Source organism: Lycorma delicatula, chromosome 12 (assembly GCF_047948215.1).
Source record: "Lycorma delicatula isolate Av1 chromosome 12, ASM4794821v1, whole genome shotgun sequence".
Taxonomy (NCBI): domain Eukaryota; kingdom Metazoa; phylum Arthropoda; class Insecta; order Hemiptera; family Fulgoridae; genus Lycorma; species Lycorma delicatula.
The window spans coordinates 65,390,488-65,518,010 of NC_134466.1; the positions used below are offsets into that span (position 1 = coordinate 65,390,488).

The 127,523-nt window shown below is 32.1% G+C and overlaps 2 protein-coding genes across 2 annotated transcripts; both read left to right on the forward strand.

The window, feature by feature from the left end:
- Positions 1-322: 322 nt before the first annotated feature.
- On the forward strand, positions 323-3,525 carry LOC142332791 (dynein axonemal heavy chain 10-like). Its single transcript, XM_075379407.1, has 2 exons — positions 323-478; positions 3,331-3,525. The coding sequence occupies exons 1-2, from the start codon at positions 323-325 to the stop codon at positions 3,523-3,525; spliced, it is 351 nt and encodes a 116-aa protein (XP_075235522.1).
- Positions 3,334-48,061, forward strand: LOC142333229 (dynein axonemal heavy chain 10-like). The gene is made up of 11 exons (XM_075380215.1): positions 3,334-3,519; positions 8,481-8,667; positions 12,682-12,874; positions 19,687-19,839; positions 22,198-22,385; positions 25,257-25,478; positions 27,877-27,979; positions 35,862-36,039; positions 37,937-38,210; positions 41,383-41,524; positions 46,787-48,061. The coding sequence occupies exons 2-9, from the start codon at positions 8,600-8,602 to the stop codon at positions 37,972-37,974; spliced, it is 1,143 nt and encodes a 380-aa protein (XP_075236330.1). The 5' UTR covers positions 3,334-3,519; positions 8,481-8,599; the 3' UTR covers positions 37,975-38,210; positions 41,383-41,524; positions 46,787-48,061.
- Positions 48,062-127,523: the final 79,462 nt, after the last annotated feature.

Consider the following 127,523-nt stretch of genomic DNA (forward strand, 5'->3'; position numbering starts at 1 on the left):
TTCTCAAGGGAGCAGACAGAAGCATTTGACATTCAGTCAAATGAACACCTGATGTTTGACTTCCCTGCTCTTTGTTTAGGGGGGCGGCGAGAGACCAGGCCACCCTGGAACTTAGAGGTCATGGGGAAAATTGTCCACTCAAAAGCGGTGAGTCAATGTGGCGAGAGCCGTATTGTCGGACCGTGTGTAAGTTCTCTGATGCAGTTGCTATGTTCAGCATGCATCAGTAGTTTACCTAAGGGAAAAGACACCTACCGCAAAGTTCGTAGAGCTTGCTAAAGCTCTTGGATTACTTTGTATTGTCACCAACTGTGGTGAAGGAATGGATTACTTGGCATTTGGAAAGATTCTTAATGGTTTATGTCAGTGTGGAGCTTGGGGATGTTTTGATGTGTTCAATAGGATTGATATATCTGTTATATCCACTCAGCTGCAAACCATTAGAACTGCTTTGCTTAAAAAAGCAAAACGTTTTGTGGTAGTTATTTTAAATAAAATATTTATAATCATAAATAGTGTTGATCCAACTCGGTTGGATCCAGCGAATGAAGTTTAGGGTCTTATTATTATTGTAAAACACCTTACAGTTTTTCTATACATTTATCCTAGAAGCATCTTTGGTGGAGTGGTACTGATACTGTTGGCTTTTATCCAGAAGGCCATGGGTTCAAATCCTGGTCAGGTTTGGTATACTTCAAAATTCATTTCTCTTCCTTATGTAAAAAAAAAAGAAAAATAACCTAATTGGGCATTATTCTTATTACATAAATAAACAGCAATATTTTGTTTTAAATAGAACACAAAATATTTCCCAAATTTATCTTTAAAAAGTATAATTGTTCTTTTTACTTTATATTTTACATTTCATTCACAACTTTTATTTAGAGCTATAAAGTAATTTTTATGAAAACATTTTTGTTTTGTAAATATGTTTTCTTTTAATCTGCATAATTTAAAGAATTATTGAATATATAAGGCAGAGCTGTTTGAAGAAAAAATTGCTTGATCTTTTTACATGAAATAATTATTCAATTTTTTACAAAAATGTAATAAACTTTGGCTAAATGATTTAATTAAATTATAATCAGTTATGTTCACCTACGTGAACTTTCTATATGGCACCTACTTACTTTTAACTCACTTTGGAACTCTGCTTGAAAATTACTCACTGGAAGTTGTCATCACATCAAGAAAAAATTACTTCCACAGAATGATGACCATCGTGAGTGATTTTCTAAAGTTGGAGTAGAGTTCCAAAATGCATTAAAAGTAAATAGATACCATACAGAAAGTTTACATAGGTAGATGTAATTTTTTAAATTAATTATCAATTGCGCTTGAATGCAATTAAGATGAATTTTTATTGATTCTATTATAGTAAAGAAAAATATCCATTGAACATTGATCTAAAAGTTATTCATTTTTCATGTTTGTTTATCTTCTATTGTTTCATTTATTGGTTAGGGCATCTACATTTATGATCAGATATATTTTACTCATATACTTGAGGGTGAGGGTCAGTGTTCTTTGTCGAGTTGAGATCTTTGATTGATTAATCATGTCTGTCTTTAGTGCAAATCCCATTACAAATTGTGGGCAATTCTTCATAAGTCACCTTTGCCAGGTGGTCCTTTGTAAATTTGATGTTCTCCTGATTTGAAGGACTTTTAATCTGTGTCTAATTTTCTTGGAGGTTGATAACTGAAACCTTTTGTCGATACAAAATGTCACTAAGAGTCTTTAGTTTTACCAGCTTCAACAAAAAATTTTATATTTAATGTGGTGAAGGAAAGATTAGTTTGTTTTTTAAATTTAAATCTCTTCTGGGGCTTGTACTTTTTGTTTGTTGTTGTTTAGTGTGTTTAAATTGAGGGTTTCCAAACACTTCGGTATGTTGTTAAGTAAAAGTCCACCGTATCCAAGTACTGTCTTTTCTAGACTGTGATCTTGTTCGGTCCAACCAGTGGATTCTTAAAACACCTTTCCATGTTTGACTGCTGAATTATCGACCAAGTAACTAGACGAGTCCAGTAAGAGTTTACAGTTCTGGATGTGATCCAGAAAGGTGATTGTGAAGGATGAAGAGTGATGTGTGAGGTTGTGACTGGCCTGATTTGATTTAGTTCACTCATTAGAATCTCCAGTTTCTAAATGGTTATCCAGATGCATCAAGTATAGGCTCGATCTGAATTTTGTATTTAGATGTTTAGTTTGGGATTTTAAACTTTAAAAGTTTAAAATCCAGATCTGAATCATCGCATCATGTTTTCTTTACATATTACTGCATACAAAAGTAAGTTTTTGTGTACAATTTTTTTCTTAATTGAATGCCCATGGTTTTTCATAATTGCTAAACTAAAAATTGACAATTTTTCTTTTATTAATAGGTGTACAGAAATAGGTATCCATATTACAATAAAAATTTCCTAATAAAACATATTTTCTTGCACATATCTTTGGTAATTTTCCTGAACACTTTTACATTTAGTCACTAGTTAAAACTTAAAACTTGTACCTTGCTTTTGTATATCCTCATCACCTGTTGCTATCCCCTTCAGAAATGTGTCAATTGCTTTCTGCAGCTCTTCAAAATAAATTCTGCAGTCTCATTAGAATTTGAGTATGCCTAGGGGACAAATCCAACCTAACCAGTTAAAAAGTTCTTATTGAAAACATTCAGATAATTATTCTATTTGGCTAGCAGTACAGTCATAACCATTTTAAAAAAGTATCAAATTGGCAGGTAGTAGGACTCTCCTGTGATTCTGAATTTACTACTGCAATATGTATTTCACAACAAATATCAGGGTGTAAGAAATTCATTTCCTTCCTTTTATCAATCTAGAAATGATAACGCAACACCTGCCTTTGTTTTGTGGATAAATAAGCTTGCATTAAATCCACTTCACCAAAAAATACTGGTTATGTGTAATGAATGGTAATAATTTTATAGATGACTAGGAGAATCATTTTCTGTTAAAATGTGATTCACCAAACCAATAAATCATTATGAACACACAATGATTCATCCTTAACATGACCGTAAATTTCATTAGTCTATTGATGAACTTCCCTGCATTTTCTTTATATTAAAAAATAATAGATCTTATTTCACATACCACAAAATATTATTATTAATTTTAAAAAGGCACAAAAACAATAAAAAAAGCTTAAAATCCAAAATTTTGGATTGATTTTGATCATGATCAAAATCCAATTGATTTTGATCATTGCCCTGTGGTATGATGTGCCAATAAATTCATTCTGTATAAATCTCATATTTCTTTTTTTATTTTATTTTGCATTAATTTTTTCCTTTGTTTTCAACAGTTTGAAGGAGTAGAAATAAGTATTGATAATAAAGTTGGTGTATTTGTTACTATGAATCCTGGTTATGCTGGAAGAACAGAATTACCAGAATCTGTGAAAGCTCTTTTTCGCCCAGTTGTGTGTTTTGTACTGGATATGGAAATGATTTGCCTTATCATGTTATTTTCTGAAGGATTTTTAGAAGCAAAGGTTTGATTTTATTTTATTTAATTAAGCAATAATATTTTAAGCATTTTTATTGCAGAAGTGATTATGTTTAATATTGGTAAATTAATTAGAATGGTTTGTAATTAAAAAATTATTATTCATCAAAAAATTAGATTTAAGGAAAAAATGTACCACCTTAAATTAACCTACTATTAAACGAAAAAATTTTTTTATTTGCTAAGTTTAATGAATAACTAATATTAATTTTGTAAAACTGTATTAGATAGCCTTTATCTATTAACAGTTGTGAAACGTGACAGCTGTCTTATGCCAGCTGTAGAAAGCAGCCTTTGTTGTACCTTTGCTTGTTATTTTCTATATAGGAGAATATTTATTTTCTATTTATTCTTTGATGAACATTGTTTCACAGACTTGTGCTGTATAAAACTTATTCAACAAAATTCCTGGAATAATAAAATAATATTCCTGGAGTCCCTAGTTGTGATTGAATCATGCATGTTAATACATTTAATTGATGAGATGACACAAAAACAAAATTTTCATTTTTTTTTTAATGCTAATTATAATCTAAGTAAATCAATAATTAGTTCAAACCGAAAAATTTCTCTTAAACCATCCTTTCTTTTATAGGACTTATACGCTGTTTAAGACAAAAGACAGTAAAGAAATTATAACTGGACTCTCCTCAAACTGGTGTTTGTCATGATTAATATGAACAAACCATGAAAGATTATATTATTGATAGGTTATTAATTATAACTTTTCCCTTATGAGTAGGATATTTGTTGTATGTATAATTAACCTTTGCCTTCAAAAATTAGTAATTTAATTGTTCTCTTTATAGTACATGTTAAATATTTTTCTTATGACATTGATGAATGTAAACATCTGAAGTACAAGTCTCAGTGGTATGAGTTTCTTTTACTGAACGTAATGATGTTAATCGTACAGCCATTCGCCATTCCCTGTGAATAAATGTGTTATGTATAGGGAAAGTAGGATTTCAATTTTAACCTACCGGATTGGTATAGTGGTTAACTCGTCATCGCAAATCAGGTTATTTTGAAGTCAAGAATTCTAGGGTTCAAATCCTAATTAAGGCAGTTACTTATGAATTTTAATACTAGATCGTGGATACTGGTGTTCTTTGGTGGTTGGGTTTCAATTATCATGCATCTCAGCAATGGTCAACCAGAGACCGTACAAGACTACACTTCATTTACATTCATACATATCATCCTCATTCATCCTCTGAAGTAATACCTGAATGGTAATTCCCGGAGGCTAAACAGGAAAAAAAAAGCTCTCCAGTCAAGAGTTACAAAGTATAAAATAAAATTCTGATAAGTGTTTATTTAAAGTATCTAATTTTACACTTAAAATTTAAAAATATATGATTGGTTAACAAACTGGATGACCCTTATTAAATATAAAATAAAACCTCTATACATTGTTCATTAGCTTGAAGGCAGCACAAAAATTATACCACTGACAATTTGTGTACCAATTATTCCCATTTACAGTTTCTTCTTGAAAATAAAATTGACAGATATAGGAACTATGAAGAAGAGTAAAAAAGAAACACTTAAAGAGTTCCAAGCCAATAAAAACAGAGAGGTTCATTCTGAACTTCTACTTTAAAGATATAATGTAGACATCAGTTTGTCACAAAAATAACAAGTTATGTTATTTTTGTTAATGCAGAATTCCAGAATTATCGTTTTATTGATCCAAACACAAGAAAGCCACAGATTATAACTGATTATAGTAGGATTAAAGGAGGCATGAATACAGTTGATCAGATCTGTGCTACCTATTTTGCCTCATGAACAAGGCAGTCATAATATCTATTTCCTTTTAAATAAATATTAATAAATAGTATTAATAATAATAGTAATAATAAATAATTAATATTAATAGTAATATTAATATAAATAATATTAATAGTATAATAAATATTAATAGTAATAATAAATATTATAAATAGTATTCACAAATGGTTTGTTTATACTTTAGATATATAAAAAATTATCTTTCATCATGTAGAGTATTTTTGAAATATTTAGCTATGAGTTTAATGTAAATGTATATCTGAAATAATTACCTAAAGGTATTTCAGCTTTTCTACAGAGATATCATTCAGTAGATTCCATTGTGGTGTTAGTGAGGAACAACGAAGGAAGAAATGTGGTAGATACGTCACTTGCAGATGAGCAAAAAATATAGATACTATATTTAAAAAGCTGTAATTGTGATAAATCTAAAAATAAATAAAAAATAATTACAATATTATTAAATTTGTATAAGTTTTCTGCTTTTTACCAATTAAATTATATATTGAATTTGAGTGGTTTACATAGTACACCACATGCCCATCAGTGTTATAATTTAGTTGCATTTGGTGCAGGGTTAATTATAGCATAAAACCATTCTTAGGATAACCATCGTAGGTCTGATGTTATCCCAGCACATTCCATAATTTAAGGATATTCCATAAATATGAAAATGTCAGCTCTGATGATATTCCAGGACTATAATTGCAGGATAATATATAGTCATATTACAATACATTCTTGAGATTTGACATTTAATAGTCCTTAATGACATCATTAAGTAAATGAATGTCACATCATTCATGTAATGTTAAATGAAAGGCATGTAGGAAGTATTTGGGATTTTACATACTTGGGTAGCAAAATTACAACTGAATGCCACGTAATAGGAAAGAATGTAATAAGTATCGTAAACCAAGCAAAAGCAGTTTTCAGTATGAAAGGGAAATTGTTCACATCGAATAATATTAACCTGAAATTAAGGAAACAGTTACTAAAAACTTATGTGTGGAGCGTACTATTATACGGAAGTGAGTCTTGATCACATGAAAAGACAAAAAGAAGAAGGCTAGTATTTGAATTATGGTGTTACAGAAGAATGTTGAAGATATGGTGTTCAGAGAAAGTAAGTACTTTTAAGAAAAGTTGGAGAACCACAATGCTTGATGGATTGCATGAGGAAGAGTAGAAATAACTAGATTTGACATCAATTTAAGCATGACTGCTTGTTACTAAATATTGTGGAAGGCTGTGTGGAGAGCAAGAATTGTAGAGCTTGTAGAATTCCTTGGCTGGAATGTAATGGTCAAATGATTCAAGATTTTGGTTGTCAGTTGTATAAACAATTTAAATTTCAGGCACTAGATTGAGAACTCTGGAGAATTGCTTGCTGCAAACCAACCTGTGGATTGCTAACCAAAGAAAAAGAATGACATCATCTAAATATCTAATTAGAACATCCATAATAAATTCTCTAATTATATTTTTACTAGACATCCATGGGATATTGCGAGGATAGGATTCAAAAATATATTCAATTGATATATTATGAGCATCCAATAATGTTTTCAAGATGGATAATTAATAGTCCCTTTTGAGCATTCAGAAAACTTTTACCTTTATTAAGTGAAAAAAAATTGTACAAATATTATATTGAGAAAAAACTCATCTAGTCTAGTTACATTCTTCATAGGTAAAAATAAGGTTGCATCACAAGATAATATTCTTGTACACGAGAAGAGATTCTTTTTACACAAGGACCTAGTCCATAGAAATCTTTAGAAGTAAAGACTAAAAGTATTCATATGCTCTACATAATTTATTGCAAAATTTCTTTACATTTACTCAAGACAAAGTTTTGAGAGTGCCCTAGAAGAAGGTTTTATAATTTATTATAAAACCAGGGAGTTATAAAAATAGGACTATCAAAATTACCCACAGACATATGGATGTTATGTAGCATATTAATATTATACCACAATTAGTTTGAATATTTTGCTGTCCCACTGCAGACACTTATACTTTTTATTTTTTTGTATTTAGTAACAAAATGAAATGATTTTTAAAAAGTTAGAAAAAATTATTTTAATAATGAAGAGAAATAAGCGTACTATTTAAAAAGTTTAATTGGTTTTTAAAGTTGTTTTTTTTTTATATGATGGGGTACCCAAAAATAACCGGAATTGTTAAAAATAAATTGCTTTAATCATTTTTATTTACCGAAATTTTAATAAACTTCAAAGTACTTTCTATGTCAGTAAATGCATTTGTCCCATTAGTTTTCTCACTACTGGAAGCATTTTTGAATTCCTGTAGAGGATATCAAGCATTGCATGATTTAACTTTGATTTCCTTCATTTAGCTATGTCATGATAATGTAATTCACTTGTACATACTTATGTCTACTCACCTTCTTTCTGATTTTCACTTGCAGATCTATAATCCCCCCATTCACCTTAGTAAATTATGTAACTTTCATCTTATTTTTGTTTTTTATTCAGTTATTTTACATAAAAAATAAAAATATACTTAACTATTATTATCACAAGATAGTGCAGGGTATCAGTGTCTCAAGATATTCTACATCTTATAATATTACAGGATATCTATCTTATATATCTAATGATGTATCTTTAATATAAGAGACAGTTTTTAGAACTTCCATATATATCATTTGTGTTTATATCAATTTTACCAATATCAGTTCTGATCAATGTTTAAATGCCATTAATAGTATAAGTGCATTAAAATTAATATCCTAATTTTTTACTTTAATTCATGAAACTTAAATGTTAAAAATTAAGTGTGAAATTTTGCTTTTCCATTAACAAGTTTAGTTTAATTAAATTTCCATAAAAATTGTATGCAGCATAATAAATGAAAGAATAAAGTATTATGCCTACAAGCAAATTTTTTCAAACTAGTTTTGTGAAATTTAGCATTAAATTTTGCAAATGAATGGTCAAATAATCACATGACAGCCACTACATTTAAAGAATAATAGCTTTTGCAAGCTATTATGTATTAGGCTGGTTCTATGTATTTGTGTAATTTCCAGAATATTGAACGTAAACCTCATAAGCATAAGAATTTCATTTGAATACCAGAGAATTTTTTTATGCTGATTGCTTGTATTAACTTTTTTCACAGCTACTGAACAAGCACATGAAAAAAAGAAAATAGCTACAGAAAAAGCACAAGAAATTGAGATAAAAAGTAAAGAAATATCTACTGAAAAGGCTGAAGCTGAAGAAGTTTTGTCTGAAGCAATGCCAGCGCTTTTAGCTGCCAAGGCAGCTTTAGGTGAACTTGAAAAGGCTGATATAACTGAGATCAGGTACATTATTCAGTTAAAATTATTTCATAAATTATAGTTATTTATGACTAGTTATTTAATATAAATATGTATATTACAGTAGGGCCTCCCTTAACCAAGCCTCTCTTAACCAAGATGACTGAGATGACCAGTGGTTGAGTAGTATCTTGGCCTTTCATCTGGCATTTGCGGTTGTGGTTGCAGGTTTGAATCCCGCTCAGGCATGGCATGTAATGCTGTAGATATATAATCCTATATATCTATGGCAATGAAATGTCAACATAATGTCTTTGTATGGTGCACAGACAAAATACCAGTCATCAGAGTGGAAATCACAATCACCTCTGCAAGAACAGAAATTTAGTTTAATAGAAGCAAAGGAAAAGCTATGTTAGAAGTTTTCCTTGATTCACAGGGTACATTCACTATGAATTTATTCCTGACTGGGTGATCATGAACTAGGGAAATGTATATCAATATTCTGTTGATGGAATCCAGTAAGAAAAAAGCATCCTGAAAAATAGAAAAAAAAGGAATTAGATTCTTTTACATAATAATGCACCAACATAACAATCCATGCTTGTCCAGGTGTTGTTGGCACAACACAGTGGAACAACTCTGGAGCATCAACCATACCCTATCAACTTGGAACCAGTTGAGTTTTATTTGTTTCCTTGCTTAAAAAAGCTCTAAAGGAGAAATGATACAAAAACACTGTGTTGATGGTCATCTTGATAATGCAGCCAGGGGTAATATTTCAAAATGGGTAGGAATGTTTCCAAGAAATTTAAAGATGCTGAAAAAAGTGTATAGTTGCCAAAGGAACTAATTAGAAGGGGGAATGTACTATATAACTTTTTTTATGTAAGCTTTTATAAAAATAAATTCATGAATATTTTAAACTACCTTGTGTAATATATATGAGGGTTATTTTTTTCAAGGTCCGATCGGTCACGAAATTAAAACCACAGTGAAAATAAAAAATTTTTTATTTGTAACAAGTACTTACATAGTTACGCTATTTCTCTACATAGACGCCACTCCGATTTAGAAATTTGTCGTAGCATGTTACCAACTTTCCAATACCCTCGTCATAGAATGGAGTCGCCTGTGTTTTCAGCCAGGTTTCTACACTGGTCTGCAGCTCGATGTCTGTGCCAAAATGTTGTCCTCCTAGCCAGCGTTTCATGTGAGCAAAGAGGTGAAAATTGGATGAAGCCAAATCCAGGTTGGTATGGTGGGTAATCAAACCCCAACGAAGATGCTGCAGGAGCTTATTTGTTACAGCTGCAGTATGCAGCCGAGCATTGTCATGGAGAGAAAGACAATGCCTGATGACAACATTCCTCTCCGCTTCTCTGAATTGCCCTTCATAGACGTTGAAGAGTCACCTGGTATGAGGCTGTAGTGATGGTCGTGCCACATTCCGTGAATTCCACCAAGAGAACTCCATTCCGGTCCCAGAACACAGTAGACATACACTTTCTGTTGGAGAAGGCTTGCTTGAACTTCTTTGGTTTACTGGGAGAATGAGAATGCATCCACTGTTTGGATTGTTCTCTTGTTTCTTCAGTTTTGAAATGGACCCATGTCTCGTCTCCTATGACAATTTTGTTCAAAAAATCTTCTCCTTCATTGTGGTAGCGCTGGAGAAGCGTTAAAGAGGCGTCCATTCTCATTGCTTTGTGATGGTCGGACAGCATCTTGGGAACCCATCTCGCACACAGTTTGCGGTACTGAAGTCTCTCACTCATAATGGTATAGAGAGCTGACCTTGAAATTTCAGGAAACGAATCGCTCAATACAGAAATTGTGAACCGACGATTTTCTCGAATTGCCTCATCCACTGGCTCAACGAGATCATCGGTTGACACTCGCTTCCTTCCCTGACCGCCTGCGTCATGAACATCTGCACGTCCTGCTTTAAAGTTTGTCGATGAATTTCAGCTGCATTACACACCTCAGCCTGAAGAAATCGAATTACCGCACGCCCTTCGCACTTGGCGGGAGATGCTATTGTTGTAGACGTGTTTACGTGATAGCTGCGTGTTCAGAATTAAACGTAGTGACGCGGCGTGATTGAAGGCCATACTAGAGACGCTGCGCAACACATATGTGCAAAGCTTCATCCGATTTTTGCATGGGTTTTTATTTCGCAACCGATTGGACCTTGAAAAAAAATAACCCTCTTGTAAATATATGTATGTATATATATATATATATATATATATATTTATTACACTACATATATGGAGTGTTTATAAAAGAACTCCTTGGTTCCAAAAAATTGTAATGAAGTAATGGAATCAGTTGATTTTCATATTTATTTTCGATTATATTATTAAGTTTTTTAATCGTAAATATACACGGTTGACACCACTATGTGACCTTCACTACGTATCCAGTTTGCAATCTCACTCTCATTCATAACAAAACCACATCAAAAAGCTCAGTGCATGATTTGGTTTATCAAAACAAGATCAGTTATCACAGTTCTGTTTAATTATTGACATGAATATGGCGGTGCCATGCCTACAATAAAACAATTCTCCAGTGGTTTAATCAGTTTAAGGAAACTGGCAATTTCTTAAAGGGGAAGTCACCAGGCAGGCCATCCGTATCTGAACAGAATTTGGAAAAGATCCAAGCATCTGTATGCGTAGCCTGAAAAAGTCATTAGCAAATCGCAGTTAAGAGTTAGGATTACCTAAATCTACTGTGTTACTGGTGCATAAGAGGCTTAGACTACATGCGTATAAGACACAACTTAAATGAAATCAAACCCAATGATAAAGTGAAAAGATTGGAGTATTGCAGCTTTAATTCTGAACAACATGATGAAAATGAGTACTCTTGAAAATTGTTATATTTTCGGATTAGATGACATTCCACATTAGTGGGTCAGTAAATAGACACAATTGCAGGATTTGAGGGGATCAGAGCCATCACATGAAATTATCGAACATCAGCATGACTGTCCCAGTTGGTGTTTGCTACCAGACTGATGAATTGCCATATTGTGGGCCTGTTCATTTTTGTACAAAGCACAGTTAATGGGGATATTTTCTGTGATATGGTTGAACTTTATGCCTTTCCACAAATTGACAGTGTTGAAGTAAAAATGGATTAATTTTCTGTCAGCTAGATGGTGTTCTGTTGCATTACAAAAACTGTGTTTGGGTTGCATTAAACATTAAGTTTCAAAACCAGTGGATTGGAAGAGCAGGGCCTAACTCACAGTGGCCACCAAGGAGCCCAGCATGACTCCACTAGATTTTTATGTGAACATGTTTTTATATACACCATGTGCATGGTTTATTTTAGTGTTTTTAATTTTAATATTTGTAATATCTTTTTTAATAAGCAGTTTAATTAAATTGAATCATGACTGTGGATGCTGTTCCTGTGAAAGTACTTTAATAAAAAAACAATATATATATATATATATTGTATTTTTTATAATCAAAAACCATTTTATAATAAAAAATGACACTTTTTTCTTTTTTTCTTTTTTTCTTTTCTTTATTTCAACAGCACTTTGGCAGTATCCCACATCATCAGTTGTATATAAATTGTATAAAATTACATATCAAACAACAATTTTAATTATTTTTTTTTAGAATAAAAATAAATAGATTATAATATTAAAATTACTATCACATATACAAAACGTGAAGTTCGTGTTTTCATTTAACCATTAATTTTTATTCTTAAAAAAAAAATTATTGTTTGATTTGCAATTTTATATAATTTATATACAACTGATGACGCAGGATCCCACAAAAGTGCTACAGGAATAAAGGAAAGGAAAAAAAAAATAAGGTAAGTGTGATTTCATTTACTTTGTAATTCTTTACTTGGGTTGTTCAAGTTGATTTTTGATTATAAAAAATACAATGTATTGGTACAGAGAAATATGGGTTTTATAAGTATTGATTTAAGAAAGAAAAAAAAAATAAATATATATATATATATATATATATATATATATATATATATAAGAATCATAATCTTATTAATATTTTTTATTCACAGGTCATTTGCTACACCACCAGAACCAGTGCAAGTAATTTGTGAATGTGTCGCTATCCTGAGAGGTATAAGAGAAATCTTTTGGAAAACTGCTAAAGGTATGATGGCTGATTCTAACTTTTTAAATCGTTTGAGAGAAATGGATTGTAATGCAATTACTGCAAAACAACAAGCAGCTGTAAGAGCACATATGAAGGTATATTGCATATTGTTTTATCATCTATAATTAAGTTTAATCTTAAAAATGTAGTATTTTTCTTAAAAACCAACCAGTCGACAAGTGATAAAAGAATGAAGCTAAGAAAGGTAAGCAGTACTCAACTTAGAAACTACGTATAAAATTTTGACTCAAAAGTCTCCAATACTACAAGATCAACTTCATAGAAATGGAGATATACTGTAGTAGTGGATCTGAAGTTGTGCATGTGAAAATTTGAGCAAGATTTGTTGAGTTGTTCTTGAGTTACACTCAATTTAAGACCGAAAAAATGATCTTCATTATCTGTTACCACTGAATTAAATCACTAAACTAATCTTTTCATGAAAACTATAGCTCCATTTAAGTATATATCTACGCAAAATCAGCACATACATTTAGTTTTTTTGAAAGTACATTTTACGAAAGCTTTTTCTAAAATATTTTTTACTACTTTTTTTATTTTAAATATTAAGCTAATTATTTTGCATTCTAGCCTGTATTATTGTTGTTATAATTCTAAAAATATTTTTTATTATACAGTGTATGTTAAAAAGCTTAATATTTGATTTACACTTAAATTAACCTGTATTTTCATTTAGTTCATGATTTAATTCAGTGACAAATAATCAGTGGACAAATAATGGAGAAGATTCAAATAACAAAAGTCTGTCTTTTTGGCTCGATCTCCAGTTTCTGTGAACTATTCACTTGAAAATAAACAGGGCTCTATTCCCAATAGGTTTATATCACTCCATCAAGTTTTGTCAAAATCAGTTAATCTTATACATACATATATATCAATATAAACATGACCAGGCACAGTAGCGATTCCAAAAGTTCTTTGAGAATCCGCTGAAAATGTGAAATGAATATTTAACAATGCAAGTTCTTCTTTTACTACTACGATGTATAAGTCCATTCAAATCTCTACTGGTCACACCGCATTTTCAGACATACAGCTTCTACCTCTGATCTCATATGCAATAATATCAGTTTTTGCTGGATTCCTAGTTAGGCAGGAATCCCTGGTCACAAACAACCATTACAGATGTCTGGGAGGCTTATTTCAGCTAACTTCATAGGCAGAGTAATCCATTCCAAATGTCTATGTGCTTCATGAAATCTCAATTGAAGACAGTGTAAGCGAGTGCCTACTATCAAGAAAAACGATTTTTATATTAGACACTGTATTGTCAAGAAAATAATCAATGTGAGACTTTCAGCTGATCACTTTATCTTGTCTTTCTCTTGTCTCTCCTGTCTAAATTTATTGTTTAAGTACACATGTAACTGCATATTTCATTTAATTTTATTGTTTTATTTATTTTTATAAATTTTAATTGTTATATTTACTTATTTTTCATGTCAATGGTTTTAATTTTCATTTGATTAGTTTTTGTACTATTTTTTATAGTCCCATTTCAACCCCCTTGTTGATTTTGCATTTGTATGCGATACTTGAGAAATATTTTTTGTCTTTTTATACCTTAAATCAGAAATCTTTTTTCTGTCTTTTTTTATACCTTTTACAGTTTTCTCCAAGAGTTTATAAATGCTTGCCGTAATTTACTATGGTACAGCATTTACTTTTTCAACTGGTTTCTACACACCTATTACACAACTAACACACATAAGTTTCTGCACAGGTAATATCTACACTTCTTTCTGACTTTTACCCATAAAAAAATTATTTTAATCGTCTAAAAATCTAGGTTATGCATGGGAAAAAAACAATGCAATTGTTAGTTGTGATTATAGACATTGTTGTTATAAACTTTAATTGTATAAAAAGATGCAGTACCAATAAATGAATCATAATACATAAGTTAAACTTCATGTAAATAACTAACACAGACTATCAGTATATATTACATTCTTTCACCTTCAAAAAATATTTTCCACTGTCATTTTGTGAAAGAGATCTTTAAAAACTAACTTACATCATGTTAAACAGATTTTGTTTTAGATCCACTGTTAATTAAATCTACCATTGCGCTTTAAGAATACGTTGTATACTGATGAGATCAAATGTTACCTCCTACACGGTTAAATCTTTTTTTGGGCTAGAATTTAATTGATGCCATAATAATTTTTGAGTAGATGCATTATGTACTTTTATTTTTTCTTTATCTTTGCCACTCTTTTAACTATATGAACACTAGAATTATTTACTGTGTGTGCTCATTTTCCATTGTCAGTATTATTCATGATTGAATATTGTCTTATGTTAGTTTTTTATTAAAGAATAATATGAGAGAAAGTGTGGGGGAATAATGTCAGAGCAGTTTGACAGCAGCTGAAGTATCATTCTTGGTCTTTATTTTCATTCATGTGTTAAGTTTGCATTAAAAATACGTGGTTTCACATGACAATGATTTTTTATTTTTTTTATAATTTTGTATTTTTTGAAAATAAGTTTTATGAGCCAGTACAGTAGAGAATACTAAGTTCATAATGTACTTCTAACTGCTGTTTTCAATTATTTTACTAACAGTGGTTTTAATTATACTCAATTAACAAGAAGTTGTAGTTTTAAATGAATTAATTTTAATTTCAATTAAAACATTTTCTTGTTAAACTCTGGATCAAATTTATAATGTACTTTATGTTATTCTGTAATTATCTCATCATAACCCCCAACACTTGTGACATATACATATATACATACTATATAGTGTGTGTATATGTTTAAAAAAAACTTCTCCTGACTGACTGACTGATTCACCAACACCCAGCAAAAACTGCTGAAGATACATTGATGAAAACTTGTATACACATTCTTCATATGGTATACATACACTAAGAAAGGATTTTTTGAAATTCTGAGTAAAGGGTTAAAATGGAGTAACAAAGAAATTTCCTGTTTTTTTTTATTTTCTTGGTTGCAAATGAAGATAACTTGATTTTTCGGTAATCTTCATTTTAATATCTAAAAACTAATTCTAGATTTTTCAAAATTTGACCTTGAAAGGGATAAATGTAAAAAAAAATTTAAACAATGATTGTAAATTTCCCCCATTTCTGATTATACTAAACAATATATTCACTAAATTGGGGATTGCAAAAAATAATTAGATAAATACACTGTATTTATTTGAGTACCCCCTGCCCCGAATAAGCCCCACAACTCGATTTTCCGGACCGAAAATTAAAAAAAAAAATCGAGTATATACCGGTATTAAAGTGCAACAGACATGATAAAAAAATACGAAAATATTCAGAAAGTAAAGCATTTAATTCGTTTTTTTAAAATTACAATATTATTATTACATTAATAATTAATTACCATAAGTACTAGATAAGTTCAGAATCAGTAGGCCAGTAAAACGAAAAGGAAGTATCATGTTAAAAAGGTTCATTTCAATACACTTTTTAATATGGGATTTTATTTTTAATTAATCACTGTCACTGGCAATGTCTGTAGAAGAGTTACTGGTAGTCTCCTCGTCGCTCTGCCAAAGTGATCGTCTTCATCACCATCAAGTTCATTACTTATCCCGCATTTTTAAAAACCTTTCCTTACTAATTCTGTGGAAATACCTTCCCGAGCATATTTTATCTAAACACAAATTTGGTTAAAATCTGGGTGTTTGATTCTTCCTGTAGGCATGAGAAAGAAATTTTCATCAGCCATCCATTTACTGTACTGTTGTTTTAATGCAGATTTGAACGGTTTATTAATGCAGACATCTAGTGGTTGCAATAGAGATGTCAATCCACCTGGAATTATTACTTGGTTTGTCATACCCTTTTTTAAAATGTCTTTCACTTTATCATTCATATGCCCCCGATAACTATCCATTACTAGCTTACTGGTATTTTTTTTATTAAGTAAATCTCCTGATCGCTTTTGCCATTCACACCTGATCCAATCTAAAATTAAGGTTTCGTTCATCCAACCTGATTCCTGTGCTCTGATAACTCCATTTACCTGTACGGTAGGAAGAATTTTTCTTTTAAAAACAATGTACGGAGGTAATTTTGATCCATCAGAAGTAATGCAAAGCATAACACTACACCTTCGTTTTTCATTACCACCAGTGCACACTTTTCACCTCTTTTGTTTATAGTTTTGTCAAATGGCATTTCAAAATATACGGAGGTTTGATCAGCGTTTCCTATTTGAGAAGGCAAATAGCCTTTATCTTTTCTAAGATTTATTATGTTGTGAAAATGTAATATTTTTTGTTCATAAGCTTCTGGAAGTCGTTGAGAAATGGTCGTCTTTCGTCTTATTGACAAATCATTTCGTGCAAAAAATCGTGTTATTCATCCACGGCTTGCTTTAAAATCAACTTTATTCAATGATTTAGCAATTTCACGAGCATACGATTGACACATTTTTGTTTGACAGCATAACCGCATTTCCTTTTTTCTATAACAAAGTCATACAATGTTTTTTCTATATCTGTGTATTTTGGTTTTAAGCCACGAAAAGCCCGTTTATTACCAGTGCCTTTCACCAGAAGTTGTTTCTTCTTACGCCAGTCTCAAATGCAGCTCATCTACGTCAAATTTACTTCCTGCCGCCCGATTTCCAAATTTTTCAGCCTCTTCTTTAAGCATAGTTTTTCATTTACTTTAAAAGATTGTAGACGCTGTCCTTTTGTACTCATTTTAATGCCGTAATTAAAATAAATCACTGTATAAAACTTTACAAGATAAACTAAACAGATAAAATGCACATAATCGTCCATATATACAAAAAGTATAATGACTATGGCAAATAGACAAGACGACGATCAGTAACTGATACTGTAATTGTAGTGTCATTAGAACCGAATGCAGCCTATACAGAATGAATATGGTGATATGATAATGGAATATGAATGGAATAAAAATACCGTAACTTCGTTCCTTTCGATAATATGAAGAGGATGTTAATAATTAAGGATGTATTCTGTATAAGCTGCATCCAGTATTGATAAACAAATGGCTAATGTAACTATATGTGATTGAATTTAGGTACTTCTAAGAAAACGTTTACTTTACATAAATTATCCTGGCTAAAGGCTATGTTTCAAGTAAGCCTTGCATCCTTATTTTTTCTCTCCAATTCTAAGAAAAAAAGTGCAGGGGGTACTTGAATAAACACGGTATCTAAAAACCATTTTCAGGTATTAGGTAGACTTCATAAGAAAGCTACCTATTGTAATGGGTACCATGATTCAACTTCTGAAAAAGTTTGACATATCTTTACGTTTCACATCCCCCTGACCCCAAAACCACTGTCAGTTCAAAAGTTTATATTTACATTTATATATATATATATATATATATTTAACTTTGTGAACACAATTACTGCCGTAATTTTACGCCAGTCTCTTTCAAATTGATACATAAAATATAATGACCCAAATTCTTGGTCGCGTTCGTTAATGGGTAAAATCACACCATGGCTGTGGAAATGGGAAGGCTTTTTCGAAAAACCAAAATATCGCTATAAGATTTCTATTAAGTAAAATATCAAATTAGTTTAAAGTTCCTACTATTCTTTGGATCCATTGGCCCAAAGGGGTGGAAAAAATGGGGTTTTGAAGACACAAAAATTCATACCTCCCTTAATAGGCACAGTATCAAATTGGTTTAAAGTGGTCGTATAGTCTTCTAAACATTACCTAAAACTTTTGTCTGAAACAATTTTTTATATGACCAACCTTCACGGCAAGGAATGACCAAAACAAAGTATTGCTATAACTTTCTTAATACCTAAAATATCAAATTTGTTTAAATTTGATACTGTACTGTTACTATACTACTGTTCTTTGGATAAGGGCCTAAAACGTTTTATGACCTTTTAGGGCCTAAAAGATTTTATATGACCAATCCTTACGGTAACCCTTTTGACATCCCTTCCTTATGGCAAGTGATGACCAAAATGTTACTGGAATTGTAAGAAGATGGGGCTTGTTGTATGCTAAACATGTGGAACTTTTTTCACATGCAGCCATTGTATTGAGTAAATACAAGTTTTTCTTAACTTCAAAGTGGAGATCTCTTTTATCCTCTACTTAGCACTGGTGAAATCTACCTCTGCCTTCCGGTGTGCCGAAAGGGATTTTTTTTTAATTTTAATTTTTTAAGGGGTGCAATGATGTATCGCGCAGCGGCTCAACCAACATAGATACTGTTCTCATATGGGCAATCTGACTGACTGCACCTGCCTCTAGTTACATGAAAAAAAAAACATAAAATAAAAGTAACTAACAAATTTAAAAAAAGAATGATAAATGAATTACGGTCACCTCTTAGTGGTGTTTGTCGAGTAATGCTAAGAACCGGGCAAAATATATTTTTATCTGTACTTCATACGAGTAACCAGTTATAACGAATATATTTAAGATGGAAGTGCTGTCTGTTTTGAAACCCACATTCTTAGATCACTCAAAGTTTTGAATCATGTACTGACTAAATTGTTGCTCTGAAGAAATTATAAGACTACTATGAAATTGAACAGGCTTTAATTTTTATTTATCATTATTATTCTCACAAGTATGAGTTAAATGAACACAACGGGGTCCAAGGGGCTGAGCCCTTCGGCTAATCAGGAAGGGCAAACAAGGTGAGCAATGATCACAAGGGGAAACAAGTAACCATATAGCATAATAAGTAACCATATAGGGGGAGGCTGGCAAAGTCACAATTGGGATGCTAGTATATATTTATATATTTTCCTCCTTGATTTTTATAGTTACACTCATTCTCATGAGAAGGACATTTTACATTTATGCTAACTAATATATATAAGCCGATGTAATAATATTCATGTTTTTGTTTTCCCTTATTGTTCATGAAACATTATATTGCAGACATCAAAAAAACTTGAAGAGATGCAAACTATAAGTAAAGCAGGTTTTGGCTTACTAAAATTTGTTGAAGCTGTACTTGGTTATTGTGTTGTTTATAAAGAAGTTAAACCAAAACAAGAAAGAGTAGCTGCTCTCGAAAAAGAATACAATACTGTAAGTATTAAGTTTTATGTAAATTGCAATTTATATTATTACTTATAATAACAATTGAATGAGTGCAGTGAAAAAAGAAAAAATTCTGTGCTAATTAATTTATGAGAAACAAAGAAAAAATTATTTGTAAACAAAGCATTGGTTGTTTACGTATATTAAAGCATATTTCAATATTTTTATAACATAATGGTTAGGTTAATTTTTTAACAGACCTTGTACACAACATGTATTTATATTAGGATTGTACTAAAACTAATTGTTGTAGAGGTAAAGCGAATAATGGAATGCCTGGGCAAAATGGAAGAACCTGCACCTTCCCATACCACTGGAGAACCTTTCGGTTTGAGTACAACCTTTCATCCACAACTCAGTGATGTATCTACTGTCAAGGATATGGCTGCAGAACATGTTGACCACCTTCCATTCAACAGCCACAGCTGAGAGTACTACAGAATACTACAACTTTGCATTGAAGCTTGGTCCAAGATCATTGGCTTCACATTCTCACCTGAGAAAACAAAATGTTCAGTCTTCTCTCGCCTTCAAGAACCTTTTATTCCACAAGTCTTTGTCAATGGAGAGCCATTTGCTATCTTTCCTGACACTAAGTTTTTAGGTTTGCTTTTTGATAGCTGTCTTACGTGGGTCATATATATAAAACAGTTAAAAGCGAGGTGTTCTACCTTAAAAATTCTAGATGTGCTACGAGTTCTTAGCAGCAACACCAGTTGGGAGCCAATCAATCATGTATGTTGCAGCTTTATTATTCTTTAGTTCAGTCCTATTTGGATTATGGTTGCATTGCCTACTCTTCAGTGTGTGATACTATGCTTAAGATGCTGGATGCTGTTCATCATGCTTTTCTTTGACTTACTGCAGGTGCTTTTAAATTAAGCACTGTTGCAAGCATACTTGCAACTTGCAAGCATACTTGCAGCTCCAGTGGGTGTTCATACCCAGCATTTACTGCACCTTTTTTAAGATTTGATACACCTTCTATTTTCCCCAACTTATTCCTGTTCATATCCTCCATGGAGACTCAACCCCATAAATTTTAATTATGACCAACACATATAATAAAAAATGAACAACTCCTATTGTTTTTTAACAAATGGTTTACCAATTTATCTACAAGCCAATCATCACAAATCTGATGACTGATCCATTGTTCAATGTCTGTAAATAGAAAAAAATGTATCATGAAAGTATTCTCTCAGTGGTATGAATTTCACAGATCAACAACCATTACTTTCAATATATTTAGTACTAGAACTCAAAAACAACAAATATGGTAGCCAATGAAGTCTGCTGTATGAAAAAATGCCTAAAAGATTTCATCAAATTAATATTTTTTGAGAAAGTATTTTTTGATTATATATTAAATTTCCTTATTAGAAAAATGTAAAGTTTACTTTGAAAAGTTAAACTGTCCCAATTCTAAGGTTAAAAGAACAAATATATATTCACACAGCTGTTCATTTATATACCATAAATCCAGACCAACCATTCACTGGTTGATTGGTGGCTGATTCACTGGATGATCTGTTTATTTGTGACAGTGATAGCATTTTTTGATTTTCAACAAATTTTCTAATAAGTTTCTTTGCAATTAGGCAGAGTAATGTAATGTAGTAATTTCCCCTAAAATTATGTATTACAAAATGGTAACTTCTATCTTTCTTAGATAGCAGGAAGGAGAGTTGTGTTGGAAAGGAAGTTACCATCACCAAGCCTCTGCTCCTAAGGTGAATTCTTAATTTATCTTTCATTCCCGACATACTTCAGTCTGTTTCTCATTGTCACACACTAGATATCCACTCATGCTTATAAAATTATAGTCACACATCCTGCCTTACCTGATAAATTTTTTTTATCCTTTGTGTTTCACAAGTTTGAGGAATAACTAATCAAAGTTAAAGGCCATTGAATTTATAGTTAATGTAATCTATTTAAATTACAGCTGTTTCATAATGTATCATTTTCATTTATTTTGTTTTGTATTTCAGTTCTGATTCAGTTTGAATACATTTTTTTTTTTTGTAAGTTTGACTTCTTTAGTTTTTATTTAAAAAAAAAAATAAAGATAATAAAAATCTTACTTGTCTTAAATATTATTTGCAATAAAGTTTTAAAATAAATAAAACTTAAACGAGACTCTATCTCAAAAACATTTTTTTTTAAAAAGCACCAAAAATTTTATACTGTTTTCAATTATAAATTAAAACCATCAAGTATTGCTCAGCTTGTACAGGACTTTTCTTGCCTTCATTTTATATGTCAGGATATTTTATCATGTCCTTTACTATTAATGTCTAAAAATAGTGTGTGGAACTGATAAATTAAAATTATTTGTTTTAGGCAAAAAAATATTTAGACAATATTAATAAAGAACTGCAGAGAATTGAAAATACATTAAAAGGTCTGAATGACAGTTATGTAGAAGCAATGAGAGAACATCAGATTTTACAAGAGGAAACAGAAATTATGCAAAGACGTCTTATTGCTGCTGATAAATTAATAACTGGACTTAGCTCTGAAAATAAACGGTAATTTTTTGTTTCTTAAATTAATATTGCTCTTATAATGTCAACATCTAATTTATCATCAACATAATGATAATGGGTAGGCATTAAATCAGTTTTTATGTTCAGTTGTAACATTGTCTTGTGCAGTTAATAAATAAATAGATTTTCTATAATGTGGTAAGAAAAAAGGATCTATGCTACACATTATTGAAGTAAACTGGAGAACAAAAGAACATTTACAAAAAATTAATTTAAAATATAAAAGTAATGTCCATTTCAATTGTTAAAAAATAATAGATAATGGGAAAATGTTATACATAAAAGATTAAATAAATTAATAAGTAATGAGAAATAAAATAATGTTAATAATACTTTTGGCAAATAAGTAGAACCTACAAAACTATAAAATAAGCATTTCTTACATTGTTTTTAGAATGAGTGAAAAATACAAAATTTTACCTTAGCTGTGCATTCTTTATCAATTTTTTTTACAAAATAATTCTCTAATCTAATTATCTCTGACCTAGTCCTCCTCATATTTATTTTTATTTTTACCAGTTTGGTTCTACTCTTGGATAGCATTGTTTGTGAAGTTAGCAATGAGTGAAACATTGAAAATTCACTTACCATCAGTCATTATGCTGCTACCTGGTTTTGTATATTAGTTTACTATGATTAAATTTACCATCTCTTTGTTTTGCAGGTTTTTAAAAGGACTTTCTTGTTCTCTCTCTTAAGCCAAAACTTGCACTCATCAAAAACACATTTATCATTCTCAAATATACCTTCCAGTTTTTTGCTATTTTTTTGGAGCCTATAATTATATTATCAAAAAACCATTTAAAACTACAAAAATAATGAGCACTAGAAATGATAAAATATTTTTACGTCTTTATTAGATATATTTTTAATAAAAAATTAAGCTAGAAAAATGAGCCACAGAACTTGCTCTAAACCCCAAAGATAAATGTCTGTTATTACGTTCAATTTTACTGACTTCTTATTTAGGATTGCTTTGAATAGCCTGTGCTTTTAACAAATTTTCATTGAATGTGGAGGTAAGTTCTACACATATGTACATCCCATCATAAAGTTTTCCCAAGCCTGGCACTCAGTGCCATTTATTTGCCAGCCTTATTCTACAGTATTCAAGTTAAAGAAGATCCCATAATCTACACATAATTATGCAACCTTGTTCAAAAACTATTGCTCAACAGAGTGGTAATACTTAAATGTACAGGCAATAACCAGTCCTCCCCATTCAGCTTCAGTCGTACCAACATCTTCCACATAAGTGGCCTCTTTTAACTTGAACACTGTTTTATTCACTTAGTTTAGTCTATAAAGAATAGTTTATTAGCAAGCACTTGCATAATAATTTAAAGAAGGTGTTAAAAATGATATCCATCTACTTCTATGCACAACATGTTTGACCATGTTTGCAGCTACTCTTGTTAGCTCTATCCTGTCTTATTTCCTGGATGACATTAGTAATGTTTTTTCAATTCCTGCAAGATGTGAGGACTGCTCTTATAAAAAATTTTTCTTTTACATAACCCCACAGAAAGAAGTCTAGACTAGTCAGATGAGGGGATCTTGATGGCCACAATCCTTTAGAAATGATTTTTCCACAGAAAACATTTTGTAGCATCTACATAGAAGGGCAAGCAATATGGCAAATGGTGCTGTCCAGTTGCAACCAACAGTCACGCTTATTCTCTTTCAGTAAGGCTAGGAACTGTTGGATAATTTCTTGGTAGAAGGCAGCATCCACAGTTTTTTTTTCAAAAAACAAGGGTTTAATTTTCATTCCCTTGAAACCACACACCAATATACCTATTTTTTAGTGTATGGGAGATTCAAAGAAAATGTGCAGGTTTTCAGTATCCCAAGTTCAGTAGTTCTGATAACTAACATACTCAACTAGATGAAACCATGCTTCATCTGTTAAAACACTTGATTTAAAATGCCAGTGAAGCCTCTAATGAAGTTCTTGAACCATTGATTGCCATGAACCCTTTTAGCATAATCGTATTAGTTAGCTCATGGAAAACCTTCTTCATTCAATATGGATAACATTTCAGCTTCTCTTCACTGCAGTGTGGGATGAACCTAGTACAATGTTCTTTTCCCACTTAGTCTCTGCAAAGATTTATGAAGCGATCTTGTAACTGCTGCTTTAATGTCCTGTACGACCTGTGTCGAGCATGTTTCTGGTCTAATCTGATTTAAAAAACTTAACAAACTTCTGAATTACACTTGTCATTGGTGCTTCCTTTCCAAATTTCTCCTGAACATTTGCTGACACACAACATAGATTTCTTCTCTAAATAAGTTTCCATAATGAATACAGGTTCTTCAACAGCTAACCATATTTTAATAAACACACAATTATGCAGCTTTGTTCAAAAAACCATTGCTCAACACAATACTTGTACAGACAATAATCAGTCCTCTCCATTCCAGCTTCAGTCATAATGTGTCTTCCACATTATTTTACTTATCTCACACCAATATGCATTTTAAGAAAAATATGGATTTAGTATAAACTACTGATTGATGGGGCCTTTTTTAAGTTGAACACTTTGTATAAGATTCCTGTAAACCTGTTAATGAAAGGTTATATATTTTTTTGCATAAAAAGATTGAATAAAAATTTTACTTAACACCTAAGGATGTTATACTTTCATCTTTAAAAGGCTTAAAAACTCTTCAAATCAGTATGACTGAGTATAACAAATAAATTACTGAGAGTGGACAACCTTGAATTGGCTATGATCATTGGGCCTGCATGGTAGAGTTGAGCAAATGGTTTTTACTTTTTTTGTAATCCTTATAATTTAAAAATAAAAATCCTCCACTTTTAATTCTACTTTTTATTTTTTTTTTTAGGTGGTCAGAAGATCTTAAAAAATTACATATTGAACAAGAGCAAATTATTGGAAATTGTCTTTTATCAGCTGGATTTTTAACATATGCAGCACCATTTAGCTTTGAGTTTAGATATCAAATGATTTATAAAGATTGGATGACTAAAATATACAAATTAAGAATACCATTCACAAAGAGTTATCGTATTGAAAACCAGCTTGCTGATGATGTCAAGATTAGCAAGTATGTTATAACAACTAATTAGAAGTTAGGATTTAGAAAATTGTTATTCTGTAAAAAGTAGTATTCACATTACTCCACAAGTAATTATTTTTAACACTACCGCTTTGGCAGAGTGGTAGTGTCTCTGCTTTTAATCAAGAAGGTTATGGTTTGATTCCTGGTCAGACATTTTTTCAAACAATACCATACTTTATATTTCATATGTAACAGTAATTTTGGTGGTTAGTCTATTGTTTCTAAAAATTAATATTGCATGAGATCATAAATAACTTTACAAAGAGAAAGGTATACAAACAAAGGAACAGATCAGATGATTTATTACTTCCATACAAATCTTAAAGAATGTTATTATCTTAAATTAAAAAATTTATATATATAGAATTAATCACTTACCAAAAAATTCCTCAAAAATAATTGTCCATTTCTTCATGTGTTATAACTTTAGAAATAATCAGAAAATTGGAATCTGCACCAATAAAAATACTTAAGGGGTATGGTACCGCATAAAAGTGAAGGAAATGATAAAAAAGAATAATTAGATCACTGGATGGGTGTTGTTAAAAAAAGTGTTTTATGACACTGGTATTACAAATGCCATTCCTGTAATGCCTGGCTAATTTAATAGTGAATAAGACCCTGTCATTAATTTTTCCAATTATGGTTACAGAAAATTCCCTGAAAAATTACATTGAAATTGGTTTATATTTATTCAAGCTACCACAGAACACATAAAATGCCAAATGAGTCAAGAATTTCACTTTATTTGTTTAATTAGCTTAAAATTAAAATATTCTATTATCCACATGTTTTAAATTAAATTAAAATAATTTAAAATAAAAATGAAATTAAAATTAAAAATAAATATTGGATTTAAAATAAAAATAAAATACCATTATTATTAGTACTGATGAAGTTTTAAAATTAACAGATTTATTGTTTACTTTTTTGTATAAGAAACCTTTAGAGTTTTTTTGCTCGCACTTATTTACTACGTTCTACATAGTATATGTATATTGTGTTCATTGTCAATACCATTAAACAAACTTGCTTGTTTTAAATATTGCAGAATGTGTACTGGAGTAATGTAAAAATGACAAATGTCCCAACATAGTTATCATTTTTTGATTTCTACATTTTAGCAATTTATGAGAATTTAATCTCCAAAATGTACTTGTCAAAAACACTGTTAGGATTGTACATTGTGACTTCTTTCACCTGTGAAGTATTCCCAATTATGCATCCGCATATTGGTTGAAGGTGATGTTCCAATTTCTATCAACAGACCTGAAACTCTTCTATCAGAATACTCTTGAATTCTTTATCACATTATGTTGGGTATCAACTACTTCATCCAAAAGGATGAGGCTTTTCTAATTGTACTACAAAAATGCAGTCAGAAATTTTGGAAACGTGAGATGCCAGAGAGGGGGCAAGTTAATGAATAAGATGGATGAATTGATTTAATAGTTGGGTTTTTTGGTAGGTAACTCTCTTGATGAGTAGATAACTTGCCAAAGCACCATGGATAATAGAATATTTTCTGCCTTAAAATTTATACTTCAAAATGTAATTTATTTTGCAACATCAATATCAGATAATGATACAAAACATAAGATAAGTAATAATATACCAAATTTGTTTACAGGATATTTTCTGCACTGAATGCAGTACCAGTATACAAAAATAATTGATTAGATAATTAAATTAATTAATTAGAACATCCAGTAATCTAGTATACTGCTGAACAGAACTAGCTAATTTATTAATTTTTAAAATTTTGTCATCATGGGGTTAGAAATTTTTTTAATACGTGTTATTGTTTTATTTCTAAGGAATATATTTATAGAGTCAATGGGTTAGATTTCTGAGTAGCATATTAAATATTTCCTTAGTTATGTGTATGTATGAATATGTGATTAAAAGAATATTCAAGATTGATATTATTTTGAAAAAAATGAAGAAACATAAATGTAAAATTCAATAAGATCCATGAAGTTAAAATGAACTTATCCTTTAAAAAAAATATAATAAAGAATGCCTGAAATATTATTTCTCAAAATCATACCCTATTTATTTTCAACAGATTGTTCTATTTTAAAAATTAGAAGTATGAAATATTTTCAAGTTTGCATCAGAATATTGATGCCAATTTGGAAACTGTGGTTTTATATATATTATTTTTTATTTTATTTTTTTTTAGTTAAACGGAAAATATATTTTTAGAAAGTTATTTTAACAATTATTTTTTTATACCAGAGATTGAATTAAAGTTGTAAGTAAGACTGCACTGTTAAGATGCAATAAAGATCACTTTTTACAAAAATGAAAAAGTATATTTTCAAACACTATGAGAAACTTATTTCTTTTCAGAAAATATTTTGTTACCCTTTTTTTATAGGTGGAATTCTGAAGAATTACCACCAGATGAGCTTTCAGTTCAAAATGGAATTTTAACTACTCGGGCCAGCAGATTTCCAGTTTGTATTGATCCTCAGCAACAAGTTAGTATCAATTATTAGTATTATTAGTATTTTTTATTTATATATCCTATTAAAATAAATAAGTATATTTTACCTAAGTACAGTAAGTGCCTCCGCTATAAAAGACTAATCGGAAGAGGCTGTTACCCATTGTTGGGAAAGCCTATTATATTGAATAACAAGTGCTACACAGTATATTTATATTTAATGTTAATTTCCAGGCCTATACAGTACATATAATCACATTTCATTATTAAATAATTAAATGTGAATTAAATTTTTTATTGTACTTACTTTTATTAAAGCCAGATCGGAAGACAAGATGAAAATTCATAATTTAAGAGAGAAAAATTATAATATGTAAACCCAAAGAGAAAAACTAATTTTTTTACATACACACTACACTACACAATGATAGTTCTAAAATACTGATTACAGTAAATTGAAAAAATTAGGTTTGTACAGTGTTTGATTTAGCCTACTTATGTGAAGTTGACGGAACCAGGGAATAAAAATTATCAATTTTTAATTGCTTACATGACTGGGTTTGCTTCTTTATAGTAATAATTTAAACCATCTAAAATTTTCATAATACGGCTGCACGTCTTGCTTCTGTGATAAATCAATTTATGAAATTATTGTATCAACTGCATCACAAACACTAGAAATACTGGGTTTTTAATCAGTTACTCTTCTTTTGCCTCATCATATTCAGAATCATTTTCAATCCGTGAAAGGATTTCATCATTCTTAATTCTGTGCCCGGATCGGTATCGCTATCTTCCAACCATTCTCACACATCTTTTCAGTAATTTTTTTTCTCCTCTTCTTCTAAAAACCATCATAAATTCACCAAAATATTTTCCAAATCTTTTTCAACATTTAAGTCAATATTTTTCAAAGCAAGTGTGAGGGTCGTTTTTTTCAATGACTGCCATGCATCATTTAAATTAAATACTGCTTACTTTATAGAATATCTTAAAAAAAAAATATAGTTTATCTTCAATTAAATCATTTTCTTCTTCAAGTACAGTAAGTACTTTATCTACCTCGCCTGGTATATAACCTTTTGCGTACCACAATCACATTCGAGAGGTTATGTTGGGTGGTAAAAACAAGCATTTAATTTTCCCATTAAACTTACCAATTTTTCTGGTACATAATGTGCCAGAGCATTATGTAGAATTAAAACAGCCTTTACTTTCAGCTGATACTTTGAGGATGTCTTCTTGATACTGTCTCATGACAGAAATAAATTTATTAAAAAAACAGTCTTCAAAAATTGGTAAGTTAAACCAAACTTTCTTTGGAAGAATTGTAATGCACAAGAATAGCAGCTTCACTGTGAGTTACATGACTCGTTAGGCCACAACAAATTTCTAAATCTGGTTAGCCACCATCACTGGCTTCAAATTTTTCGAGTTCTATATGATTGGCAAATTTTTTTTGCTGCATTTTGAATTTCCACTTTGCATATACTAACCTCTCAACAGCGTTCCTACATAAACCATCTTAATACAGAATCTGTCAGATTTTGATTAATGGCTACTCCCATATGTTTTCATTCAATTTGTGAATCAAACATAGAAAACTTATAATTTATTCAAAATTTAACAAGTTTGTCTTTCAATTTTTGAACATCTGATACTGTATTTTTTTTTTTGCCATATTTCTCACACGGTATTGGCATGTTCGTACCAGACTAACTAACTCTTTTACTAATTCAAGTTTCTGGCATACAAAGTAACATACATCAGAATTTCTGATAGTAGAAGATAGTGTAATAGTTTGTCAAATATTAATTGCATGTATTATGGAAAGTTGTGGTGAAAGTCAAATTACCATTCAGAATTGATATTATTCTAGCCAGTGACATGACAAAAATGTTTTTCTATTATTTACAAATTTTTAACTGCTGTCAGTTTACTTTTAAATTATTTATTCTTAAATAAGGGCTGTTTGCTATAATATATAGTTTATACAATTGTGGTCTTGATTTAGTGAAATGGGTGATAATAAGCTTTAGTGGCTGTTTAAAAAAAAAATCTTTCCAGAAACATAACTATTGATTTATATATGTTGGTTGCTTAAGTTATAATATTTTTTATTTTTTTTTATTATTTTAATTTTGTTTCCCCATTTTGTGATTAATTGTACATCAACAACAAGGACTCAAATAAAACCCTTAATATTTTGAATTACATTAAAAGTACAGTATAATCAGAAAAAAATGAAAAATGAGTTATATATTTCCTCTTAAGATTTTGAAAAAAAAATTTAGCTTGGAAAGGTATAAAAATTAATTAACTTACCTATTTAAATAATGTGATGAATACAAAGTTGAAGCAGGGAACTATCCAGATGCATTTGGTTCATAAGTGCTTAGACAAAATTGAAGGTCAAATATCTGTCATGGTGACTGAATAAGTTTTACTTAACTATTTATAACTAACTATTAACTTAACTATAACTTAACTATAACTAAACTTAACTTAACTATACTATAACTTAACTTAACTATAACTATAACTTAACTATAACTTAACTATTTACTGGGTCTATCCTGTTTAAAGGATAGGCATGTTTATTGTTTGCATCAGTTTTTGCTTAATATTTGAGAAACCATTTTTACTCTTATGTTTATTGACTTTTAGGAAGGTTAGACATAAATTTATTTAGGTACCTCTATAATTGCATGAGCAGAACCATTTAAACCATTAAACAAAAAGCATATCATATTCTTAGATGATTTTTTTTCAAGTAATGTTTTAAGCTGCTGACCGAATCACAAGATTTAGAGATAAGAAGTAATTTTTTGTGTCTTTTTTAAAGTTCTGTTAAGGAATTTTTTATTACACATAACAAAATTGGATAAATGATTTATTCTCTATTATCACCAATTTAATAGAAAATTTTATTGTTTACATTTTTATAAGGTAGATAAGACGTATTTATAATAAAAATTCAATGTAGTGTAAAATATGTTTAAATCTTGCTAGAAGACATATTTTTTAATAAGAAAACAATTTCAAGTATAATGGCAAATATCGTCTTTTTTAATTGCTGTATGAGACTTTGGCATAAATTTATTTGGAAAACTTATTTAGCTTAAATAGCATTTTGTGTTTTACAGCATCATTTTACATTGTTCACTATTGTAAGTCACTGAAAACTTGTCTTGAATCACTTAAAGTTGCTGAATGCTGTCATGAGTGAAAATTAGAAAATAGTCTCACTTTTATTAAATTTTTCACTTATTGTAAGCAATTCATTTCGGAGGTAAAATTTTTTATTATTTTTTTAACGTACTGATTTTGCACATTTTACAGGTGGTTATTGTATTTTTTTTTTTTGAGTCTTTTCTACATTTAAATGTAAGGTTTTTTCTTTAAATTGCTAAGATATGTGTACATGTTTCACTTTCAAGGAAAGAATCATGTATTGGAATCATGTAAGGAAATAATAGTGAAAACTTACAGATAAAATTGACGAGAACATCTGTTGAGATGCCAGTATATACAAATCTTTAGAGATGTGGAATTACTAATCTTTCACATTAAGAACTAGAGCTAACATTTATTGACCCTTGTAGCTTGGAAGGGGTCGATGAGAAGAAAGCATTGGATCCTAGAACAGGCTAATGTACATAGTCTTTGGAAAAAGAAGAATGCTTTTTTATTATACTTTTGTTTTTCATTGAGAACTGAAGCAAATTAATTAGTTAAATTGATTTGTATCAACATTTAGGAGACAAATGTCATTCATGATATCTATATTCAAATCTATGTACTCTTTCTACAAACACAGTTCAGACGCTTCTATATAGCTATTTTATTTTCATTCATGCCAATCTAACAAATGAATAAACCAGTAAACTCCAACTACAGAGAGAGAAGAAGTTGTCTCTTAAACCACAGTAGCAAATGTGAATAACTGTTAAAACTGTTACCAGAAATGTTACAAAGTTAAAGCACATTAAAAAATAATGAATACATTGTATTATAAAACTATAGACAAATTTCCTGTTTTTTCCACATTATGAATTAAATCCAAGCACTCACTGTATGTTTCAAAAAGGACTTGAGATGTTTCAAAAACTGGTTGAAGTTATGTCATTCTCTAGGAAAAACTTATAAAGTTTTGATTTGTGTAGTGATGTACAGTTGTCTTTACCATGAGCACAAGCATTATTCATTTAATCCTGTCAGCAAAATTGTTACTTTCACTGGTACAGAGCTTGAAACTCATGCTCAAAAAAAAAAAAATTGTTAGACTGCAATTCCGTGTAATTTGAACACTCAATGTGAAACTACCAGCAGAACTAAAAGTTATGCTTCATCCCAACTTTTTGTTGAGATTGATTGTTCTATTCAGTACAAAATATCAACAGGCCATTTGTGTGCTTCTAATGCTGCACAGAGAGCTCTTATGTTTGAGGGTCATTGAAATATAAACTGTAATTTGTTTATATAGTTTTCTATTAAATAAAACTACAAAATATTATCTTATTTTTCTACAGAGTTTCCTTCAACAGAAATACATTTTCTCCACTGGATAGGTAGCTTCTTGATCCTCTTCATCATAAAAACAATATGGTTGCCCCACTAATCAATTGCGCACATAGCATTTGACTGTGATATTGTCTTCAAATCTTTCTCCTGAAGCTTCGTTCAACAAACCAGATATCTGGAATCACATTGTGACAAGTTTACAGCAATTGTTCAAGAGGTGTCCAATCAATTTTAGCAATTTTATTATGAATGTGAGCCCAATAATGACAACATTCAGGCTGTTAATGACCTTGTGGAAGGTGACTGGTGCATAGTAGTTGGTGAAATTGCAACAGAATTGGGATTAAGTATTGGGAGTGTACATACAATGTTGTCGGACACTCTTGGATGCAGAAAGAAGACAATGAGGTGGGTTTTACGTCTTCTCACTGAGTACAGAGAAATTTCCGGAAAGATATTTGTCGGCAGCTTCTGAATTGCTTGAGGAAGAAGAAGAGGCATTTCTGTGTCTGTGTATTGTGACCTACAAGAAAATGTGGGTCCACCACTACATCTCGGAAAGCAAGAAGAAGTACGGAGTGGTGGAAACATTGGGAAAGGCTACCGATCAAGACAAGAAATGCTTGTCAACTGGAAAAGATTTCTAGTTGAATCTGCTTATAGATTTCCTGCAGAAACGAAGGATGGTAAATGCTACATACTATTGCCACTTGTTGAATCATAGCTGCTTATCGCAACAAACATCGCTGGAAACCAATTCACAATGTCCTCTTTCTCCACGATAATGCACGATATGTTGTCATTATTTTCCTTAGTCAGCTATGCCGGTGGGTGGTTCAGAAAGTGGACTAGATCAGGTACAACGAATTCTTCGGCCAGTATGACAAGAGCGGTGGTGCGATCCACCAACTTGCCAAGTTTACACACCAAATTCTCATTAGCGCAATTGAATTCATCCCTTTAACATCTGGAAAGCCAAGGTGGCCTGCTGTTCCTTGGTGAGATGACGACTGCATGCGTGCACTAAGAGATCGGCGTAGGACTTTATGCAAGCCCTGTGTCGAATGTTTCGGTGTGCTAAACGAAAATCTTGGCTGAATTACGTTAAATGCATTTCTTGGACAACACCATTATATGTTGCATAGAGAAAGGTTCAAACCACATGTGGATAATAATTCAACGCAGACGATAGGACTTCAAAGCAGTGGAAACCTTGTTAACGCACCAGTTGATGTGGCAAACACACTCGGAAGGTCGTTCATGGCAGTTTCACTTACATCATCTTACTGTCCTGAGTTCATGAAATATAAGTTGCAGGTAGGAAATATCCTGTTGGTGATTGGAGAGTCACAAAATGAATTAAACACACGTGTTTCTTATAATGAGCTAAGGTATGCCTTAAATAATTCTTGTGACACTTCTTCTGGAAATGATACTATCAGATCAATATGTTATCACAACTCCCAGATAGTGCACAATGACTTATTTTATGTATCTATAACTGGATATTCTCTGACCAGGTGTTTACAGATTATTGGCACTGGTGGTCCCCATTCTGAAACCTGGTAAAGGTAAATTATGCTCCACAAGTTGTCATCCTATCTCCTTGACCAGTACCCTCGGCTAGGTGATGGAACGGATGGTAAACCGTCGTCTAGTGTGGTACCTTGAGAGAAACGCCCCAGTCTCCCCAGAACAATGCAGTTTCCACGATGGTAGATCATCTATTGATCATGTAGTTGCCCTGGAAGCTGCTATTTCAGAATGCCTTTTTATTTTGCCAACGCCTGGTTGCTGTATTTTCTGATTTGCAAAAGGCATACGACACAGTATGGAAGAGAGGAATCCAAAATACTTTTAATGAATGGGATGTACAAAGTATCTCCTCGCATTTATCAGGGGGTTTCCTCAGTGGTCGGTCCTCCCAAGTCAGAATTCAGCACCTTTTCTCAGCTGTAAATATATGATTACCTCCAGTTGTTGCTTGTGTTATTTTACCCCTTGGTGGCATTTTCTTGTTAATTACTGATTTGGTCTCTGTTTATGTCATAAAGACATAAACAGAGACCATAATGTCATAAAGAACACAAATCCGGTTATCTTGTTGCTCAAATTCCATGAGTGCTCATGTCATAGAGTGACATGTACTTCAAACACCCTGTTTGTCTGTAAGATTCAGTGTGTTATTTTGCAAATAATCCAACGTAACACAACTGTGAGCTTCCGCTCAATCCACAGCCACATTGAAATTTCAAGCAACGAGCACGCTGATAGTGCAGCAAAAGAGGCTTGCTTTCAGCCTTCGTTCACCAATCGCATGGTGGGGCACCACTATGCGATTGGTGAACGAAGGCCCCACCACTATGCTAAAGCAGACTGTTACGCAGTCTGCTTAGCAAAATTCTGGTTTAATTTGAATGACCCTTATATTGTTCAAAAATCAGTATGACATACTTCTTTTAGAAGCATTCAAAAATGAATACTTTGCATACATTACATAAGTCTTTTAACTTAAAATCTTATGGATGTAGCGTTGTTCAAGAAATTACTGATGAAGACAAAAGTTGCTCATGTACACTGATAAACAGAATAAACTTACATGAACAGTGATAAATCAGAATGTGGGACAGCAAAAAGCAACATGAAACTGAAGCACGTTTTTCATACCCCAAAGATGAACAATGTCTTTTATGCTATTAGCAAAGCTAAAGTTCATAATATACTCCTCTCATTAAGAATACATAAATGGTATTGTGTTCCTGGATACACCATAAAATTTTCTCATTTTATAGTTGACCAAGAAGGCTTTTATTTCCCACTGGACAGTGCACCCCATACTACTGCTCAAAAGTCTTAGTCTCTTAGATAACTGTTGCAACTCCAGATTGGTGAATTGGTTTAGCTGATCCAACTGCGTGGCTACCTAGGCCCTGAATTTTGATGCCTTTTGAATTTTTTTTATTTGATTATGTTTAAGTGTTTGTTTTGTCGTTATATCTTGCTGAACTCAAAAATTGAATCACTGCCATTAGTTGCAGAACTAACACTAAATATGATGTATCGTGTATGGCAAGAACTCATTTACAGGTGGGATGTCTACCTTACCACCAATTTTTCTCACATTGAATCAAAGTGATGATTTTACGAAAGTAATGTATCTTGATGTGATACACTTTGAATTATAACCTTATTCCTAAAAGAGATCCTAAATTTCTTACATAGGAAATGTTTTCCTTATAATTGTTTAATTTTGCTGTAAATGTCCCTGCAGACGAATTCTGTATACGTTCCGAATAAACTTCAACACACCTTCAAAGTTGTAATTTTTTTCTTATAATACTTGTTACAGCATTAAAGTATATCAAAGTAAATATTGCTGTTATATTTTTTAGGCACTTAACTGGATAAAAAAGAGTGAAGAAAAGAATAATTTAAAAATACTATCATTTAATGATGCAGATTTTTTAAAGTTTGTTGAAATGGCCATAAAATATGGGTCACCAATTCTGTTTCAAGATATTGAATATGTTGACCCTGTTATTGATAATGCATTAGAAAAAAACATTAAAGGTTTGTTTTTAAAATATTTTTTTATTAATATAAATTAATTGGTTTTTAATCTATCTTTATAATATTCCGCATCTTTTTAAGTATTGAAAATTATTATTATAGGCATGATCTAAATTATTATTGTTAACTGTTTAAGGCTACATAAAACTGGCAAAGTGCTATCTAGGTTAATCTACCTAAATGGAAAAAAAATGTATTTCAATACGTAATGAAATTTAATTCTTAATGAATAATACAGAACTACTTGATAATGTAAAGAGCAAAATGTTTCAGATTCTAAGATTTCATACTTTTTATTCAAATTAGATTTTGTATAAGAATCATGTAACTGTATAAAAATCTTGCAACCTCAAGAAATAGAAAACCTTGAAACTTGGAACTTAGAAAGGAACAAGATAAAGATACAGCGTATCCCTGTTGGTTATAATATAAAAAAAAATAATATAAAATGAAAAATTTAACTTATTCTTGTTGCTTTTAAATAATTATTTTAGAAATACAACATTCTTATTTAAGGGACAGATAATCAATCTGTACATAGTAATCTGTGCATCAGTGTCTGGGTCACTATTATAGACATATCACTGAAATAATGTTAAATATCTATATTATACTATTTTAACTATGTTTTTAATCTAAGTTTCCATATAATGTTTTGCTGAAGCAGAGATTTATATGAAAGTATTAAGTGTAGCGGAACAAGATAAAAAGCACTAAGTGAAAAAATTAATTTTTGTAAATAATCATAATCTCCTGCTAAGATGCAATTTGAAAATTATTTTGTTACATCTATAAATAAATGTTTTATTCTGATTGATAGATATAATACATTACAGAAATCACAAAAGTAAAATGTAATATTAATACACTGTATTAAACATACCTGATGTGATCTATATAAAGTATAAGCGCATGCGTGCGCGCACATGTGTGTGTGTGTGTAATATAAAACTACCAAAACACTGTAATTAGGTAAGATAAACTTAACATATTAATTTCCAATAATCAATTTTTATAGTATCCTGCATCAGTTGGTATTGAATTCTATCACATTAAAACATATTCATTTAATGATTTGTCATTTTATTCAAAATTTTCTGTTTTGAAAATTTGAACTGTATTATGAATGTATATGTAATTATTAATTTTTATCAATACAGTAGTCAGCATGATAATGAATTATTGAATATTTAAAAAAAATAATACATATATGGAACACAGAAACAAGATGCATTTATAATACATCAAAATAAATAATCTTAATTGTACGAGAGATATGTTTTATAGTAAAACAAAATAACTGTTTAAAAATTACACTTTTTTTCAATATTGTACATTAAATTTTATGAATGCACATATGTAAAGATAAAATGTATACATCAAAATGAGTTTGTAAATTCTACATAAGCCATATTTTATGAAATGTAAATAAAACAACTTTTGTGATTTTATATTCTGTAATGCAGCATAGGTAGTCAGTTGTTACCGATTCAATTAAGACATACTTCAGAAAATTAAATATTTTAAATCTAAAATTAAATATTTATGTCTACCTGTAAGAACTCATTAGTTTAAAAAAAACAGCTTTATCAGCAACCATATAGTTCATCTTTCAAACATAACTTTTTGCTGGTAGTAAAATTTCTTATTGATTTCACAGCAGTATTTTTGTAAAATTGCGTTCACAATTTTATCTGCTCCAGGATACTTATGCCTTCATCAGTTTAAGCAAGTCATCCATTTTGGATTCTGTTAGTAGCATTATATTATTCTATAAACATTATTAATCTCTGCTTTTTATATATATTTGGTTTTTATCTTTGTTAATATCTAATATTAAACATTTTATTTATTAGAATAAAATTATTGACGTATTCTGAGTAATTTTTTGTTTTAGGTTACCGCCAAATTACAGTTGGCATCTTCTACAGCTAAAGATATAGAACAATTAAGAAACTCTTACAGAATTATTGCAACAAGAGGAGCAATATTATTTTTTGTTCTTTATGAAATGTCAGCCATTAATCCTATGTACCAGTACTATTTAGCTTCATACCTTGAAGTGTTTGCTTATTCTTTAAGAAAAGCTTTACCTGATGCTGTTTTAAAGAAAAGAATAAGAAATATCATTTATACTTTATCTAAAAGTGTTTATGATTACGGATGTACAGGTAAAATAATTTTCTCTCTATATATATTTTATAATAATGTTACAATTTTGGATACTTACGTGTGTTATTAATGTTTTATAAAATTTGCTTTTAATGACTACTATAATAATTTAGAAAATTTGCATATTTTAAGAGTATAAAATTCCAGGTCAACCAGTCAACCAGCTAATTTAGATATATGAAATATTCATATATCTATATGAATATAGATCTAATATATGAATATAGTGTCTAATTGTGATAAATCTAATATAATTTGTCATTGTCCAAAATTAAAAAGAGAAACTAAAGTTAAAGTGTTAAGATGTATTTAGGTGTTATAGTGGCCTCTCATTTACGCTGGGATGCTCATATCAATTATACATGTCACAGGCTCAAATATTTAATTCATAAATTTTATAATGTAAATAGATAAGAAATCTGACTATATCTAAAATTGTTTCTTTTGCATATGATCAGTCAATGCTTCAATATGGAACAAGTGTGTGGATGGTGTGGCAAATATACATCTGAATAAAATTTTTGTAATCCAAAAATATTTACTAAGAATGCTTTTGGTTAGACCTAGGCTTTATCATAGCAGGGATTTATTTAACAAATTAAAGGTCCTATCACATAGACAGCTATATATTATTAATATATTATTGTACATAAATAAACAAAATGTTTTTTACCATTAGTGAAACATTATATGACCTTCAAGCATTACATTTGAAGTATGTCATACTAATATAAATGTTTGTAGAAGACAATTCTGTTATATTTTTAATGAGTTAATAAATTTCATCCCTAATCATTTCATATATGCTAGTTATAATGAAAATATCATTAATGAAGTGATTAAATGGACTGTATTGATAGCATCATTGAGAGGCTCTTTTAAACTACAGTTTTGTTTTGTTTTTTTTCATTAGATATTGTTTACTGTGAATTATAACTAGTATACGATATTGACTTTCTGATATATCGGCTATTTTGTTTTTTGTGCTATTGTATTTTTATAATTACATCTTTTATATTTTATTTTTATTTTTAAATGTAATTTTATTATATTAAATTACAGTATATTCTTAATCTAAATTTTTGTAACTCGCACCGGTGCTCAGTTTTTACTTTGCAGGTATTATTACTTCCTGTATTCTAATATGTGTTTTTTTCTATATAAAAGAGGGGGAAAAAAGAGAAAAAAATTGAATTGAATTTTATTGTATTAATAATAAAATTGTGGATTAATTCTTATAATTCATTTTTTCAAAAACCAGGTTATTAATAAAGTTTTCTTAACAATTCTTTATTGTCAATATTATCCTTTCACGAATCCCAATACCCATTTTAGATTTCAGGACTTGAATGCTTTCGTAAATATAAGAGAATTTAAATTGTTATCCTTATTCTGCTCACAGAAGTAAGATAATAAATAAATTTACATTTTCATACATTCTGTATCCTATTGAGAGCAGAAATTCAGAAAAATTATATGTATCTGCAATGTTACATATAATAATCTACATGATTAATAAGCACTAATCTCTAGCGATTAAGAATGGACTAACCTTTTGGAAGTTACCATTCTCTTTCGTAATGATCAAAAATCTTGGTTTGGGAACATTATTTCCAAACAAAGCTCTTCTTAAATCTTTACTGATTTTATCAGCATCTTTTCTAATCTTATCAGACTCCTTTCTATTTTCCTCTTCACTTGTGGCAAACCGGAGGTTTTTAAACGAGGGTGTTTACGTGCACCCTCTGCCACGTTTGATTGTTCAAGTATATTCATTGTGTTTATCCCTTCTGTAGCAAGGCTAACCGGGGTAAACCTCCACTCCAGGGCTACTAACCTTGGAGGTCCGATCTGGTATTCCGGTGGAACCGGCATATGTCCTGGCAGAGAGTGTATGCGCAATCTCTGCACTGACTCCAGGCTCCTACTCACCGAAGCTTTCAGAGCTCCCATGGCATCTTCTTCTCTTTCTGATGCCAATGACATTCGCTGGCTTACATCAGGTGATGAAAGCTTCGTTCGTGCTGTTAGCATCATTGCTATGGAATCTAAACTAGTACTTTCCGGCGGCTGATGAGCTGGATTCGATCTCTAATGGTGTGCTGAAATAGATGCTCTCGCCGAAGCTGTTCTTTGAGCTTTTGGAGGCTCCATTGTTGCAGTTTTTGTATCATCTGTGTCGGTGCTTTCTCAGTAATGACTTGCACATCCATTTCGGTAGACTCAGATTTTCTTGTCAATTTCCTTACCCTTGTGACTAGACGACAGAGTGATCTGTTTCTCTTTGCCAGATAAATCAAGATTTTTGACTTTTACGTCAGTTGGTGGCTTTATAATCGCAGGTTTTCTGTGCTGCATCGGTACATCTCATATCAACGACGTCAGTCTGGTAATGAGCCTTCGCATATTTGATTGGTTCTGACCGATGAGTTGACTCAATCTTTGTATCAATGATTTTTTCTATCATTGGTGCAAGACTTGGTGCCATCGTATTAAGCAAGCAACTGCTCCACGTTAATTTTTGAGGAGGAGGGGGTATCAGCTGCTTCTGCATAAGTGGTCGATGGTCGAGGTGTTCTTTGACTAACAATTTTCTTTGCTTCAGGATAACTAACCTTCTGAAGCGTTTTAACTTCCTGAATGGTCGTTTCAGATTTATATACTGGGCAATTCCTGGATCGGTAGTTGTGGTGGCCTTTACAATTAATACAGATTGGAGGGTCTTTACATGGTTCACCCTCATGTATCTTCATTCTACATATGCAAATTTCCTGCGCTTCACATCTAGCTGTAGTGTGTCTGAATCGTTCACTTAAAACACCTCATAGGCTGTGGAATGAAAGCACGTACATCAAGCCAATGTGTATGCCAGCTCATACCTTTTCAGGAAGGTAGGCTATTAAATGTCAGTACATGTGAGGGCGAAGGAAGAACCTCACCATTTCTTCTCATTGTTAGTCTGCGACACTGACTCACTCCTTGACTCGACATTTCCTGTACTATTTCTACTTCTGTACAGTTAGTAAATTAAATTATATTGTTTATATAGAATTAAATATATTATTATATCTCGTTAACACTGCTTTACTTTTACTTTGCAGTTTAGTTGATGGGATTTTTTAATTTGCCTGATTGAAATTTTGTTTGTTCATGTTTTGTTTTTGAATTCAGGGTTGTTATCTACATGGGTTCTACTTAGAAGGTGCACAGTGGGATATAAAAAATAGTCTCCAAAGATCCTGGCCTAAGGTACTGATATCAGATCTGCCTTATTCATATATTTCCAGTGGAAACTCACCGTTTAAAACTTCAGGTAATCTTTAACAGATCAATACACAAAGCTGTGTATCCATTCCGGAGCTGTGTAATGTTATTTCAGTCGTGATTTCTTGAAAATAGTAACTCCTATTTATAATGGCTTTTAATGATTTTTTTATAAGATTATACCTTTAGAAGCTTATAGATGTCATCAGTATTTATGATCTCTATATTGGCACTCCTTCACTCCTGCCTCATATTGATGGAATTTAGATAATTATATATGCGTTAAGGTTATATTTTGAGTGTGTGTATGTATATGTGTGTGTAACGAATCCAAATAAAAGTACAACAAATTCCATAATAAAATTTTGTTTACTTAAATGAATTGTTTTTGTATTTAACATTTTTTAATTGTAATATTTTGCTCGGCCCATGAAAAAAGTTTTCTTTCCAATTTGGCCCGTAGGCAAAAACTGTTGTCCACGCCTGTGCTAGAAGCATTAGTTTTTGTTGATAATACTGCTTATACAATTTTGTACCAATGAAGCCTTAACAAAGACATCTTTTCACATGTGTCTCAAGGTGATTTGCTCATAGACACATTTAACCACGGTCAAGAATTAACATTTATCCATCCATGCCTGTTTGACTTCCACTACATTGTTTGCTGTGAACCAACACCATTTAACAACCATTCTTAATGTTCACTAGAAGTAATTAAATTCATATAATCTATTCATCCATCATAATTAATTCAAATAAATATTAGTAAAAATTTTGAATTAAAAGTTTATTTTATAGAATTAAATTTTATTAATCAAATAAATCTTTCTGTAAAATTATTTTATATGTTTTATTATGGTTGTAATTTTATTAAGATATTGGTGATACAGGGATCTTTACACCTATGCATTTACACGGTGCATACATTTATATTAGATAATGAAAGAAGCTTTAACTTTTCCATATCCTTTCCTGACCCTTAAACTGTTTTGCATTAATCATAATTTTACATAAAATCATGTGATTTTCCATTACTTCTATCCAATTCACAAGAATAAAAAAATAGTTTATCTACAGCTCTGTGCCTGTAATCACTATTATTATGCTATTCATAATTAGATATCACATGAGAGAATCATTAACCTTAATCTAAGAAAATTTATTGTCTACACTTTACAGCTTTAATACGTAAATTCTGTACAAAATGCAACAATAAAAAAACAAAAGATATTAATTACAAACAGAAAAATTATTTGACTAAGGCCCAAAGAATTTTCTGTCATGTAGACTTTCAAAACAATTCAAGCTCATTCACCTGATTTTTCTGAAGTAAAAAATAACTGATCACTTTACAATTAATTATATGCCAATCAGCATGCATTGTCTTTTTAATATATATATATATATATATATATAGGGAAACTTATATCTTTTTAATTGCTTCTACTCATGTTACTGATGAAAGAAGATTGTGAGACTGAATTGGATTAAGTTATTGTTTGAATTACTTGTATGATTTTATTAGTAAGTAATGTAGTTTGCAACTGATGAATTACACTGGGGAACACAAAAGAATTTTTTTGTCTCAGGAAGAAAAATATGTGATTCTGATAGTATTTTTTCTCCTGAATTCAAATATGATATTGGTTTTCCCCCATCATGCAAGGTTTTTTGAGAGGCAAGCATTTATAATCTCAAACATTTTAATACTTTCTGCATTCTTAATTACACAATATTCAAACATTTGACTCATCTAGAAAGTAAGAAATGACGATTTTCTGCTATGTTTTGCCTGTGGAGCATCCTTCTTGATGGTCCAACAATAATTGGCCAGCATATTAGCATTCCATTTGCCTTGATACCTGTTTTCCATAGCTGAAATCTCCTGATGAAAGTGTTCCCCATGCTCATCGCTCCCTGCACAAAGATTTTCCGGGAAGAAATCTCAGTGCGAGTGCAGGAAGTGTACTTTTAAGGACATGTTACAACCTAAATTTTTATAAGATGTTATACGATCATTGACAATATCAAGGTAATTTTCCACCTTTCGATTTCCCAAAAAACTCTGAGTAACATTTTTGAATGCTTGTCAAGCTGCTTTCTCCAGTGGATTCAATTGTTCCTCAAACTTTTCATCATGCATTAGTGATCATATTTGTGGACTCACAAATATTCCTTCTTTAATTTTTGCATTAGTAATTTTAATTTTAGGAAACTTCTATTTTAACTAGATGAAATCAGTACTATTTTCCATGGCCTTGACAAAATTCTTCATTAATCCTAATTTCATGTGTAACGGAGGTTGATACACATTTTTAGGATTACACAATGGGTCATGTTTCAAATTTTTCTGTTCGGGAATGAGTGATTCATGTTTAGGCCATTCTTTTCTAATGAAATGGTTATTTCTGTACTTGCTATCCCATTCACACAAAAAACAACAGTACTTTTTTGTAACCAAGCTGCAGACCAAGAATAAGTGCAATTACCTTCAAATCACCACAAATATTCCATTTATACACTGCATATTGAAGCTTTTCTAATATAAATTTTAAGTTTTTATATGTTTCTTTCATACTAACAGAGTGAGCTGCAGGTACTGATGGAATTTATTGCCATTGCCATTATGCAGAAGCACAGCTTCTAAACTAACTTTAGAGGAATCAATGAACAAGTGTCATTCTATTGGGTTATGTTCATTACAAAGTGTCTCCATAAGAAAAGAAATGTCATTACAAAACATTAAGCTGCTTTCTTAAGAAAAATAATCTTTAAATTCAGAATAATGATTACGATAAGTACATATCTTTGTATTCTTTTGAAGAAGATTCCTTCCTTTTTTGAAGAAGAAGAACTTCCTTTTAGCCAGGAAACAAGCATTTTAAACTGTTTTTTGGATAACTTGAGATCGTTAAGATTTTCTTGAGTCAGTAAATGAGGCTCAGCTGAACTGCCTTGTTCAAAAGTTGTATCACCAGAATCTATTTCTTTTTCTTACTTCCATCAGACTCTGAGCTGTATTCATCTATTGCCACATGTTCTGGAGGCTTTGGTATGGGCAATTCTTCACAGTTTGGAACTGGTCTCATTGCAGATTGCAAGTTAGGGTTCACTACTGTTTGCTTTGATTTTGACGTAATCCCTTGAATGTTTGTTAAGCAGAAATAACAGTCAGAAGAGTGATCTTTGGGTTCCCTCCAAATCATAGGGATGCAAATGGCATGTGGCGTATGCCATTTTTCCATGCAGTGAGAAGCCTAGAACACAATAAACAACAGATATGTGGCCAAGGCCCATGTTTGGTCCCTGACGTTACACCCAAAATAAAGTTCATAACACTTTTTTACTAATGGAGTAAGGTTTTATCTTTGGAACTCGAGCATCACTTCACCACATACATAACAAAAATTGTAAGGGTGATTTAGACAAACTACAAACTTAGCGTTTTGTAACGGTTAATGAAAGTAACAACTAATTAAATGAAATAAGTTGTAAATATGTAATACACAATAAATAATTCAGACACATAAAGTACTCATAATGATGTGTTTACTGGTTCACTACTTTCACAACTGGCATCGTTCTGATGTGTGCTATACTAGATCATGTTTGTACATGTCTATACACATCTTAACCTGCACAACAGTAGCAGTGTTACCCTTTGAGTTAGCTCATTTGTTTCAATCATATTTACAATGCTCTAGGAGCTTTTACTTGACAATGGACAAAAAAAGTTTTAAAATATTAAAAAAAATTAAAATAACAAACTGTGGGTGATAGAAAAATTCTGAATATATATTTGAAAACAGGATAAAAAACTACATTAAGTACACCTATTGATACTTGTGATACAAAAATCATGTTGACCAGTGTTATTTATTTATTGAAATTTTTTACTTGTTAATACTTGATGTGCAATAGATGAAAGGACCAGTTTATTGTGTAGATGTGAGTGGGTGTGTCCACATGCACAAGCATGTGATTAATAACTATAATTATCAATTAATTAATTTATAATTATCATAAAAATAATAAATTCAGTATCAAATCTTATACCAAACAACATATGTGACATGTGCCTCTAATTTTTTTTTTTATATTAGTCCATTGTTTACACTAACTCTGATGTAAAATTGCCCTAAAAACTCAAAAACATTCTTGAGAGATATATCAGTAAAATATACCTGTTAAGATTCATGTATCCTTTCCTCTTTATTAATTGTAAATAAACAAACTGTATCTTCTTATTTTTGTAAAAGTACATGAAGTGGTTATATTCATTTGGCCTATTTCACCAGCTAACTTTTATAATATTACTCTTAATTATTGTATTGTGCAGTCTAATTATATATTTAATGTAGTCATCATCTACACCATCATCAACAATGCATTATTCATTTTAAACATAAAACTTCAAATATGAAACATGTAATGGTCATTATAACATATTAAACTTATATTTAAACAGATTGAGCAATGACTATTTATTTTGATTCTGAACCAGCAAACTTATTATATAGAATAATGACATTTAACTAAGGTATTGAATCAAAGCGGTTTGTTATTCAACAATACCTTCAGAAAAAATGTAGTATTCTCTTAAATTCTGAAAGTTACAATTATGAAACTACATTCAGTTAGAGTAGCGAGATTATTTTACAAGATCATATTGATGTTATAGCTGTATGTCCCTTATAGTAAATACAATTTTTCATAAAGTGGGAAAGATACAAGTAAGAAGCTACATATAGTTGTGGCAGTGAAATTATTTTGATGGACTACAATTGTATTCAATTCGGTTTGTATAGCTGCTGACTCTTAAGAGTATACTGAACAAATTTTTGAGATACATTCTGTCATTTGACCCTACATTTAAGAGATTACAATGACTGTTTTCTTAAATGTAGGCCATTAGTTTTGGATGCTTTCAGCCTAGACTTCCTGTATATAAAATGCATGGGTAGGTGTGATCAACATGCATATTGATAAAACGTATATAATAACTATATTTACCTGTTATAAATTTGCAAAATAGTTTTGTTTTCCTAAAACATACTTGTGATAATAAAGTTTTCAACCAAATGTGTAAATATAAGATAAATAAAGTACCTTATTATAATAAAGTTAACTCATTTATAATTAATTAATATCCAAAACCACTTTGATTATGAATATATCTTAAAAATATTCAATTTTTTTAATACGTGTTTAGTGACTTTTTACAAGATATAATACTTAATGTTATTGGAATTCAAATAGTTTTACGTTATTCATAATTACCTTTGAATTATTAGTTATTTTTAATTTACAGGTTATTATTGATAAAGGAACCTACAAGGGAAGTACCAAGAATCGCATTAATCATAAGAGATGTGTAAATAATTCAGTATATGATGGAATTATGAAAGAAAAATCCATTGAATATAATCAAAGTTATAATTCAAAATCACATTTACATATTCATAAAAAATGAAAAATTATGATTGTAATTTCTGCCAAAAAAGTTTTAGTGATGTTTCTTATTTAAAGATGCATATTAATTTACACACCAAGGAGAAAAATTATGTATGTAAATTTTGTCAAAAGTCATTTAATATTAAAAGCAATTTAAAGAGACATCTTAATAATCATACAAAAGAGAAAAATTATGTTTGTACATTTTGTGAGAAGTCTTTTAATCAAAGTTCTAATTTAAAATCGCTTTTAAATATTCATACTAAGGAGAAAAATTATATTTGTAACTTTTATCAGAAGTGTTTTTTATGAAATTTCTAATTAAAATCTCATTTAAATATTCATACTAAGGAGAAAAATTATATTTGTAACGTTTGTCAAAAATCATTTAATGCCAGAAGCAATTTAAAAAGACATCTTAATATTCATACAAAAGAGGACGATTGTACTTGTAACTTCTGCCAAAAGTTGTTTTATCGCATTTGTGATTTTAAAAAACACATTTATTTCCACTCTAAAGAAAAAAATTAATGTTTGTAACGTTTATCAAAAATCTTTTAAGTTTTTTAAGTATTGCACTATTGATATGTAATATTTTTATACATAAAAAATCTTTTAATAGAGTTATATTTTAGAAAGACATCTTTGACGTTATTCTTATTAGAGAATCTTTATGACCTTTAAAATTCTTATATTAAGAAAATTGATTAAGGAAAAAAATTAATAGCTTTCTTTCAAGTGTGTTTAATTTAAGATTCATATAACAAAATTTATTTAATGTTTATAATTTAACACACAATTTACATTTTTCTCACTTTTATATGTTGCAACTAAAGGTGGAGAGGTTTCAATTTATATATTACTGTATTTTATAATGTGTGGGTATGCATGCTTATGAACATTTTAAGTCCAGAACCATGGCAATCAGAAAATTTGGTGTAAAAAAGTGTGTGTAAAGTTCTTAAGTGAGACTTGTTATACAAATCCCAAGTTACATGTGTTTTTCTTGAACATTTTTTCCTCAAGTGCATTTTCACAAATTACCGTGACATGAATGAATTTAAAGCCTCATTGTGATTTTATATTAAAGTTAACTTTATAATAATAATAAAACCACACAAGAAGTGTGTAATCTGATATCTGTGCCGCAACTAGTTTCACTGTTTTCCTCCATGCTTTTATGAATACCATCGTTTAATTTTAATGGTTCTGAAAATTCAAAATAAATTAAACTTTAAAAAAGGCAATAGAAAATTGTTTGTTCAGTTTAAAAGATTATTTATGCAGCTTATTAATTTTACACATACTATTTGTTCCGCACAAGCTCTTCCCTTTCTAAACCACCCTGATGTATTCTCCAAGTTGTTTATTGATGTGCCCTTGTATTCTCTACAACTTTTGTAAGATTTTATAGATTACTGAAAAAATAGAAATTCCTCTGAAATTATTAACTTCCATTTTGTTTCCTTTTTTGTGTAAATGGTAAATTAGGGCAGATTGCACTTGTGGGATTTTTTCTGTGTCCCAAATGTTTTAAAAATAATTTCTCTAATAGATCATATATTAATTATCTAATAATCATAATTTTAAAAATTGCATTGTTCTCACCAGATGCTTCAATAATAATTATATATTCTTTATTTTTTGTTTATTTAGGGGATTTGAGTTTTTTAGTTAAGTTACTGGTTTCAAACAGTTGAGCTTTTCTTTGGGGTTCTTTGCTGTTTCAATAGTTTTTCATAATAATTTGCTAAAGTTTTGTTATCACAGGTTTATTCGACTTAATTAAAAATATTTTTACTTAAATTTTATCTGTAATTAATTTTTTAGAAATTAATTTTCTTTGTGAGTAGACTTATTTTATTGTAATGAAAATTTCAGTTTATTTAAATTTCAGTTTTAGAAATACACGTATAAAATATAAATTGTAATTCTTATGTGATAATAATATTTTGTTTATAATATAAAATATTTCAGAATTATGTATTTTGATTTTTGTATCTATTAATTTTCAAATGTACATTCCAAGTGGTTCATTTTTTAATCTAATAAACAAAGTTTCACAGAAAACAGATTGTTTTTTTTATTTAAAACATTCCTTTTTATAAAAATAAATAGATTGTATTACTGTGACTGAATGCAAGTTTATTAAAAATATTTTGTGTTATTACAATCATTAAAACTTTACATCCAGGTTTGGATTTCTGTAACCCGGAGTTCTGATATTGGTGGCTTCTTATCAAAAAATAGATTGTTTTGAGATGCAGCATTTATAAAAATATCATTTTTTTGTCTTTAGTGATCGACTACTTTGGTCATTAGCCCCATCCCACTTCAAAAAAAATAAAAAAAAAGTTCAATAATTCACATTCTCGTGAAAAAATGTTCAAAATTTCACATTCTTCTATAATTTCAAATCCAAAAATTACCGCCTAGGCTTTCCTTTCTTGCATTTTTCCATTCTGCGAACGGCCTCAACTTCCGATGACAGTGTGTCTGAGGCTTCAGACATGGCATCGTCTTCTCTTTCTGATGCCAATGACGTTCGCCGGCTTACATCAGGTGATGAAAGCTTCATTGGTGCTGTAAGCATCGTTGCAATTGAATCTAAACTCACAAGCGATGCACTTTCAGCGGCTGATGAACTTGATTCAATGTCTAAGGCTGTGCTTGGGCCGGCTGATACAGATGCTCTCGCCACAGTTGTTCTCTGAACTTTTGGAGCCTCTGTACGTACAGTTTTATTATCGTCTGTGTCTGGTGCTTTTTCAATAATTACTTGCACCTCCATTTTTTTGATTGACTCAGATTTTTCCTGTACTCTTATCACAGTATGCTTAGCTTTATGACTCGTCGTCGGAGTGATCTTTTGGTCTTTGTCAGATAAATCAAGACTTTTCTTCATTACGTCTATTTTTGGCGTTATAATCGAAGGTTTTGCCAGTTTTTTAAACCGTGTACGTAGATTGACAATCTTCTTCGCTTCAGGGTAGCTAACTTTTTGAAGTGTTTTAACTTCCTGAATGGCTGTTTTTAATTTGTATACTTGGCAGTTCCTAGATCGACAGTTGTGGTGCCCTTTACAATTAATACAGATTGGAGGGTCTTTACATGGATCACCCTCACGTATCTTCATAACGGATATGCAAATTTCCTGCGCTTCACATCTAGCTGCAGTGTGTCTGAAACGTTGACACTTGAAACATCTCGAAAGAAATCAAAATTTTAAATAAGAAATGGGGTACAATTTTTATTTTTTGAAACTGTTGATTTATAATTCATAATTTTACTAATTTCCTAGATTGTCCTTTTTGTAAACTAAACTTTTCCTACCGCATTTAGTTTTCCTCCATTCTTTTTACTATCTAGAACACAATTAAAAGGGACCATAATCTCATTACCTTAAGCATTTTTTGAATTTAATGGTACTGTTAATTCAAAATAAATTTAACTTTAGAAAAGGCGTGGAAATTGTTCAGTTAAAAAGTTTAACATTTATGTCCATTTCTACCAGCAGAATCGCATACCTTTTTAAAATATAATTATATAGTTCTTGTATTTCACCATTCTTTCTCAGATTATTAATCTTACACAAACTATTTGTTGTGTTCATTAACTTCCCTTTCTAAACCGTCCTGATGTATTCAAATTGTTTATTGATGTGCCCTTCTATTCTATTCTCTAAGTATAAGTGACTGAGAAGAGAAGTTCCTCTCTAATTACACTGATAAACATAATTTTTGTGTATTAACATGTGATACATGATTTTAATCTGTTTTAAATATGAACTCAGAATCTTTCTATCGGCCACCATTTTTGAAATTTTTTCAAATTTTAATTAAAGTATGTTTTCATTTTTCCGTAAAGTTAGCATTTTAAGCTCCCATATATTGTATTTTGTTAGCTCATTTTTTATCGCTTAACTTAAACATAATTTGTAAGATATAAATAAACAATACTAGAAAAAGAATTAAATCCGTATCGCAGTCACATATTATGACATCATATCTAATACTGAAGAGTGAGCCTTCACGGACAATATTAATCATGTCTAAATAGGCCAAAACATGTAGCTGAAAACACAGCTGTGTTTGTATTAAGCACTGAATTTAGGAATGAATTAAAATTTTGTTCAGTCTTATTGATGTCTTAAGTTTATTAATAGTGCAGTGTCATAATATAATGCCTCAAAATTGTGTAAATGATGCGGGTGCCCTTTGTTATGTATGTGGAGAGTTTACCGTAAAATCAAATAGAAAAAACATTTACACCTTTAATTAAAAAAACATGTCATTTGTACTTTCAGTGTAAAATTGATTAGGATAAGATGCAGGCTCCTCATATAGTATGTATTAATTGTTCTGTATATTTAAGAGGATGGCTGAAAGGTACACGGAAGGCTTTGCCATTTGGTGTACCTATGGTTTGGTGTGAACGAAAGGATCATGTAACAGATTGTTACTTTTTTTTAACAAGTGTGTCTGGAATTTGTAAAAAATTCTAAACTTACTGACTGTAAAATACCCTTCATTGCAATCTACAATCAGGCCTGTACCTATAGTGAAATTATTCTGGTTCCTGAGCCATCTGAGAATGTATGTTTGGAAAGCAGCGATGAAGAATCAGGCAGTACTGAAGAAAACAACAATGATTTTGATTTTGAATTATCTTCCAATAAGACACATCTTATTGGAAGATAATAAAAGATGAATCTGAACTGTTAGGATCAAGACTGCAAGGTTGGAATTTACTTTAAAAAAATACAAAAATTTTAGGCTTTTGAAGCCGACAAAAAGAACTTTCTCAGTACTTCATTGATGAAAATAATTCGGTTTATTGCACAAATATTGATGAGCTTGTTGCACTTAGGACAAGTTCATAAACAGTCCTACTGTTCATAAAAGGTGCCAGTCCTACTGGCACCTTTTCACACATTTATCCAAGTATAGTTTAAAAGTGGTTCTACTACACAATGGTAGCAAATATCATTTGATACCTATCGCTTACGGTATTAATTTGAAAGAGACATACAACGTCATGAAAGACGTTCTTGAAAAAATAAATTATAAAAAACATATATGGTGATTTGAAAGTTATAGCTATTTTGTTAGGCTGCAGTTAGGCTATACTAAGTGCATGTGTATTCTTTGTGAACGGGACAGCCCAGGATAAACATTACATTACCGAAGAATGGAAGAAACGAGAACTTAACTCCAAATGGAAAAAATATTATTCACGATCCCTTAGTTGAACCCAAAAAAATATTTTTACCCTCTCACCATATCAAGCTAACACTAATAGAAAATCTTGTAAAAGCAATGAATCCAGGATAGTACTGGATTTTTGTACATCAAGAAGAAATTTCCGAATGTAAGTGAAGGAAAAATTAAAGAAGGAATATTTATTTGTTGGCCCTCAGATAAGAGAGTCGGTCAAAGATGATATATTTAACTCAATATTAAATATTGTAGAAAGTGCATCTTGGACTTCATTTAAAGATGTTTGTAAAAATTTTCGACAATTACCACAATATTGTTAATCAACTTCTTACTTCATACAGAGGTATGGGCTGTAATATCTTTGAAAATACATTTTCTCCATTCGCATCTGGATTTTTTCTCGGACAAACTCGGAGATGTAAGTGATGAACACTGTGAACATTTCCACCAAGACATTTCGGTGATGGAAAGCCGCTATAAAAGGAAATAGAATACTAACATGCTAGCCGATTATTGTTGGACATTAATTCAGGATTTGCCTGAGGGTGTTTATAAAAGAAAAGCATCATTGAAATCATTCTAACACAGATATGACCGTGCAAAATTATAAATTTTACAGATTTAACCATATTTTCTCTTAATTTTTTTTGAAGCGTAATTTAATTTAAAACTAAGGGTGATAAAATAATTGTATTTACCGATCTGTAATGCATGCAAAAAAAAAAACAATTCAAGAAATGGTATCACACTTAGAGAAACATAAAAAAAACTTTTTTTGTCTATCAGTGTTATAACATCCATTTTTTCAACTTTTTTATGTATAAAGGATGAATTAAGGCAGATTGCCATTCTTGTGGGATTTCCAAATATAATTTCTCATAATAGATCATACATTAATTAGCTAATCATAATTTTAAAAGTTGCACAGTTATTGAGTCCCCCCCAAATGCTTCATTATCTTTTTTAGAGATCTGATTATATGTTGTTTATTTGAGAAACTTAAATTTCCTTTAGTTTTAAATCTTTTATATTATCCAAAAATAATAAAAAATTTCTATTTGTTTTCATTTTTATTTATATGATTTTTCTCAGAATTAAATTTTTTTACAAAGTTAACAATTTTCCAAATAATATAACTGTTATATACTATAACAAAGTTACTTTATTCCAAACCTACAAAAGTGTATTTTCCAACAAAAAATTTTGTTTTTCTTAAAACCTAAGTGAGAGAGAGGTCTGGGACCATTTTTATTTTATTTTTTTACATCAAAAACTATAATAAGCATCAAATTTCCCCCTGATTTATACCCTAGAATTTTAGTAGTTTAATTTCACAGAGGAAGCAGAAAGCTGGGCTATAAATATTTTGCGAGCCAAAAGTTGCTAACAACCTGTTTTCCGACCTATGTTTATATGAATTTTTTTATATTGGCTATAGAATCATCTTCCGAGAGATTGCCGTGAAATCTGTGATAACTATATGTATGTATATTTTTTTCTTTTTCAAACATATTTACTGCTCTATCAAATGAAGCAATTTAAACTATATAAAATACACAAGACATTTTTCAGCATAAAATGGTGAAAAAAAAAGAAGATTAACATAGAACACAAGTAATTAAGTTTTATAATACATTTTTTCAAAGTACTTTCCTTCTGTTACTACACCCTCTTGCCATTGAAACAAGAGGGCGTTACTACGCCCTCTTGTTTCTATAAAGTTGGAAACATTCTGATATGCATCTAGATTTTCATTGCTTCAGTCATCATGTAATCAGCATATTTGTATTTTTCTCCTTTGGAACATTTTTAAGCAAGGAAACAAAGAATAAGCAGGTGCCAAGTCAGATGCTCCAGGGTTCATACATAGTCTCATGCCAGGTATTATGATGAGCATGGATATGTACTGTTGCATTGTCATGCAAAAGAAAACAATTCTTTATTTCCTATTCTTCAAGTTGATTCTTCCTAACTCTCTCCTGTAAACAAAAAAGCATAATGAAGTAGATTTCCTTGCTGGTATTGTTCACTTCAAATTCAGGAATGTATTTGTAGTGAACGATATCCTGCAAATCCAAAAGACTTCAACAACTTACTCCTATCCAAATGATATTTCTGTGATTGTGATTATGTTGATATACACTGTTGACAATAGGTGTTTTGTCTATGGTTCATACAAAAAAAATTTTCTTCGTTATGATCTTGATAAGTCATTCTGTGGTGGAGCTCCTGCCATTGTCATGTGGGATATTTTCTAATATGCAGATAACATTTTTGGAATGATGTTTTGACAAATATGATGCAAGTTCAGACCATTATGTAGAATACTGGGATAACTTCAGACTATGGATGTTGTTTCCTTGACAGTTTTTTTCTGTCATTTCAAACAACATTTTGACATGCTCAGTATTTTCGTGGTAGAATGGAGTATCCACTACAAATGTCATTTAAGCAATAGTACAACCATCTCTTAAATACTTATAGAGATTGTAATCTGCTGTTTTCTTCATTACTGATTCACATATGCTTGTTCAAGCAGTCTTAATGTTCCTGATGGTGATTTTTTTTTTTTTTTTTAAGTAAAGTACAGAATTTGATATGTGCGCTCTTCAGTTGCTGACATTTTTCACTGTACATACATGATATAAAAAAAAAACAGCTTTAATATTGTTGTATGCAAACCAGAAAACTTGTAATATATTTTTTTTTATTAAGACATGTGAGTGCAGCCAACAGTAAAATCAAAAATTACCTTATTTCAGTTGCTATTATAAACTGTATGAGGCAATTCTGGGAATTTTTTTATTCAACTGTGTGTGTAGTTCTGTGAGAACATGTTATTAAACTTTAATATACTTTATTATACGTTATTATATATACATATATTTATATATATATAAAATATTTATTTTTATCTTATTGAATTTTACTGATAAAATAAAAATATGTTCCTAATATGAGTTCATATCTGGAAAAGAACAAAAAAAGTTATTCACATGCTGTAATATATATCAGGAGTGTTAATAAAATAAGGGAACTTTAAATAACATCACTAAGAAAAATGAAATTCAGCAAATGCCTCTTTCACCTTAAACTAATCTACTATTTAATATTACACCTAGCAACCATGGAAGAATGCAAATCAAAAATTAAGTGGAAAGAATGGCAGTTGTAACACATCCTTTTAAAGGCATTAAAAACAAAACTTTTATCATAAAATAAAAACTTCAGGCTATAACAATGTAGTCAAAATGACAGCAACTTGATTTTTTCACAGTTTATTTCAAAAGTGACATATATAGTGGTACAAATTTTGAATTATATTATCACCATAAACAACAAAAAATAAAAAGCAACCTAAATGGAAACATGAGTTAATAAAAAAAATCTTTTTGAATCCAAGTATTCATCATCAGTTATTAAAATAATATACTATCTCTGGCAATTATTAATTTCATATTTTGTTAAAACTGATAATGATTGGAGTAAATTTATTGCCAGAGATAGTATTTTAATAACTGATAATGAAGAAAAGTTCTTTTTATGCAGAATGATAAGTTTGCATTGAGATTGCTTCTAATTTGTAAGTTTATGTTATTATTATTATTATTATTATACAGCTGTTTCAATCTTTTACAAGATGTAGCCTCTTCAAGTCTAGTTCGACAGGTAGGCCTTCAACAGTTCTCGCCATGCTCATCTGTCATGTGCTGTCCTCTGCCAGTTGGTTCCAGCCACCCTTCTAATGCCTCTGTCTCATCGGTCTGTTGGCCTGGCTGAAACGGCAATAGCGACCTCGTTTTGTGTAAAGCGTTTAGCTTCACAGTCTATTATGTCCGTATGTCCCTCGTCTGGCCGCCGTTCTCAGGTTGGGCTCTGTGGTGACTATAAAGTCAACCTCAAGATCGTTCGCAGTCTCCCCCACCAGATCGTGGGAAAGAATGCTCCTGTTGGCGTTAGATAGTATTATTTTAGCCATTATTTAGGTAGTCCACACTGCACTCCTCCCGTGCGATGGTCTGTGCCGTTGCAGTCAAGGCATTTAGTGGCCTCCTTGCAGTCTCTTATCACATGGCCTTTCTGACCGCAGTTGTAATAAAGGGTTGACCTATTCAGGCCCTTAACGTACTCGTGTGATCAGCGGCCCAGCATCTTTGACACATCATATAAGCCCGGCAGTGAACCCAGCCGACCTTAATTCTACTGGAAATTAACTTAGTTGCAGCCCTCTGATTGGTTATTACTGTCGCATTTCGAGTATTTCCATAAGCCTGCCGTAATGAGGTAATTCTGAAAGACTCAGTGTCTCCAATAACAGCCGTAATAGCCTCGCTTAATTCTTGCGCTGTGATACTCTCTTCCATGTCTTTAACGTGCACCACTGCGCGTCGGTCGCCCTTAGTACGAAAATCCACTTGAAGGTCAGAAGCCCTGTCTCTCAATGTTGCGGTAAACTGAGCCGCATCTTTAATTTTGACTTCCAAGTCTTCATTTCTACTCTTGCGAAGGGACAGGATTTCCCCTGCCTCGTCTTTAAAGATCTTATCCTTTACAGTCCCGAGTAGATCAGCATACGACTTGCCCTGTGACCGGACAACCACCACTTTGCTGCCCTCCACAAGAGGTGTTGATCGCCGAGCAGAAGCGGATCTAGAACGCGTCCTACTCTCTTCAGTCTTTTTCTGCTCTACCATCAATCCAGGCGTCTCACTAGTCCTGAACAGATAGATAACCATCTTCTTAATCATGACACCAATAGGACCACTTGGCAGAACGAACGCCGCATTAGGGGCCCTTAGTAAGATCTTCTTGACCGCGCCTAGTATACACCCAGCAGCAGCCCTGTCGACAGCAGCCCTGTCGTAGAAAACAGTATACTTATTGGTCTGAGTATCGTATTCGTCATCCATAATGACAGAAGTGTCTACAGCTATCATTCCAGGCTTCTTGCGCTCTGCCATTGCCCTTTTGGACTTGATGATATCAATAAATTGGCAGGTATCTGTAACGCCCTCTGCAGGCAAGGTAATTAATTTGGCTTTAGACATTGTCCAGGCAGACCATCTCTTAGCGGTCATATCCAGAAGTTCCTCATCAGTTAATTCAAGACTTAATATGTCTTCCTGATCTGCACCAGGGGGCATATCAGTCTGTATATATTGCGAACTGGTCTCTGGAGTAGTCGTAGTCTCCTGCAGATGTTTTAAAGCGGTGTATATTTCTCTTAATTCTTTACTACGGTCATACATATAATTTAACATGTTTTTTCCCAGATGTTGTTTGTAACGCATCATCGCTTGTCCTAGTCGAAGAGTAACCTCCTTTAAGCCACCAGTATAGACCTCTTCTTCAGAGGAGGATTGTCTGATTCGTTTTTTGCCCTTGGGATCAGTCGGTTTCAGCGGCGGAAGGCCTGAGGATCCCTGTCCACTAGCATAACTTTGTTCTGCTTTATCCGCCATGGATGATAAATAACAACTATGTAGCAATTGTGTTCTCCAAGTAATTCCCTTTAATTTGATACCCCACACGTGGGGTAGCCAAAAATAAGGGGGGGTCAATGGTCCCCCAAAATCGAAAAAAATTAGGGGGTCAATCAATCGGGAATGACCCAATTCGTATAGATCCTGAACGGTTTTGATCCAGGACCAACGGGGCAGTAAAAAAAAAGGGGGGTCAAAATGGTCCAAAAGCAAAACGGACAAAAAATTCACAAGCATTGCGCAATAACGAACAGCATTAACCATAACAGTAACACTAGTGTTGTTCTCAACTGTTCAACTTGAACACTGTTGAACAACTTGAACAACACTGTTTACTGTTGATTCAACTGTTGAAGTTGAAGTTCAAGAAAAGAGCCTGATCACTACACCAACCCAAATTTGCTTACCATATCATGATTTTGTGAATACATGAACACATTTGAACTGCTTTTGGCTTTTCACTTACCCAAATTCGACAATTTTGTTTATTCATGATATGAACAAGGTGGAAATGAGCCTCATAACTAAAAACTTTTTCGCTGAAATTTTTAATTCACTTGGATGATGTATAATTTGTTTTTATTTCAGCAAAAGTCTCTCTCTCATAATATTTATAAAAAGAAATATACAGGAGTAGTACACACTAATATATTTGGTTGATATTTACTTTATTTTTAATATACTCATAATATGATGCATTCAGTTAGATGAAAATTGGATTTTCTTCAGCAATTAATAAAATATTAATGATATGTTAATATTCTTATAATCAATAAATCTAATAAAAATGGTGGGGTTTATGTTTTTTTACTTTCTCACAAAAATGGATGATGTATAATACTTTTTTTTTTTTTAAATGAATATCATTATGTTATGTATACAAATAAATAGACAGTTATATATTCAGATGCTATTTACTCATTTTTCATTAGAATAATGATGGATAAAAAGTTTGCTGGAAGATTAATTATCTCCAATAATACCACCGGTTTTATTCTATCAATGATATATTAGTATTTCATAATCTGTACAATCTAATACATCAAAATAATTAAAAAAAAAGGGGTGATAGATTTTTTTTATACTATTTTGTGAAAGTGGGTGATGTACACTGTGTATAATTCATTGTGGTAATTATTTAGAAAGATATGCACATTCAAGTCATTAATTTTTATATATGTTGTTTTCTCAATGCTGATTTTAATTCTACAAAAAAATCACTTTATTGTAGTTTTTGACTTTGAAGTTTTAAAATGAAAAATCAAAAAATTACTAATTCCCATAGCAGCTGAGAATAGTCATTTGAATTTGTTTGAATACTTTTTTGTGTTTATATTTTTTTCCTTTTCGTGTGATCCATATCTAATGTTTATTATTTGTTTTTAAATAAACCACTGAATTTTGTATCAACTGATAGATTGTAAAGAACATTATTAAATTAGTTAAAAGGGATTTTTTTCACAATATTTAATATTTCCACTATAATTATCATAATTGATTTGACTTATTTTCAGCCCTTCATTCTCAAAACTACTTAACACTCAGCTGCGAGCGCTAAACGTAATGTCAGAGGTACTCCAAAATGCGTAAACCACGATTATTAAGGTGACAATACTAGGAAGGGCAGGTAGTCACTCAGATCAATTAGAGGGAGTTCAGCAAACATAATCTAACCTCGTGTAATTATCCTTACATATTAAATTGGTGGATTGTTAGGCCGAGTCAATAATTGTATTGAGTATGAAAATAATGTATATTACTAATGGTACTGAATTATGAAGTTTTTTGTGAGGGTACTCACAAAAAACTTCATACGTACCTGCGAGGTACATAACTCAAACGAAAAGTGTCATATTGAGGTTATTTCTGATTAGGGGTCATGATTGAGGTCATTTCCATTAAATTTTTTTTTTGTCTTCAGTCATTTGATGGAGCTCTCCAAGATTTCCTATCCATCGTTTAATTTTGGTATACCCCCCTAAATCCTACATCCCTAACAATTTGTTTTACTCCCCCTGGACGGAGAGTCTTATTCTTTAAGACTTTGGGGGTTGGCGTCCCCATGGGCCTAGCCTCTGCAGCTTTTCTTACCACTATACAGTGAGCTGCAGAACACTTTACACTATACACATATACTACACCAGGAACACTACATAAATTACAACATACACACTTACACAATTACTCAACAACATCCTACACTGATATTTCTTACATTTACACTCGGTGTTGTGACATCTTACGAAACGCAACTGTAACCCAAGGTGGGAACAAATTGTACCGATGGCTGAATGGCTCTACGTAGTAAGTCTTGAACGATGACCTCTGGGCACCAGGGCGAACCCAGTTGTATTTAGCTCTAGCTCCAGTACGCGTGCGCTCTGCTGGAGTGGTCCATTTTTCGCCGGTACTCGTGGGATCAAAATTTCAGTTCCAATAATAAATACAATGATGGTTGGTGGTCCATCTGACCAGTAATTTTTTGTCGAGATCTTTTATATGTAGATATCACTGAAATAATTGATGAGCTTCGCCCCCAAGATGTTGTTGAAGTTAAGCGTATAATGAAACGGCAGAGCGGAACAGAAGAACCGATACCGTCTCTTATACTGACATTCAATCTCCCTGTTCTACCAGAGAAGATTAAAGTGGGTTACCTCTCGGTTCGGGTACGACCATTCATACCCGACCCACGGCGATGTTTCAGATGCCAAGGATATGGTCACACTACAGCATCTTGCTCGAAAATGGAGATCTGTGCTCGATCTGTTAAAGAAGGACACAATGACACTAACTGCGAAGAAGGTGAAAAATGTGCGACTGCAGTGGTTCACACATACAGCCCGCTCCTGAGATTGCCCAACCTTTAAAGAAGAAAAGGCAATTCTCAAAATCTGTACTGAGCAGAAGCTATCTTTCCCGGCTGCACGCAGAGAATATAAAATGATAAAGAATTCACGGAACCTGGTTGAACCAAATGTATCTTTTGCCACCGCTACATCGAAACAAACTCCTACAAATGTTAGTAATCAGCAGTGCGGATCCTACAATGAACTTAAAAAACTTGTTCAGATGCTTTCTGATCAAGTAGCTTCACTTACAGCCACTATCTCAGAGCTGACAGAGATGAATAAAAAGTCTTTCGTCCCAGTTAGTGAATCCAACAGTGTGATTCATATGAAAGTCCCTGTTCCCAAAGTCTTACCGGTACGGGCAGGGACTATCATAGCTGGCAGTAAGCCACCTAATAAGCTCCCCGTAAAGGGAACCCACATAATCACCCCCTCTGGGATGTCTACTGCGGCATCCCATTCAAATAAATCTCCTCCACCATCATCTCATATACTGGAGGGTATGGTTGAGGAACTACCCGACCCCAGGACATTGGAGTTCTTTAAAATAAAAAATACAAAAAATAAAAACCGAATCACGTACAACTAATTTTTATATAGTTTCCCATTTTTTTTTTTTTTTTTTTACCTTTATGAACATTATTCAGTGGAATGTTAGAGGTCTTCGGTCCCGCATTGAAGATATTAGAGTACTGGCGCACGCACTTGATCCACTAATCATATGTTTCCAGGAAACTCATCTCTACAACATGACCCAATAACACTCAGAGGACACTTCTGTGAGAGATACGACTGTCTAGTAGACAGTAGAGAAAGTAATGGAGTGGCTATTTTCATGGATCAGGAAGGTGGTAGAGGATTCCTCGTCACCGAGTTTTGTTTTACCTGACGGAAAAATCTGTATGGCAATAAAATGCATGTTAATATATACGCTGAGAGGGAGAATTGGTCAAATAAAAATGGTGTTGTTACAGACAACCGCAAAAGCTCAAAGTGGACCTGTTCAGAGCATCAGGTTGACGATGCCAGCAGTTTCTGGCAGTAGCACGCTAATAGTAAGATCCGCGGGAAGATCATGTGCTGACCTTCTTCGCACTGTAAAACAATGTGTTACAAGAGAAGAGTGTGGAGATGTCCTGGCATTACGTATGGGTGCTGATGAGCGATTATGCATTCGGGTCAAGGGTCATACAAATGCAGAGGGTTTAAAAAACGTACTCAGAGACAGAGCCGCAGACCTACAGATTGATTTAAAACAAGCGGCAGTCGCAGGACTGTGGTCCAGCTCAGAGACTTGGACTGCGACACAACTGAAAATGAAATAAGAAATGTGGTGGCTCAAGTCATCGGTGATAAGGATGAATTTAAAATACCGATAAGATGGTAGTATGCAAAATGCATCACTTATCACAACACACAGAGCGGCAATGAAATTTATACAGGCGAGAATTTGTATACAATGGGTACTTTATAGAGTTCAGATAAGAATCCGATACTTACTGCTTTAGGTGCTGGGAGATGGGTCACTCCTCCTCTCAATGTTACAGGCCTGATCGCACTGGTCGTTGTTATAACTGCAGCGGACAAGGCCATAAGAAAAGAGACTGTACGGAGTCTTCAAGGTGCCTGAAATGTAATAAGGCTGGCATCAGACTGACAGCGGGCCTGCAACAAGACGGACTGATGAAACTGATGTAAGTCAATGCAAACCATAGCGCCTTTGGACCGTGCTCACGACGTGATTTGGAGAATGGCCATTGAGGAAAACATTGACTTTCTAGCAGTTTCAGAACCTAATATGAGGAGGGTGACTGCCTACACTTGGGAGGCTGATGCAGCTATTCTGAACGTATCAGGTTGGTATGCACAGATAGGTGTCTCTAGACATAATGGATTTGTTGCTGTGGAGTTGACTGAACATATACTAATATCTGCATATATCTCCCCCAACTCGGGGATGGCAATGTTTTCTGAATTTACAGAAGAACTTGAAGAATTTATAAGAGGACATCGCAAACCCATTGTATTAATGGGCAATCTGAATTCTGAATGTCGTGAGCCGGACGATAGGATCTCGACAAGACGCGGATATGTCATGCCCAGCATGTTTGCAGCAATAGGGCTTGTGGCATGTAACATGGATTGTGTCCCCCACATACATTGGACGTGGTCATGGCTCGATCGTAGACATAATGATGACAACAGAAAGCATAATTCCAACTGACTGGCGTGTGCGACAGGAGGAACTTGCTACTGATCACAACACCATCACATTTTCTGTGGGTTGCACACGGCCCGGATATACCAGAACCCCATGCTGGAAGCCAATGGATTATGAAGCCAGAAAAGTGGCAGATGAGGTCTCGCAAATGTTCGACGGAAATATACAAATAACCCCAGTACGTCTTTCTGAATACTTGCAAAACGCCTGCAGACATGCAGGACAGCAGGATGGACCACGTAGATACTGGTGGTCCCCAACAATTGCAGAAATAAGAGCATCAGTACTCGTATTGAGGAGAAAAATGCAGCGGGACACACGTAGAACTGGTCGAATGAATGAGTGAAAGAGAAAAGAATACAGTCGAGCAAGAAAGCCATTAACTGATGCGATCAGAGAAGCTAAGATAAATGCATGGAAGACGTTCATTGCTGATCTTGATGCTGACTCTTGGGGGGGAGCCTACAAGGCTGTGATGGACTGATTTGGTAGACATGTCCCCCCTCCTCTTACTGGTGAAATGGCGATTGAGAAGATGAAACGATTATTTCCAGTTGTAGAGACCGAATGGAGGGAGATAGTAGTAGTGCTTGATGAGCTTAAATCTACGGTAACCACCTTATATCCCAACAAGTGTCCGGGGCCTGACTCGGTTCCAAGCACCCCAAGGCACCCCATTACTGCCTTTGAAAATTTGCCACCATAGGCTACAGCCTAGCTAGCATATTTAGAAATCCACCACTGCTCAAACCTCCATGGTTGGAACAATAAAATTTTAAATAGAAAGAGTAAGGTTGCACATCATATTTAAATGATGTCGATGTAAAAAATTTCAAAATATTAAACAGACAGGTTGACAAATATTTGCAGGCACTTATAAATAAAAAATTCAAAACCAACCTCAGATTCAAACCCCCAAACCTGTAGACACACATTAGTACCACTTTCAGTATGCAGGTTGGGAAGATTTGATCTAGTGTTTATCATCATAAATATTACAAGATAAATAATAAACTTGCATCCAGTCCGCACAATAATACAATTGATTTGCTTTTATGGAATGAAATGGTATATGATTAAAATAAAGAAACAACCTGTTTTCTGTGTAACTTTGTTTATTAGATTAAAAAATAAATAATTTGTAATGTACATTTGGAAATTAATCAACAATCAATCTGCTTAAATATTTAAGTGGATTTAATAGTACATAATTCTGAAATTGTTTACATTAAGAACAAAATGTTATTTATTTATACCACATAAAAATCACAATTTATGTATTATAAACATATTTCACAAAGAATACTTAAAAACACAATTGAAAAAGTGAAAAACACAATTATCTATTTCCTACAACTATTCGATTATCTATTTCCTATCAATTCGTCAGTCAAATCAAAAAAAAAAAGAATAATAAAATCATATATACAAATCTATTAAAATATATTGAATATATCAGAATATACCGGTGGCAACAGAGTATTTTTTTTATTTTAAAGATTCTTAATTTTTTTAGGGAGGTTTTACCTTGGGCAAAAAAAAGACAAGCAAGCAGTAATCAACTGGCAGGAATTTCTATCAACCATCAGTAGTTACAAATAATGTATAATAATTTAAACTGTCTGTTCTAAAACCAAACATGGTGTTGGATGCCCCATATATGTAAATGGAAAAGTCCGTTAATGGAGACTGCCAAACATGGTTAGTGTTTAAACGGCAGAAGTTATTGCCATACAGCAATCTGTTCACTACTCTGAACATTTCTGCGAAGAGATGGTGCTTATATGTTCCGTTTTGTTAAGTGCACTTACTGCAATTCGGAACAAGAACATTAACCCACCTGAGTTGGTCTAGTGGTGAACACATCTTCCTATGTCAGCTGGTTTGGTAGTAGAGGATTCCAGCGTTCAAGACCTAGTAAAGTTGTTATTTTTACACGGACTTGTATATTAGACCAGTGTTCTTTGGTGGTTGGATTTCAATTAACCACACACCTCAGGAAAGGTCGAATTGAGACTGTACAAGACTACTCTTCATTTACACTCGTACATATCATCCTCATTCATCCTCTGAAGTATATCTGAATGGTAATTACTGGAGGCTAAACAAGGACAAGAACATTAAGGATGTCCTTATTGCAAACATCCTGTCCATTTTATACATTTTAAATCGATGAGGACAGCGATGTGTATTTGTATGAACTTCAGGAAATGTTGCCATTGCAAGAAATGAAAGCGCAGATGAAGCTGTCAGTACAGCAATAGTCTGTGATAACTTGGATACATTTCCTGTACGAGTGGCCGATGTTAAAAATTGTCTAATACTATAAGAAACAGGTAGAGTAATAAATGGAGAAGATTAAATACAAAACTAAATTCAGTTAAAACTTTTTCATATAAATGGAAGAGTGACGTGAAATAAAACTCGCCGAGAACAAGAGGTGGTGACCAGACTTACAATTGGTTAAACACGAATAAGAAATTTATATTTGTTAACTGGCGAAGAAAGACCAATGTGCAGTGTTTGTAATAAAGCACTTATAGTCAAGCATCTAATGGAAGAGCATACCATATATGAGAACCTCAGTAAAGGGTTCGGTTTAAGAACTAATTTTGCTGCTGATTTGGAAGATGGAAATGAAGAAAAAATAGTTGCGTATCTGCATGCCAGTGGACTATTAACAAGTCAATAAGCAGATTTAAGCCATGTTAAGGAATCTCTAAGTGAAGTAGTTTAATTCTATAGATAAAAAAGGGTGTCTTGAAGCATGGCATGTATAGGGTCGGGAGGTAGCCCTCTTGCCTAAGACACTCAGGCTCGCCTGCATGCACGAATGGAGGAGTGTAGACATATCCAAAGATGACATGGGAGACCCTCGAGGGTGGACAGAGAGTACAGGGCAAAAGGTATGCCTAGAGCCAGGTAGGTCAGGACCGGAAAGTGCAGCCTCCCCGCCAAGGGGTTCTTTGGCCATCCTGAACAGGTGGTAAAATTGCTCCTATGATGCAGGGGAACTCTGATGGATTAAGTTTTACAAGACATTTTATAGGGGGACAATCAACCACCACTGGGCAGTTCCAGTTAGCCCAGGAGTGCTTATAAAGAAAAAGGAAAAAAATTCTATAGATTGGTATGGTGAAGACATACTTTTTTCATTTTTATTTTGTGTTTCATTTATTTTTGCATTTTAATATAGGGGCCATTTACACCCTGTAAGTGTTCTTAGTGTCTTTAATATATGTGTGTGCCTAAATGTTTTGTGTTGTTTTTACTTAAAATGTAAGGGCCCTTTAGACCCTTACATATGATGACCCTGATGGTGATATAAACCTTATTTTAAAGAGTGTGATAAGAGCTAATGACTGTTGAAGTCGATGCCCATATAACAAAAAAAGTTGATGAAAATAATAATAATAATGAAAATTTGTACCCTAGTATCCCTATAGATCAAACTATATGTATAATAAGAAATAAAACATGTACCCTAGTATCCGTATAGATCAAACTATATGTATAATAAGAAATAAACAGAAAATTAATAAAGACCTGAAATGTATAGATATTATTATAAACATCATTAGAAATATATGTAAACAAAATTATTTTGAGTTTAACAACAAATTTTTAGACGCCAGATAATACTTTACCCATGGGATTTCCATCATTGGCCGTTAGGCCAAAATTTATTTACAGGAATTTGAGAGTAGAATAGTATATGGTATTACCCACATTTATAAAATTATAAATAACTTATTATGAACATATTATAAATAATGAACAGTTAATAATTTTAAAAACTTAATTCTTATAATAATTTAAAATTTACATTTGAAACTGACAAATACAGAAAAATATTTTTTTTAGATCTTGACAGAAACCAATAAAAGTAATAAAATTATAACACATGCATATAGGAAACCAACAACTAATAAAATAACTATATTAACAAAAATTCAAATCATTCTTGGGCGCATAAAATTAATAATAAAGTTACAAACATGTTAAATAGAGCATACATTACACACATAATAATAAAAAAAAACTAGATTAAAGTTATTACAAAAAAAAAAGATATAACATGTCATTAATTGATAATAGTTATAAAAAGAAAAATTTTAAATCTAATATTAAAACCATGTTGATACCTATAAATAATAAAAGTGTCGATGAAAATATTTATATAAAATATTGCTACACTAACAACAATATTGAAAATTTGGTTAATATCTAAAATGATAAAAAAATAAAATAGCTTATAAATGATTTAAAAATCCATAATAATGATAATGATCTCAATAGCTTGTGTGGTATCTATAAATTAACATGCAATGATTGTAACAAAATTTATATTGAAAAACTAGTAGATCCTTTAGGGAAAGGTTTGCAGAACATTTTAGTAAAAAAACAAGTTAGGTTTCTCCAATCTTGCTAATCAATATTAATTAATAAATGGTTTGATTAATGTACAGACAGAATATCAAAACCGCCTTAGATAACCGCACATTTATATAATTTAAATAAAGATTTAACATATTTTAGTACAGAATTGTATGTGTGACTTGTCACATATAATAAAAATTTTTAATTTTTTGAACTATTATGACTTCATGTTTTTATATATTTACAATTATAAGTTTTAAATTTTAATGTGTGAGTTTTAAAAAGAATATGTTTTATTAACTGATGATGAGGGAAACCCTCGAAAGCGCTTTTATATAATAACAACATGCTTAAGTGAGGCATTATTGAATTCTGTACTTTTGGTGGTAAACTTTTTATACTTTTAGGCTTTGATATTATCAGTACAGAGGGGAAATACAGACAAATACCATAACAAAAAAAAACTGATTTTTCTAAGTTTATACATATATATATATATATATATATATATATATTGTTTGTCTGTTGTTAATGCATCATGCGAGAACCAACTGACCAATTACTTTCAAATTTGCAGGATACATTCATGTTATCCCAGAGAAGCTTTTAAACCATCACCCGAGGCCCTAACTCCCTTGTAAGTTAAGATATAACTTAACTTCGCCCCCAAGGTGGATGATGTTATGAATTAAAGATACTCATTAAGGAAAAAATAAACTAATCCTTTTACTTCATTATTATATTTCTGCCCTTGCAAAGAAATAAGTTAAGAATTTTTCATCGTCAAAGGTGTGTGTACTTTAGTTACTATAGTTCCCATTATTCTACCTATTGTAATTTAGTTCCTTTTTCAGATTTCTGTAAAGCCTGAATATTGTAACAATTATTTATCAGTATTACTCTCATAACCATGAGAATAACATACAGTGCGGGAGTCTAGGATATGGAGTCATCTGGGTAGATGGAAATGGGAACCGAAGCAAAATCTGCAGATGTCCAGGACACCAGTCCCCCTGGAAAATTGGGAATGGCAATTGAAGCGATGTCTGCAGCCATGAGGTAGACCTTGAGGTGCCCCCGAGTTGGCTCTGGGATTCACATGGGCTGACCTGAGCCTCGAATGGTCCAGGTTCTGGTTAGACAGCTAGTCTCTTATAAGAGACCTAACATGTGTTTAATCACTTTGGGCAACCAAGTTACAGGGTTACAAAAATTAGAAAAAGTTTTAAATGATTATTTTTAAATATACACTTTTAATAACATTTTAATACTGTACAAATATAAAACCCTCTGCGCTACTATCATATTTTTGAAATTGCACAATCAATAACTGAAGGCAAATGTTCACAACAAAAAACTGAAATTATTGACAACATTTTGCACCAGGTGACTCTAGTATGATTTCTTTAGCATTGCTGCATCAGCTCCACAGAGCAGCTTATAACTTATATCATTACTCATAACTTATCATAAGTTAGCTCATAACTTAAAATATCATTTAATATGGTAAATATGTTAACTTTTCCTAATGTAAATACAGAATTAAATTAAATTTAATTTTCATTTCAATAATAAAATTATATGTCACAACTCTGTTGAATCTGCATCGGGTTAGGTTTTTATTACTAACTTGATAAATATTCAAATATGGCAGCGATTACAAATAACAACCGTTTACCCAGAGCTTATTAAAATGAGAACTCTATCAAAACGTTAAAATACACGCATTTCAGATATCACTGAAGTTTAAAAACAACACTTTTGCCCTCAAACATTAACCGTTTATCATTCACACACAAATTAATAAGTCGATATTAATTAAATAGAAAGAGAATTAAAAACATTTTTTTTTTATAACAGAACACACACGTGCATGCATACACACACAGAAATGAAATTAACAAGAGATTAACCCATGTTTGTTATAATATCCAATAATTATAAATACTAACATGACCCCAATAAAATTCCATCTCTTCTTCTGTCTTCACAGTGTGTAAATCATTTATTTCAAGTTCAATGGTTTTCATGTTAAGATTAATCAGCGGTGAAAATTCATCATTTAATGAGATCTCAGACTCCTTTAAATAAGATAAAAAAAAACCTTATAAAAATGTGAAAAACTAATTATTATTCGACAAATAGTCTTTTTTTATTCTGAATGTAACTTAATAATACCATTATATAATTATATTATGTCATCATAAAATAAATTAGTAATAATAAAACAGATTATACGATAAAAAAAGATGTGTTTAAAGTCTATACAAATTTTTTATAAAAACACATGAAATAATGTTAAGGTAAATATTTAAAAATAAAAAGTCACAAAATGATAATTCACAATTTAGAGGGCACTATTGAAAATTAAATACATGTTGATCGGAATCCAGATAAATTAAGAATTTTTTTAATTAGTATTATTTAAAAATTCTTCAACAACGGAATGTTGTTTCCATAAAAAAAAATGTTTAATTGTATTTTAAATAAATTGCTGGAAGATTTTTCAAATGATTCAGGAATTCAGAAGCACACAAAGGCCCCTTTCTTGTAATCTGAAGTACCATGTCAAGTTACGCGAAAACAGTACTGTTTTATGGTTCAGTTTCGGTGGATATTGTTATTTTTTTAAGAATAAGTGACAATTGTTTTTAGTAAAGATTGCACATCCATAAATATAAACACAAGGATATTTAATTTCACTTATAAACACCAGTTAATGATCAGACAGCCCAATTTTCTATCTTAAAAGCTCATCTTAAAAGAGATAGTAAGTGTCAACAAGTATTGCTTTGTCGAAGTGAAGGTTAATTCCAAGAATATGTATTAAATTTATCCCAATACCAGCCAAAAGGATTTTTAATTTGAAAGTTGTTTAAAAAAAATTCCAGATTGTTGGCATGCAGATATAAGAAATATGACGAGTGAAAAAATCACATATACAATCAGACACCATAAAATTATTTTATTCTGTCTTTAATAAACAAGTAGAATTTTTGCTTTTGCATAACTAAATCCTAATTCTCTTATAACTTCATATCAGTAGATTAGATTGCTACCTGTACTTTAAAAGGTTTTCAAAGAAATTTGTACAAAAGATTGAAACCTTTTAACGACAAAACATTTGCCTACCGGTTTGGCTTTCAAACAGATCATAGTACCGTCCAACAGATTCATCAAATTTCCCCTAATATTCAGACAGCTTCAGACAAAAAGTCTGCTCTGCTTGTTCTTCTTGATATCTGCCAAGTCTTAAGAAGTGTAACATGCTGGCCTTTTACCTATAGTTACAGAAGAAATCTCAATTTGTTAACCAAAACTCAACAGTCATCCAAATGTTCTGACAGTTAATCTTTGACATTTATTTCCAATTGACCTTTTTTAAAATTCAAGATCTTTAAGAAGTAAATCCTTTTATGAGAAGTATGATGTAAATAAGAGTTAACTTTTGCCGTTGAGGTTTCTCCTTCAAGACAGTTGTAAACATTTATTCACATCATTTATTCATTGTCCTGAACAAACGGATTCTAGGTATCTACTTGAATTAAAAAAAAAACGTTTATACAGTTGTTATTTATTTCAACCACATTCTAAAATATGTTAATACGATTTAAAAAAATACCGCCTAATAATGTCATTTGGAACCAATGAGAAACAGCTGTGAGGTAGACTTATTTCCTTATTCAGTTACTGTCATGTCATAACTGCTTCATGTCGTATCTATCAGCGAGTACGATTTGTTCTCGTATCGTGATGTCCTTGATGATGTCAAGCAGATGATCTTTGTGTGTGTTAATTAGACAAATCCTAGGTGTTGTTGAGCGAACCACCGAGTTAGTCTAGTGGTGAACGTGTCTTCCCAAATCAGCTGATTTGGAAGTCGACAGTTCCAGGGTTCAAGTCCTAGTAAAGGCAGTTACTTTTAAACAGATTTGAATACTAGATCGAAGATACAGGTGTTCTTTGGTGGTTGGGTTTCAATTAACCATGCATCTCAGATATGGTCTACCTGAGACTGTACAAGACTACACTTCATTTACACTCATACATATCATCCTCAGAAATAATACCTGATGATGATTCCTGTAAGTTAAACAGGAATAAGAAAAGCAAAGGTGTTGTTGAGTAGTCTTTGGTATAGGAGTTCATTAAATTGTACTCTCAGAAGTGAAAGGTGTTTTAGTGGTGTTATTTGTGATTTTGGTAATGTAAAGTGTTAGATTACGTAAAATGAGTGTTTCTTAAGAATCATACGTGTGGGTGTAATTTACTTTTGTAAATTAATGAGTAATTGAGTAATCACGTTTTCAGTGAAGTGGACTTCAACTGTTATAGTGTTTTTATGTTAAGAGTGGCCAGTTAGATTCGGCAGGATTGTTACTGTCAGTTTTGTAGTGTACAGCTGTGGCAATATTCTAAACAGGTATTGCCAATTGGAATATTTTCTAAGTCTAAGGTGAGCTAGAAGGGGGAAATTCCTTCTTTTTATTTTCAGTTATCTCCGGACCCCCTGACTTCCCCCAAATCATATCCCAGATTTAGGATTACACATTTTCCGACCCCCCTGCCACCCCAAATAGTGAAAGTGGGTACTCAAATTGTCAGATTTTTTGTGTAGTCAGTTTCTGAACTCGGTTTGTTAAAAATTTATAAACATTTAAAGTTTATGGAGCCACAGAATTCATTTCTAGCTGCTACGACAGAAAGCGTTCTTCAGTGATGTCTAGGAAGGCGTCTGATGACAAAAAAGAATAAGTCCAACCAATGGATGTTGCCTCTGGCAGTAAAGATACAGAGACAGTGGTCACTGGTATAGATGTTAAAGGGAAAATCGACTGAGGTAAATGGTGTTAAGGCAGCTGACAAGCAACAGGCAAGTGTGTCCGTCTAAATGGATATAGTTAAGTCGACTCCTGAACAGGAAGACGGTAGAGGATGGTTAGTGGTAGAAAGGAGACGGTCAGGCTACATGTTAGGTTAAGTAAGAGCACTCAAACAGGGCGGATGTGTTGTTTCTTTGCTCTATGTTTTTTAGAATTTTTATTGGTTTTTCAGTTTGCACTATTGGTGAATATATTAGTTAATGTGTTTTAAAGAAAATTGTGATTAAAGGATAACAGACTACTTTTTTATAACGTCGACCTTATTGCCATAGGCATTTAGGACTACATTTGAGTGTCTGTATTGTTTTCAAGATTCGACAAGTAACCAAATACAGTAAACAAGGACTTAGGAAATTTTCTTCAGTCTTTGTGGTGAGCATGTAAATTTTTTCTTAGTCCAGAGACAGGAATATAAAGCGGAACGGTTTTATTTCAATAGATCTTTTCCTGTACTGCCTACCCACACCCCCTGGGCTCTATCCGTCCCAGGTCCTTCCCGATCCCCCTTTCTTTCCCCATTTTTTTGACTTTTTTGGGGGATACATTTTCGGATCCCCCCCAAATTTTTGACTTCATAAATTTTATCTACCCCCTCAAAAAAATCCGTTCCCCCTTTTTTCCTAGGCCCGAAATCCGGCAGCTATAACCAAAAAACATAATGGATGAAGAGGACATGTCCTCTTCTGTCTCGACCGGCTCGTCAGCATCCAAACCAGCTAGATCTGACAAAGGACGGAAGAGAGTTAAAAAATCATCAACGGATTAAGAGGATCCACCATGAGGAAACCTGAAAACCTTAACCAACAGACTGGGGCTTGCCCTGTAGATTATCAGACAGAACCACGGTACTGGATTTCATGATTTTATCAACACGCAAGAAAAAGAACTGCAAGCTATTCTCAGCGGTCTCCAGGAACTGCTTGACTTTACTACACCCACTAAACGAACTACACAGGAGACACAGACTGAAGAACCACACATGTTCAATATGCGTAACATCCTAGATGAAAAACTGATTGATGCTGAACTAACCAGGTTAGCAAAAAAAACGCTGGCCAACAGACCTATCTGGACACGTGCAATTGCTGGCCAATGCAGGTTTGGCTGAGGGAGATGTCTGCACATTTAGAACTCTTGAACGTCGGCGGGGCTCGGTAAATGTGGGTGCACAGCCCTCAACATTAGGCAAGGGGATATTATTGAAGAAGCTATCATCATCGGCAGGAAAGCTGATAAATCCTTTAAAGAAAAATATAAGATTTTCTATGACCTGGAGGAGGAGAAGAAAATACAGTATGCGGCATCTTTGGGACGATCAGGAAGGTGGTGGAGGATTCCTCGTCACCGAGTTTTGTTTTACCTGACGGAAAAATCTGTATGGCAATAAAATGCATGTTAATATATACGCTGAGAGGGAGAATTGGTAAAATAAAAATGGTGTTGTTACAGACAACCGCAAAAGCTCAAAGTGGACCTGTTCAGAGCATCAGGTTGACGATGCCAGCAGTTTCTGGCAGTAGCACGCTAATAGTAAGATCCGCGGGAAGATCATGTGCTGACCTTCTTCGCACTGTAAAACAATGTGTTACAAGAGAAGAGTGTGGAGATGTCCTGGCATTACGTATGGGTGCTGATGAGCGATTATGCATTCGGGTCAAGGGTCATACAAATGCAGAGGGTTTAAAAAACGTACTCAGAGACAGAGCCGCAGACCTACAGATTGATTTAAAACAAGCGGCAGTCGCAGGACTGTGGTCCAGCTCAGAGACTTGGACTGCGACACAACTGAAAATGAAATAAGAAATGTGGTGGCTCAAGTCATCGGTGATAAGGATGAATTTAAAATACCGATAAGATGGTAGTATGCAAAATGCATCACTTATCACAACACACAGAGCGGCAATGAAATTTATACAGGCGAGAATTTGTATACAATGGGTACTTTATAGAGTTCAGATAAGAATCCGATACTTACTGCTTTAGGTGCTGGGAGATGGGTCACTCCTCCTCTCAATGTTACAGGCCTGATCGCACTGGTCGTTGTTATAACTGCAGCGGACAAGGCCATAAGAAAAGAGACTGTACGGAGTCTTCAAGGTGCCTGAAATGTAATAAGGCTGGCATCAGACTGACAGCGGGCCTGCAACAAGACGGACTGATGAAACTGATGTAAGTCAATGCAAACCATAGCGCCTTTGGACCGTGCTCACGACGTGATTTGGAGAATGGCCATTGAGGAAAACATTGACTTTCTAGCAGTTTCAGAACCTAATATGAGGAGGGTGACTGCCTACACTTGGGAGGCTGATGCAGCTATTCTGAACGTATCAGGTTGGTATGCACAGATAGGTGTCTCTAGACATAATGGATTTGTTGCTGTGGAGTTGACTGAACATATACTAATATCTGCATATATCTCCCCCAACTCGGGGATGGCAATGTTTTCTGAATTTACAGAAGAACTTGAAGAATTTATAAGAGGACATCGCAAACCCATTGTATTAATGGGCAATCTGAATTCTGAATGTCGTGAGCCGGACGATAGGATCTCGACAAGACGCGGATATGTCATGCCCAGCATGTTTGCAGCAATAGGGCTTGTGGCATGTAACATGGATTGTGTCCCCCACATACATTGGACGGGGTCATGGCTCGATCGTAGACATAATGATGATAACAGAAAGCATAATTCCAACTGACTGGCGTGTGCGACAGGAGGAACTTGCTACTGATCACAACACCATCACATTATCTGTGGGTTGCACACGGCCCGGATATACCAGAACCCCATGCTGGAAGCCAATGGATTACGAAGCCAGAAAAGTGGCAGATGAGGTCTCGCAAATGTTCGACGGAAATATACAAATAACCCCAGTACGTCTTTCTGAATACTTGCAAAACGCCTGCAGACATGCAGGACAGCAGGATGGACCACGTAGATACTGGTGGTCCCCAGCAATTGCAGAAATAAGAGCATCAGTACTCATATTGAGGAGAAAAATGCAGCGGGACACGCGTAGAACTGGTCGAATGAATGAGGGAAAGAGAAAAGAATACAGTCGAGCAAGAAAGCCATTAACTGATGCGATCAGAGAAGCTAAGATAAATGCATGGAAGACGTTCATTGCTGATCTTGATGCTGACTCTTGGGGGGGAGCCTACAAGGTTGTGATGGACTGATTTGGTAGACATTTCCCCCCTCCTCTTTCTGGTGAAATGGCGATTGAGAAGATGAAATGATTATTTCCAGTTGTAGAGACCGAATGGAGGGAGATAGTAGTAGTGCTTGATGAGCTGAAATCTACGGTAACCATCTTATATCCCAACATGTGTCCGGGGCCTGACTCGGTTCCAAGCAGATATTTTCAAAGGCACCCCATTACTGCCTTTGAAAATTTGCCACCATAGGCTACAGCCTAGCTAGCATATTTAGAAATCCACCACTGCTCAAACCTCCATGGTTGGAACAATAAAATTTTAAATAGAAAGAGTAAGATAATAGAAATAGACATCATATTTAAATGATGTCGATATAAAAAATTTCAAAATATTAAACAGACAGGTTGACAAATATTTGCAGGCACTTATAAATAAAAAATTCAAAACCAACCTCAGATTCAAACCCCCAAACCTGTAGACACACATTAGTACCACTTTCAGTATGCAGGTTGGGAAGATTTGATCTAGTGTTTATCATCATAAATATTACAAGATAAATAATAAACTTGCATCCAGTCCGCACAATAATACAATTGATTTGCTTTTATGGAATGAAATGGTATATGATTAAAATAAAGAAACAACCTGTTTTCTGTGTAACTTTGTTTATTAGATTAAAAAATAAATAATTTGTAATGTACATTTGGAAATTAATCAACAATCAATCTGCTTAAATATTTAAGTGGATTTAATAGTACATAATTCTGAAATTGTTTACATTAAGAACCAAATGTTATTTATTTATACCACATAAAAATCACAATTTATGTATTATAAACATATTTCACAAAGAATACTTAAAAACACAATTGATAAAGTGAAAAACACAATTATCTATTTCTTACAACTATTCGATTATCTAATATCTAATATATTAAAATATATTGAATATATCAGAATATACCGGTGGCAACAGAGTATTTTATTTATTTTAAAGATTCTTAATTTTTTTAGGGAGGTTTTACCTTGGGCAAAAAAAGACAAGCAAGCAGTAATCAACTGACAGGAATTTCTATCAACCATCAGTAGTTACAAATAATGTATAGTAATTTAAACTATCTGTTCTAAAACCAAACATGGTGTTGGATGCCCCATATATGTAAATGAAAAAGTCCATTAATGGAAACTGCCAAAAATGGTTAGTTTTTATACGGCAGAAGTTACTGCCATACAGCAATCTGTTCACTACTCTGAACATTTCCGCGAAGAGATGGTGATTATATGTTCCATTTCGTTAAGTGCACTTACTGCAATTCGGAACAAAAACATTAACCCACCTGAGTTGGTCTAGTGGTGAACACATCTTCCTATATCAGCTGGTTTGGTAGTAGAGGGTTCCAGCGTTCAAGACCTAGTAAAGTCGTTATTTTTACACGGACTTGTATATTAGACCAGTGTTCTTTGGTGGTTGGATTTCAATTAACCACACACCTCAGGAAAGGTCGAATTGAGACTGTACAAGACTACTCTTCATTTACACTCGTACATATCATCCTCATTCATCCTCTGAAGTATATCTGAATGGTAATTACTGGAGGCTAAACAAGGACAAGAACATTAAGGATGTCCTTATTGCAAACATCCTGTCCATTTTATACATTTTAAATCAATGAGGACAGCGATGTGTATTTGTATGAACTTCAGGAAATGTTGCCATTGCAAGAAATGAAAGCGCAGATGAAGCTGTCAGTACAGCAATAGTCTGTGATAACTTGGATATATTTCCTGTACGAGTGGCCGATGTTAAAAATTGTCTAATACTATAAGAAACAGGTAGAGTAATAAATGGAGAAGATTAAATACAAAACTAAATTCAGTTAAAACTTTTTCATATAAATGGAAGAGTGACGTGAAATAAAACTCGCCGAGAACAAGAGGTGGTGACCAGACTTACCACCTCTTGTTCCAATTGGTTAAACACGAATAAGAAATTTATATTTGTTAACCGGCGAAGAAAGACCAATGTGCAGTGTTTGTAATAAAGCACTTATAGTCAAGCATCTAATGGAAGAGCATACCATATATGAGAACCTCAGTAAAGGGTTCGGTTTAAGAACTAATTTTGCTGCTGATTTGGAAGATGGAAATGAAGAAAATATAGTTGCGTATCTGCATGCCAGTGGACTATTAACAAGTCAATAAGCAGATTTAAGCCGTGTTAAGGAATCTCTAAGTGAAGTAGTTTAATTCTATAGATAAAAAAGGGTGTCTTGAAGCATGGCATGTATAGGGACGGGAGGTAACTCTTGCCTAGGACACTCAGGCTCGCCTGCATGCACGAATGGAGGAGTGTGGACATATCCAAAGATGACATGGGAGACCCTCGAGGGTGGACAGAGAGTACAGGGCAAAAGGTATGGCTAGAGCCAGGTAGGTCAGGACCGGAAAGGGCAGCCTCCCCGCCAAGGGGATCTTTGGCCATCCTGAACAGGTGGTAAAATTGCTCCTATGATGCAGGGGAACTCTGATGGATTAAGTTTTACAAGACATTTTATAGGGGGACAATCAACCACCACTGGGCAGTTCCAGTTAGCCCAGGAGTGCTTATAAAGAAAAAGGAAAAAAATTCTATAGATTGGTATGGTGAAGACATACGTTTTTCATTTTTATTTTGTGTTTTATTTATTTTTGCATTTTAATATAGGGGCCATTTACACCCTGTAAGTGTTCTTAGTGTCTTTAATATATGTGAGTGCCTAAATGTTTTGTGTTGTTTTTACTTAAAATGTAAGGGCCCTTTAGACCCTTACATATGATGACCCTGATGGTGATTTAAACCTTATTTTAAAGAGTGTGATAAGAGCTAATGACTGTTGAAGTCGATGCCCATATAACAAAAAAAGTTGATGAAAATAATAATAATAATGAAAATTTGTACCCTAGTATCCCTATAGATCAAACTATATGTATAATAAGAAATAAACAGAAAATTAATAAAGACCTGAAATGTATAGATATTATTATAAACATCATTAGAAATATATGTAAACAAAATTATTTTGAGTTTAACAACAAATTTTAGACACCAGATAATACTTTACCCATGGGATTTCCATCATTGGCCGTTATGGCCAAAATTTATTTACAGGAATTTGAGAGTAGAATAGTATATGGTATTACCCACATTTATAAAATTATAAATAACCTATAATAAATAATGAACAGTTAATAATTTTAAAAAACTTAATTCTTATAATAATTTAAAATTTACATTCGAAACTGACAAATACAGAAAAATATTTTTTTTAGATCTTGACAGAAATTAGTAAAAGTAATAAAATTATAACACATGCATATAGGAAACCAACAACTAATAAAATAACTATTAACAAAAATTCAAATCATCCTTGGGCGCATAAAATTAATAATAAAGTTACAAACATGTTAAATAGAGCATACATTACACACATAATAATAAAAAAAAAACTAGATTAAAGTTATTACAATAAAAAAAAGATATAACATGTCATTAATTGATAATAGTTATAAAAAGAAAAATTTTAAATCTAATATTAAAACCATGTTGATACCTAAAAAATAATAAAAGTGTCGATGAAAATATTTATATAAAATATTGCTACACTAACAACAATATTGAATATTTGGTTAATGTCTAAAATGATAAAAAAATAAAATAGCTTATAAATGATTTAAAAATCCATAATAATGATAATGATCTCAATAGTGGTATCTATAAATTAACATGCAATGATTGTAACAAAATTTATATTGAAAAACTAGTAGATCCTTTAGGGAAAGGTTTGCAGAACATTTTAGTAAAAAAACAAGTTAGGTTTCTCCAATCTTGCTAATCAATATTAATTAATAAATGGTTTGATTAATGTACAGACAGAATATCAAAACCGCCTTAGATAACCGCACATTTATATAATTTAAATAAAGATTTAACATATTTTAGTACAGAATTGTATGTGTGACTTGTCACATATAATAAAAATTTTTAATTTTTTGAACTATTATGACTTCATGTTTTTATATATTTACAATTATAAGTTTTAAATTTTAATGTGTGATTTTTAAAAAGAATATGTTTTATTAACTGATGATGAGGGAAACCCTCGAAAGCGCTTTTATATAATAACAACATGCTTAAGTGAGGCATTATTGAATTCTGTACTTTTGGTGGTAAACTTTTTATACTTTTAGGCTTTGATATTATCAGTACAGAGGGGAAATACAGACAAATACCATAACAAAAAAAAACTGATTTTTCTAAGTTTATACATATATATATATTGTTTGTCTGTTGTTAATGCATCATGCGAGAACCAACTGACCAATTACTTTCAAATTTGCAGGATACATTCATGTTATCACAGAGTAGCTTTTAAACCATCACCCGAGGCCCTAACTCCCTTGTAAGTTAAGATATAACTTAACTTCGCCCCCAAGGTGGATGATGTTATGAATTAAAGATACTCATTAAGGAAAAAATAAACTAATCCTTTTACTTCATTATTATATTTCTGCCCTTGCAAAGAAATAAGTTAAGAATTTTTCATCGTCAAAGGTGTGTGTACTTTAGTTACTATAGTTCCCATTATTCTACCTATTGTAATTTAGTTCCTTTTTCAGATTTCTGTAAAGCCTGAATATTGTAACAATTATTTATCAGTATTACTCTCATAACCATGAGAATAACATACAGTGCGGGAGTCTAGGATATGGAGTCATCTGGGTAGATGGAAATGGGAACCGAAGCAAAATCTGCAGATGTCCAGGACACCAGTCCCCCTGGAAAATTGGGAATGGCAATTGAAGCGATGTCTGCAGCCATGAGGTAGACCTTGAGGTGCCCCCGAGTTGGCTCTGGGATTCACATGGGCTGACCTGAGCCTCGAATGGTCCAGGTTCTGGTTAGACAGCTAGTCTCTTATAAGAGACCTAACATGTGTTTAATCACTTTGGGCAACCAAGTTACAGGGTTACAAAAATTAGAAAAAGTTTTAAATGATTATTTTTAAATATACACTTTTAATAACATTTTAATACTGTACAAATATAAAACCCTCTGCGCTACTATCATATTTTTGAAATTGCACAATCAATAACTGAAGGCAAATGTTCACAACAAAAAACTGAAATTATTGACAACATTTTGCACCAGGTGACTCTAGTATGATTTCTTTAGCATTGCTGCATCAGCTCCACAGAGCAGCTTATAACTTATATCATTACTCATAACTTATCATAAGTTAGCTCATAACTTAAAATATCATTTAATATGGTAAATAGGTTAACTTTTCCTAATGTAAATACAGAATTAAATTTAATTTTATTTTCATTTCAATAATAAAATTATATGTCACAACTCTGTTGAATCTGCATCGGGTTAGGTTTTTATTACTAACTGGATAAATATTCAAATATGGCAAGCGATTACAAATAACAACCGTTTACCCAGAGCTTATTAAAATGAGAACTCTATCAAAACGTTAAAATACACGCATTTCAGATATCACTGAAGTTTAAAAACAACACTTTTGCCCTCAAACGTTAACCGTTAACTTAATAAGTCGATATCAATTAAATAGAAAGAGAATTAAAAACAATTTTTTTTATAACAGAACACACACGTGCATGCATACACACACAGAAATGAAATTAACAAGAGATTAACCCATGTTTGTTATAATATCCAATAATTATAAATACTAACATGACCCCAATAAAATTCCATCTCTTCTTCTGTCTTCACAGTGTGTAAATCATTTATTTCAAGTTCAATGATTTTCATGTTAAGATTAATCTGCGGTGAAAATTCATCATTTAATGAGATCTCAGACTCCTTTAAATAAGATAAAAAAAAAACCTTATAAAAATGTGAAAAACTAATTATTATTCGACAAATAGTCTTTTTTTATTCTGAATGTAACTTAATAATACCATTATATAATTATATTATGTCATCATAAAATAAATTAGTAATAATAAAACAGATTATACGATAAAAAAAGATGTGTTTAAAGTCTATACAAATTTTTTATAAAAACACATGAAATAATGTTAAGGTAAATATTTAAAAATAAAAAGTCACAAAATGATAATTCACAATTTAGAGGGCACTATTGAAAATTAAATACATGTTGATCGGAATCCAGATAAATTAAGATTTTTTTTTAATTAGTATTATTTAAAAATTCTTCAACAACGGAATGTTGTTTCCATAAAAAAAAAATGTTTAATTGTATTTTAAATAAATTGCTGGAAGATTTTTCAAATGATTCAGGAATTCAGAAGCACACAAAGGCCCCTTTCTTGTAATCTGAAGTACCATGTCAAGTTACGCGAAAACAGTACTGTTGTATGGTTCAGTTTAGGTGGATATTGTTATTTTTTTAAGAATAAGTGACAATTGTTTTTAGTAAAGATTGCACATCCATAAATATAAACACAAGGATATTTAATTTCACTTATAAACACCAGTTAATGATCAGACAGCCCAATTTTCTATCTTAAAAGCTCATCTCAAAAAAAAAAGTTTATACAGTTGTTATTTATTTCAACCACATTCTAAAATATGTTAATACGATTTAAAAAAATACCGCCTAATAATGTCATTTGGAAACAATGAGAAACAGCTGTGAGGTAGACTTATTTCCTTATTCAGTTACTGTCATGTCATAACTGCTTCATGTCGTATCTATCAGCGAGTACGATTTGTTCTCGTATCGTGATGTCCTTGATGATGTCAAGCAGATGATCTTTGTGTGTGTTAATTAGACAAATCCTAGGTGTTGTTGAGCGAACCACCGGGTTAGTCTAGTAGTGAACGTGTCTTCCCAAATCAGCTGATTTGGAAGTCGACAGTTCCAGCGTTCAAGTCCTAGTAAAGGCAGTTACTTTTAAACAGATTTGAATACTAGATCGAAGATACAGGTGTTCTTTGGTGGTTGGGTTTCAATTAACCATACATCTCAGATATGGTCTACCTGAGACTGTACAAGACTACACTTCATTTACACTCATACATATCATCCTCAGAAATAATACCTGATGATGATTCCTGTAAGTTAAACAGGAATAAGAATAGCAAAGGTGTTGTTGAGTAGTCTTTGGTATAGGAGTTCATTAAATTGTACTCTCAGAAGTGAAAGGTGTTTTAGTGGAGTTATTTGTGATTTTGGTAATGTCAAGTGTTAGATTACGTAAAATGAGTGTTTCTTAAGATTCATACGAGTGGTTGTAATTTACTTTTGTAAATTAATGAGTAAATGAGTAATCACGTTTTCAGTGAAGTGGACTTCAACTGTTATAGTGTTTTTACGTTAAGAGTGGCCAGTTAGATTCGGCAGGATTGTTACTGTCAGTTTTGTAGTGTACAGCTGTGGCAATATTCTAAACAGGTATTGCCAATTGGAATATTTTCTAAGTCTAAGGTGAGCTAGAAGGGGGAAATTCCTTCTTTTTATTTTCAGTTATCTCCGGACCCCCTGACTTCCCCCAAATCATATCCCAGATTTAGGATTACACATTTTCCGACCCCCCTGCCACCCCAAATAGTGAAAGTGGGTACTCAAATTGTCAGATTTTTTGTGTAGTCAGTTTCTGAACTCGGTTTGTTAAAAATTTATAAACATTTAAAGTTTATGGAGCCACAGAATTCATTTCTAGCTGCTACGACAGAAAGCGTTCTTCAGTGATGTCTAGGAAGGCGTCTGATGACAAAAAAGAATAAGTCCAACCAATGGATGTTGCCTCTGGCAGTAAAGATACAGAGACGGTGGTCACTGGTATAGATGTTAAAGGGAAAATCGACTGAGGTAAATGGTGTTAAGGCAGCTGACAAGCAACAGGCAAGTGTGTCCGTCTAAATGGATATAGTTCTCGACTCCTGAACAGGAAGACGGTAGAGGATGGTTAGAGGTAGAAAGGAGACGGTCAGGCTACATGTTAGGTTAAGTAAGAGCACTCAAACCGGGTGGATGTGTTGTTTCTTTTCTCTATGTTTTTTTAGAATTTTTATTGTTTTTCAGTTTGCACTATTGGTGAATATATTAGTTCATGTGTTTTAAAGAAAATTGTAATTAAAGGATAACAGACTACTTTTTTATAACGTCGACCTAATTGCCATAGGCATTTAGGACTACATTTGAGTCTCTGTATTGTTTTCAAGATTCGACAAGTAACCAAATACAGTAAACAAGGACTTAGAAAATTTTCTTTAATCTTTGTGGTGAGCATGTAAATTTTTTCTTAGTCCAGAGACAGGAATATAATGCGGAACGGTTTTATCTCAATAGATCTTTTCCTGTACTGCCTACCCACACCCCCTGGGATCTATCCGTCCCAGGTCCTTCCCGATCCCCCTTTCTTTCCCCATTTTTTTGACTTTTTGGGGGATACATTTTCGTATCCCCCCCCAAATTTTTGACTTCATAAATTTTATCTACCCCCTCAAAAAAATCTGTTCCCCCTTTTTTCCTAGGCCCGAAATCCGGCAGCTATAACCAAAAAACATAATGGATGAAGAGGACATGTCCTCTTCTGTCTCGACCGGCTCGTCAGCATCCAAACCAGCTAGATCTGACAAAGGACGGAAGAGAGTTAAAAAATCATCAACGGATTAAGAGGATCCACCATGAGGAAACCTGAAAACCTTAACCAACAGACTGGGGCTTGCCCTGTAGATTTTCAGACAGAACCACGGTACTGGATTTCATGATTTTATCAACACGCAAGAAAAAGAACTGCAAGCTATTCTCAGCGGTCTCCAGGAACTGCTTGACTTTACTACACCCACTAAACGAACTACACAGGGGACACAGACTGAAGAACCATACATGTTCAATATGTGTAACATCCTAGATGAAAAACTGACTGATGCTGAACTAACAGGTTAGCAAAAAAAACGCTGGCCAACAGACCTATCTGGACACGTGCAATTGCTGGCCAATGCAGGTTTGGCTGAGGGAGATGTCTGCACATTTAGAACTCTTGAACGTCGGCGGGGCTCGGTAAATGTGGGTGCACAGCCCTCAACATTAGGCAAGGGGATATTATTGAAGAAGCTATCATCATCGGCAGGAAAGCTGATAAATCCTTTAAAGAAAAATATAAGATTTTCTATGACCTGGAGGAGGAGAAGAAAATACAGTATGTGGCATCTTTGGGACGATCAGGAAGGTGGTGGAGGATTCCTCGTCACCGAGTTTTGTTTTACCTGACGGAAAAATCTGTATGGCAATAAAATGAATGTTAATATATACGCTGAGAGGGAGAATTGGTAAAATAAAAATGGTGTTACAGACAACCGCAAAAGCTCAAAGTGGACCTGTTCAGAGCATCAGGTTGACGATGCCAGCAGTTTCTGGCAGTAGCACGCTAATAGTAAGATCCGCGGGAAGATCATGTGCTGACCTTCTTCGCACTGTAAAACAATGTGTTACAAGAGAAGAGTGTGGAGATGTCCTGGCATTACGTATAGGTGTTGATGAGCGATTATGCATTCGGGTCAAGGGTCATACAAATGCAGAGGGTTTAAAAAACGTACTCAGAGACAGAGCCACAGACCTACAGATTGATTTAAAACAAGCGGCAGTCGCAGGACTGTGGTCCAGCTCAGAGACTTGGACTGCGACACAACTGAAAATGAAATAAGAAATGTGGTGGCTCAAGTCATCGGTGATAAGGATGAATTTAAAATACCGATAAGACGGTAGTATGCAAAATGCATCAATTATCACAACACACAGAGCGGCAATGAAATTTATACAGGCGAGAATTTGTATACAATGGGTACTTTATACAGTTCAGATAAGAATCCGATACTTACTGCTTTAGGTGCTGGGAGATGGGTCACTCCTCCTCTCAATGTTACAGGCCTGATCGCACTGGTCGTTGTTATAACTGCAGTGGACAAGGCCATAAGAAAAGAGACTGTACGGAGTCTTCAAGGTGCCTGAAATGTAATAAGGCTGGGATCAGACTGACAGCAGGGCCTGCAAGAAGACGGACTGATGAAACTGATGTAAGTCAATGCAAACCATAGCGCCTTTGGACCGTGCTCACGACGTGATTTGGAGAATGGCAATTGAGGAAAACATTGACTTTCTAGCGGTTTCAGAACCTAATATGAGGAGGTTGACTGCCTACACTTGGGAGGCTGATGCAGCTATTCTGAATGTATCAGGTCGGTATGCACAGATAGGTGTCTCTAGACATAATGGATTTGTTGCTGTGGAGCTATCTGAACATATACTAATATCTGCATATATCTCCCCCAACTCGGGGATGGCAATGTTTTCTGAATTTATAGAAGAACTTGAAGAATTTATAAGAGGACATTGCTATCCCCTTGTATTAATGGGCAATCTGAATTCTGAATCTCGTGAGCCGGACGATAGGATCTCGACAAGATGCGGATGTCATGCTCAGCATGTTTGAAGCAATAGGGCTTTTGGCATGTAACAAGGATTGTGTCCGCCCACATACAGTGGGTGGGGTCATGGCTAGATCGTAGACATAATGATGACAACAGAAAGCATAATTGCAACTGACTGGCGTGTGCGACAGGAGGAACTTGCTACTGATCACAACACCATCACATTTTCTGTGGGTTGCACACGGCCCGGATATACCAGAACCCCATGCTGGAAGCCAAATGATTACGAAGCCAGAAAAGTGGCAGATGAGGTCTCGCAAATGTTCGATGGAAATATACAAATAACCCCAGTACGTCTTTCTGAATACTTGCAAAACGCCTGCAGACATGCAGGGCAGCAGGATGGACCACGTAGATGCTGGTGGTCCCCAGCAATTGCAGAAATAAGAGCATCAGTATTCGTATTGAGGAGAAAAATGCAGCGGGACACGCGTACAACTGGTCAAATGAATGCGGGAAAGAGAAAAGAATACAGTCGGGCAAGAATGCCATTAACTGATGCGATCAGAGAAGCTAAGATAAATGCATGGGAGACGTTCATTGCTGATCTTGATGCTGACTCTTGGGGGGGAGCCTACAAGGCTGTGATAGACTGATTTGTTAGACATGTCCCCCCTTCTCTTCCTGGTGAAATGGCGATTGAGAAGATGAAACAATTATTTCCAGTTGTAGAGACCGAATGGAGGGAGATAGTAGTAGTGCTTGATGAGCTTAAATCTACGGTAACCACCTTATATCCCAACAAGTGTCCGGGGCCTGACTCGGTTCCAAGCAGATATTTTCAAAGGCACCCCATTACTGCCTTTGAAAATTTGCCACCATAGGCTACAGCCTAGCTAGCATATTTAGAAATCCACCACTGCTCAAACCTCCATGGTTGGAACAATAAAATTTTAAATAGAAAGAGTAAGATAATAGAAATAGACATCATATTTAAATGATGTCGATATAAAAAATTTCAAAATATATTAACAGACAGGTTGACAAATATTTGCAGGCACTTATAAATAAAAAATTCAAAACCAACCTCAGATTCAAACCCCCAAACCTGTAGACACACATTAGTACCACTTTCAGTATGCAGGTTGGGAAGATTTGATCTAGTGTTTATCATCATAAATATTACAAGATAAATAATAAACTTGCATCCAGTCCGCACAATAATACAATTGATTTGCTTTTATGGAATGAAATGGTATATGATTAAAATAAAGAAACAACCTGTTTTCTGTGTAACTTTGTTTATTAGATTAAAAAATAAATAATTTGTAATGTACATTTGGAAATTAATCAACAATCAATCTGCTTAAATATTTAAGTGGATTTAATAGTACATAATTCTGAAATTGTTTACATTAAGAACAAAATGTTATTTATTTATACCACATAAAAATCACAATTTATGTATTATAAACATATTTCACAAAGAATACTTAAAAACACAATTGATAAAGTGAAAAACACAATTATCTATTTCTTACAACTATTCGATTATCTAATATCTAATATATTAAAATATATTGAATATATCAGAATATACCGGTGGCAACAGAGTATTTTTTTTATTTTAAAGATTCTTAATTTTTTTAGGGAGGTTTTACCTTGGGCAAAAAAAAGACAAGCAAGCAGTAATCAACTGACAGGAATTTCTATCAACCATCAGTAGTTACAAATAATGTATAGTAATTTAAACTATCTGTTCTAAAACCAAACATGGTGTTGGATGCCCCATATATGTAAATGAAAAAGTCCATTAATGGAAACTGCCAAAAATGCTTAGTTTTTATACGGCAGAAGTTACTGCCATACAGCAATCTGTTCACTACTCTGAACATTTCCGCGAAGAGATGGTGATTATATGTTCCATTTCGTTAAGTGCACTTACTGCAATTCGGAACAAAAACATTAACCCACCTGAGTTGGTCTAGTGGTGAACACATCTTCCTATATCAGCTGGTTTGGTAGTAGAGGGTTCCAGCGTTCAAGTCCTAGTAAAGTCATTATTTTTACACGGACTTGTATATTAGATCATGGATACCAGTGTTCTTTGGTGGTTGGATTTCAATTAACCACACACCTCAGGAATGGTCGAATTGAGACTGTACAAGGCTACTCTTGATTTACACTCGATGTGTATTTGTATGAACTTCAGGAAATGTTGGCATTGCAAGAAATGAAAGTGCAGATGAAGCTGCCAGTATAGCAATAGTCTGTGATAACTTGGATATATTTCCTGTACGAGTGGCCGATGTTAACAATTGTCTAATACTATAAGAAACAGGTAGAGTAATAAATGGAGAAGATTAAATACAAAACTAAATGCAGTTAAAACTTTTTCATAAAAATGGAAGAGTGACGTGAAGTAAAACTCGCCGAGAACAATAGGTGGTGACCAGACTTACAATTGGTCAAACACGAATAAGAAATTTATATTTGTTAACTGGCGAAGAAAGACTAATGTGCAGTGTTTGTAATAAAGCACTTATATAACATAAAAATGTTGATGAAAATAATAATAACAATGAAAATTTGGGGCTAATGACCCGAGCAGTTGATGACTAAAAGATATCAGTGGGACACCAATTTTCCAATGTCCAACTAATTGGACTGCTTAAATCCAGACTAGACAAATTAAAAAAAAACCAATACATTATTTAAAAAATTTAAACACTATTCAAATAAATCTTCGCTGCAATACAAATGTTTTTTATTGATGTTAATTTTACAGAAATTTTAATTTAATTTTTCCAAGTCATTTAGCAAAAATATATATGTGTTTTGGCCTTTGTAAAACTAATTATAAAAGTAAATGTCTACACACTATTTTCTTTAACCGTATTACTGAATCTCTTTTTTCTTACATGGTACATATGTTCCAAATTTCTTTTTAATTACATTTAATTTTTTTTAATGTATTTTTTATTTACTTTGTATCTTACCCATTAAACTGAATGATATGTGCAGTGTTATATGATAAAACTATTTTAAATTGTCCTTTTCAATTATCCAGATTTGGCCTTGCAAAGGTCCATCTGGATAATTGGTGTTCCACTGCACGCAAAATCTAACACTCTTACCATTTCATTTTCAACTTTTAAATTTTCTGATTTAACCAAGTCAGTCTCTTCAATCGCTAAAAGATCTTTTTTGATATCACCATTACTAATATCAACCAGTTCCTCTTCCAGTTGCAGTAAATCTGCTTGCTGTAATAAAAAGCAAATATGAATGCTACAAAAAGTAAATGTGATTTTTTTGTATAATTTATAAAATAAAAATAATTGTATCTCTTAATTCACTTAACACACATAAATAGTGCAGTCACAGTTAAATTATTACTAATATTATTAGGTGACTTTAATATGCCAGGTTTTGCTAAACGTTATCAAAAAATGCTGCTATTCACCTTTCAGATTTTTCTACAAATTAACAATCAAATAATTTGTTTTAAAACTCTTGCGGCAATTCTCATGATTTTGTTTTTTTCTAATCTTACTGACACTGATGTTAATACTTGTTATGGTGAAATTTTTTATCATAATAAACATCATTTATCTTAGAGAAAACGTTACCTACAATTTTGAATTCTAATCTTATAAATATAAGATTTACATATAAATTCTTACCAGATATAAAAATATAAATTTTGTAACATTCAACATTTACTAAATGAGAGTTTGATAGTAAATAATATTTATTTATTTTTTGTACTGCCTGGTAATAAAAAGTTTATGCATGGAACATGGAAGCTGAATTTTGCAGCATATCAAAAATGCCATGCCTGACTGGGATTTGATATTAATCACCGATACAGAAATTTTTTTGTCATGTACCAAATATACTTATACAAAAATATAATTATCAAAGCGGTTCTATAGTGAACTTATTACCACAGTTATTAATAAGAAAAATTTCCATAAGCTTCAAAAATAATATAGATCTACTTATTTAACAACAATGTATATGTAAAATTTTTAGTCACAAAGATTTAATTTTTAATTATACTGTTAAAGTTGAGGAATCTTTATTTTATGATTCCAAATATTTCTTTTAAATCTACTAACAAAAATGATGACAGATCTTCTATTTTATGTTCTTATGATTTTCTTATGGTTTCATGCCCATTTATCTGAATTAAATAAATAAATAATGTTAAACATTTACCACACTTACAGAAATTGAAAAAAAAATCAAATACCAATTACTCAGCCTTTGCTTGATGATAAAAATGGAAAATTAGCTCTTAACAACAAAGAAAATTGCAAAATTATAGAAAGTACTTCAAAAAATGAATACGTTGTTTGAGTCTAGCGGGTCCATTACTGTCACACACGTCGCAAGCTTATCAGTCGATACGATGTTATATCATTAGATGGTTTACCTAGTTTTATTGGTTTCAGCTATTTTCCATAGATCCAGAAAATATTTATTTTTGAGAATGGATGTAAAGTAATAATAATTAAAACTAGCTAAACAAGAACGTTGTTGACGATCAAAGTTCACATTGTAGGTAATTTATGAATTAGATGGTATATGAACAATCTCAAAAAAAAATAAATATGAGTATGTGTATGTAGTAGTGGAGATTTATGGGTTGAAGCACAAACTTTAATGAATTGAATTAATGAACTGAGAGAATTGAATTAATGAACAGTGACAGAGATGTCAATGTGTGACCTGGGTTTGAAATTAATGATTCATATCGGTCAATTGAATAATATTACAAAAATAATACGAGTAATATTAAAAAAATTTCTGTAACAACAAATTTTTGTTACAGTAATAAAATTTCTGTTTAGCCATGGGACTTCCAGCGGGGACTGCGTGTGAGGCTAGAGTGATGAGATATATGAGCACCTCATGGGAGGCTAGACCAATCATTACCATCACTGGTAACAAACAGGACGCCCCTAGGGCGTTGTTTTAGGAGATGCAATGTGGTGCTGTTATAATATCTTTGCACACAATCATCCGATTTTCAAAATTCAAATGGAGAATATATATATTATAAATAATAAACTTATAAAGGTACATATTAACCAAAGCTGCAGTAGATGACAGCACTTTTTCAAATAACTGAGTTTAACAACAAATTCTTACACGCCAGATAATACTTTACCCATGGGATTTCCATCACTGGCCGTTACGACAAAATTTATTTACAGGAATTTGAGAGTAGAATAGTATATGGTATTACCCATATTTATAAAATTCGAACACGGGTTTGATACGTGGATGATATTTATATTTTAGTAATCTATGAACCTATTTTAAATAATAAACAGTTAATAATTTTAAAAAACTTAATTCCTATAATAATTTAAAATTTACATTCGAAACTGACAAATACAGAAAAATATTTTTTTTAGATGTTGACAGAAATTAGTAAACGTAATAAAATTATAACACATGTATATAAAAAACCAACAACTAATAAAATAACTATTAACAAAAATTCAAATCATCCTTGGGCACATAAAATTAATAATAAATTTACAAACATGTTAAATAGAGCATACATTACATACATAATAATAAAAAAAAACTAGATTAAAGTTATTACAATAAAAAATGGATATAACATGTCATTAATAGATAATAGTTATAAAAAAGCAAAATTTTAAATCTAATAATAAAACCATGTTGATACCTATAAATAATAAAAGTGTTGATGAAAATATTTATATAAAATATTGCTACACTAACAACAATATTGAAAATTTGGTTAATGTCTAAAATGATAAAAAAAGAAAATAGCTTATAGACCGTACAATCGCATAATAAATGATTTAAAAATCGATAATAATGATATTATCAGTACAGAGGGGAAATACAATAACAAAAAAAAAAAATTTTTCTAAGTTTATACATATATATTGTTTGTCTGTTGTTAATGCATCATGCAAGAACCAACCGACCAATTACTTTCAAATTTGCAGGATACATTCATGTTATCCCAGAGAAGCTTTTAAACCATCACCCGAGGTCCTAACTCCCTTGTAAGTTAAAATATAACTTAACTTCGCCCCCAAGGTGGGTGAAGTTATGAATTAAAGATACTCATTAAGGAAAAAATAAACTAATCCTTTTACTTCATTATTATATTTCTGCCCTTGCAAAGAAATAAGTTAAGAATTTTTCATCGTCAAAGGTGTGTGTACTTTAGTTACTATAGTTCCCATTATTCTACCTATTGTAATTTAGTTCCTTTTTCAGATTTCTGTGAAGCCTGAATATTGTAACTATTATTAATCAGTATTATTCTCATAACCATGAGAATAACATACAGTGCGGGAGTCTAGGATATGGAGTCATCTGGGTAGATGGAAATGGGAACCGAAGCAAAATCTGCAGATGTCCAGGACACCAGTCCCCCTGGAAAATTGGGAATGGCAATTGAAGCGATGTCTGCAGCCATGAGGTAGACCTTGAGGTGCCCCCGAGTTGGCTCTGGGATTTGCATGGGCTGACCTGAGCCTCGAATGGTCCAGGTTCTGGTTAGACATCTAGTCTCTTATAAGAGACCTAACATGTGTTTAATCACTTTGGGCAACCAAGTTACAGGGTTACAAAAATTAGAAAAAGTTTTAAATGATTATTTTTGAATATACACTTTTAATAACATTATAATACTGTACAAATATAAAACCCTCTGCGCTACTATCATATTTTTGAAATTGCACAATCAATAACTGAAGGCAAATGTTCACAACAAAAAACTGAAATTATTGACAACATTTTGCACCAGGTGACTTTAGTATGATTTCTTTAGCATTGCTGCATCAGCTCCACAGAGCAGCTTATAACTTATATCATTACTCATAACTTATCATATGTTAGCTACTGTAATTGTATACTGTAATTCCATAAGTAATGCGAGAGATTGATTAAAACAGTTATTGTGATTTACTGTTTATACAAACATATATGTTATTTTGTTTCTTGAAATCGCTTTAAAATTTCTTAATTTTAAATTTTATCAATTCAATAATTAAAAAAAAAAAAATCATTTCAGAAGAAAATTGGAGTTTCCTTCTAAACATTACTTTTTTGATAAATCTTTTTTCAAATTATATAATTAGGAAGTTGTTATGATTATATTACACAACTTTTGTGTCGTACTATTTTCAACTCGTAAAATTATTTTTAAAAATTGCATATATTTATTAAAGTATTATTAAATATTAACGATGTACTATGCCCTTTCTTCTTCTTCATGTTAATCCTTTATTCAAAAATAAAATGTCTTAAATGTTGTACATCGCTATTTTTTTCATTATAGATAATGTTTTTAACGTATGCCAGTAGAAAAAAGTCTTGGGTCGAAAAAAATCTGGGCTTTTCTTTGACCCTTCCGATCCAGCGATTAGGAAATTTTTCATCGAAAGGGGTCGAACGCCTAGGCCAAAGTGCGGGGGCGCACCGTCTTGTAAAAAACATTACAACGACGTAGCGGTCGACGTATTGCTGTGCACATAGGCTGACGGCCGGCTTACCGCGTTGTTAACTACCTAACAACTGTGGCAATGTACTGCGGTGATTCCCAGACTGTGCATCCCGGGGAACCGCGGCCCTTTCATTAGGGCGCCGCAAAATATTGTAAAAGCTTCATAGTTAATTGAACAAAGACGTTTATAATTATTAATTTAATGTTAATAAAGTAAAAAAAAAAAATAATAATAGTAATGAAGTACACGAGTTTTATTTATTTTTATATCTTATTTACGAGTAGTTATACTTTTATTTAGGGTACGGCGCCATGGAAAAATTTTTTGGTGGCGGTAGTTTAAGCTTCAAATTTTACTAATTCCAATACATGGATTTTCTATTCAACGAGATCAGTGGTTGTGCGCATCGCTCAAGGTCACGACCGGTCACGTCTAAAAAAAAAAAAAAAAAAAACATCCGCTTGTTTTGCAATTCCGATCGTTAGTTTATCTCAGTTACGTAGGGAGAAGTGATTCTCTTTATTGCCGCAACCTTTTTTTATGACGCGTATTTATCTTTGTTTAAAGGCGGAGAACGCCGTTCGAGGTGTAAGAACGTTTTTTTTTTTTACAAAAGAAAATTGATGTAAATTTAACGTAAAACCCTTGTTTTACGTTAAAAAAGATTTTTGTACAAAACTAATTTTCTTAATTTACTGTGTATGTCTTTTGAAATTTTTTTCAAATTTATTTTCCAATTATATACTATATAAAAGAAGTTCCGAAAAAAAATTCCCAGAAAAATGTTTGTAATAACAATTTTTGAAATTATATTCGTACAAATAAAGAAAAGCAATTCAATTTAATAGGTTGTAAATAGAAAAGTATTTATTCTGAGCGATACACTGATTGTCTAAAGAAAGGAAAAAAATTATAATACGGAAGGAAAGGTCGATAGGTGGGTGGAATATATTGAAGAGTTATATGGAGGAAATGAATTAGAAACTGGTGTTATAGAGGAAGAAGAGGAAATCGAAGAGGATGAAAGGGGAGAAAAAATACTGAGATCTGAATTTAAGAGAGCATTAAAAGATTTGAATGGTAGAAAGGCTCCTGGGATAGACGAAATACCTGTAGAATAACTGCACAGTGCAGGTGAGGAAGCGATAGATATAAAAATGTTTGTAATAACAATTTTTGAAATTATATTCGTACAAATAAAGAAAAGTAATTCAATTTAATAGGTTGTAAATAGAAAAGTATTTATTCTGAGCGATACACTGATTGTCTAAAGAAAGGAAAAAAAATTATAAACCGGTGTGTAACATTTACGAAAAAGGGGAAGTTCCGTCAGACTTCAAAAAGAGTGTTATAGTCATGATACCAAAAAAAGCAGGAGCAGATAAATGTGAAGAATACAGAACAGTTAGCTTAACTAGTCGTGCATCAAAAATCTTAACTAGAATTCTATACAGAAGAATTGAGAGGAGAGTGGAAGAAGTGTTACGAGAAGACCAATTTGGTTTCAGGAAAAGTATAATGACAAGGGAAGCAATTTTAGGCCTCACATTAATAGTAGAAGGAAAATTAAAGAAAAGCAAATCGACATATATGGCAATTATAGACCTAGAAAAGGCATTCGATAACGTAGACTGGAACAAAATGTTCAGCATTTAAAAAAGATTAGGATTCAAGTACAGAGACAGAAGAACAAATTTTAACAATTACAGGAACCAAACGGCAACAGTAATAATAAAAGAGCATAAGAAAGAAGCCGTAATAAGAAAGGGAGTCCGACAAGGATGTTCCCTATCCCCGTTACTTTTTAATCTTTACATAGCACTAGCGATTAATGATGTTAAAGAAGAATTTAGATCAGAAGTAACAATAAGTGAAAGGATAAAGATGCTACGTTTCGATAATTATGTAGTAATTCTGACAGTAAAAAAGATTTAAAAGAAATAATGAATGGCATGGATGAAGTCCTACGCAAGTACTACCGCATGAAAATAAACAAGAACAAAACGAAAATAATGAAATGTAGTAGAAATAATGTAGACGGACCGTGAATTTAAAAATAGGAAGAGAAAAGATTAGAAATAGAAGAATTTTGTTATTTGGGTAGTAGAATTACTAAAGATGGACGAAACAGGAGCGATATAAAATGTCGAATAGCACAGGCGAAACGAGCCTTCAATCAGAAATATAATTTGTTTACATCAAAAATTAATTTCAACGTCAGGAAAAGATTTTTGAAATTATATATTCGGAGCTTAGCTTTATATGGAAATGAAATCTGGTCGATCAGAGTACCATAGAAGAAACGATTAGAAGCTTTTGAAATGCGGTTTTATAGGAGAATGTTAAAAATCAGACGGGTGAATAAAGTGACAAATGAAGAGGTGTTGCGGAAAATCGATGAAGAAAGAAGCTTTTGGAAAAATATAGTTAAAATAAGAGGCATACTTATAGGCCACATATTAAGGCATCTTGGAATAGTCGCTTTAATATTGGAGGGACAGGTAGAAGGGAAAAATTGTGCAGGCAGGCAACGTTTGGAATATGTAAAACAAATTGTTAGGGATGTAGGATGTAGGATGTAGGGGGTATACCGAAATGAAACGACTAGCAGTAGATAGGGAATCTTGGAGAGCTGCATCAAACCAGTCAAATGACTGAAGACAAAAACAAAACAGGCCCGTTAAAAATAAAAATAAAAAAATTATAAAGATTTGAAAAAATTTACTATCTTAATTTTCGTAAGAGAATAACCGAGGCAAAATTTTTTGAACCGTTAAGAATCTTTAATTTCAGTTTCTTTTCATCTGGTATTTAAATTTTAAACGGATTTGATTTTAAAAATGTAAGTATAAATACGGTTTATACGTCTATTTAATTCTTTTATTTTAATTTTTAAATGTCCATTTCAGAAAGTAAATAATTATTCCGATAGAAATAAAAGACGGGTTACGAACGAGACCGGTATTTAAAACATAAATTTAAAACGTGGATTTTTATGACTGTTAAATCGCCCGTAAGTAGCTGTTAATTTTGACAACATGGAAGTTTCATTGTAAAAACAAATCTGATGTACGCACTATATGACTTCCGTGTACGCCCACTAAAGTACTTTTTTTTTTTCTTAAAATGGGAAGTAGATAAAATTTTATTTCACTTCCTTGTACGCTCATTAAATACATATACACATTTTTTTTAAATGAAAAGTACGTAAAATTTTACTTCATTAATAACTTCTGATATTTTCATATATATATATATATATATATATATATATATATATATATTTTATTGTTATTATTGAATTATTTAATGTAATTTTTTTTTACAATCAGAGGTTAATAATTATTGGTAAATCAATAAATTTAAATTTAAAAAAAAATTAAATATAAAAAGAAATCGGATTCGAACCGATGTGCCTTCCCTCTTGTAAAATCCAAATATTTCAAAAAATAAAATTTTATTTGGCTATAACTTTAGAACCGATGAAAATAAGTACCGCTTATGATATATTGTTGGAAAGCTCTCGACGAGAGCTTATTACTGTAGATAAGAAAACGTCCAGAATCCAAATGTTTTGGATTTTGGGCTTTTTTGGACACTTTTGGTCCAGTCGATTGCAATCAAAAGGGGAGGTGCAAAACTAGATGTTTTAACTTTCCTAAATCCAAAATTTCATCGTTTTTGAGTTATACGTATATTTTTCACTCAAGATGCAATGCAGTGCAATTAGTTATCGTATCTGACTTCGCACGGGCGCTGCTCATTGGTTAACCCTGGGGAACATTTACGCCTAATCATATCTCGGATAAATATAACGACAAAAAATAATACAACTTAAGTACAATTTATTATTATTATTATTTAATTTCTAAGAAATGAAAATAATAAAAAAAATTTCAAAAGATAATTTTATAAGATGCCAAAAAAAAATTATATGCATAAAATACTACTGGTGGAGGCAATCATTCATTAATTTTGCAAGTTTAATTCATTTTTAGTAAAATGCCTATAATATTTTTACGACTTCCAAATTACTTTCCTATGATCTATATTTTTATGAAGGGCAGCCCGAGGGTGTAAATGCAGAAAAAAATTTCTTTTTTTTTTAATAGTAAAATTTTAATATATTGATTCGTTATTAAATAAATAAAAAAAATAGATAATAAAAATTTTACTAAAATATTAAAAATTATTTTTTTTATTCATCTTCTATGTAAACGTATTGAATACGACAAACGCAACACGGCGGGACCACGAGGGAGGAAGTGGCAACATAGCAGTTTAAATGACAACATAGCGTCTGTCCACACGTCATATACAAGCTCCCTAATACGAATAGTTTTATGTTTTTTATTTACACTCATAGCTTCTCTGCCTTCCCTCACTACGGCAATGACCTTGATAGACATATTCAACAACGACTATTTTTAAACAACAAAATTATAATGTAAAATTATTCCATCTAAAATTTCATTCACCACCATTTTTTTTTTTAACAATAGACAGTAGACTATTATATATGCTGTCTAATATTAAATTATTTTTGTTATTTTTAAAACTTATTATCAATCTTGCGGAAATTATAAGTGCATAAAATATTACACAGAATAACTTTTCACTTAAACTGAGATTTTCACTTATTTAATTACGTCTAATAATCAGTATTCCTAAGAAAACTACTGAAATTAATTTAAGATAATGCGATTCTAATTGAAAATTAAAATTTAAAGCAAAATTAATGCATTTTTTGTGAAAAAAAATTATTAATAACATTTAAAAAATACATTTCTAATAAATTATATTGAAAGTAATACCGTATTGAATGTGACTGATAAAAGCACATGTTTAGCATACGACAAGCCCCATCTTACAATTGCAGCAATATTTTGGTCATCCCTTGCCGTAAAAGTTGGTCATATCAAAAATTGTTTCAGAGAAAAGTTTTAGGTAATGCTTAGAGGGGAAACGATCACTTTAAACCGATTCGATACTGTGCCTATTAAGGGGGGTATAATTTTTTGTCTTCGAGAAGTATTATAAAAAAAAACACTTTCGCACGCCGGAAGGCGGAGGTAGATTTCACCGGTGCTAAGTAGGAGATAAAAAAGATTTCCTCCTTAAATTTAAGAAAAACTTCAAATTGACTCAATATGACAATGGTCGCAAGTGAAAAAAAGTTTCATATACTACAAGCCCCACCTTCTAACACCCAGCAAAGTTTTGGTCATCCCTTGCCGTAAGGGCTGGTCATATCAAAAATTGTTTCAAACAAAAGTTTCAGGTAATGTTTAGAGGGGAAACGATCACTTTAAATCGATTCGATACTGTGCCTATTAAGGGAGGTATGATTTTTTGTCTTCGAAACCCCATTTTTTTCACTCGCTGGGCCAACGGTTGGTGATATCAAAAGACTTTACTTAGATAAGGTTTAGGTCCTTATCCAAAGAATAGTAGGATCTTTAAAGAAGTTCGATATTTTACTTAATAAGAAAGTTATAACGATATTTGATTTTTTCGAAAAAAACCACCCCATTTCCACCTCCATGGTCCGTTTTTGCCCATTAATGTACTCGACCGAGATTTTGGGTAGTTATATTTTATGTAACAATTTGAAAGTGATTGGCGCAATATTATGGCAGTTATCGCGTCCACAAGAAAGTGAAGTATATATATATATATATATATACGTTTATATAATAGTCTAATTAAATGTTCAGGTTTAATTAAATGGTATTTAAAATTTAAAAACCTACTGCAGATTGTGCACTTCTCGTTTTGATTGCACAAAACGAGAGGTGCACAACTAGATGTTACAACTGTTCTAAACCCAAATTTTCAACATCCTACGGACTAATCGTTTTTGAGTTACGCGAGATACATACGTACGTACAGACGTCACACCGAAACTAGTCAAAATGAAATCAGGGATGATGAAAATGGATATTTCCGTTGAAATCTGAAAAGCTACACTTTTCGCGATTACAATACTTCCTTTACTTCGTACACGGAAGTAAAAATTAGACCGTTTTGAAAATCAATTCTCTATGCCTAATATTATTCATTATTCATTTAATTATTTATTTAAGGTGTTTCTAAAAAGATATTTGTTATCCTAGATAAATAATTTTATTTTATAATCAAATGGAAAGCAATTAAACTGTTAATCCTGTTTTTAATAACTGTTAATGGTAAATTTGGTATTTTATTCATTCCTTGCTTAAGAGGTAATTGCTAGGGGTAGTTACCAAATTGGCTATTCTGTAAAATTTAATTTTATATTATTCGATTAATATAGAATTTTATTTTTACTTATTGTTGTGTAACTGTGGAAACAAAAATTACTAAATAAATATAATACAAACACAAATTTGTGCTGGATTTGTACTGCCCGATCTGGATTGGATGGACCGGTCTAGGTTGGATTGTATTAGTAAATAATGGAAAAAGCAGACTGGGCTCTTTTGGACAGAAATTACCTGATATGCAAGGATCAACGACACTGTAGTCAAGTGCAGTGCAGTTCATTTCTATCCAGAAATGAACTGGACTGCACTTTAATATAGTTTCCGTAGACAGGACTGGATAAAATTGTAGTCAAGTCCAGCCCAGTCAATGGAAACAAACAAAAATTACTAAATGAATAAGATGTAAACACAAAAACAACAAAAATCACATTTTTTTTTCAAAATTCCAAATTTCTAACGCATTATAAAGATTCCGCCAGTAAAAAAAGGAAAGAGTTGAATAATTGTTTTACGATTCATTGAAAAATAAATTTAAAAAAAATCTATTTCGGCACGCCAGAATACGGAGGTTGATTTCACCAGTGGTAATCTTTTTATCCACACAGTGGATAATATGATTTCCACCTTAAAGTTAAGAAAAACTTCAAATTTAATCGATACGACAACGGTTGCATGTTTAGCATACGACAAGCCCCATATTCTTACAATTCCAGCAATATTTTGGTCATCCCTTACCGTAAAGGTTGGTCATATCAAAAATTGTTTCAGATGAAAGTTTTAGGTAATATTTCGAGGATTAAGGACCGGTTTAAACCGATTCGATACTCTTCCGATTGAGGGAGGTATAATTTTTTTTGTCTTCGAAACCCCATTTTTTCCACCCCCTGGACCGATGGTTAGTGACATCAAAAACTTTACATTACAAGATAAGAAAGTTATCGTGATATTTTGTTTTTTCGAAAAAGCCCCCGATTTCCATTCCCACGGTCCGATTTCTCCCATTAACGTACTCGACCGAGAGTTTGGGTCGGTATATTTTACTTATCAAATTGAAAGTGATCGGCTCAAAATTACGGCAATTATGTCCACAAGAAAGTGAAACATATATAAACTTTTAACCTGACGATGATTTTGGGGTCTGGAGGTTATGAAACGCGAAAATATATCGAAATTTTCCGGAAGTGGAATCACGATACCCATTACAATAGGTAGCTTTCTTATAAAATCCATCTAATAGCAAACAGTTATTTTTACAATAAATATTGGCTTTGCAAAAAACGGCCTTTTTTAACCGTTTTTAGGTTTGTAGCTGTAACTAATCAAATAAATTCAGTTTTTAAGAGCTTAAATTATAGATACTTTAAACGTTTTTGGCCTTGGAAGTTTACCTTCTCTTTTTCCCGTTTAGCATACGGTAATTAACCTTTCAGATATTACTTCAAAGGATGATATTTAAGAGCGTAAATGAAGTTTAGTCTTGTACAGTGTCAGGTCGACCGTTCCTCAGATGTGCGGTTAATTGAAACCCGACCGTCAAAGAACACCGGTATCCACGATCTAGTATTCAAATCCGTATAAAAATAACTGACTTTACTAGGATTTGAAGGCTGGAACACTCGACTTCGAAATCAACGGATTTGGGAAGACGCGTTCACCACTAGACCAACCCGGTGGGTTCTAGGAAGTTTACCTGGTCCTACTTAACTGGAAAACTGATTTTCACCACCTACGAATGGCCGCCAGTTTGTCCAGTGGGAGAGGTGCAATGGGGGATGCTTTTTTGATATATATCTAAATAATCGTCAGATTTTCAAAATTCGAACGGGGTATTTGTTAGGAGACTGAAGGATAACTTTGGCATACATCACGTAAACTCTCGATCTAACAGATAACGGTTAATCGAAAATGTTATCGAAAAATGAAAAAATATTTATTTAACCGTGTAAATTTTACACAGAAATTATTTCCACGTTTGGAAGTACTCATCAGTGCGAGCAATTATTGGAATGCAATTCCAATTTGGAAGCAATTCTGTTATGAATGGAAATAAATCTCCTGTCCGAAACTGTATTAATAACGCTCACGTCGGGTCAATTTGAAAGTAGTCTCGGGCAATAAAATTTCTCCCGAAATAGGAAAGATAGTAGCAGAGAAGAGATGTCAAGTATCAGGACGTAAACAATAATTTAACTTTATATATGTTTATTACAATGTACTATTCAAAAGAAAAATATTTGTTTCTATGAAGATCGATTTTTTTTGCGGCCCACCTAAAGTTAAGCGTTGTTTATCTGGCCCAAGTTAGCTTTTGAGTTTGACACCCCTAAGCTAAACTGACAGCTCACATCGTCACTCCCCACTCTGAACAGTATTGAAGTAATGGATACGTCCCTGGGCCGAGTATACTTAATTGGATGTCCGGTCCAGGGATGTAGGGAAAAAAGAAAAAAGTATTGAAATGTTATAATAAACAATATTGTGTTACATCGATGATGTAATTTCCGTAGTATGTTTTTGATATATTCTAGTCCGATATTGCGACGTCGACTAAAAACAAACAACTCGACTAAGTCTCAAACTACGTTACGTCTGCGAACTTGATCAAAAACTGAACGCATTGCTTCAAATTAAAAATTTGATGTTTTTGCTAATTTTTTCTTACGCTTGGTGAATGGCGTGAAGAGCGGGGTGCAAACACGCCGAAGAAAAAATTTGTAAAAACAAATTTTTAATTTGAAGATATGACTTTCACATAATCTTGCTTATCACTATCAAAACTTGTCAAATCCATTCTTGTATGCCGTCCTGAAAATTATTTTTTTAACGTTTAGTGTTTTTAATTTAATAGCTGTATTTTAAAAAGATTTTTTCCATACTTTTTATTTTCTTCTTTTTAGTGCATTTAATATAAAAGTGGTTTTTAAAAAGTTTTTTTTAATATATATCTTATTTTCTATATTTCATCTTCATAAGTTTATACTTTATAGCTGCGCTAGCGCACAGGTTTGAGTGTATTTAGCAAAAGATCGTATCCGTAGGTTTTACGGCGGGTGAGTGCGATCAAAACGTGGGGCTAAACGATTTAATTTCCGGATAACTAAGATCCGGTCGAACAACAGTAACTGTTGTTCGACCGGATCGTCGAATCCCGGTCAAACGTGGAATTTTCACACGCTACAAAATTTGTCATTCATCTCATCCTCTGAAGCAATACCTAAAGGTTGTCCCGATGGATAAAAAAAATGCAGCTTTTTGTTGCTTTAGTTTATTCCAAATAATGGAACATCGTGAATATATTTGTTAAAGTATTATCGGAATAGATCTGAATTTGAAATTGAATATACAAGTTATAAATGTTATTCTCCAACACTGGAGCCGATTAAACAGATTCACCGCTATCATGGTGCACTCTGATGGTGAATGTTGAATAAAAACATTTTATAAAAAAAGTGAACGAAGAGCAAACCATCTGACGATCATTTACATCCGTTATTCATTCATTCGTGTAAAATAATCTGTATATCCTGATAGGCCCTTCCGGTATATAAAATGTTGAAAATGTTATTTGATTTATTTATAAATGCGGTGAATTGACTAATTGCCTCCGATGTTGGAGAATAACATACTTAATTTGTAAATTTAACGTTAATTAGACGAGATTAACAAATGTAGGTTATGTCTGGAGAAAATTTAAACTTACTTGTTCTACGAGGATTTCTCGTAATCTGTTTACTCTTGAGACTGGTATGGACCGATTTTATTTTTAATTTCTAGTTAATGTTTCGACCCCCCCCCCCTTCACCAGGGATTATCTATGTTGTCACGAATTCAGGGAAAGTCCGAATAAGCAAATATTTCGGTCTTTCACCGACGTATTTGGTACGTGTCGTTATTCACCGGAGAAAATCCATATTTATCAGATATCGATCTTTCACGGTAACTACATTAATTGCCGACTAAAATTTTGTTTCGTATAAATTTCGTTAAGAATAAGATTAGATTTACTTAAAGTCGAGTTAACCAAAAATCTTGAAGTGTGAATTAATCCGTTAAACTACGGGAAATTCAATCGACTTACTCGTAAACCTAACATTAACCTCGATATAAACCTAACTAAACTCGATTAAATTTCATTTAAACCAAGTATTTTACTCCGCAAATAATGTATATAGTACGTTTATCAAAACTCACATCTTAAGCTAAACCTAAATTAATTTAACCTTACGTGAATTTAATTTCATCGAAACCGATTTATTTTGTTCCAAAATAAAGTATATTACACTTGTAATATTTCAAAATTTCGGTAAGGGTGCTGCGTAACTTGCAAGAGACTAACTCGACGGAAAGCGTTCCGACGAGTAATTTTAATAGTAACGAATAACTTTGTTTTACGTAAAGTATAATCCAAATTTCATCAAAAACAGAGGCGAGTCCATAACTTATATAATTACCAAAGTTATTATTAAATCTGAACGTAAAATATACAGGAACAGATATAGTTAAATTTAAATTTTGCATCTTTTTCATAAATAGAGAAATTTTCCTATAAATAAATCTATAAGCGCAACTTTTTAATTAGAATAGTTAATTTATTATACGTCACACAATATTTAACAGTACAAACGCAAAGGAGAGTTACTAAATTAGCTTTAACTTTCCCGTCTAAATAGCTTTACAGCTCTAGAAGGGAATGTATTTAAATCTGTCCTATTTCGGCATATGCGGTTTTCACCGGATCTTGACATTTTGACGCCTAAGGAACCCGAAAAACCGAATGGAAATTTACCGGATGTTAATGTTCGTATAAACATGCGTTCGGTGTCGGCATATAAATCACCTTATATCTCCAGAACTACTGATTTAGACCAAACTTGGTCTGATTACTTTTTCGTATGAGGCACGTGCCGTTAAATTTTCAACTTAAAAGGTCAAGAAGATGAGACTGTATAGCAAGGTCACCCTTAATCTCGAGATTTCGCCTAACGTCATATTTTTTTTAGGCAAATTTTTTAACGATTAAAAAATTGTAACAATATTTACAAAAAAACTTTTTTTAAAATCCCATCCTCACCGCAAAAATTTATCTAATTTACTGCTATGTTCTGACGTCACAGGTGAGCGGTAGAATTAGATAAATGAATAATATTTAAAGTGTAAAAAGTAACTCGGTCTGGCGGGATGTCTAAATCGATCGCCCGGTCGACTCCGTACCTGGTGCGTTAAGCCACATGGATACAGCAGTCTGCCGATCGTAGAGGCGAATGTAAGTTGTGAAATTACTTTAGTTATATAATATATAATTTGGCAATTGTGAGCAATTATTTCCCCGACTTCAATTTTTCCCGTATTATAATGTTATATTATGAAGACAAAACAAGAGAAAAAATTTGCCGGAACGATAACGTGGATGAGCAGTTGAAGATAACGAAAACGGCAATATCCACGTTCTGTTATAAGATAACCAAATAAATAAATAAATATATATATATATATATATATATATATATATATATATATATATACATACACAGAGAGAGACAAACAGATAGAGAAAGAGAGATATAAAACGCGCGCGCACCACGCACTCTACAACCAAGTTTGAAACAAGTTATTCAATACTATTTTTTTATAATATAATACATAAAGGTTAATACACTAATATTAACTATATAATTAAAAAGGGAAACTTAAGTGACCGTTTAAAAATTAAATATATACGTATTGGATATTTTTAATTAACATCTTATGTTTTAATAAATATGTGTTAGATAAAACAAATAAAATATGTAAAAAATACATACCAAAATGTTAAAATAAAGACGATAAGTATGCATAAATAAAGCAACACACATTAATTATACGTAAATTTAAAACTCGCTTACTGTCCATCAACTATAAGCGACTGACGACGATCGACTGAGTTATTGTGTACGTGTTCGTAAATCTCCGCGTACAATCGGCGACCTTCGGTGTATGAATTCACTCGACCGCTTAACTTGTGAAATATAGATTAACGTAACGGCGTTGAAGTTTTATTTTATCAATATACAACGCGTGCGCGCACCCTCACATATACACTCAACATCTATTTAAACGTGTAAAATAATAAAATAAATTATTAAACTGTAAACGCAATTTAAAATTCATTTTATATATAAATATTTTTATTTATTATCAAAAGTTACGTAGCTAAATAAAGGTTTTAAAAAATAGACTAATATTAAAAAAAAAATATATATATATATATATTTATCGAAAGCGGCAATAAAAAGATTTATAAGATTCTTACAAATAAAAATTTTGTGTTGAATTAACATGAAACTGGTTTTGATGTCTGGTTTGACAGAGATGATACTTATTTGATTGATTATTAGATATTAATATAAATATTTAAATAAATAATTCACAACTCTGACTGGTTTTAATTTTACGAATAATCTTTTTATTTTGATGAGTATTTAAAAATACATTACATTTGAGAAATATATTGTAACCTCCGATAACTGTACCCTTTGACAGTTAACTGATACACAAAGGAGTCAGACATCAACGCTAACCGTATTTCGGTTGTTGGCGATCGCGTCGGTAACTTTTTCGAGCGCTGTATCTGATTCTTTCTCGCCGTTTAACGCTACAAAATATTACCGCTACGTAGTTGTTTTGCCGTATTATATTCCTTTTACATATTAAATCTGTAGGTTCCAGTGAAAAATAGAAATTAGTTCTTAAGTGTTCAGAAGACAAAACATTTTAAATAAAGTGTAATTAAGAATTCAAAAAAAATTCCGACTTACAATTTTGTTTGATCCGGTAGACAGAACGACTACAGCCAAGTACATGGAAGTAAGATAATGAGAGCTGAGCTTTATCGGTTAACCTGAATAACAAAAATATTAACGATACGACTGGAAATCTGGTATAGAAATTGTTGAAATGACGTTCTCGTCCGAACGGTTTTTTGACTTCAGAAAAATATTAGTTTACGTCGAAACGTAGAAATCTTGTTTTTTTCAGTAAAATTTTGACGGTCTTTCGCGTTCCAACGAACCTCGTTTAATATTTAGGACGAATGTATCTAATAAATGACGTAAAAGTTTTATCCTTTTATGTAAACAAGATAAAAGTACAAGATTCAGTACGAAACTCGTGTGCATCGGCAAATACATTAAACAAGCAAATAATAATCTTAAAACTGCCCTCTCGATGTACTGCAAATGAAAAGATAACAGAATTGGAACGGCGATTATTAGCAAAACGATATTAAAATATTTGTCGGGTTCGTTTTCCAAAAACCTTTTTACATTTAGGAAGGAAAGTACGAAGGTAAATCTTTATCAAATTGCTCAATTTTCAAAAAAAATTTATTAATATTTTTAAACGACGGGAACAGCGTTATTTGTTGTAAAATTATATTCAAAGATAAAAAATACACGACGGTATTTGTAAATTTAGAATCAAGCTTATAAACGATAAATTTATTTACGCTCCGAAAGTATAGCGGATAGTACGAGTAGAAAAAGGTTAAGCCTAAAATTATATACGAATACCCAAGTTCATGACTTTTCCGGTCGTATATTAAGCGTCCAAATTCAGCACTTGTTTCTTTTAACGGAAACAAACCGGTAGTTCTAAAAACATTTAATACTATTCGAACCGAATTGTCAAGAGATGAATACGAATCGCTCGTTTACTATTTTACTGGAGAAACAATTCAGAATTCGTCGTATGGACTGTATTCTGCAAATTTAATCGATAAGAACTGAACTAACACTTGCCACATAATAATATTAAGTAAAAAATATGAAAATTTAACCGCATACATGCACAATAAAAAAATACATCAGGATTCTAACGGCAACGATAACTTCATTAAATATATTAAATTGTAACGTAAAACCTTTTGTTAATAAAAGTAAATATGTACCGCGCTATGTAGTCGAATACATTTATACGTTTTTAACAGCAATTTTATCTAATATCGAACATTTTATATAATAAAAAATGATTACAAATATAAGAATAAAGAAACTATCTTAGATTACCGCAGAAATTAAATCTAGAAAAATCAATATAAAACGATTAACCAAATTGTTTTTAAAAAACAATTTAAAAAGTAGAATGAAGATTATATGTTTATCGTATTATAGCGGTGTAACACACATTTACCTCAATTTGTGACCGATTATTTTACGAAACAAATAAAAAAATATATGTAAATACATGAAAAAATAAAATGAAATGGTTTAATAATATCTATTTTCGTATTTGAAGCAAAAATATACACCGAATAAAGCGTTTGGCCAAAGGACAAAGGCAGTGTCATATTATGTTTAGCCTTTTTATCGTTTAACACAGATAAAAATTCATAATTATTTCCGGTTAAAATCGATCAAACATGTGAAAGTCTCCTCGTATAACTTTACTATTAAAAAAAACTACGGTGATTTTTCTTTTATCACCGCATCGTGCAGTTCTGGTACGGATAATTCCACAAAATTCAGCGGAGAGTTTAATTCAGTGGTGTTATTTTTTGCAAAACATAAACGTTAATTTTATTTACACTTTCAGCAACGTTGCAGATATTTAAAATAAAATCCTTTTTGTCTCTTAGATGTTTTAATCCTGTTCCACTGTACGATATAATTTAATAATTTCATATATTCGTTTGTTACTTCTATCAAATCCTTTAATAGTCGTCCAGATTTCTTTCCTAGCTTTTGTATCGCATAATAATTTAGTTTTATACATGTGTATGTAGATATTCAAATACGCCTTAATTTTAATAATCTCGCTTTCAATGTGTTCCGTTATAAATATCAGTGTGCCACCGCTATAAATAACGTTTGATTTTATAATATTGTCGCGTGTTTGCGATTCGCCAAAGTTGTTGACATATAGCAAACGTAAAAGCACGTATAACTACAATTTATTTACTCAACTTTTTACTTATAAATAATTAAATTACTCGTATAAATCGCCAAACAATTTCGATTCTACTATGAATTATACAATAGCTTTTATAAAATTAAATATATATTATAGAGCAGATTAATAATTACAAAATCAATAAGTAACGCAAGTTTTATTTATTTTTAATATTTACAAAAGAAAGTCGCTTACAATTTTATCGATAAATAATGTTATCTTGTCTCCTGTTCACACCATCCCCACTGAAACGTCCTCTAGTACATATTTCCTAGAAGAACACTGTCCCAAAACGCAATATTCTTGGGACGCATTCTTCGGTCGTACTTTTTATTATTATCGGACACACCCTTCAAATAATACCGCACATTGTTTCCAAGTTCGCCGATCCTAGGTAGTATTTACACCTCAGGACTTAGGGGTTGATCTGTAGTAACTCAGCAGCCGATCTACCCGATTATTCGTGTGTTTCGATGGTTTCTTCGAATCTTTACATCGGTTCCTCCAGTAACTCCAGTAAGTAAAAATCCAAATAAAGATTAGTGTTGTGTAATAACGTAAAAGAAAAGGAATGCGATTTAACGTAATGTAATGTAAATGTAAAGAAATAAAGAATAAACGCCGGATAGGTAACCTCCTACTCATCGCATTCTATTGTTTCAGTCCTGATTGAGCTACTACATACAGAACGGCAGAAACTATACAGACAAGGACAACTTTTCGGCCTCACGGTCTCCGCAAACCCTTCCTAGATACAGTGTATCTATGAGAAAATTTCGCTGGTATTTTCTTTTCTGTCCAAGTTGAAACGTTTCCGATCGCTTCCACCTTCTGATACGCGAACAGATTTAATATTAGTTCTCAGTCCTCCCCGCAATTCCATATCCTTTCAGCGGAGAAGAAAATGAAGACCCCTCGGAAGACAGAAATGAGAAACGGAATCCAGCCGCCATCCGACGGAGAAAACGAAGAGGCCTGCACTCTCAATCGTGATATTATTCAAAGGGCTCATACGTCTTTATAAGTTACGGTCGTAAATATTTACAACCGACAAACACGGAGAGTCGGCAAAAAAAAGGAAAAATGATATCCCGTGATTTCCAACTCGGCTGATGTAAGAATAAAGAAATCCAAAACCTAGATACATTATCCTTCTTTCATCCTACAATTATTAGTCAGGCGACCACATAGTTACCACATGCGACTCCCTCTGCGGAGGAAGTGGATTACACCCTCCAAAAATTAATACCAAAACTAAACTTATTCATTTTAAATGGAAGTCATTAGTTAACATGTATAATGTTTCTTTAAGAGAATTTGGATTCTTTGTTCTCATTACCGAAACTATCGTTTCTTGTAAACCTCTTAATAATACTAAGCCTTTAACAGTACCTACCGCTGACCAATTTATAATTATCTGAACCGATTACTAATTCTAACGCCGGTGACTTTAACTTAGATAATATAGTCTGAAATAAATATCCATTTTGGAAATCGCCCGGAATATTATTTACGTAAAATTTTCTTCCGATTTGTCACACAGTGTAATGAATCTATTCGGTGATGTAGGATCACCTGAAAAGTCAGGGTTCATGTTTAATTATAATTAAGAGTTTTTTTAGACTAGGGTTGCCATTTTCATATGCAAAAGTAGTTAAAAATTGTGGCAGTTTTTTTTGTTTTTACAAAAAGTTAAAGATAATTTATTTTATAAACGTAAAACTTTAATATTGAATTATTATGTCAGGAGGAAAATGAATGCTGTAGTGATGAATGTGAAATCCGATTCTAAACATAAGAAATCGAGTTAAGTAACAAAATAAAAAATATTTTTTTAAATAGCAAAAAGATTTTTAAAAATGATTTTCCTTGAATTATACATATTAAAAATTTCTTTGCCCCTAATCATGTCACACTGTAATAAGCACGCTCTGAAAAAAAGGCAAAAAAATGTTCAGCATCACACTGAACCTCAAAATTCTTTGACGGTCAATCTCTTTTCACACCGTAGGTAAATCCTCCCATCAGAGTTTTCTTTCCCGTTAGAAAATAACAAATCAATCAATCATTATACTTACGCACAAAAATGATGTCATATCTAAAATTTAAAAAAGTAGAAGTACAATAAAATTAAAATTAAATATCTTGTTAAAATTAATTATCTGGAACTAAAATTAACATGGACCTTCATATAATAAACCAAGGTTTATGAAGCTCCATGCTTCCCAGCAAAGTGTCATAGGGTAAAATAATATGTATATATATTTATATTTACATAAATTATATTATATAAAAAATTGTCACCCACATTCTCTTTAATTATCCTATATTAAAGAGCAATGTTTTTTCTTAGCAATCGTGTTTTTAAAATTTTTATATTATCTCTTGTTTGATCTCACTCTTCTCCACACATTAACCAACTCCTCACTTCCTCTGCTTACTTCTAATTCTCTATGATTCTCAGATAGTAAAATCAACACCTAAAATATAATCCTGATTTATGCGAGTGTAAGTAAATAACTCTTTTAACCGTTCAAGATAGGACTCGATCAGAACTTTTTCCTATTATAAGATAAATATATTTACATTAACCTTACAAGAGGCACAAATTGATTTTATATCGATTACTTTCTATAAAGCAGTACCGCTGTTTATTTCAACAAACTTTGCTCTTTCTGAATTCACTAATAACTATATTTCTTTCAAAAGTATGAATGAATCTTACACAACACTTTCTCTTTGAGGGTATACATTTTTACCTCCTTACATTCATAATATAACAGAAAATAAAAATCCAATTAACAAAGTTTCCAATCTAATATCAGTTGTGATGCAAATATTGTGTCCAATTTTCCTGGTTTTAGAGTAAATATTTTCCAACTAGAGACATAAAAATAACAATAATAATAATTTAAGATTATCCAATGTTATCGATTATCCTGATTTTCCAATACACCCTCAAACATTATGCCTTTTATTTTTGGTGACTGAGCACATCCATTTTTACAAATAATAAACTAAAAAAATAATCCAAATGATAAACATAAAAAACTATATTTTTTACATTATCATTCATTAATAACAGCTATGAAACTGTGGAAATAAAACTGGCCAGCTTATACACTCCAACCGATTAATTACCAAACAGATAAAAGAACTCCACTCTGTTCAGCCGTCAATATTCCTTAACTAATACTCTACCTAACCAATCTCTATATGAATTAAAAATAATCTTACACTGTAAGCCCACCTTTATTCTCTTGCGTAATGAAGCAATAATTGCATTTTGTTAAGCAGTTTGTTCTTTAAACTGTTCAGTTTCCACTTGCAATTCAGCAGCACGCCGATCCCGACTTCTAAGTGATCTCTTCATCTCTTGCAGCTAAACAAAATATATTTAAAGTAGTTATTATTAAACTAGATAATTTTAAAATTTACTTACAATTAATAATAAAATCAATATTATATTTTTGTACTAAGAAAGTCTTGCTTGCTTCTTTTTACTGACAAAAACTACTTTATATCTTCAAAAGAGATGTTAAACAAAAGATATCTTAATAATGTCACAGGAAGGAACATGATGAAGTACAATACAATTTTCTTCAGTCAAAATAAGTTTTAAACAGGTAACACAATTTTTTTTAAACTAAGTAATGTAACATTTTCAACATATTTTAATCGTTTAAATAAATTTGCTGTAAAATAATCCCTCACTGTTTGCAGTTTTACTTATTGGCAGTTGCCTCATCCAATTTTTTTGGGTGAATTTTACTAGTATAACTGCAAATAAATTAATAAATTAACATTTAGTACAGCAGTTAACAAATGCTTTGTTATTACTGTACTATCTTTTACCATTTGAAAACAATATTCTCACCCGTATTTCGGAAGAGGTTATCAGCATTACAGGATAATATATTAAATAATAAACATAATATTTATTTAATAATAGTACAAGATAATAAATTTACACAAAGCCTACATGATATGTATATTTTTGTGAAAATGTTTATTTTAACTGAACCTAATTATGATGATAAAGAAAATACAAGCATTGCCAGCAACTGCTTTGTCGTTATCAACAAACTTGGTGTCAATGCTGACATTTGCAAATCGCAGCAGTTGGTATGCGGGCTACTTATGTCATTTTGTCATTTTCTCCAGCTCAGTATGTATATTAATAGAACCAACCGCCAAGTTTCAGTTGTGTATTGAGCAGATACATTCAGTTTGTGTGTGGTTTTAGTAAGATTTGAGACACACATCATGGGTTTTTTTTTTTTTTTTTAATAAGTCTCTGGTCTTTTCTTTTCATTTTATCAATGAAAAGAAAACAAAAAATATTAAGCCTCTAATTAGGGAGGTTGACTTTCTTGATAAACTAAAAACTAGTGAAAGCATAGCTTCAGTAGCAAAACTATGTAACATTAATGAATCAATTGTTCACTACATAAAGAAAAAGTAAGGACAAGTTTAACGGTAGGTTTTCTCAATTGGCTACGATTGTTTTTGTATGTCATGACACAAACATTGAAAAAACCATAAAAGCTTTGAATTTATGGATCAAAGATTCAAACATAAAAAACAGAATCTCTCAGTTCACTTCTTATTTGAGAAAAAGCAAAACGTTTGTACTTTTTTTTTTTTTTTTTGTCTTCAGTCATTTGACTGGTTTGATGCAGCTCTCCAAGATTCCCTATCTAGTGCTAGTCGTTTCATTTCAGTATACCCTCTACATCCTACATCCCCAACAATTTGTTTTACATACTCCAAACGTGGCCTGCCTACACAATTTTTCCCTTCTACCTGTCCTTCCAATATTAAAGCGACTATTCCAGGATGCCTTAGTATGTGGCCTATAAGTCTGTCTCTTCTTTTAACTATATTTTTCCAAACGCTTCTTTCTTCATCTATTTGCCGCAATACCTCTTCATTTGTCACTTTATCCACCCATCTGATTTTTAACATTCTCCTATAGCACCGCATTTCAAAAGCTTCTAATCTTTTCTTCTCAGGTACTCCGATCGTCCAAGTTTCACTTCCATATAAAGCGACACTCCAAACATACACTTTCAAAAATCTTTTCCTGACATTTAAATTCATTTTTGATGTAAACAACTTATATTTCTTACTGAAGGCTCGTTTAGCTTATGCTATTCGGCATTTTATATCGCTCCTGCTTCGTCCATCTTTAGTAATTTTACTTCCCAAATAACAAAATTCTTCTACCTCCATAATCTTTTCTCCTCCTATTTTCACATTCAGTGGTCCATCTTTGTTATTTCTACTACATTTCATTACTTTTGTTTTGTTCTTGTTTATTTTCATGCGATAGTTCTTGCGTAGGACTTCATCTATGCCGTTCATTGTTTCTTCTAAATCCTTTTTACTCTCGGCTAGAATTACTATATCATCAGCAAATCGTAGCATCTTTATCTTTTCACCTTGTACTGTTACTCCGAATCTAAATTGTTCTTTAACATCATTAACTGCTAGTTCCATGTAAAGATTAAAAAGTAACGGAGATAGGGAACATCCTTGTCGGACTCCCTTTCTTATTAGGGCTTCTTTCTTATGTTCTTCAATTGTTATTGTTGCTGTTTGGTTCCTGTACATGTTAGCAATTGTTCTTCTATCTCTGTATTTGAACCCTAATTTTTTTAAAATGCTGAACATTTTATTCCAATCTACGTTATCGAAAGCCTTTTCTAGGTCTATAAACGCCAAGTATGTTGGTTTGTTTTTCTTTAATCTTCCTTCTACTATTAATCTGAGGCCTAAAATTCCTTCCCTTGTCCCTATACTTTTCCTGAAACCAAATTGGTCTTCTCCTAACACTTCTTCCACTCTCCTCTCAATTCTTCTGTATAAAATTCTAGTTAAGATTTTTGATGCATGACTAGTTAAACTAATTGTTCTGTATTCTTCACATTTATCTGCCCCTGCTTTCTTTGGTATCATAACTATAACACTTTTTTTGAAGTCTGACGGAAATTCCCCTTTTTCATAAATATTACACACCGGTTTGTATAATCTATCAATCGCTTCCTCACCTGCACTGCGCAGTAATTCTACAGGTATTCCGTCTATTCCAGGAGCCTTTCTGCCATTTAAATCTTTTAATGCTCTCTTAAATTCAGATCTCAGTATTGTTTCTCCCATTTCATCCTCCTCAACTTCCTCTTCTTCCTCTATAACACCATTTTCTAATTCATTTCCTCCGTATAACTCTTCAATATATTCCACCCATCTATCGACTTTACCTTTCGTATTATATATTGGTGTACCATCTTTGTTTAACACATTATTAGATTTTAATTTATTTACCCCAAAATTTTCCTTAACTTTCCTGTATGCTCCGTCAATTTTACCAATGTTCATTTCTCTTTCCACTTCTGAACACTTTTCTTTAATCCACTCTTCTTTCGCCAGTTTGCATTTCCTATTTATAGCATTTCTTAATTGCCGATAGTTCCTTTTACTTTCTTCATCATTAGCATTCTTATATTTTCTACGTTCATCCATCAGCTGCAATATATCGTCTGAAACCCAAGGTGTTCTACCAGTTCTCTTTATTCCGCCTAAGTTTGCTTCTGCTGATTTAAGAATTTCCTTTTTAACATTCTCCCATTCTTCTTCTACATTTTCTACCATATCTTTTTTACTCAGACCTCTTGCGATGTCCTCCTCAAAAATCTTCTTTACCTCCTCTTCCTCAAGCTTCTCTAAATTCCACCGATTCATCTGACAACTTTTCTTCAGGTTTTTAAACCCCAATCTACATTTCATTATCACCAAATTATGGTCGCTATCAATGTCTGCTCCAGGGTAAGTTTTGCAGTCAACGAGTTGATTTCTAAATCTTTGCTTAACCATGATATAATCTATCTGATACCTTGCAGTATCACCTGGTTTTTTCCAAGTGTATATTCTTCTATTATGATTTTTAAATTGGGTGTTGGCAATTACTAAATTATACTTCGTGCAAAACTCTATAAGTCGGTCCCCTCTTTCATTCCTTTTGCCCAGCCCGTATTCACCCACTATATTTCCTTCCTTGCCTTTTCCAATGCTTGCATTCCAATCTCCAACTATTATTAAATTTTCATCTCCCTTTACGTGTTTAATTGCTTCATCAATCTCTTCGTATACACACTCTACCTCATCATCATCATGGGCGCTTGTAGGCATATAAACGTTAACAATTGTTGTCGGTTTAGGTTTTGATTTTATCCTTATTACAATGATTCTATCGCTATGCGTTTTGAAATACTCCACTCTCCTCCCTATCTTCTTGTTCATCACGAAACCTACTCCTGCCTGCCCATTATTTGACGCTGAGTTAATTACTCTAAAATCACCTGACCAAAAGTCGCCTTCCTCTTCCCACCGAACCTCACTAATTCCTAATTCCTACTATATCCACAAACGTTTGTACAACTTTGTTAAATCTGAGAATGAAAGTAGGACTAGTGCAATTATGTTTTCTGCTAGTAAAGGCTAGTTTGTAAACTTTAAGAAATAATTTCCTCAGCACTATGTTAGCAAAACTGAAGAAACAGCATTAACTGACCACAAAGCAGCGTATTCACTTCCAGAACAACTGCATAACCTCATATCAACAAAAGACTATTTAGCGGATCAAGTTTTTAACAGAGATGAAACAGGCTTACATAGGAAGAGGATGCCTTCATGAACCTGTTTTGCTGCAATGTTAGTAGCGACTTCATGCTGAAACTAACTCTTGTTTACAAATCATTATATCCTTTTAGGAAAAGGTAAAAATCATTTACCAGTTTTATGAAAATCAAACTTTATCTCTTACAGGGTAACATTATATCTTTTTACTGAGCGGTTTCATTTTTTTGGGGAAATATGTTGAAATTTATCTGAAAACAAAGCCATTACCATTTAAAGTTCTTCTTTATTTGATAATGTTCCAAAACATCCAAAAGAAGTAAAATTTTTTAATCTTAATGTAGAAGTGTTATTTCTGCCACCAAATACATCAGCTCTTATTCACCTTGTGGATCAACGAATTGTAGCTGCTTTCAAAGCCCATTATATGAAGGGTTGCTTCAGTGAACTGATAAGTGAAAAGAGGTGGGTAATTCACTGACTGAGTCAGTGGTGGAAAAATTACACCATTTTAAACATTAACAAATCAGTTTAGGAAATTAAAGCGGCATCGATCAATGCATGATAGCAGAATCTGTGGCCCAACATTGTTAAAAAAAAAGGGAAAACTGAAAAACAAAACTGTTGATAAAACTATGAACGATATTGTACAAATAGCATATAAAATTTAAGGTGAAGGTTTCAATGAAATCGATGTTTCAGATGTTCAGGAGCTGACACACTGTGACAAGGAAGAGCTCTCCGAAGAGCTGATAACACAGCCTTTACCTACTCTGGTAGCTGAAGACAAAAATGAAGAAGTAATGACTGAGTTATTAAACTTAAAATCTGTAAACAAAATTTTTTGCCTAGCCAGGCAGCTAATAACAAAAATTTCTAAAACTGACCCTTTCTAGAGCAGTCAATGAGTTTTAAAAGACATCTTGAAACAGCATTAGTGTCATACAGAGAATTTTTTTTTTTTATCTTCAGTCATTTGACTGGTTTGATGCAGCTCTCCAAGATTCCCTATCTAGTGCTAGTCGTTTCATTTCAGTATACCCTCTACATCCTACATCCCAACAATTGGTTTTACATATTCCAAACGTGGCCTGCCTACACAATTTTTCCCTTCTACCTGTCCTTCCAATATTAAAGCGACTATTCCAGGATGCCTTAGTATGTGGCCTATAGCAGTCATAAACAAACAAAAATATAAGTTTAATAAACTAATAGACCATACATACAAGCATCAAGTTTCACTCACTCACCACTGTGACTAACTGTATAAGCATAAATTAGAAACACACCGCTACACAGTCAACATAATCTCAATCTTTTTGATCTCAAATTGAGCATAACTCAAGAACAACTTGAATTCTTCATCGAATTTTCATATGTAAAATTTCAGATACAGTACATCAAAACTAAATTTCAATAAAACTGATCAATAGTTTTCAAAATGTTAAAACCACAAAATTAGGACTATACATATATATGAAACCCCAATTTAAATGAATGATATTTTCGTATTCCTAATGATTCAAAACGTAAAGAAAATTCATTTTCAGCTCTCACTACCACCATGTAACTGAAAGTAATACCGTACTTTTCTTGAAAAGGTGGTAAAAAAATAACCACACACTAATGTTTGTATTGCTTATACGGATTGTTCTCAAATGTTTTTAGAAAGTTTGATAAATTTTGCACTTAACTTCTTCTCCATTTCATCAGCTGTTTCAGCAGACTTTTTCCTATAACCATTTGATTTTGTTATCTCTTTCTTTCTTTTGATTTTAACTCTCTTTTCAGCTCCTAATGCCATGATTGCATCAGCTTCCTTGTTCAAAATTCCTAATGATTTTTCCATTGCAGATTTTTCTTTTTTAGCGTTTTTATTTTTTTCTTGAATCTGTTTTTTCATCTTCAGTTTTTTTACTTCTTCTGGTCATGTAAACAATGAACGCTAGCCTAAGGTGCTTTACTTAAAACATAATCACAATTTCTTTCTCTGAATACATCATAAATGATACTCGATGGAATTAAACTTTCTTTCTTCAGATTTGCCACAATAATCGTTTTAAATCTGAATAGCTTCATTCTACAGTTGCTTGTCCATAAGATAACATTAAGATAAGTTGTACCATATTCCAAATATAACTATCCCCTTTTTTAAAAATTAATTACCAAAAAAAGCATCCAGCTTTTATTTATCCCTCTGAAATTCATTGAAATTAATTGGGCATTCCAACATTTCCTTCAAGAAACAATTTAAATTGCTGTAATGCTGTATTATAGATATTTGAATCGATTATGTACGGTGTACGTATATTTTAAAACTTGCTTCAAAAATTTGCAAGCCATCAACGCAAAATAGATAAATTTTTATCTAAAATGATTCATGAAAAATATTTTGAATGGATTTTTCTCAAAACTTTATTTAAATAAAATCTTGCTCCATTTACCCAAATATTACGGTTAACTTAGCATTCAAAAACCCTTGTATTTGAATAGATGCATGAAATCATGTGAAAAACTGCAACTCAAATCACATATGCAGGAACCTATGGAGGCACAGTTTATAATTTAAACTACTTCGGGAAAGAGTTGCATGTAAATTTCATTTTAATAAAGAAGAAAGTTAGATACCTAAGAGCCTATCCTCATCCTGGTATAAAAAGTAGGGGGTTTTTATCAATTCACATATTATTTCTACATCGTGCAAACCAAAGTGATTCAAGCATTCACAATAAAGTCTTATACTCCTGAAAACATATGATATTCCCGACATGAATTCACCACAGAAACCTATAATATGTCATAATAATAATAACACAGTGAAAATCAATTGAAATAGTTATCATAATATTATAATACGATTTGACAGAAGTTTTTTCAATATTTCTCAAACACCACAGTGGAAACTAAACAAGAACATTATGAAATGATGAAAATTACACGTGGAATCAATTGTTTTCTTTCTTAGACTTTTAGTGGATATAGTATACCTTACATCTATTCAACCACCCACTTCAGTTCAAGTGTCTGGATAATTTAAATTATATAAAAAATATAGGGTGATTATTTTTATAAGGCAAATTGTAATGTTATTTTCACGAGTATACAAAAAATTGAAAATTCTCTGGAACACAAATAAATTGGAGGGAACCAGGATTTTTGTTACGGAAGAGTGCAATAAGGAAGTAAATATGATAAGAAAGAAGGTAATTAAGATATAAGTTAAGCAGCAGGAATCAAACAAAACGGTAAACTTAGAGGGACAACTTCTTTAGAAGATAGAAAACTGCATTATAAAGAAATATTGAAGGTACATGGAGAATATATGCAAGTGAAGAATCAGAAGAGGGAGCAAGGAAGCGATCGGCAAGAGTTCTGAAGAATGTTAAGAAACACAAGAGATCATCAGGGCAGTCAACCTCACCATCCACTGGTAAGATCAAGAATTTTTTTCATGCGGATTCTGCATCTTTATCAATCAGAAAGTAGAATGATGATAAAGCATGTTTTATAACTTCTTAGAATACGGAGGAGTTGTGCAATATACTGTATTAATTTCAGTACTAATGAAACAATGTGCATGCCACTAAAACATTAAATAAATTGTTTTTTAGAAACTTTCTCATTTCTGTGGTAGTAAAGTATTCTGTCCCCCGATGACTGATACATTATAACCGTTTGCAAATATTGCTGTCAAAATAAACAAATGGATAAGGTAAATAGGAATAAGTCAATTTTTGGTTAAAAAAAAAGTTTCATCACAGAAACCAATAATTAGTATAACAAATTTATGGCTAATATAAATTAAGTTTCAGCTAAGCCAGTTTATGATACTATATATGTGTATTTCTATTAGTAGTAATGTTGGATTAAATCTAATGCATTGTAATGATAGTATTAAAAACAGTTCTTAAGCAAAAATATTAATACTTACTTTCCAAATCAGAATGATTGGATGAATTTATGACCGATAACATATCACAAATTGGTTTTGTAATTGCTGTATTATAAATATCACAATTTAAAAAAACGCACACAACTAATACAATAAGATATACTAATAAATGAAACTTTTACATGAAATAATAGTCTCATAAACAGACCAAACTTTAGACGCAATGTAAACGACATACATAACCTGAATATACACGTATTTTGATTTCAAAAAATATCCAGTAGAATGCGGTAAAAAATTACAGCGATTTGTAATAATCGAGCATACGATTTATAATAATGGGCATATGACGTTTAAAATAACTAGTTCCATTCTTTTAAGGTTACCTCAATACAATGAAATACTTAATTATTTTTACAATAATGGAATATTGAAACGTTACAACATCCTATGTAATCATGATTGTTTTAAGAAAATCTGACTACATCCCATCGTTGTAGATCCCATTACATAATTTTGTTATCTTCTGAAATCCTATTTAATTCTTAAGTAGTTCTGTTGATGCTGATAAAACTTCCAATTTTGGTTTTGCCTGGTCCTACTTCAAGTTTTAATTTTATTCCAGCCTTTATAAGATCATTTGGCTTCCTTTTGAGCAATGTTGTTACTTTATACACTTATTCCACCTTTCAAATATCTTTCTCTCTTCCTATAACACTTTACCATTTTTACTGGCAATTTCTTTAGTGTGTGTACCATTCCTATACTTATCTCATGTTACTGTTTTTACATTTTATCACATTAGTTCATACCAAAATGTTTTTTCTGAATTTTCTACATATGAGCAGTCTCAAAAGGTTATTTTTTCTGTGCTTTTAGTGTTGCTCTACTAACCTCATTATTCACATTTCTCGTCGTCATTTTCAGAAGACGACGAAAAATGTAAGAAGCCAGTTGTATAAATTTCATTACGAAGACTATTGTATAACACATGGTGAGACAGAGTGTACAATGATAAACATTTTTGTCAATGTTTGAAGCAAATTTGAGACCAATGTTGGACACATTGTAAGGCAGTGCCTTGATCATGACATGGATTCTAAATCTCAGAGCTATATACAATCACAATTTGTATACAGAGGAGTTGTTATAAAAGTATACTAATGTATATTCCCTTTTAAAAATTGACCCCCCCTTCTATTGAAGCCTAGACATCTGTAAATGAATAATGGAATAAATTTCAAAAAAATCCAAAATCTCTTGCATTATCAACATGGGTTAGATCATTGTTATTAGTCGTACAGCTATGGTAAGGAGGAATCATTAAGTTTAAGAACAAGATAGATGTATGGATTATGGCAGCTAAAAAACATTTTAAAAATATGAGGGAATTACCTGCAAAGAATCACTGAATTAAAAAACCAGTGCACTTCTATGCCTACTATTAAATATAAAATATATATAAATGTTGTTTGATATGGTAAAATTGCTAATATTTTTAATGAATATGGTTCTTGGATCTACTCTATAATTTCTATTAATGTCCTACTTTTGCATAAATTTTATAGTAAAGCTACATCTTTTTCAGATGATACTGCTCTACTTAACCTATCTTGATAGTTTGCAAACCATAATGCACAGTGATTTGGATAATTTAGGCTTATAGTTTTGTCAATAAATTAGCTCATAATGCTTTAAAAATCAAATATATAATTTTTATTTTATCATCTGCTTCCAGCGTATTAGTTTCGTTAATATATTAGAATGGTGACTGTGGTTGTATACAGTGCAAATGTTAAGTCATATACCAGATGAATTTTATTAAATACTTGGCTTGATGGTAATATCAAATTTATGGGATTTGCATATACAGAGTTTGAAGAAATATTTATTTATATGAATTAAAATAATTTTATCATATAAGGAAGTTTTTTCCACTAGATGTTCTTTGCCAGATCTACTTTGATTTTAGTTCATTCAAAATTCAATTATAGATTGCACTGCTGGGGATTGGCCTAAGAAAAAATAAATGTGTGGATTATGGCAGTTAAAAAACAATATTCTAAAAATGAGGGAATTACCTGCCAAAAGACAGTGGAGAATTATAAACCATTACATGTGTTCTGATCTGATATGTAAATTTTTTTTTCTTTTTCAGTTATTTGACTGGTTTGACGCAGCTCTCCAAGATTCCCCATCTAGTGCTAGTCGTTTCATTTCGGTATACCCCCTACATCCTAGATCGCTAAAATTTGTTTTACATATTCCAAACGAGGCCTGCCTGCACAATTTTCCTTCTACCTGACCCTCTAATATTAAAGCGACTATTCTAAGATGTCTTAATATGTGGCCTATAAGTCTGTCTCTTCTTTTAACTATATTTTTGAAATGCTTCTTTCTTCATCGATTTGTAGCAACACCTCTTCATTGGTCACTTTATCCACCCGTCTGATTTTTAACATTCTCCTACAGCACCACATTTCAAAAGCTTCTATCTTTTCTTCTCAGGTACTCTGATCGTCCAAGCTTTACTTCCATATAAAGCGACGCTCCAAACAGATACTCAAAAATCGTTTCCTGACATTTAAATTAATTTTTGATGTAAACAAATTATATTTCTGACTGAGAGCTAGTTTCACCTGTGCTATTTGGCATTTTATATCGCTCCTGCTTCGTTCATCTTTAGTAGTTCTACTTCTAAAATAATAAAATTCTTCTACCTCTGTAATCTTTTCTCCTCCTATTTTCACATTCAGTGGTCCATCTTCATTATTTCTACTACATTTCATTACTTTCGTTTTTCAATTGCCAGAAAAAGCAATTAAAAAAAAGTTGGTTAGTTTTCTATCCAAAAATAAATTTTTTACATGTGTCAATTTGGTTTTCAGTTGGGTGAATACTGAATTTTCAATGCACCTTTCTGTATTATTTCTTGATTAAATATTAAATGTTTCATAAATATTTGATATAATTAATCAGCAAAATTCCCTTTAATTTAAAATGTACATACTGAAATTAGAGGTCTAGCTTTAAAATGGTTTACGTATTATCTGGAAGGCAGAAATAAGTGCATAATTATGGGCGACTGAGTGAGCAATACCCTTCAGGTGAATTGTTTAATCCCCAGGGCCGGGTTAGTTAGGACCAATTCTATTTACAATTTTTATTAACGACCATTTCGCATAAATTTTATGGCAAGAGGAAGCTAATATGGTAGTAGTTGCTCTAGTACATTCATCTAAGAATATCAATAGGTAGCAGGCTGATCTGGACTGCTTTAAAAATCAAATTATCTAATTTTTTCCTTATTATCTGCCTCCAGATTGTTAGCTCCATTTATATACCCTAGTGTTGATTGTGCTCATATTAAACTACCATGCCACTTTTCAAACATATCTTGGATAATACTTAAGGTTGAAGGTAGATTGTATATTATCAAGGAATTTGCATATAGCTGTACAGTTTTGAAGAGATTTTTTACATGCATTAAATATGTTATAAGTTTTTTCAGTAGATATTTGTCAAATCTACTTTGGTCTAGTTCATTCAAAATTAGACTATGGATTATATGGATGCATTGCTGGGCATCAACTTATTGGCTACCTTCATCTGATAATTTTGGAAAATGCTATTGTAAATGAATTTAGCAAACTATTGTAATGTAATGTGTGGTGCAAGTAGGGAAAGCCTTTCCCTTTTTTTTCAGTAAATATCTGTATTTTCATTAGATCTCTTTGTTTATAAGGTCTTCTAATCTTTTACAAATGAAGTGGTAACATCAGGTAACATGATAGCTAAGGATGAAAGCTAATACTAAAGAGATTTTTTACACAAAATGTTATTATTCCAGGCCTTATCGTACATTGTTTCAAAAACCTTTCTTCTTTTACACCTAAGTTCTGTAACTGTCAGCTGGGTGTGTGCAAAAAGTACCTACAATATTAATTTAAATTAATTTTTTGAGTGGAATTTCTACTTTACAATTGAAAATGATTTAGTCTACATGAAAGAGTAGTCAACTTTAAATTTAAATGTTATGTTAATATATATGGTTAGTGTCAATATTGTGTTGTGTATGTGGGTAAGAGAGAGATAATTGAAGAAACTTGGGGTGGGCAAGAAGTTAAATTTTTTTTTTTTCTAATAAATTATAATTGTCGATTTGGTACTCTCACCTATGGCCAAGCTTTCGTTTTGCAGGTAAAATAATTTCATATGCAACTACAGTTATATCAAAAACAATGGGCTAGTCGTCACCTGAACTAGTACTTGGTTCCACATTAATTGTTTCTATTTAACCTCTTCCTGTGTGGCCTGCAGGTTTTTTAACTGTAAATTTGGATTTTCAAGGCCATTCTTTTATAAACAAAAAAAAACTAACAATCAACTTAACTATTTATAGGCATTCATACCCATTGATTACTTGAAACTGCAATAATTCTAGCAACGAAGCCAAAAAATGAACATAAAGTACCCTTATGAGTGCTAAAAATTAGGAAATTGTTAATTCTGAGATAATGCAAAAATTTACATGCAAGATAATATTTCCAGGGACAAAAATCACTAACTGTGATCTCAAAGCTGTAATTTAGGTTTTACCTGAAAATTTACTTGAATTAGTGGAAAATATGAAAATCAAAATAAATTACCAAACTTTGTATACCACCTCCCCTTAACCCACTATAAATTACTTTGAAGCACAAGGTAAATTTGAAAGGATACATTGGTTATAAAACTGCTTGACTTCTTATGAAGCAGTATACTTAATTTCATGTTGTATATCTATTCCAAGGATAAACTTGCCTAATTATTTTATTATTATAAAATATTAAAAATCACAACTGCCAAAAAAAACAAAAACATTGCTCTTTAATATAAGGGTAATTAGTGTGTGGATGATAATTTTGTATATATAGTCTATGACATTCCTAGTAATAGAAGGATAACAACTCAGGGTCTAGTACATCTAAATCACTTAATGACTTAAGCCGTTGAGCTGCTACGGTGGAACATACATACCCAAAGTAAATTACACTCCTTTTTGGGCAGTTGTGTAAAAATTGAGATTCAGCAATATTGTTTCTCAAAATGGACTTTATTAAAAAAAATAAAAATACGATGTAGTAGAGGGAGATTCAAATCCCTTCTTGCCCGCAAATCTGTAGCCTACCACCTTCAACAAAAATCATAATATTGCACTGTTAAAACTTTGTTTTCCCAAAATACAATCTACCTTCAAAAAAAAAAAAAACTTAAATTATGTAAGGGAATTTCACATATTGAGGTCTAGTAAGGAGGTCAACAGGATTTCCAAGTTCTGTAGCAGTAGAAACAAACCTGCAAATTGTTTTTCAATATTTTACTTCCAACGCCGCTTTCTAATTTGATACTTCCGCTTAATCGTAGACCTGAACAATTAATAAAACTTCACAAGTAATTATTTTTTTCAACAAACATTTGTAGTATATATTGCAAAACTGCTTGACTTCTTACTAAGCAGTATACATATTTTATTTTATAATGTAAATCTATGCGTGCATAAACTTACTCTCAATTATTTGCAGAGTTTCAAATATTAAAAAAACCATTGTTCTTTCATACAAGATAATTGAAAGAGGATGCAGGTGACAATTTTTTACATCGTATAATTTTTTTCAAGGTTTTTCAAACATAAACATATAAATTTATAGCCTATGACACTCAGAAACGTAAGGATAACAATGTGGGCACATATATAAATCAGTTCAACTGTTGAGCTTCAACAGTGCTAAAAATCAGAGGATTGCACTGTTAAAACTGTTTTTTGAAAATACTATCTGCCTTCAAAAAACTACACAATATGTAAGGAAAGTACATATATTGACTAGTGAATCTTGTGCTCTAAAGAGGAGTCGGTCAACAGGAACTCTGAGGTCTGTAGCGATAGAACCAAATCTGCAAATCTACTTAATATTTTACATCTTATGATGTTTCCAATTTGATATTTATGCTTAACAATAAACCTGAAGAATAAGCGTTCTAGCCATTTTCAATAGAACTACAAATATCAAACTAATGATCTTTTTTGATGAACAATTGTAATATATATTCTAAAAATGCTGGACTACTTAGTAAGCGGTATACTATGATTTATTTTATAATGTTGTAAATCTAATCCAAGGATAAATTTTCATCAAAGAATTAACTGTTACAATAAGCAGAAAATAACTGGAATCAAAAGATACGAGTGTGCAAGAGGAGTTTAGTTCTATGACATCAAACCATCATTAGAGATGAATTTTTAAAAATTCTTTTACATCATGTATACCACTTTGATAATGGTTTTATTAATGATCACTTGCATGCCCCTTCAATTTATAATTAGTACAAGTAACTTTGAACCACCAGCATGGGGGTATAAATAATGTCATATTAGAATATTTTTGGAAATTTATGTGAACTTTTATAATTATGTTAATATAACAATAGAAACAATCCTGCAATTCCACTTACAATAAATATTGTACTCATATGTCCAGTTTTCCTTTGTAATTAGATACTTCTGCTTAACTGTACACCTGAATAATACGTCTGTTGTTGCTGCTCTTCGAGGTCACAAATCAAATATTAAATGTAATCTTACAACAATCCTTCCCTTAAACCTACTGATGGACAGTTGGACCATGAATTTGTGTAGACTACACTAGTGATCATATACTACCATATTATAGGATTAACAAGTTTTAAACCATTCTGATAATGGTTTTATTGTTGATGATGATGATTGATGATCGCTGAACAATGACTGATCTGTGACCCAATCGGTACCCATTGAACGTGATTTGTGATCTAATCGGAGCTCACTGAACAGGAATCAACTGTACAATGAACAGTGATTTATGACCTGATCGGTGTTCAATGAATAATGGTGATCTGATCCATGTCAATGACAGCTGATTGTGATTTGTGGTGAATACTAATTATTATATTTCTGTTAACTTATGTAATGCACAAATCGAACTAAACTAGTTTTGTTTTGACACCTTAGGAACCCAAAAAACCAGATGCTAATATTCCATATGTACGTGTGTGTGTTTGGTTCTTACTGCCCACCCTGTAGCACCTCACCATGAGGTTTCTCCCATCGGGATCCCACAAGCATCCTCGAAGGAGGCCGACCACCTATCCTGGAAGCCAGCAACCTCCTCTGCTAGAGGGCTACCCTTCCCGGCCCTAACCTAATGGATCCAGGCATGCATTTCGCATGCCCTTCACACACCTCAAGGGTCCCTGATACCATCTTTGGGAAGTCCTGGGGTATAGTGACTTGTTAGTACCCACTGTCACCCCAAGGAGCACTAGTGTAGCACTGATGTAGTCATTTTGGTATGTTGTAACATTAGAATTAAATAAATGAATATTTAAAGTGACCGCTATTACCCCAACACCCACATGAATGAAATACAGTATGTGCGCGCGCTTTAGTTGGAATCAATGAATTAAATAAACAAAAAATATTATATTTAAATGAAAAATATTTTAAATCAAGTTGCATGTGTAAGCTGTGCATCAGGAAAAAGCTGCATGGCAGGAAAGTTTTATAACTGTGTTGGCAGATTTTAGAAGTCGCATACCAAATTTTGTCATCAAATAATAAATGCAATCTTATAACAATCCTTTCCTTAAAACTCCCTGATATAATAATGGACAGTAGGACCAAGAATTTGTGTGTAGACTACACTAGTGATCATATACTACCATATTGTATGATTAACAAGTTTTTTAAATGGGTTGTACAAACCAAA

Bases quoted from the DNA above. Each gene is read 5' to 3' on its own strand.
- LOC142332791 (XM_075379407.1), top strand. From the start codon at position 323: ATGGATTACTTGGCATTTGGAAAGATTCTTAATGGTTTATGTCAGTGT. The intron at 479-3,330 runs GTAGTTATTTTA...TGTTTTCAACAG, and splicing joins AAAAAGCAAAACGTTTTGTG to TTTGAAGGAGTAGAAATAAG.
- LOC142333229 (XM_075380215.1), top strand. From the start codon at position 8,600: ATGCCAGCGCTTTTAGCTGCCAAGGCAGCTTTAGGTGAACTTGAAAAG. The intron at 12,875-19,686 runs GTATATTGCATA...ATTATATTGCAG, and splicing joins CTGTAAGAGCACATATGAAG to ACATCAAAAAAACTTGAAGA. The intron at 25,479-27,876 runs GTATGTTATAAC...CTTTTTTTATAG, and splicing joins GATGATGTCAAGATTAGCAA to GTGGAATTCTGAAGAATTAC.